This window comes from Pan troglodytes, chromosome 6 (genome assembly GCF_028858775.2).
Source record: "Pan troglodytes isolate AG18354 chromosome 6, NHGRI_mPanTro3-v2.0_pri, whole genome shotgun sequence".
Classification (NCBI taxonomy): domain Eukaryota; kingdom Metazoa; phylum Chordata; class Mammalia; order Primates; family Hominidae; genus Pan; species Pan troglodytes.
This window is the reverse complement of record NC_072404.2, coordinates 172380773-172524951: the sequence shown is the minus strand read 5'-3', so window position 1 is coordinate 172524951 and position 144179 is coordinate 172380773. Positions and strand designations below refer to the sequence as shown.

The following is a 144179-nucleotide window of genomic DNA, read 5'->3' as shown; positions in this document are numbered from 1 at the left end:
ACAGGCACAACAGAGCTGACCAAGCTCCAGCTTTCTGGAAGGAGACTGAGAAGGGGAGGTCCAATGGGAAGAGCAGAGAGGCCTAGGACGTGCCTCAGTGAAGTTGCTTCTGAACGCCTGGGCCACCCTGAGCTGCACGTGTGTGGGTCTGACCCTGAGCAACGTGCCACAAATGTAGAACTATGGAACAGACCCCACCCAGAGCTCAGACCGTCCACCAGGTGGCGCACACACGGAACTGACCCAGATAGCACTGCAAAGGCTTTTAAAAATGGAGCTGACTGGGCCGGGCGAGGTAATCCCAGCACTTTGGGAGGCCAAGGTGGGCGGATCACGAGGTCAAGAGATTGAGACCATCCTGGCCAACATGGTGAAACCCCGTCTCTACTAAAAATACAAAAATTAGCTGGGCATGGTGGTGCATGCCTGTAGTCCAGCTACTCCAGAGGCTGAGGCAGGAGAATCGCTTGAAGCCAGGAGGTGAAGGTTGCAGTGAGACAAGAGATCTGCGCCACTACGCCACTGCACTCCAGCCTGGACAACAGAGCGAGACTCCATCTCAAAAAAAAAAAAAAATGGAGCTGACTTTTAAACTATAACAACAGAAGGTTGGTTGGAACTTGCGTTCTGAACCCAGTTAGTTTGGTTGTAGAGTCAATTGGTTGCTAAATCAAAAATATTCACATTCTTCATAAGATAGAAACAAAACTCACACTTTTATAATATAATATTCAAAATGCCCAGCATATAATCCAAAATTATTTGCCATACAAAGACCTGGGAAACAGGAAAATCTCCATGTACATGGGAAAACAGACATCAGCCTTGAGATGGCGCAGATATTGGGATTCTCTGATAAAGACTTCCAAGCAGTTATTGCAAAAATATTCCAAGAAGTAGGAGTGAACACTTTTGAGAAATATGGAAATAAAAAGTCTCAGCAAAGAAATATGTGATATAAAGAAGAAAACAAATCAAAATTTTAGAACCAAAAAAATACGATAACCAAAATTTTAAAACTCAATGGATGGGTTCCCTAGCAAAATAAAGGTGACAGAGGAAAGATCTATGAACTTAAAGATCAGTAGAAAGTATTCAATTTGAATGACAAAGAAGAAAAGATTGAAGAAATAAATAAACAGAGCCTCAGAGACCTGTGGGACCATAGCAAAATGTCCAAGATTTGTGTCACTGGAATCAAAGTAGGGGAGCGTGACGGTGAATTTTAGCTGTCAGTTTGGCTTGGCCGTGACACCCAGATATTTGGCCAAACATGCCTGAATTTTGCTGGGAAAGTGTTTTTTAATGAGATTAACATTTAAGTGAGCGTATTTTGAGTAAAATAGATGACACTCCATAATGTGAGTGTGCTTCATTTAATTCGTTGAAGGCCTTAAGGAAAAGACTGCCCTCCCTCAAAGAAGGGGGAGTTCTGCCAGCTCTCAGCCTTCGAACGTGAACCAAGATGCCAGTTCTTTCCCGGGCCTGCCAGCCTCCTCTGCAGATTTGGACTTGCCAACCTCCACAGTGAAAAACAGTGCAATAAAGAAAACAATATTTGAAGAAATAACAGCAAAATCATTCCAAATCTGGCAAAAGACATAAACCCACAAATTCAAGAATCTGAGCAAACACCCCAAGCAAGATAAAACTAAAGAAATCCTTACCCAGCCAGACACATCATAATGAAGACTAAAACTTGAGGGCAAAGGAAAATTCTTTAAAGTAGTTTGAGAAAATGGAGACATTACTCTTTAGGTAACAACTATTCAAAAGACTGCAGATTTCTCCTCAGAAACAATGAAGTCCAGAAGGAAGTGGAACAACATTTTAAACTGCTAAAATAAAATAACTGTCAACCCAGAATTCTATCTCCAGTGAAAAGAGCCTTCAGTAATGAAGTGAAATGAGGATATTCTCAGCTGAAGGAAAACAGTATTGTTTTCCAGCAGACTTCTTCTAAAAATATTGCTAAGGGAAGTTCTTCAGACAGAGGCAAAATGAAACCAGAAGAAAACACAGAGTGTCAGGAATGATAAAGGAGTAACAGAAATGGAAACTGCCTGGGTAAAAAGAATAGACCCCTCTTCCTCTCTTGCATGCTTTAAAACATGTTTCGCAATTTAAGCAAAAATGATGACATCATCACTGACGGTTTTGGTGAATGTGGATTTGGTCCAGAGACAACAGAGAGGGAGTCCCTCTTCTAGACCAGCAGCTGGGGGAGACTGACTCCCCAGTGAAACAAGCATAACTGGTGAAATTTATTTTTCAAACAAATTTTAAAGTTCCAGAATTTAAGGGCATACAGCTTGTGAACAAACAGGCATTCCAGGAAATCATGAGAGCCCTGGCACTGAGCCCCGGCCTGTGGCCTCACTCCCCTCTGCAGCCCAGTGTGATAGAAACTCTGCTCCCAGCCTAGAGGGCCAGCCCAGGCACAGGCTCCCTCTCCCCAGGCACGGGCTCCCTCTCCCCAGGCTCGAGCTCCCTCTCCCCAGGCTTGGGCTCCCTCCCTCTCCCCAGGCACGGGCTCCCTCTCCCCAGGCACAGGCTCCCTCTCCCCGGGCATGGGCTCCCTCTCCTGCAGAGGCTGCCATCTCCCAGGAAGGACGTTGCCAGCACTTCCCATCCCTCCCAGCCACGTGCTGCAGAGGTTCGCAGATCCAGACAAGTGCCTTTGAAGCATCCTGGAGAGATGGCAGAGGGACATTCCCCTGCTTTGCCCTCGGGCCAGCCTGGGAGCCTCTGCAACCCAGGTGAGAGGACAGACAAATTCAAGGCTTGCTTCCTCTCTCCTCAGTAAACTTTGTCCCTACAAATCAGCTGGTGCCCACAGCCTCTCCTCCTGGACTTTCCTCCCAGTTGCCACCAGGATATGTACAGTTTGTGCACGCCCTTGCTGGTGGAGACACAGAAGGTTGTAGCCACTCAGAGCCTCAAAGAGTGAACTCCAGTAGCACAAACACAGGGCAATTTTGGCTGTGAGAGAAATGTATTAGGCCTGTTTGCTCTTGAGAAAGACATGTCTAATCTCTCTGCTGCTTCTCAGACAGTCAACAGCAACCCAGCCCATCCTGGAAGTGGAAAAGTTCTGCCCAAAATGCTTGCTTGGCAGGAAATGCCTGGAGTTGTTGTTTTTGAGGGTTTTTTAATGTATAAAGCAAGTAGCATGGGAGATACCACAGAAGGCAGAAACAAAACAGGAAATTGAGAAGAGGGCCAAGCAATAGCATGAGCTTTGAGGTGCAGACAGCAGCCATCACGGCGAGGCAAGGCCAGGACCTCAGAAGTGGTAGAGGGAGAGCCAGGCTCGAAAAGACAGAAGTCAGAGTGGACCTGCAGTTTGTCTGCAATAGAATGCACTCCTGTTGCCCCTCAGCAGTGGGGTCTCCCCGGTCCAGGGACGGATGCACTCCCTGGATGCTCAGCCACCCTCCCAGCTGAAGCTCCTCCCACTCTGGGTCCAAGTCCTGGCCCTGGAGCAATGGGGATGGAGGCGGCATCATCACCACACTCTGTGCTGCACCCTCAACAACCCTGCACCACTGACACACGGGCAGCCTCAGCCATGCGGGGGCTGGGGGCAGGGACACTCGGCTTGTTGAGAACAGCAGGTTCCTTCCCAACCAGGATGGGTGGGCACAGCGGGTTGGCAGCAGTTGCTTGAAGGAGCCACATTAAAAGCTGACTGAATTGGAGCATCAGCTGTACCCACCCTCCTTCAACCACCTGGTCTAATTTTGGTCCTCCTGAAAAGGCTTGCGGGAAGATGGTTTAAAAACCCAGCTTCCCTCTGGTCTGAGGTTTGCAGTGCTTTCTGACGCTCTGCACGGCATCTGCCCTTTGCTTCCAGATCTGAGTTTGTGTTCTGCACAGCCAGAAGCAGTGAGAAGATTCCAGATCTGAGTTTGTGTTCTGCACAGCCAGAAGCAGTGAGAAGAGTACATGATTTCCCCAAGTAACAAACTGCATGTAAATACTCACACAGAGGCACCAGCACAGCTCCGCAGCTTTGCCTGTAAAACGCTGGCTAACTCCCCACTGGCTGAGCAGCTCCACGGGCACGTCCAAAGCCCTGTGCCTCAATATCCGTCCCAGACCCCCGCTGCTCTGAGAGGCAGCAGGCTTTGGGCCGCTGCGTGTGAGCCCGTCCCCAGCGTCTGGCAGGGTACCTCAGGCAAGTGCCTTCTCCTCTCTGTGTTTTCATTTCCTCATCTGTTAAATGGAAATGGGATGTTGGATGTTGGGAGATTCAATAAAATACAGAAGTGTCAGGCCCAGCTGCCAGCACCTCAGCAACATGCCCCCCACAGACTCCCTGCTGGAGCGCCAGACACACGGACACACCCAATGCAGGCCAGCGCCGGACACACGGACACACCCAACGCAGGCCAGCGCCGGACACACGGACACACCCAACGCAGGCCAGCGCCGGACACACGGACACACCCAACCCAGGCCAGCGCCGGACACACAGACACACCCAACGCAGGCCAGCGCCGGACACACGGACACACCCAACCCAGGCCAGCGCGGGACACACGGACACACCCAACGCAGGCCAGCGCTGGACACACGGACACACCCAACCCAGGCCAGCGCCAGGGGCAGGTGTGTCCAGGGAGTGGCGCCAGCACCAGGTGTGGGTCTGTGCAGGGAGCGGACCCAGTGCCGGGCACAGATCTGTCCAGGGAGTGGAGCCAGGGCCAGTGTCCCCAGGAGAGCTGTGCGTGCATCCACGGGCACAGACGGTGCTCAGCGCTCAGCCAGGTCTTGCTGAGGGCGTGTGCCTGCAGCAGAGTCACCTCGGGAATCAGAGTGTGCAAGTGACTGGCAGATGACAGTGTGAAGAGAGTGACCTGGGCCGAGAGAAGCCGGCGTGGGGGACCTGGGCTGGGCGCTGGGGTCCACTGTGGTGGCCGGCAGGTGGGCCTGGAGAGGGAAGCAGAGGCGGCCAGCACTAGAGGGGCCTGGGCGCCCACTCAGGAGTCCCGGGTTCACCCTGGAGTCAACACACAGGGGCCTTCCAGAGTTGACCCCACCCCGGGTGACTGCTGGGCTATGAACTGCACTGGCACACAAGGTGGAATTAGGCGCCGCCGGCCCCTTGCCCAGGAAACATTTCGACTTTGCGCTTCCCCTTTGCCTGGACACAGCTTCAACCCGAGCCCCTCCCATCCACAGACCCTACACCCTGGAGGGAGCTGACAGCTCGGGGGGACACTGTGGACTGGCCAGCAGCCCCTTGCCCTTCTCCCAGGACAGCAAGTCCTTTCCAGACAAGCAGAGACCAGCGCCGACACCCGGCCTCATTCTTGCACCCTGGGGACTGGCAGAAGTGTAGACACAAACCCTCCGATGCCGGCATGTCCTTGGTCGGGGGTGGAGGGGGAACAGGCAGGCGGGGGCCGGGTCTGCGCCCCCTACTCAGCACCTGTTAGCTCCGTGCCTTGTGGCTCCATCAGCGGCAGCGAGAACCTCTCAGGTCGGCGACCCTTCCCGGGGACCCCAAAAGCTGCCATGCTTGGTGCAGGGCATCAGGGGATGGTAGGAACCTGGACAGCATCAGAGATTTCACCTCAGAGGGTCTCTCCCTGTGCACTGCCAACCAGGCTCGGGTGTGTGAGTGGCCAGGCCCGAGGGTCCCGCCCCTGCTGCATTTGCCCCTCTCCTTCGATCAGAAATGCCAACAGGCGGTGAAGCTCCTGAAAGGTGCCAGCTGATGCTGCAGCGTCTGCAGTGACGTTTCTGGGACATCGGCAGCCCCTCCTTTGTTAAAAAAAAAAAAACCCACTACCCTAGAAAGCCCCTAGGCTTCGCTGAGGTCACAGGAAAGACACAGTCACTCTTCCTGGAATCCAAGCACCAAAGCCCTTGTTCTTATGGAGCTGCGCCAAGCTGCCAGCTCAGCGGCGGCCCCTGGGTCATTTCTCTCCCTGCCCACCGGGGTTACCTCTGCAGAGCCTGAACCCGGGGTGAGTGAGGCCGGGCTGCAGGAGGACCCCAAATCAAGGCCCAGGGGTCCCTGCACTGAGTGGTTTGACTCAGGCACCGTCCCCATCGTCCAAGTCCCCAGGTCACCCCATCCGGCCACCCCCCAACCGGTGTCCGAGAAGCCTCTCACCCATGGCAGCCCCTCCCCACTCCAGCACCAAAACCCTCACGGGCCTCTCCTGAGGGCCACCAGCAGGGTTGTCAGATCCAGTCCAGAAGCCCAGCTGATGGTGCACTTCCAGCCCACCCCCAGACAGCGTGGGTGTCTTGTGCCGTCCCCAAAGGGTGTGGGGTTAAACAGCTGCCCCCGTGTGAGAACACGGGCACACCAAAGGTGAAGGATGGTCCCCACTCACCAGGGGATCAGCTCCAGGGCGGACCTGCCTCTCCCGTGACGATGACGGTGGCATCCACACGCTGCCTGTTGAGGCACGAGCCCACGGGGAACGACGAGGCAGGCTGGCCGGGCGGGCAGATGGGTCTGAGATGTGGACCCAGGGGGTGTGAGGAGGCTGCTGAGCCTCGGAGCCAACGTTCCAGGAGAAGCTGCGGAGAGACGTTCTCCACAGGGACCCCGGAAAACACTCCTGCTGCTGACACCTGCCCGGGCCGTCCCCGGCCTCACACGGGCCCAGAACAGAAGGGAGGTCGGAGCCCGGGTCTCAAACCCTCATTATTTTATTTCCAGTCAATCATGGACCAATGTTTTTGTCAAATGCAATCAAAGGCAGTTAGTTTTAAATGAACACAGACTTGGATGTTGCGGCTGGGCCAAACTCGCCCCAGTTTCTGTTCTGTCCCCCAGAGAAGCGGCCGCATGTGGCCACCTCCCACGCAAGGAGCAGCTGTGGGCGGCCCCAGGCGGCTTATTCGGGGATCTTCCCCCTCTGGCTCCAGTAACACAGTCTGTGGACATGAGGTTTACATACTTCATTAGGGCTCCAAATTTGAGTATTATCTGAGTCTTTTAAATTTTTGCAAAGCTAGTTATTTTTCCAGTCATTGGCAAGATTGTGTTACGTTGGCTTGAATGAAAACTTGCCTTGACTCAGGGAGAGAAGTTACAAGTGCGGTTAGTGTGGGCCTGAGTAACCCGCTTGCTCCCGGGCCCCCAGCCTTGGAGGTCCCCCGGGGCGCGGGCCGCATTCCTCACGTTGACCAGCTCTGCAGTCTCTGTCAGTCCACAGCGTCATGGACGTGTTTGTTACTGGGCTGGGAGTCAAAGCTGCCACACAGCGGCAAGTCTAGGTGCGCTGGGAGGAAGATTCCGCAAAGTACCCAAGTCAAGGTGCTTCCTGGCGTGGTCACCCATCGCCCGGCTCCCAGGAGCCCTTGGAACAAAGCAAACTTTCTTGCGCCCTCAGGGCTGCCTGCATTGAGGCCTTCCATGATTCCGCTTTGGTTTGGGTTAAGTGGAAAATGGGGGTCCCATTATGCAAAAACCAAAGTCTCCAACTACTCGGGCCTCACCCAGGCACCGCTCCCCTCAGCAGATACCAGAGGTCACTCATGACACCCACTTTACAGACCGATAACATGAGGTGGGAGAAGGGAGAGGCAATGGTGGTCAACACGTGCATAGCACTGGGTATGGCCAGACCCCATTTTTCCGCAGAGCACCACGTTCAATCCGCCAGCCACCCTATGGGTGGGGCACTGTTTCAATCACGCCGTATCCTTGCATTAGTGGAAACAGTGTTGTCTTTGAGGACAGCGCAGGGTCTCCTCCAGCAGGTCCGATTTCCCGTGTTAAAGCAACTGGAATCCACGGGCAGTGAGAAACTCAAGAAGTTCAGGCAAATCGGACCAAGTCAATAGTCCTGTCTCCTCCTTAAAGCAGGCAGGGCAGCCTTGTGCCGCTGGGTGGCAGGACCTCCAGTGCCTGCAGCCAGGGGCCTCACAAACCGCCCCTTCTCACAAGTCCCGCTTGTTTCCTTGATGCGGAAGCAATCTGCTCAGCTCTGCAGGTACCTCCAGGTTCCCAGGGCTCAAAAGATCCCGGGAACAGCCTCTGGGTCATTGACAAACCATTTCAGCCTTTATGTGGATGTTTGCTTTCATACATTTAACCAAAAATGGCCCAAAATGCAGGTTACTCTGCAGCCAGCCTGCCGAAGTATCAGTATGAAACTTTCCTCTTCCAATCTCTGTCTCATCAGCTTGGCCAAAAATATCCCTGGCCATTTTGGCCACAGACAGAAACGGACACTGCCTTACAGGGCTGCCTCCATTGCTCCGCGTGGCTTCTCTCCGCTTCGTTCCACCTAGACAGAGCGAGGAGCGTGACACACCTTCTGACCTCCCTCCCTCGGCAATTACTCCCCCGGTTAATGGATCTGACAAGCAGGCACTCATATAGAATTAATAATGCATTAATAATGGCTACGATCTGGCAAAGCAAACAGGCTGTGTTTTAATAACAGAATCAATAGTTCCTCGAAGTGTTGCTTGTTTATTTTACCACGCATAGAAACAGAGGCACGCGTGGCTTTATTTCTATCTCAGCTGGGAGTGTGATCCTTCCACTCACAGATGGGCCAATTCCACGTCCCGGTCACATTTTCCTTGGCTTTTCTTATTTGTTTGTCCAATTGTTTTCAGTAAAAGAAATGATATAGCATAAAACATATTTCTTAAAACATCATTTTCTTACATGCCTCGTCTGTATTCGATGTTCCAAAATAGAACACTTTCACGTTAATCTAACACTTCGCATTGTCAGCCCAGCGCGCAATCATTCCGAGAGCTGCAGAATTCCCTGGTGAGCTCTGCGGCTGTGGTTTTTCCATTTTACAGTGGGGGAGGCCAAGGTTGTGTCGACACACACAGCAGAGAGAAAGAAACTGGCTAAATAACTCCAGAAAGGGAAAGTCACCCCGTGGCACCCGGCCTCAATTATCAGGGATTTTGCCTGCTTCGTCCAGTTAATTGTCTCCATCTTCGTCTCACTCTCTACAGGTAGACGCTGGCGGGAAAGCCGCTCCTCCAGGACTTTCCTTCTCTATTTTCTATCTGCACAATTCAAAGACAAGTGCTATTTCCACTGACTGTTGTCTGTACATGACCCCGAATAGAAGCAGTGACCCATGGCTCTTCATTAAAATGGTCCTGAGACTAAAAGCAAAACGTCCAAGGCATGCCCTCAATAAAAAGAAAGAAAGCGAGAATGAAACTGTGGACAGATACACAGTGTCCTGGAAGGAGTTTTAGTGGAGGATTCCACTCATCCATCGCTTCGTGTCCTACGTCTCTTTGAAATTCCTTGAGCTGACCCAGCTGCCGTTCAATAAACACTCCAGTGTGGGGGTGACAAATGTAATTTTCACCTAAACTGCGTTGCCGTCATTCTAATATGAAGGCTCGCCTCTTTGAAATACAGTTGTTTTCCGTCCCTTTCTTTCTGTCTTTGACTCACGTGGTTCCCTCTGTGGTGGTGGGAGGCACCTCTCAATGAGGCAGAGGCAACAGCAGGTATTTTTCAGCCCCGCCCAGGCCGAGCTGGCGTCTTTCCAGAACCCCAGCTCCCTGTTTTCGTGCCCTCTGAGTCTCAAAGCCAGCATATTTTGCTTCATTGCATTGTAAAGTTAAAGCCGCTTGTGTCTGCATCTCACGGGGGTCCTGGGTGGCATCTCTGTGTTCCCACCAGCACTGTCGACGTTTCTCCCGTGAGAGGGGGAACCGTGAGGCAATGGGGATGCTGGGTGACAGGCACGAAGCTGGGAGCCTAAGGGACCAGTCGCTTAGGTAAGACTGCCAGGAAGGGGCCGCCTTCAGGCCGCGCACACATGCCTGTTTCTCCTCTGTGCTGGCCCATGGGAACGACTGGATGCCTTCCTACCTTACAGTCCAACCAGGCTCTGAGCATGCCCACATGGCCGCACCTTGCACAGTTCCCAGACACCCCCACTCACACAGGAAGCACCTGCTCAGGTCACTCCCTGCCAAGGGTGGCCCAGCAAAGACGCCCTTCTGATTCCCACTGTCCGAGGACCTCTGCCACTGGGGAGCTGGACAGGGAGCCCAGCCCTGTCGCCTGTCACCTCTGTCCCCTCCATCTGGCGGTGGGGTGGCCCCAAGCCCACATGGGCACTTAGTAAACGTGAGGGCCCTCTCTGCTCACAGCCCACAAGGGCAGCCAATGGAAGAGGCCCACCTGTGCCTACTCTCAGAACGAAGGTATAAGTCACATTTGGGCAAACGTTTCTCTGCTCTGGGGTGGAGGCTGGAGTGGGAGGGAGAGGGAGAAGGGAGAGCACTCACACCTTTGCCAGCAGAGATCTGAGCCCTCCACGCTCCTGGCACTGCCAGCCCAGAGAAGTGCCTCACGTTTAGAAAATGTCACTTCTAGTGTTTATATCCCATTTTGTCTCTGATCACACACAAAAAAATGTCCCCAAAGGGTCACAAGATCTGGTGAAAATCCTACAAGCTTTTCCAGAACAAACAACAGACCCTGACCCCGGCCCTCTCTTTGCATAAGAATCAACACCGGGCGACGGTCACTGCAAGGGGCAGCCAGGACTACACAAATGCCAGCTTCGGATTTAAAACTGATTTTTTTTTTCTTAAGAAACCAGAAGAAAAGGGGGACTTGGTGCTCATCTGCATTACAGATCAGGCCTCTCAGAGAAAATCGGACATCCATAATTCATTACATGTTTCCTGCAGGGGCTGGAGACAGCCCTGATCCTAGCAACAGTCATGGCAACGGTAGGAAGCCAATCCCAGGCCGTCCCCTCCCGCTCAGCCAGTGGGGAGGGAAGGGAGGGACAGGGATAAGGTGGCTCTGGTTCCACACATGTGCACCAGGCTTCCCATGAACTGTGACATGGATGGGGTGGGGAAGAGGATGGGAGGATGGGGTGAGTGGGGACGGATGGGGATGTGGTGGGGGGTGAGGATGGGGTGAGTGTGGACAGATGGGGGTGAGGATGGGGTGAGTGTGGACAGATGGGGGTGAGGATGGGGTGGGGACGGATGGGGGTGAGGATGGGGTGAGTGGGGACAGATGGGGTGAGGATGGGATGGGGACGGATGGGGATGGGAATGGGGATTGTGAGGGGGATGGGATGAGGGTGAGGGGTGAGGATGGGGATGGGGGCGAGGTGGGAAAAAAGAACATGGGCTCAGGCTTGAAGAGGTGAATTTGAACTGTGGTAAGATATTAGCCAAAGTGAGAGGCCAGTCCCAGTATTTATCAAGAGCAGCGGGCGGTCACTGGCCTGGCGTGCGCAAATGAACTAAGTGCCAGGTTACTACATTCAAATCATCATCTCTCACCGGCAAGTACTTTTTTTAACAAAAGTAGCATAACTTGGAACAATGTCTGCCTGCCGCGCATCAGAGCGAGGTCTGTATCGGCACTCAAGGGACCGTTGTGTGAAAAAAAGCAGCTGATTTGAACCCCCACGGCTCGTCTTCCACACCACAACCTGGCTGTGGGCGTCTGCTGGGGGGTGTTCTCAACATGCCTTAGCTATCTGATGCCCTCACCACCACATCGAGAATCTGCCTCATTCTCACCATCTCATCCTGACCAGGTTTGCGAGCAGCGTGAGGACAATGTGCTCTCACTCCACGCTGCTGCCACAGAAGACACCCTGTCAGAACCACGTAAACCCCACTAGAAGTCACAATGCTCAGCTGAGAGGCCCCAAGTCTTGCTTTTGAAACCCTGTGTTCATTTGGTCTCTGATGAAGCCTGCTCAGTAACTGTCTCATCTCTAACTTCCTCTTGACAGCTGGAGCTGAACCTGTACCACACGGTCTATGCCAGTTCTACAGAAAGCAAAAAGGGTCTTGTTTCAGACACCACCACCATGAGTGAGGTGTGCACCCACCACCAACCACAACCCTCTGATCCACAGAAGTTTCCAGGCACCAACTCTGCCTGTCGTTGAACTTGGCTGTTGGAGTCTTGCGGCTCTCAACCTCTAACGCAGACACCCCACGCTTTCCTCCTTTAGCCTGCAGCTGTTAAGACGAGTTCTTGTCTGCAGTGGTCAGGGCACCGCAGTCTCCATGCCAAGCAGATTTCCAAACATGCCGTCTCGGCCGCCACAGCGTCAATAAACAGCTGCAGTGACAGGGCCTGTGCCAGGGCTTTGCGGAGAATCTCGCGCGAACCTTCTCGTTCATCTTCCGGGGAAATAAGGAGCTCGCGGGTCTGCGCAGTGCTGAGGGCAGCCCAGGCCGAAACGAGCTGGGTGCTGGATGGCAGCGTCCAGCCTCGCCCCAGACCCCGTGTCCCACCGTCATGCCTATGTGGCTCAGGGGGCAAAAATGAGAACATTTCTTATGGACACTCCAAACTATATTTTGGGGGCAGCTGCCCTAGTTTGAACTTTACTGAATACATTAGCAAGCACCTGGGCAAGCTGCCAAGGGCGAAGAGGAAAAGGCAAGCATCCTGGTCCTCTCTGTGTCCCACCGACACCTTCCCCAGCCAGCAGGCTCACCTGTGTCCCACCCACACCCTCCCCAGCCAGCGGGCTCACCTGTGTCCCACCCACACCCTCCTCAGCCAACGGGCTCACCTGTGTCCCACCCACACCCTCCTCAGCCAGCGGGCTCAACTGTGTCCCACCCACACCCTCCTCAGCCAGCGGGCTCACCTGTGTCCCACCCACACCCTCCCCAGCCAACGGGCTCACTTGTGTCCCACCCTCACCCTCCTCAGCCAGCGGGCTCACCTGTGTCCCACCCACACCCTCCGCAGCCAGCGGGCTCACCTGTGTCCCGCCCACACCCTCTGCAGCCAGCGGGCTCACCTGGCCAGGATGGTGCTTTCTAAACCTTCCTCAAAGTAAGTTCATGAGAGATGATCCCCTTTCTGCTATTCATACTAATGGTTCTTCTTGTATTACTGGGAAAAAATTATCTCAGCCCTGAGACATTGGTGCAATTTTTTGTCTTTGTTTGAAATGGACCATTTCCCTTAAAGTCAAATGAAAATGTCACTCTTGACAATAGTTTAGATTTTAAAACCACTCTTAGGTTTCTGCAGGGATTAAATGGACTCCTCAAAGCTCACTGTGTTTTATCAAACACACACACACACACACAGAGAGAGAGAGAGAGACAGAGACAATCATGAATACACCCAAAAAGCAGCCTTGCGGTGGAAATACAAGAAGCTACAGGAGCGCCAGTAAATTGAGAAAGTAACTATCTGTTTTCCCTGCAATTAGCCACAAAGGAAGAAGATTTTGTACATGAGACCTATGACCTTTTGCTAAAATAATCTAACAATCTCTGAGATGCATGTGGCTGCAATGACATGTCTGACATGTCGTCTCGCAGGGTTGAGAGGTGGCCGCACCGGCTTCATTCCCTTGCCAGGATCCACCTGGCATCCTCTGAGGAAAAGCGCCCATCCTGTCTGGAGCCATTGTGATCACAAAACTCAAGTCAGTGCATGTCTTTTCCTCTCATATTGATAATAGTTTATAGTAGGAGTCAAAAGATATCTGCTATTTTTGGCCGGGCGCGGGGGCTCAGCCTGGAATCCCAGCGCTGTGAAAGGCCGAGGCAGGTGCATCACTTGAGGTCAGGAGTTCAAGACTAGCCTGGCCAACATGGTGAAACCCTGCCTCTACCAAAAATACAAAAAGTTGTCAGGCATGGTGGTGCGTGCCTGTAATCCCACCTACTGTGAGGCTGAGGCAGGAGAATCGCTTGAACCCGGGAGGCGGAGGTTGCAGTGAGCCGAGATTGCACTTCAGCCTGGGCAACAGAGCGAGACTCCATCTCAAAAAACAAAAAAGAAATTTGCTCTTTTAAACAACTTTGCAGATTTCTTTTTTATCCTTTATGTGTTCCCTTTAAAAAAAAAAAAAAAACTGAAAATCAAGCAAGCAGGAACATAATCCCAGCCACCTGCCAACATCAGACTTGCCAGAGTAAAGGAATGCCCACACGCGGGGCCACACGGCACGGATGGAGCACCTCAGCGTTAGAGGCGGTGGCCGCAACTCCACGGCCACAGTGCTTCTAACTGCTCAAGTTGCCACTGGGCCTTCCACAAAGGGGAGAGAGATCGGGAAACTACAGGAGAGTTTATGCAGATACAGCTGCTGCCCCACTTGTCTTCCCCACCATCATCTGCAGTCACCCCACAGGCCTCCCTGAAGCCTGTCCCAGGCTGCGGCCCACACCTGGTAGCCTCCATTCTGAGAGGAACTGTCTGGAGTTCCATTTGGGTCCCATCGGTGGGCTTTTCGTGACCATGGCAGGGGCTCATGGCAAAGTCAGCCTTCCTGGACCCTCCGCCCAAACCCAGCTTCCAGTCCACCAGGGCCGGCCCACCGCCACTGTGCCTGCAACCAAAAGCCCCAGAGAGAGGCCGGTCACCAATTTCCAATATCCAGTCTATACCTGAGTCTGTTCTCACGCATGCACACACACACTGGTCTACACGCACAGACACAAATACACACATAGACACATGAGCATGAGGCTTTGTTTCTCTACTGACTTTTTTTTTTTTTTTTGAGATGGAGTCTCACTCTGTCCCCCAGGCTGGAGTGCAGTGACATGATCTCAGCTCACTGCAACCTCCACCTCCCAAGGTTCAAGCGATTCTCCTGCCTCAGCCTCCCAGTAGGTGGGATTACAGACGCCTGCCACCGTGCCCAGCTAATTTTTGTATTTTTAGTAGAGACAAGGTTTCACCATGTTGGCCAGGCTGGTCTCGAACTCCTGACCTCAAGTGATCTGCCTGCCTCAGCCTCCCAAAGTGCTAGGATTACAGGCATGAGCCACCGCGCCTGGCTTCTCTACCGACTTTCTAGTGCCCAAAGATTCTCCAGCCTCATGGGCCAAAGACCGGCCCAACGGAGCCTGTGCTCAGCACCTTCTGTCAGCGGATCATAAAAGAGCCTCATATTGTCCAAACGTGTTTATATAAGATTTAGCCAGGTTCAGAAGCGTTTTCCATGTCGAGTTTTAACAATGGAGAAGAACAAAATACATTGTAGTGTCCCCAAACAATGGAAAGCTCTGTAGCTATTTAAATGATGTTCTTGGAAAGGGTTTAATGATGTGAAAAATGTCCATGACACATACCATTAAGTGGAAAGGCAGGATGCAAAACTGTACCTAGGAGCATTCTACTTTTGTTTTTAATGAAATACGTACATACATGGAACATGCTAATTAATCAAAGGATGGGAAAAATACTCTAAAGCATTTACAATAATTAACGCTAGGGAATAAGGCTCTCATCTTTTTAAAACTTTTTTGTAACTGTATTTTGCAACTTTTCTTAAATGAGCATTCGTGCTATCAGGGGGAAATGCGCAGTTAGAAAGAGCTGGAATTCAGCTACTTGGGAGGCTGAGGCAGGAGAATCGCTTAAACCCGGGAGGCGGAGGTTGCAGTGAGCTGAGATCACGCCGTTGCACTCCAGCCTGGACGACAAGAGTGAGACTCCGTCTCAAAAAAAAAAAAAAGAGGTGGAATTCAGGAAGGTCACCTCCATCAGAAAGTTCTGGAGGTTAGCACCTGTCGGCAGGAGCCCATGTGGAAGATTCTCAGTGGTCGGGGCAGTTTTCAGAGGAACCAGAGCCTGCCACATGGTCAGCAGGTCCACAGAGGCCGCATTGCCACAGAGGGACCCGCACTGCTCCAGGCAGAGGCTGAGGGGCCTAAGTGGCTGGCATGTGCCTCAGTGTCCACATTGGTCTCACCAAAGTGCTGCAAAGCCTTGCCACCTCCTTTTTAAGGATACATAGTCCTTGGGAATTGTCACCGTTGAGGAAGAGGTTGGGGTGCTGCCTTCCCAACACTAGGGGAAAGGAGGGACTCCCCATCACAACCGTCCTGTGCCCCCACAGCGGGGATGGGGAGCGGCTGCCTGGTGCCTCTCAGAGGGGCCTAGTGACACTGGGGCTGCCCCTGAGCTCAAGGAAGTGACCCTTGGTGGCCTCTGCCTCTGTGAGGCCGAAGGCGTGACCATCCATCCGATGCTGACCTCTCTCCCTAAAAGGCACAAAGAGATCAACCATCCTTAACGGTCCCTGGTTCTTCCTCCTCCTCTCTCCCACCGCTCTCCTCCTTTCTCTGGCTCCCCAGTTCAAAGCTGCTGCTGGAAGAACAGGAGAAAACCTCTGTCACTTCAGGACAGATGACCCCACAAGTCTCTCCCTCAAAGACAGACACACGGCCGTGTGCCTGGAAACCGTTCACGGGGCAGTGACCCCCTGCACACAAAAGGGGGGCAGATCTTTGGTTCTCTCCAGCAGAAGGAAGCTGAGAAAGTGACCCTTAACCCTGGCTCTGTAGGGGGCGAAGGTTCAAGAGAGGTCAAGAAGAATGGCCCTGCAGCCTCCGGGCTGGGAACGCGGAGAGTCAGGGAGGGCCGTCAATTGGGGTTTCAGTCCTGGCTGAAGGGCAAGGTTTTCCACCCTCACCCTCCAGGCAGAAACCTCACACCAGACACAAAACCGCCAAGCCGCACTGAAGCAAGAACGAGCCTCAAACTCCCTGACCTAGAAATCAGAAAGAAGAGTGGGAAGAAATTAAATAAAAAATCAGGGACGAGGCTTGGAGTCAGGGCGCCCACTGGAGAGGCTTAATCAAGACTCCCAGCCGGGAACTGCGATGGTTTTGATTAAGAACAAATTGCCGGAGTGAGTCAAACGGGGTCCTTGAGCCTCGTCCTTTCTGAAGGGACATGATTGTCCTCCCGGCAGCTCAGGCATGAGCAAGGGCAGACAGCAGGGTGGCAGATCCGAGGCAGCAGGAGAAAGGGGCATGGCCACCGCCCCCGCTTTGGAGTCTATGTTTTCATAAGAGCTGCCCGGCCTCCCACTCCCAAGCCCTCAGAACAAGGCAGGCAGCACCAGTGGCCTGAAGGAGCTGAGTCCCGGGGCAGACGGACCAGGGCAGAACCTCTGGCCTGCCAGCCGCCAGCTGTGAGACGTTTGGGCAGCCCGCATATCCTCAGCAAGCCTCAGTTTCCTCATCTGAAAAATGAAGGCAGTGAAAGCCCCTGCTGCATAGGTTTCTGTGAAGATCAAGAGTGAATTATTAATAATGGAAAAGCAGGAAGGAAAAAGCCCCCACAGAAACTGCAGACGTAATTTCAGTTTGGAGACGTCTCTGATAGCTGGGGAATAAACAGGGTTCCCTGCAGCTCAGAACGTGCAGAGGAGATCTGTGGAGTCCGGGTGGAGAGGCAGGGGACTCATTCACTCACTAACTGATGAATTCATGAATGTGAGGTGAAATGTAGCCACCCACAGTGGTCAAAGTTTTAATATTTTGGTCTAAATGCACGTTCAAAGCCTTTGGAGAAGGCAGAAACAATGTGCAAATGGAATCTTAAAGCCAAAAAGTTGGTACAATAGGACTGGTCATCTAGTAACTCCAGTACTAGAAAGTTTCACGTGGACCACCAGCAAAATTCTAGAGCACTTCATTAAATGATAGATTGGGAGGTTGTTTTGTTTTGTTCAGATAGTCGGCATTTTGTGAGGCTGGTATTACTCTGATACCAAAACCAGACAAAGACATCACAAGAAAACTAGACCAATATCTCTTAAGAATATGGACACAAAAATCCTCAACAAAATATTGGCAAACCAAATCCAGCAACACATAAAAATAATTATAAATGAAAAATGTGGGTTTTATCCCAAAAATGCAAGGTCGTTTTAGCATCCAAAAATAAATTAAGGTAGTACATCTTATAAATCGAATAAAAAACAAAAATGACATGATCATCTCAGTACACGCAGAAAAAACATTTGACAAAATCCAACACCCTTTCATGATAACAACACTGAAAAAATGAAAATAGAAGTGAACTTCCTCAACCTGATAAGGAACATATACAAAAAAAAACACAGCTAGCATCCTACTTAACGATGAAGGACTGAAAACATCCCCCAAAGATCAGGAGCAAGCCATGCATGTCTGCCGTCATCACTGCTATTGAATATTTTACTGGTTCTGACCAGAGAGATTTGGCAAGAAAAAGAAATAAAGGCCATTCAAATTGGAAAGGAAAGCCGGGCATGGTGGCTCATGCCTGTGATCCCAGCACTGTGGGAGGCCAAGGGAGGCAGATTACCTGAGGTCAGGATTTTGAGACTAGCCTGGCCAACATGGCAAAACCCCATCTCTACTAAAAATACAAAAACTAGCCAGATGTGGTGGTGGGTACCTGTAATCCCACCTACTTGGGAGGCTGAGGGAGGAGAATCGTTTGAACCTGGAAGGCAGAAGTTGTGGTGAGCCAAGATCATGCCACTGCACTCCAGCCTGGGTGACAGAGCCAGACTCCATCTAAAAAAAAAAAAAAAATTGGAAAGGAAAATTTGCAAATGACATAATCTCGTACACAGAAAATCCTAAGAAATCCACTAAAAAAACTGTTAAAATTAATAACTAAGCTTATTAAGATAGCATAATATGAGATCAATATACAAAAATCAGTTTATTTCTATACACCTGCAATGGGTGATCCAAAAATTAAATTAAGAAAACAATTCCATTCACAATAACATCAAAAATAAAATACTTTTGAATAAACTTAACAAAAGAGAGTAAAATTTATACTCTGAAAACTAAAAAACATTATTAAAAGAAATTAAAGAAGATCTAAATAAATGGAAAGACATCCCACGTTCATGGATTGAAAGACTTGATATTGCCACAATGGCAGTCCTCCCCAAACTGATCTGCCGATTCAATGCACTCACTATCAGAATCCCAACTGATGTCTCTGTGGAAATTAAGAAGCTGATTCTGGAAGTCACACAGAATTGCAGGAAGCCCAGAATAGCCAAAACAATCTTGCAAAAGGAGAACAGAGCTGGAAGACTCACATTCTCTGATTTCAAGTCTTACTAAAAAGCAACAGTAATCAAAATAGTGTGGTACTTTCTTCATTATGGGATAGAATTGACAGTCTGGAAATAAACCCTCACATCTATGGTCAACTGATTTCCAACAAGGGTGCTGTGACCATTCAATAGGGAAACAGCAGTCTTTCAACAAATGGTGCTGGGACAGCTGGAGAGCCACCTGTGAAAAAATAAAATAAAATTGAACCCTTACCTCACACTATATATAAAAATTAGCAAAAATGAATGAAAGACCTAAATGTAAGATCTAAAACTATAAAATTCTTAGAAGACAACATAGGGATAAATTTTCATGACCTTAGATTTGACAAAGAATTATTTGATATGGCCAGGTATGGTGGCTCACGCCTGTAATCCCAGCACTTTGAAGGGCCAAGGTGGGGAGATCACCTGAGGTCAGGAGTTCAAGACCAGCCTGGCCAACATAGTGAAACCCTGTCTCTACTAAAAATACAAAAAATAGCCGGGTGTGGTGGCATGCACCTGTAGTCTCAGCTACTTGGAAGGCTGAGGCAGGAGAATCACTTGAACCCAGGAGGCGGAGGTTGCAGTGAGCCGAGACCATACCATTGCACTCCAGCCTGGGTAACAAAGTGAGACTCTGTCTCAAAAAAAAAAAAAAGAATTCTTTGATATGACCCCAAAATTATAAGAAACACAAAAGAAAAAATAAATGCACTTCATCAAAATGTAAAACATTCATGCTTCAAAGGACACCATCAAGAAAGTGAAAAGACAATCTACAGAATAGGAAAAAATGTTTTCAAATCATGTATCTGAAAAGGGTGTCTAGAATATAGAAAGAATTCTTACAACTCAATAGCAAAAAGAGAAATAACCCAATTTTAAAGTGAGCTAAGTATCTGAATAGATATTTCTCCAAGGAAGATATACAGATGGCCAATAAACATGTTAAAAGATGTTAAACAGGGGTGGAGCCAAGATGGCCGAATAGCAACACCTCCAGTCTACAGCTCCCAGCGTGAGCGATGCAGAAGACGGGTGATTTCTGCATTTCCAACTGAGGTACCGGGTTCATCTCACTGGTGAGTGCCAGACAGTGGGTGCAGCACACCGTGTGTAAGCCAAAGCAGGCAAGAGTCAGGGAATTCCCAGGAAGCGCAAGGGTCAGGGAATTCCCTTTGCTAGTCAAAAAAAGGGGTGACAGACAGCACCTGGAAAATCGGGTCACTCCCACCCTAATACTACACTTTTCCAACAGGCTTACCAAACAGCACACCAGGAGATTATATCCCGCACATGGCTCAGAGGGTCCTAGGCCCATGGAGCCTCGCTCATTGCTAGCACAGCAGTCTGAGATCAAACTGCAAGGCAGCAGCGAGGCTGGGGGAGGGGGGCCCGCCGTTGCTCAGGCTTGAATAGGTAAACAAAGTGGCCAGGAAGCTCGAACTGGGTGGAGCCCACCACAGCTCAAGGCCTGCCTGCCTCTGTAGGCTCCACCTCCGGGGGCAGGGCACAGACAAACAAAAGACAGCAATAACCTCTGCAGACTTAAATGTCCCTGTCTGACAGCTTTGAAGACAGTAGTGGTTCTCCTAGCATGCAGCTTGAGATCTGAGAACAGGCAGACCACCTCCTCAAGTGGGTCCCTGACCCCCGAGTAGCCTAACTAGGAGGCACCCCCAAGTAGGGGCGGACTGACACCTCACACGGCCGGGTACTCCTCTGAGACAAAACTTCCAGAAGAACAATCAGGCAGCAGCATTTGCAGTTCACCAATATCTGCTGTTCTGCAGCCACCGCTGCTGATACCCAGGCAAACAGGGTCTGGAGTGGACCTCCAGTAAACTCCAACAAACCTGCAGGTGAGGGTCCTGACTGTTAGAAGGAAAACTAACAAACAGAAAGGACATCCACACCAAAAACCCATCTGTACGTCACCATCATCAAAGACCAAAGGTAGATAAAACCACAAAGACGGGCAAAAAACAGAGCAGAAAAACTGGAAACTCTAAAAATCAGAGTGCCTCTCCTCCTCCAAAGGAACGCAGCTCCTCACCAGCAACGGAACAAAGCTGGATGGAGAATGACTTTGACGAGTTGAGAGAGGAAGGCTTCAGAAGATCACACTACTCTGAACTAAAGGAGGAAGTTCAAACCAATGGCAAAGAAGTTAAAAACTTTGAAAAACAATTAGACAAATGGATAACTAGAATAACCAATGCAGAGAAGTCCTTAAAGGACCTGATGGAGCTGAAAACCACGGCACGAGAACTACGTGACGAATGCACAAGCCTCAGTAGCCAATGCGATCAACTGGAAGAAAGGGTATCAGCGATGGAAGACAAAATGAATGAAATGGAGTGTGAAGAGAAGTTTACAGAAAAAAGAATAAAAAGAAACGAACAAAGCCTCCAAGAAATATGGGACTATGTGAAAAGACAAAATCTACGTCTAATTGGTGCACCTGAAAGTGACTGGGAGAATGGAACCAAGTTGGAAAACACTCTGCAGGATATTATCCAGGAGAACTTCCCCAATCTAGCAGGGCAGGCCAACATTCAAATTCAGGAAATACAGAGTGCCATAAAGATATTCCTCGAGAAGAGCAACTCCAAGACACATAATTGTCAGATTCACCAAAGGTGAAATGAAGGGGAAAATGTTAAGGGCAGCCAGAGAGAAAGGTTGGGTTACCCACAAAGGGAAGCCCATCAGACTAACAGCTGATCTCTTGGCAGAAACTCTACAAGCCAGAAGGGAGTGGGGGCCAATATTCAACATTCTTAAAGAAAAGAATTTTCAACCCAGAATTTCATATCCAGCCAAACTAAGCTTCATAAGTGAAGGAGAAATAAAATACTTTACAGACAAACAAATGCTGAGAGATTTTGTCACCACCAGGCCTGCCCTACAAGAGCTCCTGAAGGAAGCACTAAACATGGAAAGGAATAACCGGTACCAGCCACTGCAAAAACATGCCAAATTGTAAAGACCATCAAGGCTAGGAAGAAACTGCATCAACTAACAAGCAAAATAACCAGCTAACATCATAATGACAGGATCAAATTCACATATAACAATACTAACCTCAAATGTAAATGCGCTAAATGCTCCAATTAAAAGGCACAGACTGGCAAATTGGATAAAAAGTCAAGACCCATCAGTGTGCTGTATTCAGGAAACCCATCTTACATGCAGAGACACACATAGGCTCAAAATAAAGGGATGGAGGAAGATCTACCAAGCAAATGGAAAACAAAAAAGGGCAGGGGTTGCAATCCTAGTCTCGGATAAAACAGACTTTAAACCAACAAACATCAAAAGAGACAAAGAAGGCCATTACATAATGGTAAAGGGATCAATTCAACAAGAAGAACTAACTATCCTAAATATATATGCACCCAATACAGGAGCACCCAGATTCATAAAGCAAGTCCTTAGTGACTTACAAAGAGACTTAGACTCCCACACAATAATAATGGGAGACTTTAACACCCCACTGTCAACATTAGACAGATCAACGAGACAGAAAGTTAACAAGGATATCCAGGAATTGAACTCAGCTCTGCACCAAGCAGACCTAATAGACATCTACAGAACTCTCCACCCCAAATCAACAGAATATACATTCTTTTCAGCACCACACCACACCTATTCCAAAATTGACCACATAGTTGGAAGTAAAGCACTTCTCAGCAAATGTAAAGGAACAGAAATTATAACAAACTGTCTCTCAGACCATGGTGCAGTCAAACTAGAACTCAGGATTAAGAAACTCACTCAAAACCGCTCAACTACTTGGAAACTGAACAACCTGCTCCTGAATGACTACTGGGTACATAACGAAATGAAGGCAGAAATAAAGATGTTCTTTGAAACCAATGAGACCAAAGACACAACATACCAGAATCTCTGGGACACATTCAAAGCAGTGTGTAGAGGGAAATTTATAGCACTAAATGACCACAAGAGAAAGCAGGAAAGATCTAAAATTGACACCCTAACATCACAATTAAAAGAACTACAGAAGCAAGAGCAAACACATTCAAAAGCTAGCAGAAGGCAAGAAATAACAAAGATCAGAGCAGAACTGAAGGAAATAGAGACACAAAAAGACCCTTCAAAAAATTAATGAATCCAGGAGCTGGTTTTTTGAAAAGATCAACAAAATTGTTAGACCGCTAGCAAGACTAACAAAGAAGAAAAGAGAGAAGAATCAAATAGACGCAATAAAAAATGACAAAGGGGATATCACCACTGATCTCACAGAAATACAAACTACCATCAGAGAATACTATAAACACCTCTACGCAAATAAACTAGAAAATCTAGAAGAAATGGATAAATTCCTCAACACATACACTCTCCCAAGACCAAACAAGGAAGAAGTTGAATCTCTGAATAGACCAATAACAGGCTCTGAAATTGAGGCAATAATTAATAGCTTACCAACCAAAAAAAGTCCAGGACCAGATGGATGCACAGCCGAATTCTACCAGAGGTACAAGGAGGAGCTGGTACCATTCCTTCTGAAACTATTCCAATCAATAGAAAAAGAGGGAATCCTCCCTAACACATTTTATGAGGCCAGCATCATCCTGATACCAAAGCCTGGCAGAGACAAAACAAAAAAAGACAATTTTAGACCAATATCCCTGATGAACATTGATGCAAAAATCCTCAATAAAATACTGGCAAATCGAATCCAGCAACACATCAAAAAGCTTATCCACCATGATCAAGTGGGCTTCATCCCTGGGATGCAATAAACGTAATCAATAAACGTAATCCAGCACATAAACAGAACCAAAGACAAAAACCACATGATTATCTCAATAGATGCAGAAAAGGCCTTTGACAAAATTCAACAACTCTTCATGCTAAAAACTCTCAATAAGTTAGGTATTGATGGGACGTATCTCAAAATAATAAGAGCTATCTATGACAAACCTACAGCCAATATCATACTGAATGGACAAAAACTGGAAGCATTCCCTTTGAAAACTGGCACAAGACAGGATGCCCTCTCTCACCACTCCTACTCAACACAGTGTCGGAAGTTCAGGCCAGGGCAATCAGGCAGGAGAAGGAAATAAAGGGCATTCAGTTAGGAAAAGAGGAAGTCAAATTGTCCCTGTTTGCAGATGATGTGATTGTATATCTAGAAAACCCCATCGTCTCAGCCCAAAATCTCCTTAAGCTGATAGGCAACTTCAGCAAAGTCTCAGGATACAAAATCAATGTGCAAAAATCACAAGCATTCTTATACACCAATAACAAACAGAGAGCCAAATCATGAGTGAACTCCCAGAGAGAATAAAATAGAGAACAAAATAGCTAGGAATCCAACTTCAAAGAGAATAAAATAGCTAGGAATCCAACTTACAAGGGATGTGAAGGACCTCTTCAAGGAGAACTACAAACCACTGCTCAATGAAATAAAAGAGGATACAAACAAATGGAAGAACATTCCATGCTCATGGGTAGGAAGAATCAATATCATGAAAATGGCCATACTGCCCAAGGTAATTTATAGATTCAATGCCATCCCCATCAAGCTACCAATTACTTTCTTCACAGAATTGGAAAAAAACTACTTTAAAGGTCATATGGAACCAAAAAAGAGCCCACATTGCCAAGTCAATCCTAAGGCAAAAGAACAAAGCTGGAGGCATCACGCTACCTGACTTCAAACTATACTACAAGGCTACAGTAACCAAAACAGCATGGTACTGGTACCAAAACAGAGATATAGACCAATGGAACAGAACAGAGCCCTCAGAAATAATGCCTCATATCTACAACTATCTGATCTTTGATAAACCTGACAAAAACAAGAAATGGGGAAAGGATTCCCTATTTAATAAATGGTGCTGGGAAAACTGGCTAGCCATATGTAGAAAGCTGAAACTGGATCCCTTCCTTACACCTTATACAAAAATTAATTCAGGATGGATTAAAGACTTACGTGTTAGACCTAAAACCATAAAAACCCTAGAAGAAAACCTAGGCAATACCATTCAGGACATAGGCATGGGCAAGGACTTCATGTCTAAAACACCAAAAGCAATGGCAACAAAAGCCAAAATTGACAAATGGGATCTAATTAAACTAAAGAGCTTCTGCACAGCAAAAGAAGCCACCATCAGAGTGAACAGGCAACCTACAGAATGGGAGAAAATTTTTGCAACCTACTCATCTGACAAAGGGCTAATATCCAGAATCTACAAAGAACTCAAACAAATTTACAAGAAAAAAACAAACAACCCCATCAAAAAGTGGGCGAAGGACATGAACAGACACTTCTCAAAAGAAGACATTTATGCAGCCAAAAAACACATGAAAAAATGCTCATCATCACTGGCCATCAGAGAACTGCAAATCAAAACCACAATGAGATACCATCTCACACCAGTTAGAATGGCGATCATTAAAAAGTCAGGAAACAACAGGTGCTGGAGAGGATGTGGAAAAATAGGAACACTTAACACTGTTGGTGGGACTGTAAACTAGTTCAACCATTGTGGAAGTCAGTGTGGCAATTTCTCAGGGATCTAGAACTAGAAATACCATTTGACCCAGCCATCCCATTACTGGGTATATACCCAAAGGATTATAAATCATGCTGCTATAAAGACACATGTACACGTATGTTTATTGCGGCACTATTCACAATAGCAAAGACTTGGAGCCAACCCAAATATCCAACAATGATAGACTGGATTAAGAAAATGTGGCACATATACACCATGGAATACTATGCAGCCATAAAAAAGGATGAGTTCATGTCCTTTGTAGGGACATGGATGAAGCTGGAAACCATCATTCTCAGCAAACTATCGCATGGACAAAAAACCAAACACCGCATGTTTTCACTCATAGGTGGGAATTGAACAATGAGAACACATGGACACAGGAAGGGGGGAACATCACACACTGGGGACTGCTGTGGGGTGGGGGAAGGGGGGAGGGATAGCATTAGGTGATATACCTAATGCTAAATGATGAGTTAATGGGTGCAGCACACCAACATGGTACATGTATACATATGTAACAAACGTGCACGTTGTGCACATGTACCCTAGAACTTTAATAATAATAATAATAAAAAGATGCTAAACATCACTTATCACTAGGAAAATGCAAATGAAAACTACCGTGAGATACCACTTCAAAGCCATCAGGATGGCTAATATCAAAACAGCAGAAAATGAAGCCAGGCACAGGTGGTTCATCCCTGTAATCCCAGCACTTTGGGAGGCCAAGGCAGGTGGATCACTTGAGGTCAGGAGTTTGAGACCAGCCTGGCCAACATGGTGAAACCCCATCTCTACTAAAAATACAAAAATTAGCTGGGCATGGTGGTGGGCACCTGTAGTCCCAGCTACTCAGGAGGCTGAGGCAGGAGAATCACTTGGGCATGGGAGGCGGAGGTTGCGGTGAGCTGAGATCGCACCACTGCACTGCAGCTTGGGCAACAGAGTGAAACCCTGTCTCAAAAAAAAAAAAAAAACAGCAGAAAATGACAAGTGTTTGCAAGGATGTAGAGCAATCAGAGCCCTAATGCACTGATGATGGGAATGTAAAATGATACAACCACTGTAGAAAACAATATGGTGGTTCCTCAAAACATTAGAGGTAATTCACATAGAGCTACCACATGATCTAGCAATTCCACTTCTGGATATACGCAAATAGAAATGAAAAGCAGGGACTCAGATATTTACACGCCCATGTTCACAGCAGCACTGCTCACAATATCCAGACGGCGGAAGCCACTCAAGTGTCCACTGACAGATGTAAGCAAAATGTGGCCCATTCATACAATGGAATATTATTCATTCATAAAAAGGAAAGAAATTCAGACACATGCTACAATATGGAGGGACTCTAAGGACATTATGTTAAGCGAAATAAGCCACTCACAAAAAGACAAATACTCTGTGATGCCAGTCAGATGAGATACTAATGTTTACAGCAGTCAAGTTCACGGAGACAGAAGTAGAATGGTGGGTGCCAGGGGCTGGTGGGAGGCGAATGGGGAGTTCGTGCCTAATAGGGACAGAGTTTCCTTTTGAAAAGATGAGAAAGTTCTGGAGATGGATGGTGGTGATGGTTGCAAACTCACTTAATGCCACTGAACTGTATATTTTTAAATGGTTTAAATGGTAGATTTAATGCTATGTATATTTACTACATTTATTTTTTTTTTTGAGACAAGGTCTCAATCTGTCATCCAGGCTGGAGTGCAGTGGTGCAATCACGGCTCACTGCAACCCCAACCTCCTGGGCCCAAGCGATCCTCTCGCCTCCACCCTCTAAGCAGCTGGGACTACAGGTGCACAATCATACCTGACTTTTTTTTTTTTTTTAGTAGAGATGGGGTCTCACTTTGTTGCCCAAGACAGTCTCAAATTTCTGGTTTCAAGCAATCTTCCCAGCTTGGCCTCCCAAAGCACTGGGATTACAGGCATGGACCACCAAACCAGGCCCTTTACTTCAATTTTTAAAAATAAAAATAAAAGGAATAAAGCACAGGCACGTGCTATGACGCAGGTGAACCTTAAAGCCACGATGAGGAGGGCCCCCGGCATGCAGGTGCCCATGCTGTATGATCCCATTCTCCAGAAAGTCCCCAGAACCCACAACTCATGGGGACAGAAAGCCGATGAGGGGTTGTTGAGGGCTGGAGTTGGGTGCGGGGTTAGGGGCATGGCCACTAAAGGATGCAAGGTGTCTTTTCAAGCTGATGAAAATGCTCTCAAATCAACAGTGCTGATAACTACACGTGTCTGTCTGTGAATCATTGAACTGTATGTTTTTAAATGGTGGATTGTATTCTATGTGAATTACAGCTCAGTAAGGTTGATTATAAAAAGAGAAAAGCGTGTGAGGCTTGCCAAGGTGATGCTAACCGGGGCCTGGACGTGTTCACGTGGGACAGGGCCAGTCCCTTGCAGCCCCCACAACCGCCAGCCCACCACTCACCTGTTCTTCCCTTCACCAGCCTGTCTCGAGCCCCGGCCACGTGTGCCCTGAAATACTCCAGGCCATGCGGACAGAGACTCCCTGATGATGGGGCTCTAATGATTAAGGATTAACCATTCAAGGAGCAAATGAGTTTAACAATTAAAGGTTGGATCACCACCACAGCAAGATGTCAGGTTAAGCCAGAAGTTTCAAATCTTCCTAGAAAAAACACAAAGTATATATGTATTTCAAACACCTAATGCTGTAGAGTTGAGGGCAAAGAGGGGTGTTGTCATACCCTTGGGGAAGGTCCCTGTCTGTGACACTTTCCGAGAGGGTGAAAACTCCTGGGAACATCGGCACAGAGGCTTCGCCGGCTTCACATTTGCCTTCAGACCTGTGCCCCACACACCAAAACCAAGGGCGTCCGGTCAGCTCAGGCCGCCTGGGTGGCTCGAAGGGCACACTCTGCTGGAGGCTGGAAGTCCAAGATGGAGGGGACCGCAGATTCAGTTCCTGGTGAGGGCCAGATTCCCAGCTCCAGACAACTGCCTTCTCGCTGTGACCCACAGGCTGGGAGAGGGAGCTCTGGCATCTCTTCCTCTTACAGGACACAGGGCACTGATCCCCTCATGAGGTCCCAGCCTCATCTGAAGCTTGACACCCCCGAGTACCATCACACTGGGGACTCAGGCCTCAGCAGGTGGAATCTGGGGACACACTCGGGTGATGACAGAGGGGAACAGGGCGAGGGGTAGAAGGGTTAGGCCCTCTGGACCACGACCCAGGGGGACCCCCACAGCCAATACAGAGCCCGTCAGGGAGTATTGGGTGGCTGAGGACTTGGGGGAGGCAGTGGGTTTCGGGGGCTCCTGTTCTGCTCCTTCCACAGCTTCTGCATCCAGCAGAGGCCTCAGGACCAGGTGCCCACCACGGACTTTTCCAATGCTAGCAGGTGAAATGGTGGAGACAGAGCATTTAGAATGAGGAAGCCCAGGCAGGTGCCCACTGCCCCCAGGTCCCTGCCCCGAAGCCTTTGTCTGCAGCCGCTCAGCTTCTCCCTCGGGAGCCACCCGCCCCAGTCAGAGCCCCACAGGGCTGGGCTCCCGGTGTGAAGGCAGAGGATCCAAGTGGACTCGGGGGAGGCCAGCCTGCAAGGGCCCTGCCCAAAGTCAGCTGGGACCCCACAGCCCCCACCCCATGCAGCCCCGGCCTCCAGAGGGTTGACCCTGGTGAGAGAGGCTTCGTTCTGGTGATGCCTAGTTTGGGCTTTTCATAAAGGGCATTTTGTCATTGATTTTGCTGCCTTTTCAACACTTCCATTTGCCTTTAATTTTCCATTTAAGAAACAGCAGGATCTAGAGAAAGTTAATTATTGAACAGCATCAGCATTTAAAAAGAAAATTTTTAATAATTAAAAATACTCAAATCTCTCCTCCCCTCCACCCTTAGGGTCTCAGGGCTTAAACAGCAAGAAAAAGCCAAACAGGGGGGAAAAGTCTGTACTCAGTCCTCCCCAGCTGCCGCTGCCTGAGCTTCCCTTGCAGTTTCCCCGCCTTGGGAGGTGCCCCAGCCTCCGTCCCCTTCGCACCTCTTGCACGGTTAGCTTGGCCACCGCAGCAAAACCCCACAGGCGGGGTCTCCAACAGCGGATATTTCTTTCTCATGGTGGAGGCTAGAAGATCAAGATCAAGGTGTGCGCAGGGCCGGTTCCTCCTAAGGTCTCTCTCCTAGGCCTGCAGAGGCCGTCTCCACCACGGTCCTCCCTGGGCCATCCTCTGCACACATCTGTGTCTTTATGTCTCCTTTTGTAAGGACCCAGTCAGAGCGGGTCAGGACCATCGTACCGCCTCCTTGTATTTTAATGACCGATGTAAAGGCCTGCCCTCCAGACACAGCCTCCTGGGGACGGGGCTTCAACATAAGAGCTGGGCGCGCAGGTCAGCCTGTCATAGCTCCCATCCCCTTGGCCTCAGCACGTGTGGTGACCTGAAGGACGGAGACCCTACCACCACCCTGCGGCCACCCGGGAGCCAAGTCCACAGGTGGGGCCACCCCTGAGCAGCACTCGCCAACATCTGGGCTTTGGGTGTGTATATTACACTTTGGGAAAGAGATAAAAAGCAAACAGACGTGGGCCAGACCAGGGTCCCCAGTCCGCCAAGGTGGTGGTTGTCTGAGTTTGGGCCGTGGTCCTGGGGCAAACACTGCCGCTGGCTCTGCCTCGCTGCTGTGCCCTGGGGGAGTGCGACCCCCACCTGTCTTGGCTCTGCAGATGGCCAGCGGGGAGCCCTTCAGGGGGACTCTCCTCTACTGCAGAGACCACGGGTACGGTCACGAGGGCCTCGCTGCAGCCCCCAGACACCTGGCCTGGGCACCCCCACCCTGAAGATGATGTCAGCCTGTGTGACTAAGGGCTTCTTTCCAGGCTCAGCCCCCCGACTTCCCTCCAACGCCTTTCCCCTTAGACCCTCGCAGATGCTCCCCTGGCCTGCCCTTGCCCTATGCTGTTTGTCTTGGTCAGCATCCTAGTGACCACATTATTTCATGACTTTTAATTAAATAACAGTGTAAGTTAAAACTGAAGAAGGATCTCACCCACTTAACCATGTCTTAAACTATCTGCAGCAGCCTATTTAAATGACCACAGAGAAGTCAATACTGTTTGCACTCAGCTGTTCTTACTTGCCTCCCACTTTTTAGCAAGCTGTGTGTCCTGCGCACCCTGACAGCACATGGGAGGTTACAGGGGTCTGGGCAGCCCAGGTCACTCTACAGTGGGTTCCGTCAGGAGAGTTATGATGTGCAGAGGCCACTGAGGTGAGGGACAAACGCACGGGCAGCGGCTCTGCGAGCCACGGAGGGCCGGGGTCTGGGCAGCGATGGGGCTGCAGGGGCTCCAAGGAGGGCAGAGGCTGCAGGGAGGCAGCGCTCTGGGCTGTCCAGGGTGGGAAGTGATGTTGCCACGGGGTCCTCAACCCGAAAGAAGGAGGCACACGGAGGGAGAGTCCTAGTTGGAGTGAGGCTGCGGCTCCTCGGGAACGCATGTGCCTGTGATCCTGGGAATCGAGCGTCTACCAGACAGACAGCGAGTCAGCCCTGCTGGGTCACAGGTCCAGCAAGAAGCCCTTGGGCCCTTGAAGACAGCGGAGGGGGGTCCTGCGTGCAGCTGGCACCTTCCCGCAGACATGCTGAGCCCCACAGCCCACGTGCGGATGGCGTGTTACACAGTCTAGCCCTGGGTCGGGGTGGGGGGGCAGTGGTTGAGACTGGGGTCTTGGGACTGGACACACCTAAGGGTGTGTGAGGTTCCTGAGCCTGCTGAAATGAACGCCCACAAGCTCGGGGGCTGAAGGCAGCAGGAGTCTGTCCCCAACAGCGGGGGTCCCCAACCCCGGCCAAAGACCAGTGCGGGCCCGTGGCGTGTTGGGAGCCAGCGTACAGCAGGAGGTGAGTGGCGGTACCGCAAGCATTAGAGCCTGAGCTCCGCCTCCCGGCAGACCAGCTGCAGCACTGGAGTCTCACAGGGGAGAGAACCCCATTGTGAATTGCGCGTGCAAGGGACCCAGGTTCCACCTCCTTATGAAAATCCAATGCCTGATGATCTGAGGTGGAGCAGTTTCATCCCGGAACCATCCCTCTGCCAACTCCATCTGTGGAAAAATTTTCCACCAAACTGGTCCTTGATGCCAAAAATATTGGGGACCACCCTGCTCTACAGCTCTAGGGGCCAAAGGTCTGGCCCAGGGCTCCCCAGGCTGAAGTCGCAGCATCTCGGGGCTGGGTCCTTCCAGAAGCTTCGGGGGGAATCTGTTTCCAGCCCTTTTCAACTTCTTGAAGCTGCCCTTTCCCCAGCTTGGGGCTCCTCCTGCCTCCCGAGCCAGCAGCGGTGGCCGAATCTCTCACCGGCGTCTGGGACTCCCCCTCCCTGTGCCTCCTTCCGTCGGCTTTGAGGACCCTGCGACTACATCAGTCACCGCCCGGAAAGTCCACCACAGACGCTACATCAGGCGCCCGCCTGGAACAACCCACCCCAGACGCTATGCCAGCCGCAGCCCGGAATAGCCCACCACAGACGCTACACCAGGCGCCCGCGTGGAACAGCCCACCACAGACGCTACACCAGGCGCCCGCGTGGAACAACCCACCACAGACGCTACGCCAGGCGCCGCCCGGAAGAGCCCACCACAGACGCTACACCAGGCGCCCGCGTGGAACAACCCACCACAGACGCTACGCCAGGCGCCGCCCGGAAGAGCCCACCACAGACGCTACACCAGGCGCCCGCGTGTAACAGCCCACCACAGACGCTACGTCAGGCGCCCGCGTGGAACAGCCCACCACAGACGCTACACCAGGCGCCCGCGTGTAACAGCCCACCACAGACGCTACGCCAGGCGCCCGCGTGGAACAGCCCACCACAGATGCTACGTCAGGCGCCGCCCGGAACAGCCCACCACAGACGCTACGTCAGGCGCCCGCGTGGAACAGCCCACCACAGACGCTATGTCAGGCGCCCGCGTGGAACAGCCCACCACAGACGCTACGTCAGGCGCCCGCGTGGAACAGCCCACCACAGACGCTACGCCAGGCGCCCGCGTGGAACAGCCCACCACAGACGCTACGTCAGGCGCCCGCGTGGAACAGCCCACCACAGACGCTATGTCAGGCGCCCGCGTGGAACAGCCCACCAGAGATGCTACGTCAGGCGCCGCCCGGAACAGCCCACCACAGACGCTACATCAGGCGCCGCCCGGAACAGCCCACCACAGACGCTACGTCAGGTGCCCGCGTGGAACAGCCCACCACAGACGCTATGTCAGGCGCCCGCGTGGAACAGCCCACCACAGACGCTACGTCAGGCGCTGCCCGGAACAGCCCACCACAGACGCTACGTCAGGCGCCCGCGTGGAACAGCCCACCACAGACGCTATGTCAGGCGCCCGCGTGGAACAGCCCACCACAGACGCTACGTCAGGCGCCCGCGTGGAACAGCCCACCACAGACGCTACGCCAGGCGCCCGCGTGGAACAGCCCACCACAGACGCTACGTCAGGCGCCCGCGTGGAACAGCCCACCACAGACGCTATGTCAGGCGCCCGCGTGGAACAGCCCACCAGAGATGCTACGTCAGGCGCCGCCCGGAACAGCCCACCACAGACGCTACATCAGGCGCCGCCCGGAACAGCCCACCACAGACGCTACGTCAGGTGCCCGCGTGGAACAGCCCACCACAGACGCTATGTCAGGCGCCCGCGTGGAACAGCCCACCACAGACGCTACGTCAGGCGCCGCCCGGAACAGCCCACCACAGACGCTACGTCAGGCGCCGCCCGGAACAGCCCACCACAGACGCTACGTCAGGCGCCCGCGTGGAACAGCCCACCACAGACGCTACGTCAGGCGCTGCCCGGAACAGCCCACCACAGACGCTACATCAGGCGCCGCCCGGAACAGCCCACCACAGACGCTACGTCAGGTGCCCGCGTGGAACAGCCCACCACAGACGCTATGTCAGGCGCCCGCGTGGAACAGCCCACCACAGACGCTACGTCAGGCGCTGCCCGGAACAGCCCACCACAGACGCTACGTCAGGCGCCGCCCGGAACAGCCCACCACAGACGCTACATCAGGCGCCGCCCGGAACAGCCCACCACAGACGCTACGTCAGGCGCCCGCGTGGAACAGCCCACCACAGACGCTACGCCAGGCGCCCGCGTGGAACAGCCCACCACAGACGCTACATCAGGCGCTGCCCGGAACAGCCCACCACAGACGCTATGTCAGGCGCCCGCGTGGAACAGCCCACCACAGACGCTACGTCAGGCGCTGCCCGGAACAGCCCACCACAGACGCTACATCAGGCGCCGCCCGGAACAGCCCACCACAGACGCTACGTCAGGCGCCCGCGTGGAACAGCCCACCACAGACGCTACGCCAGGCGCCCGCGTGGAACAGCCCACCACAGACGCTACGCCAGGCGCCCGCGTGGAACAGCCCACCACAGACGCTACGTCAGGCGCCCGCGTGGAACAGCCCACCACAGACGCTACGTCAGGCGCCCGCGTGGAACAGCCCACCACAGACGCTACGCCAGGCGCCCGCGTGGAACAGCCCACCACAGACGCTACGTCAGGCGCCGCCCGGAACAGCCCACCACAGACGCTACATCAGGCGCCGCCCGGAACAGCCCACCACAGACGCTACATCAGGCGCCGCCCGGAACAGCCCACCACAGACGCTACATCAGGCGCCCGCGTGGAACAGCCCACCACAGACGCTACGCCAGGCGCCCGCGTGGAACAGCCCACCACAGACGCTACGTCAGGCGCCCGCGTGGAACAGCCCACCACAGACGCTACGTCAGGCGCCCGCGTGGAACAGCCCACCACAGACGCTACATCAGGCGCCGCCCGGAACAGCCCACCACAGACGCTACATCAGGCGCCGCCCGGAACAGCCCACCACAGACGCTACATCAGGCGCCCGCGTGGAACAGCCCACCACAGACGCTACGTCAGGCGCCCGCGTGGAACAGCCCACCACAGACGCTACGCCAGGCGCCCGCGTGGAACAGCCCACCACAGACGCTACGTCAGGCGCCCGCGTGGAACAGCCCACCACAGATGCTACGTCAGGCGCCGCCCGGAACAGCCCACCACAGACGCTACGTCAGGCGCCCGCGTGGAACAGCCCACCACAGACGCTATGTCAGGCGCCCGCGTGGAACAGCCCACCACAGACGCTATGCCAGGCGCCCACGTGGAACAGCCCACCACAGACGCTACATCAGGCGCTGCCCGGAACAGCCCACCACAGACGCTACATCAGGCGCCCGCGTGGAACAGCCCACCACAGACGCTACGTCAGGCGCCCGCGTGGAACAGCCCACCACAGACGCTACGCCAGGCGCCCGCGTGGAACAGCCCACCACAGACGCTACGCCAGGCGCCGCCCGGAACAGCCCACCACAGACGCTACATCAGGCGCCCGCGTGGAACAGCCCACCACAGACGCTACGTCAGGCGCCCGCGTGGAACAGCCCACCACAGACGCTACGTCAGGCGCCCGCGTGGAACAGCCCACCACAGACGCTACGCCAGGCGCCCGCGTGGAACAGCCCACCACAGACGCTACGTCAGGCGCCCGCGTGGAACAGCCCACCACAGACGCTATGTCAGGCGCCGCCCCGAACAGCCTGCCACAGGCCCCTCTCTCAGGGTCGGCTGAGGAGCGGCCTCTGTTCCCTCTTCCGTGAAACACGACTTGCTCTCAGGTTCTGGGGATGAGACGTGATCGTCATCAGGGCCATTACTCTACGGTCCACAGTGGAGGGTCTGGAGTCCACCGCCTCTAACCCCCGTGAGCCTGGCAGGCTCTTCTCTCTAAAGCCCAGATTTCTTCATCTATGCAAGGAGCGTGGGGGATTTAGAGAGGCTGCTGAATATCACCCCGGCTTCCTTAGCCTTTGGAAGTGGAACTGTGTGCACAGCCTCGCAGCAGGCCTGCCTCCCGCCCGACAAGGCCTTTCTGCTCTGAGTTCCAATTTATGGTGACCCCGTTTCTGGGCTCTGTGCGTGCCCAGAGTGGGAGCTCCAGTGGGCAGGGCCACCCACCTGTCCCGGGCACCTGAAACCCAGCCAGGTGCATGGGGAACTGTGTGCTTGGGGGTTTTTTATCTCTGTCCTGTAAATGGGACGTCTGAAGTTCAGCAGGTTAAGTCACCCCGCCCCCATCATCATGTTGTGCAAAGTGGAAGGTGGAACTGAAACCCAGGAGCCCCCCTCAGACCCTGCGGTCTTCCTGCGTCTTGCGGCCGGTGGGAGGGAGATGCTGGAGCCAGAGGAGGTCACCGCGGGTCAAGAGATCAGGGTGGGGTGATGCCCCAGGGTGACCACCACACAGAAACACCGCTGCCTTTTTTCAGAAAATAGATCCTTCCTTTAACTTTCTGGCATTCGGTGTGACCTCGTGTTGGTCATAAACAGAGCAGAACCAAGAATCCCACCAGCACAGACTGTGCCATGTTCAGGAGCTGCTGACAGTCAAGCCACGGCTGTGCGGCCCAGGCAGGCTCTGGCTGGGGAAGACGGTCACCAGCACTGGCGGCAGGCCCTTCCATTACCTCCAGAGCCCACAGTGGAGGACAGGCGGGCGCGCAGCGGACGCTGCGGGCTCTAGGACTGTCTGATCCGACGGTCACACCCCTCACATCTGACCTGGGCTTCACAGCAAATACAGTCATCTTATTGTAAATTATTCTCATGTCGCATTAATCGGTTATTCAGCGAGGAAAGTGACATTGAGGAAGAAATGACGTGGAACGTTTTTGGCCACAGAGAGAGATTTATTAAGAGGGTGATGCCAGAGAGGCCTCAGACCTTAGAGCCCCACTGAGGCTGACCAGTCATGACCTGGAGCCCAGGAGGGAGGGGACAGTGACAGAGATGCTGCCCTCCAACAACAGAGGTGCTCCCTGAAGGTGATGGTGATGAAGGTGCTCCTGGAGGTGATGGTGAAAGAGGTGTTCCCTGGAGGTAATGGAGGTGCTCTCTGGAGGTGACGGTTAAGGAAGTGCTCCTGGAGGTGATGATGAAAGAGATGCTCCCTGGAGGTGACGGTGATGGAGCTGCTCCCTGGAGGTGACAGCTAAGGAGGTACTCCTGGAGGTGATGGTGAAGGAGGTGCTCCTAGAGGTGACAGTGAAGGAGGTGCTCCCTGGAGGTGATGGTGATGGGGGTGCTTCTGGAGGTGATGGTGATTGAGGTGCTCCCTGGAGGTGATGGAGGTGCCCCTGGAGGTGACAGTGAAGGAGGTGATCCCTGGAGGTGATGGTAAGGGAGGTGCTCCTGGAAGTTACAGTGAAGGAGGTGCTCCCTGGAGGTGATGGAGGTGCTGCTGGAAGTGATGGTGAAGGAGATGCTCCCTGGAGGTGATGGTGAGTGAGGTGCTCCTGGAAGTGACAGTGAAGGAGGTGCTCCCTGGAGGTGATGGTGAGTGAGGTGCTCCTGGAAGTGACAGTGAAGGAGGTGCTCCCTGGAGGTGATGGTGAGGGAGGTGCTCCTGGAAGTGACAGTGAAGGAGATGCTCCCTGGAGGTGATGGTGAAGGAGGTGCTCCTGGAAGTGACAGTGAAGGAGGTGCTCCCTGGAGGTGATGGTGAAGGAGGTGCTCCTGGAAGTGACAGTGAAGGAGGTGCTCCCTGGAGGTGAAGGTGATGGAGGTGCTCCTGGAAGTGACAGTGAAGGAGGTGCTCCCTGGAGGTGATGGTGAAGGAGGTGCTCCTGGAAGTGACAGTGAAGGAGGTGCTCCCTGGAGGTGAAGGTGATGGAGGTGCTCCCTGGAGGAGATGGAGGTGCTCCTGGAGGTGACGGTGAAGGAGGTGCTCCCTGGAGGTCATGGAGATGCTCCTGGAAGTGACGATGAAGGAGATGCTCCCTGGAGGTGATGGTGGTGGAGGTGTGGATGTGCTCCCTGGAGGTGATGGAAGTGCTCCTGGAGGCGACGGTGAAGGAGGTGCTCCTGGAGGTGATGGAGGTGCTCCTGGAGGTGACGATGAAGGAGGTGCTCCCTGGAGGTGACAGTGGTGGAGGCACTCCCTGGAGGTGATGGTGAAGGAGGTGCTCCTGGATGTGATGGTGATGGAGGTGTGGAGGTGCTCCCTGGAGGTGATGGAAGTGCTCCTGGAGGCGACGGTGAAGGAGGTGCTCCCTGGAGGTGATGGAGGTGCTCCCTGGAGGTGATGGAGGTGCTCCCTGGAGGTGATGGAAGTGCTCCTGGAGGCGACGGTGAAGGAGGTGCTCCCTGGAGGTGATGGAGGTGCTCCCTGGAGGTGATGGAGGTGCTCTTGGAGGTGATGGTGAAGGAGGTGCTCCCTGGAGGTGATAGTGATGGAGGTGCTTCCTGGAGGTGGTGGTGAATACGGTGCTCCCTAGAGGTGACAGTGAAGGAGGTGCTCCCTGGAGAAGCCGAAGGCAGGCCTTGTCCCTCTAGCTACTTGGAGCCCCTAACACTGTCCTCAGTGCTGATGCTTTTGGTTGCTACCGGGCACTTTCTTTAGGACACAGGCTGAGGAGGGACAGGGATGCTGTCCCAGCAGCGTGAGCATCTCTCAGTAGCAAAGGTGACAAACCATTTCAGCTGGAGACGGAGATGAAGCTGCATATTTAAGGCCAAGGAGTCTGTGGAGTGCCCCTGCTGAGGAGCCACTGCTGAACCTGGGGCTCAGAGATGAGCCCTGAACCCAACTCCAAAGTCTGCAGGCTCCACGTGCTGCTGGGCCCCCAACAATGACGGGGCAGGAGCTTGGCTATAGCCGCTCAACGAGTGTGCGGGGCCTGGGACCATTCTAACAAACCGGGGGCTTAAAACAACAGAGGGTGCATCTCATGGTTCTGGAAGCCGGCATCTGAGGTCAAGGCGTCCGTGAGGCCATGCCCCTCCAAGGTGTGGAAGGCTCTTGGGGACCTCTCCTCACCTCACGACCCTCCCTGCATGCCTCACCTGCAGACGCCTCACTCCACTCTCTGCCTCTGTCACGTGGCCTCCATCCAAGGACATGAGGCAGTGATTGGGGCCCCCAACTCCAGGATGACTTCATCTGAGCCCAAATCCATCTGCAAAGACCCTCCTCCCAAACAGGGCGGCCCTTATGGGACCTGGGTTGGACTCAACCCTTCTTTTTGGAGACAAAATTCAACCCCAAACACTAGACCAGTGGGATTCCTACAACAACCCCATCCGGGAAAGGCCATGCCCTGCCCAGGGCCGAGAGCCAGCTCAGACTGGCCTCCAGCAAGGGCTGGACACATGGCTCTCACATCACCTCTAGTCCAAAACACGTGCTCCTTTCCCTCCAGCCATTCCCTGGAATCACCGCCCCCCACAGCTGTGAAGCCAGCATGGCTCAGGAGGGGAGGGGAAAGAAGAGGAGGGGAGGGGAAAAATGAGGAGGGGAGGGGAGGAAAGGAGAGGGGAGAGGAGGGGAAGGATGGGGAGGGGAGAAGAGAGGAGAGGAGGGGAGGGGAAGGTGGGGCCAGACTGTGTGGTGGGCAAAGGAGGACTCGGGACACAATGAGAGAAAGGGCTCCATGGCCACCTTCCTAGACAGAGGCTTTCTCAGGAAACAGTCTGTAAAGTTAAATAAGACTCAGTCAGGCTGGACAACTGGGTGGGGGTAACGTGCTAGGGGCTGCCCGGGGCCAGAGTTGCTTCCTGATCCTGTCCCAGGAAGAGCCTGTGGTCCTGGACGTGCATGCATGTGCACACAGCATATGCATGTGTGTGTGTGGGTGTTCACAGTGAGCTGTGGGGGCTGTGACCATGAGGCACTGGCTTGGTTCCTCTGCACACTCCGGACACCGTCCCCTCTTCTGTGCAAGTGCAGCCCCTCAGGCAGAAGCCACCACCCCATCGTCGTCCAGAACATTTTTGGAACTTCATGTTTTAGGCAACGTCTTAGAAAACCCAGCCTCATTGTTGATTAGATTAAAGCTTTTCTGGGGGAGGGGGCAGCAGACTCTCACTGTGTTGCCCAGACTGGAGTGCAGTGGCATGATCTCAGCTCACTGCAGCCTCCACCTCCCGGGCTCAGGCAATTTTTTCACCTCAGCCTCCCAAGCAGCTGGGATTACAGGCATGCACCACCACCCCTGGCTAATTTTTGTATTTTTTGTAGCAACAGGGTTTTGCCATGTTGCCCAAGCTAGGCTTGAACTCCTGAACTCAAGTGATCCACCCACCTCGGTCTCCCAAAGGTTGGAATTACAGGCATGAGCCACTTCACCCAGTCAGGTTAAAGCTATGTAAGTTAACTCTCTTGTGCCATCAAACATGTGAGTGTTACTTGCTCGACTCTACAAAATTAGATCCTTTTCTGGACACACATTCCTTATGCCTTCTGTAGAAATTCCTTCCGTGCTGAAAAAGATGTGTTTTCAACCATAAACAACTGAAAAACAAGGAAGAATTGCAAGTGCCCCACCAGGCTCTGTCACAGCCGCTTAACGTGAGCAGCATGAACTCGTGAAACAGAAATCATTTCTGTGCCGTTAGAATCAACTGTAGGAAGGAGACAGGACTGAGTTTGGAAATTTCTGAAACTGTTGGTAACGAGTTCATCACCGGTCACCACTGATGGCCAGAGACCAAGGGAAGCGAGCCGTGGGGGGCCACTCAGTGCTAACCGTCCCAGGCCACCTCCCACCCATTCTATCATTCCTTGCAAAGGTTCCTGTATTTTATAGCTTCAGTTTTCAATGTCTCTCCCATTATGTATCATACCAAATTCTGTGTAAGGACTTTTAAAATTCAAAGAACAACTGACTTGCATTAAATACACACAGACACACACACACACAGGCCCTTAGCAATGCTATATTTTAATTGACTATTCAATCACCCTTTAGGAATATTTTAGACATCAAATTCCATGCTGTATTGTGGCAGATAGAATTCATTGCCATTCATATCAAATTTAAAACTTAGATTGCTAATCTGTGTCCCTAAAAGTGGTAATAAAAGTATATATTTTAGAGCAATTACTTTTTCATCAAGGGATCTTATTTTATGAAATACTTGCTTGCCAAAAACCACAATTTACTTTTTACCATTTCATTTAACGATCTGACATTTGCGACATACCCTACTTAATTCTAACTCTGTCTAAACGGCTGTGATAAATATAACCCGTGCTGAAGAGATTGTAATGCCACTGGCAGATCTGTAGGGCCGGCAGAGGAAACATAGCAGGCAAGTGGCTGGCGTTGGGACGGGGCCTGCCATCTGATCCGACCGTAGAAGTTACATACGAAAATACGTAAACTGTAGAGATTACATATGAAAACAAAATCCCAGGGACCTAAGGCAGCCGCTTAATCTGAAATGGAATTGGTTGCCTGGTTCTTTTTTTTTTTTTTTTTGGTGTGTGTCTGTGTGTGTGTGTTTTTTTTTTTTTTTTTTTTTTTTTTTTTGAGATGGAGTCTTGCTTTGTTGCCCAGGATGGAGCACAATGGTGCCATCTCCGCTCACTGCAACCTCCACCTCCCAGGTTCAAGCGATTTTCCTGCCTCAGCCTCCTGAGTAGCTGGGATTACAGGCACGTGCCACCACGCCTGGCTAATTTTTGTATTTTTAGTAGAGACAGGGTTTCACCATATTGGCCAGGCTGGTCTCAAACTCCTGACCTCAGGTGATCCACCTGCCTCAGCCTCCCAAAGTGCTGGAATTACAGGCGTGAGCCACTGCGCCCGGCCTACAATCACCTCATTCCTTATGAAATATATTTGACTGGCTGGATATTTATATTTATATTCTCCCATGATGCTTGGTACTTTAGCTAAGACTTTGTCAAGGCAGCTAATTTTTTTTTAATTTTTAATCTTTTTTTTTTTTTGAGACAGAGTCTTGTTCTGTTGCCCAGGCTGGAGTGCAGTGGTGCGATCTCCACTCACTGCAAGCTCTGCCTCCCGGGTTCACGCAGTTCTCCTGCCTCAGCCTCCCGAGTAGCTGGGACTACAGGCGCCCGCCACCTCGCCCGGCTAATTTTTTGTATTTTTAGTAGAGACGGGGTTTCACCATGTTCGCCAGGATGGTCTTGATCTCCTGACCTCGTGATCCGCCCGCCTCGGCCTCCCAAAGTACTGAGATTACAGGCGTGAGCCACCATGCCCGGCCCTTATTTTTAATTAAAATTAAAAGATTTTAAAACTGAGGAGCACGTAAAAGTGGGAACAATTAGTTTCTTTGTAGACTGTGCTCTTTTCTCCTCAATCTAGATGCTCCTAAGTCCAACAGAATTCCTAAATCTAGACGCTCGGGCAAACTGTAATGGTCTGGCCACCTCCACGCCTCACCCTCAGACACCAACAGGTGGGCGTGGGAGGACCGGCGGGGAGTAGGATCCTGGGGAGTCCTCCCCTCCCGGATGAAGCATCATTTTTACTACACGGAATGATGCTGGAGACCCTTTATCATCACCATACATTGCTATAACTCCAACAATAAACCCTCAGGTAAAAGGCTTAAAGCTAAGAAGAGTCACATGCATGAGTTCATTTGCATCCGCACTGAAACCAGCTGTACCAGCATGATCTATCTTCCTGGATTGGCTGCAACAGTGCTGGGTGCTCTGCGGTTTTCAGCTGCTGCTGTCTGGTTTGGGAGCATGGTTGTTGGGGATGAGGTGGAGACCTGGAGCTCACAGCAGCTTCTGCTGCTGCTCCTGCCCTTTAACGGGAATCGAGGGCACCACGGGAGGGGCTGAGGACTTCGCTCACAAGTATTATTAGGCTTGGGACAGTTTTGGCTTTGAGTTTTGTGTTTTCTCTTTTTATGTTATTTCTTCTTTACCTCGGTAATTTTTTACCTGATTTTGGTAACAAGTGGATAGGAAGCAAAGGGCCCTGGAATCGGGACGCCACACCCTTTGGCACTGCAGAGCGGTCATCGGTCTGGGTGAAAGCCATGCCTTCTGGTCTCTCCAAGCCAACTTTACTTATGAGGCCGTTCAACCACGCCTTGGAGAAACTGCTGATCACAAAAGTCTGGATTAAGGAAACGACTGCATGTTCTGACCAAAGCTTCAAAAAGCAACTCCAAGACAGGTGTTGTCAAGTGCCTCCCATTCGCTCCCCGGCCGCCAGGGTGGCTGACTTCAGCGGCTGTGCGATAGGTTTGGTGGCCCTGACCTTTCCTTCTACCACCACTTATGGGGGCGGTGCACGGTTCAGTGGGTTATGGGATTATTTTAGCCAGAAGGTGCTGAAAATATTAACAATAGATTTTATTGCTCTCTATTAGCCCAGAAGAACGCAAATTACCATTTGTCAAATGTTATTTGAGTAAAAACTATAGAAATGTTTTTGGCATGGGAGTGTAGGGGGAAAAAAGTGACCTTGAACTTTTGGTAGAGCCTGATTTTATCATTTAAAATTGTGTGCTTGCGAAGCTTTTGATATGTCATTTAGAAGGTTGTGAGACTGGATGTTAACTGTTCAACAAGAAAAACTCCCCACTCTGCCTTAAACTAATTACTTTATTCCACCGATGGGACCGTGTAAGCACTCAGGCCCCTCACCCTTCAACTCGATTTTAGCCTTGATTAACCTGAACGTAATTAAAATAAGACTAATGCCACTAGGTGGCCATGGGGGTGTGGGGGTGCATGTGTGGGTGGGTGACTTCGTGTGTATGTCTATGTATGCATGTGTGTGTGTGCACATGTGGGTAGGTGACTGCATGTGTGCATGCGAGTGTGCATGTGAACGTGCATGTGTGTGTATATGTGGGTGGATGACTGTGTGTGCATGTGTGCATGCATGTGTATGCGTGTGCAGGCATGTGTATGTGTGGGTGGGTGACTGCATGTGTGTGTGCATGCGTGTGTATGCATGTGTGAGCATGCACATATGGGTGGGTGACTGAGTGTGCATGTGAATGTGCATGTGTGTATATGTGGGTGGATGACCGTGTGTGTGTGCATGCATGCATGAGTGTGCGTGTGTGCAGGCATGTGTGTGTGCATGTGTGGGTGGGTGACTGCATGTGTGTGCATGGGTGTGTGCACATGTGGGTGGGTGCACATGTGGGTGGGTGACTGCATGTGTGGGTGTGTGAGTGCATGTGTGTGCGTGTGCGCACATGTGGATGGATGACTGCGTGTGGGTGTATGCATGCATGAGCATGCATGTGTGCATACATGTGTGTGCATGTGTGAGTGCATGTATGTGTGTGTGCAGGCATGTGTGAGGGTACATGTGTGAGTGGGTGACTTCGTGTCTGTGCATGTGTGTGCCTATGTGGGTGGATGAGTGCGTGTGTGTGCATGTGTGTGCATGCTTGTGTGCGTGCCTCGGGTGGGAGTGGAGTAGGTCACTCGCGCACAGTCCTGTTTTCTTTTATAGACGCGCCCTCCTGTGGCCGCTGAAAATATTGCACTGTAAAATGCCATCTCTGCCCTGCATCCTGTGTTTCTGTCGCTGTTTTTCTGCGTGAAGCATTTGGAGTCTCACGTGAATAAATAAAAGTTCCCACGAAGCTACACAGACATATGCAATTTTTTCATAAAATACTTGATTTGGGGTTTTATACGTTGGGATGCCTCGGTACCGATGCACAGGCGCACCTTCTAAACTGAATTTCTAAAGCGGGGCGCCCGCGTGCGCAGGGGCTCCTCACACCGGCAGGAGGACAGAGCCAAAGTGGAGGAAGGTGTGGGCGGGGCCGGCTCCCTCACGAGGCTCAGGATGGACACTCCTTCCTGCCTCTCCCACTTCCGGCAGCTCCAGGCGTCCCTGGGCTTGTGGCCACACCCCTCCCATCTCTGCCTCGTCTCCACGTGGCCTCCCTCCCCCTTCTCCTCTCAGGACGGCTGTTGCTGGGTTCGCTGGCATCCTCAGTCCAGGATGATCTCCTCTCCAGGCCTTAACTTGTTACATCTGCAAAGACAGCCTCCTGGGCAGGCATGCTCACGGGTTCCAGGGGTCAGCAGGTGGACGTGTCTTCAGGGACCACCATTCCCCTGCACAGGACTTGGGGATCTCAGGGGGACTGGAGGGTGTGGGTGTCCGTGTTGCTGGAGTGTACAGGAGAATGAGACAGGCAGGCCGGGCCAGGCCATTCGCACTCTCCGTGTGGGTGATGGGCTGCGGGACGCCTCTGTGGCTGACTGAAAGTGAGGTCCTCGGCCCAAGGACCTGACCCTGCAAACTGGGACAACGCTGACCTCAGAGCTTCCCTGCAGAGCACCCGTCCCTCCAGCACCCTCTGCGAGGACTCAGGGCTGTGGGGTCCGGTTTTCTTTCCTCACCTCACACCTGCCGTGGGCGTCTGCTGTGCCTGACAGGTGACGACGAGGTCAGCCTGCCCTGGAGAGGACGGAGCAGCCAGTAGCAGGAACCACCGAGACGCAGGGAGCGCTGGGAGCTGAGCGGATGGTGGTCTGTCCTTTGGAGATTTGTGGGCTGCTCTCTCCCCACTTCGCACTGACTCACAGCTCTGGGGGTTCACAGCTGTCTGCTCCCCAAGGCCTGGTCCCAGGGGGATAAGGGACAAGAAGCGATGGACACAGCTATGTCCCCAACCACAACAAAACCACTCCAGGGCAGATGCACACCTGAGGTCCCACGACTTCTTGAAGCCAAAGGGGGCTGAAAGGGAACAGGTGATCCCATCAGGTGACAGGTGACCTCAGGTGACAGGTGGCCCATCAGTGACAGGTAATCTTGTCAGGTGACAGGTGACCTTCCGTGTGGCAAGAAAGACAGACGTTGGCAGTCCCACAGCAGCTGCCTCTTCCTTGTGGGAAGGCCTCTGTCCCGCAGTGGGCAGGTCTATGCAGACTCACCCCAAAGGCCAAGGGAGCTGAGAGGTGGAAGAGAAAGGCTGACAGACCCAGCTCCTCAGACAAACACTTCACAGGGACTTGGGAAAGGAATCAGTGTCTCTGGTGGCCACAAGATGGTGGCACCCGCACCCACTCCAGGAAGTGTCTTTTGTGCACACGTGTTTAAGGTGGGACGCATGCAGCTGGCCACATCTGACTCTCTTGGGAAACTCGTGACCGCTGGGGAGTGTGACAGGCATTCTTCCCAGGGTGTCTGTGCTACAGGAACACCTCAGTATGTGGGCGCCCGACGCCAGTCATGGCAATGGTCTCCCTTCAAGACAAAGTCCCGTGGGCCGTGCAGCAGCCTCGCTGCCCCCAGGCTGGAGCTCTGTCACACTCAGCTGAGCTCCAGGGACCGGCTCTCTCTGTCCATTGGCTGCGTTTCCACCACAGCAGGAGGGGGTGCTCCCGGGGCGTGGCTGCCACCACTCGGCATGGACAGTGGTCCTAGGGCAAGCCCATCGCTGGCCACCGTGGCTCACTCCACAGGCAGCACAAGGGGTGAAGTGTGGGGAAGAAGCCGCCCATTCACGTCCAGGCTTGCTTCACCTCTTCCTGCTGCATGCAAAATTCTCCCTCCCACAAATTCACCTCCAACCCACAAGCCCACCCCGGGCTCTGGCCACTCTCGTCCAGAGAGCCTGCCCACCTCCAACCACCGACACCCACTCAGGAAGCTCCCTGACCCTTCTCTCCGTCCTGGGAAGGTCCAAGCTGAGCGTGTTCGGCATGTAGTCCTCCCCTCCACTGGCCTGTGGGGGGCTGACAAGGGTGGGTTGGAAGTGATTGATTCTGCCTTTCCCCTCTGCAGGGCAGGATGACAATGTATACAGCTCTCTGTCCCAGCGTGCCAGCAATGGACACACAGATGAATGAATGGGAGGGACAGGCAGATGGGCAGACAGATGGACGGATGGAAGGATGGACGAATGGATGAACAAATGGATAGACAGATGGACAGATGGATGGGTAGGTGGATGGATGGGTGGATGGGTGAGTGGGTGGGTGGATGGGTGAGTGGGTGGATGGATGGGTGGATGGGTGGGTGGGTGGATGGATGGGTGGATGGGTGGGTGGGTGGGTGGATGGGTGAGTGGGTGGATGGATGGGTGGATGGGTGGGTAGGTGGATGGATGGGTGTACGGATGGACAGACAGATGAACAGACAGATGGACAGGTGGATAAATGGATGTATGAGCTGATAGATGGACAGAAGGACGAATGGATGGGTGGATGGGTGAAAGGGTGGACGGGTGGATGGGTGGATGGATGATGATGAACAGACTGGACAAGTGGATAGATGGATGGATGAACTGATGGATGAACAGATGGACAAATGGATGGGAGGATTGGTGGATGGGTGGGTGGGTGGATGGATGGATGGGTGGATGGGTGGGTCGGTGGATGGATGGGTGGGTGGATGGACAGATGAGTGGATGGATGGATGAATGGATGGATGGGTGGACAGGTGGGTGGGTGGATGGATGAGTGGGTGGGTGGGTGGATGGATGGGTGGATGGGTGGATGGATGGATGGATGGATGGATGGATGGATAGATGGGTGGGTGGATGGATGGATGGGTGGGTGGGTGGGTGGATGGATGGGTGGATGGATGTGTGGATGGGTGGATGGATGGATGGGTGCGTGGGTGGGTGGATGGATGGGTGGATGGGTGGGTCAGCGGATGGATGGGTGGGTGGATGGATAGATGAATGGATGGATGGATGAATGGATGGATGGGTGGACAAGTGGGTGGGTGGATGAATGGGTGGATGGATGGACAGATGGATGAACAGACAGATGGACAGGCAGATGGATGGATTAACTGATGGACAGACAGAGGGACAGATGGATGGATGGGTGGATGGATGGTTGGATGGATGGATGGACAGGTGAATGAACAAATGACCAAACATTGTATTTACACACCGCCCTTCGGCCAGGTCTGTTTGTGTGTAACCAGGCCAAACAGGAATATGATTTTCTGGGGGAGTCCCATGAGGGGTTCATGACAACATGAGCATGTTGAGTCAGCCTCCTCTACCCAGTACAAGCTCCCCCAGCTACACAGCAGGTCCACCGTCCCCTGTGTGGGACAGGGGTTGCCCCCACTCCCAAAACTTGGACCCTAAGGGTCGGTCCTCCCCGAGGGGAGGTCCTGGGAGCTGGAGAAGCCTGGCCCACTGCCCATGGTGCCTCTGCCCAGCCATGCACCCCCAGGAAGCTGGCAGCAGGCCAGCCACATCCATCCTGGGAAGGTCCAAGCTGAGCATCTCTAGCATGTGGTCCTCCCCTTGCCCTGCCTAATTCACTGTAATAATCACATAAGCAGCCTGTTGAGCTGGCAGCTGCATGAAGTTTTAACTAAGCTGAGAACGGGGCTCAGTCAGCCACAATTTAAGCTCTGGCCACAGCGTGCCAAACAGCCTGGGCTGCAGGATCCATGAGCGCAGATGCTCAGAAGCTCACCCTGCTCAGTGTCCTCAAATGAACCACTGGCCCCTCCTTCATGTGGCCAATGGCAGCGAACCCAGAAAAAGCCCAAGGAAGGGCAGCTTATGTTGGTCATCTGGAAACTGGGCCTGTGGTTCCGTGAGCCTGAGGCGACCCTGGTTGCTGTGAGCCCTTCCCAAAGGGTTTGGACGTCTCTGGGCCCTGACAGCAAACAGAACTCCCTGTCCCAGCACCGACAGCCATGCTTCCGCTGTTGTTATGGGGTGCGCCGTGCCCCTCCTCGTGGCCCCCGGCTCTCACACAAGCTAGACCTTGATCAGCACCCCAGAATTACTCCATGAGCTCTGGAAGACTCTGCGAGATACCCGCACGCCTCATAATCCGGGTATTGTCATCCCTGTGGGCAGATTTCCCAGTGAGACTGGGGGATGTCCTGGGATATCCCTCCCAGGTGCAGAGAGCACCCAGGGAAACTGGCCCCCCGCCCCAGCTGTGGCCACTTCAGGCCCCGGCAATCCAGGTCCCTCCAGAGGGGTCCCCGGGGGCACAGCCTCGCCCGCAGGGTCCAAGGTGTTTCCCTCTGTGGACTGGAGGTGAGATCGCCCGCAGGGTCCAAGGTGTTTTCCTCTATGGACTGGAGGTAAGATTGCCCACAGGCTCTCTTGATGAGACATGAACCAGGCCCACGTTGGGACTTGGGGGAGCCTGAAACGCAGGCTGGGCTCCCCGGGTGGACCCCATGGGCAGAGAGGGAAGCGTCCCCACATTGCGTCCTGCCCTGAGGCCCAGGACAGTAGAAATAGTTCAGGTCTCCCCAGCAGACTCTGGCCCAAGGGACTTGGAGAAGACCTGGCCACCAGGCTCCAGCGAGATGTCCCAGCCTCACCTTTGAGGGCCTAGCAGGTGCAGCCCCGCCTCACACACCTGGTGACAGCTGCCTTCACCAAGGAGAAGGCTATGGGCTTTGGTAGAGCCGACGCCTCACACAGACAGCAGAGGTGCAGAGAGGGAGCCCCTCCAGCCCCTCCCTCACTCCCAGCCACAGCCACTGACGCCGTCCTCCCGGGATAGCCCACCCCAGCACCGTAGCCCCACTGGGCGCCCACTCCCCAGGGGTGCAGGAGCCTGGCCCTGACTCCATGCGGGTCACAGCCGCCACATCCCAGCTCCCACGAGGCTCCCAGGCGGCTCCCAGGCCATCCTGTGCCATGGAGGCTGCTGGGCACCTGGACCCTGTCCTGCCCTGGGTGGCACCATGCTTTGCCCCTCCTCCCTCCTCAACTGCAGGTCAGTCCCCAGCAAAGCCGCTGGCCCCTCACAGTTCCCCTCACAGGGTCCCTCCAGCCCCATGCCCCCTGTGGTGAGCCCAGGGTTCTGGGATGGCCCCTTCGTCCCTCCTCCCTCTGCTGGGGACACCCCTCCCACAGCCCCTGATATGAACACCAACACCTCTGTGCCCACGCTGGACCCTGACCACTCACTCTGCTCAGCCGGGTCCTGGGCCCCCCTCACCTCAGCAGCCCCCGGGGGTCCCCCCAGGCCTCCTCCCCTGGCAAGGAGCCAGTCAGGGGCACCCCAGGCCTCGGCAGAGATGCCAGGTACTTCACAGGCAGACCCTGACGGAGATCCGGGACAGGTCCACCCAGGCGGGTCCCCAAAGCAAACTGCACCACACATGGTAGCTTCTCTGGAGGGAAAGGATGACTCAGTTTTTTGAAGGTGTGTTTTCCGGCCGGGCGCGGTGGCTCACACCTGTAATCCCAGCACTTTAGGAGGCCAAGGCAGGTGGATCTCTTGAGGTCAGGAATTCAAGACCAGCCTGGCCAACATGGCGAAACCCTGTCCTACTAAAAATACAAAAATTAGTCGGGCATGGTGATGCATGCCTGTAGTCCAAGCTACTCAGGAGGCTGAGACATGAGAATAGCTTGAACCTGGGAGGCGGAGTTTGCAGTGAGCTGAGATCACGCAACTGCACTCCAGCCTGGGCGACAGAGAGAGACTGTCTAAAAAAAAAAACATGTGTTTTCCACTGCAGGTTTGAATCTGGGTCAAAACACCTCTTAAAATCCTCCATTATCACAGTTATTTACTCAAATAAAAGCCGCACAAGGCAAGATTTGGCCTTTTGCAGGGAGGAGGCAGGCCAGGGGAAGTGGTGTGTTCCCCAGAGACCCCCATCAGCAAGCTGGGCACAGTGAGGCGGCCCAGCGCCTGCGAGCCACAGGGAGCCCTGGAGTGCGCTAGCCAGCTCTGCACCCTCATCCTGTGTGAACCCCCGACGACTGCCTGCATGACTGTGGGAGCCCCGGGGAGATATGTCCCTGCCGGGCCCGGGAACGAGGGTGGCGGGGGCCCAGGGACCTCACGGCCACCCCAGCCCCCCGTCTTCCACTGTGCGACCTGGTTGCCAGGCACCAGTCGTGGAAGCCAGCGCAAGGCAAGAGGACCCCTGGGAGCTCGTCCAGTCACAGGAGGGAAGGGGCGGCCTCGGAGCCAGGCAGAGGGGGAACCCACACAGTCGCTTCCAAGACTGTGCCCCAGCTCGGCTTCTGGCGGGGGCTGCCCAGCTCAGTACCAGACTCCTGGGACCTGTGCTGCCCCTACGGGGTCCAGGCCATGCCACCATCCTTCCCACGACATCCAGGAAGCTCCGCCCCTGATGGACCCTGAGGGACGAAGGCCGGTCCCCACTGCCAGCCAGGTGCCCCACCTCGCTCTCCCTCCTTCCCCAGCTGCGTCCTTGGGCCGTGTCCGTCTGCTCCAGGTGACCGGCCTGGCCTCCCTGTCCCTGCTCGCCACCAGCTGGGAGGGGGCTGCTGAGTCTCCAGACAGCTCCTGGGCCCCTTCCCTACAGAGAGGTTCGTCCCCATCACCCGCCGCCTCCTTTTGGGCCAACCTTGACCGCTGCCTGGTCCTCAACATTCTCGGTCAGGAGAACCCAGAGGTGAAGGAACCTGGAGGCGGCGGAGGTCATGCCCAGGGGAGCAGCATGGAGGGGCGGGCCGTGGGCAGCCAGACGGGCACCGGGCTCCCACCCGCAGAGGAGGCGACGGGAGCCTGTCCCTGCACTCTCAGTTCTGTTGTCCATTGCTCTGTCTGGGGGCTGTTAGTTACACAACTCTCGGCTAAGCCTCATCTTTTTATTTTTTAATAATTTCATATTGTGCTAAAATACATGTAACAGGAAATGTACCATTTTCCCCATTCCTAAGTGCACAGTTAGTTCCACGGCATGAAGAGCTGCTTGGTGTCCGTCACCATCATCCATCTCCAGAACTTCCCATTCCCTAAACTGAAACTCTGTCCCCAGTAAACCAACTCCCCAGCCCCTCCCCAACCCCTGGCAACCCCCATTCGACTTTCTGCCTCTAGGAATCGGACGGCCGTGGGACTCCCTGTGAGTGCAAGGACACAGCGCTCATCCTTTCCTGACTGGCGGGTCTCACCGTGTCCACAGGGCGGGTCTCACGGTGTCCACGGGGCGGGTCTCACCGTGTCCACGGGGCGGGTCTCACCGTGTCCACGGGGCGGGTCTCACGGTGTCCACGGGACGGGTCTCACGGTGTCCACGGGGCGGGTCTCACGGTGTCCACGGGGCGGGTCTCACCGTGTCCACGGGGCGGGTCTCACGGTGTCCACGGGGCGGGTCTCACGGTGTCCACAGGGCTGGTCCACGGGCAGCACATCAGAGCCCGTCCTCTGGAGGGCTGAACGCAGCCCCACTGCGCAGGGAGCACGTCCATCTCTCCACCTGCACACGGGATCCACTCCCTCCCCAGCTGCCATGGCCAGTGCCGCTGTGAGCACACGAGCGCAAACATCCGGCTGAATTGAGCCTCATCATAGCCTATATATTCCCCAAAATAAGAAGGAAAAAAAGTATTATTACGAAAAAGAAAGGGGAAAGTGAGCCGGCACTCACCCAGCCCAACCTACCCTCACCCGGGCTCCACCCATGCCCCCACCTCTGTCAACCAGACAGGAGCAGCCCTGGGAAGCCCTGGCCCCGCAGCGTCTGTGGATAGGCCCTGGGACACTGCACCCAGGCAGGGTCCAGACTGGGGAGCCCTCTGCCCTGGACACTGCACCCAGGCGGGGCCCGAGAGCAGGGAGCCCTCTGCCCTCTGCCTCTGCTTCCTGCCTGATCCATGTGAGCGCAGGGAGAAGCACAGTGGCTCGGAACAGGGAGAGGGCAGAGGCAGGAGAGTGGCAGACGCCACGTGCTGCTCCCAAGCAAGCGGGTGGGGGGGCCGGGGCTCTGCAGGTCTGGGTGTCCGGAAGTCACCTGCCAGCCGGGCTCTCCCTGCAGCACCCTTGAGGGAGGCCTAGGGGCAAAGCAGGCTGGACCCCACAGCAGAGGCGGGCACAATACTAACTGGGCTGCCTGGGACCCACGTGCCAGTCAGCCAGGGCCCTCTGGGCTCACAGGGGGCTCCGTGCTCCTGAGTCTACTTCACAGGCAACAGCGGTGGCCTTCACCCCTCTTCTCTGCAAAGCCCACTGCCCTTCACTGCCTCCCCCTGCCCTGGGCCAGCAGGTGCTTGGGCCAGTCTAGGGGAGAGAGTCTCCCGGGGTGTCTGGGTGAGCGCTGCCCCTGTATGGGTGGGGCCTGAGCTCGGGGCGCTCAGGTAAGGGTGGAACCCAGGTGCACCCTCCCCCAGCTCAGGGCAGGGTCTCAGGACAGACTGCTGACCTGGGGTCCCACTGTGCGTGCGTCTACCTCAGGCTCTTCCCTCCACCCTCCAGGATGAAAGGCCTCGGGGTTGCTGACACTCCCCTTGGCCTCTAGCCTCGGGGTTCCTGGGGTGGACCCAGATACCCGCCTCATTAGGAGGCAGCATTGTGGAGAGAAGTGGAGAACAGGCATCAGTGTGCATCTTTGTTTGTTTGTTTTAGAGACAAGGCTCACGGTGTCTCCCATGCTGGAGTGTAGTGGCACGGGTGAGACTCACTGCAGCCTCGAACTCCTGGTCTCAGGGGATCCTCCCGCAGTGCTGGGATGACAGGCACGAGCCACTTCTCCCGGCCTAGGCGTGGATCTGAAGCTGCAGGTCAGGTCTCTCTTCTCCCTGAATTTGGGTTTTGTAAACCAGGCACCACCTGCCCGGCTCTGAGAGGCAGCCTTGGTCCCTGCCTGCTTCCTGTCCAGGTGAACGGTAGGCTGGGCTGCACCTCCCCTGGCTGGGGGGTTCTGGCCCTGGGCTTTGCACCTACACAGCACAGCAGTGACAGTGGCAGCCCGCTCTGTCCTCTCCTGAGAAGAAACGAAGTCAGCACGGGGAGAAACCCAGGACCGCCCAGGGACGGCGAGGGCCTGCCCTCGAGGGTCCCCAGGGCATCACCGCCCCCTGGTCTGGGCTCAGAACAGCAGCGCCTCGCCAGGAACACTCAAACCCCAGCGACGAGGGGCCCAAGGCACCCAAACGTGGGAAGTCCATCTTTCCCGGGGTGCTCCCATCGCCGAATAACCTCCCGGAATCCCACGGGTGCTCACCCAGCCCAACTCTCCCCACGCCTGCGTGCCAGGACAGCGTCTGGAGCCCAGCCCCTTGGCGCCCTCGCCCTCTGAGATGCCCAACAGCCCTGCAGCCGCGTGAGTGGCCTCGTCAGGACACACAGGGTCCCCACACGGCTGAGGCCTCCCACCGGCGCCAGCCATGTCCACGCCTCGCTTGCCAAGAACCACGATTGTGGCCCTTCCTCAGTGCAACCGAAGGGCTTGCCTGGGAGGGTTCCAGATGCAAGAGAAAACTGTTTTGCCAAATAAAAAAAACTGTCAGAAACCTCTAAAATATGAATCTAGGGACGCCTTCCAGGCACCCTGCTCTGTCCACAGCCAGTGTGGGCTGCAGTGGAGCTGCCCTGACCAACCTGATGGAGGGCAGGACCCCTCTTAAGGACCAGGGCAGGCAGGGGGAGGAGTGCGGGTGGGTAGAAGCTCGCAGGGATGAGCGCTCATCTGACCTTTGACCTGGCCATCCCACTTCTGGGAATCCGCCCCAAAGACAACAGACAAGTCCAGGAAGGGACCCTGTAGGACCCTGTAGGAACAAGAACCTCCCCAGAAGCGGCAAAAAAATAAAACAGGATTTCCGCCCGCAGGAGTAAGAACGGCACTGGGCTGTGATGAAGTCATCTCGGTACGAAGGAATTCTGTGCCACGAAAATATTCATGGAAATATTTCCTGATGCGAAGTCTTTCCCAGCATATCGTTGGGTAAAGCACAGACTGCTGTGTGTCCACCAAGACAAGGTCTCCAGGTGGCAGGGATCATTTCTTTGTTTTCATATCTGCATTTCTGGTTTTTCTACCAATGATCAGGTATTCCCTGTATGTTGATTTTACTTCCAAAATTTAGGAATAAAATATTTAAAGTTAATAAAGTGAGTGCCTCTTCTCCAAGCGGACGGTGACCTGCTCCTTCGACTGCTCCCTGGTGACGCGGCTTTCTCTTGGGGCTTGGCCCTCAATGTACTCCAGTTAATTAATACTTTTCATCTGGGGTAGAAGGTACATTTCAGTACAAGCAAATGGCCAGTCAATAAGGGAAGACTTTTTTTTTTAGATAGGGTGGTCTCACTCTGTTGCCCAGGCTGGAGCACAGTGTCGTGATCACAGCTGGGTGTACACGATCCTCCCACCTTAGCCTCCGAGTAGCTGGAGCTACAGGCGTGTGCCACCACCCCCGGCTAACTTTTTTATGTTTTTTGCAGAGACAGGGTCTCACTCAGTTGCCCAGGCTGGTCTGGAACTCCTGGGCTCAAGGGATCCTCCTGCCTCAGCCTCCCGAAGTGCTGGGATGACAGGCATGAGCCACCGTGCTCAACTCGGGAAGGCTTCTTTTTGGAAGACATCAAGCTGATAAAGGCAGGATGAGTAACAGGGTGAGGAGGCTGGCGTTCTGCAGCCACTCACGAATGGTAGTCCAGACCCCAGATGCCGCTGCATAGCAAGGCAGCGGGAGATGAACGAGCCACCAGTCTCTGAGAGTGGAAGGGCCAGCGCAGAGGTGAGAGACCCTCCGCACCCTGGAGGAGCATGGCCCCAGCACCCCTACGGTGACTGCACTCAGCGTCTCCAGCAGGACCGCCAGGTGCGCACGGGGCTCCGCCACACAGGAGGAGGTGCCCGCGTCTCCTGCCCCACGCACGGGTTGTGCTGGGCCCAGATGTGTGACTGCAGGTCCTCCGGCCCCCAGGCCTGATGCCTCTCAGGAGCACAGGAGGCAGAGGATCCAGGTGAGCAACTCGGGGCGGGGGCAGGGGCAGGGGCAGGTCCGGAATGCGGCAGGTCTGCCGGTGAGGCGCACGGCCCTCCAGATGCCCAGGAAGGAAAAAGCAAAGGCGGGAGTGAAGGATCGCCTCATGTTTATTTAAATATTATGTAATTAAGTTATAAATAAAAGTAACTTTTGTTTATGTTTAATGTATTGAAATGGAAGGAAATAAAAACAAACGGAAATGAAAGCCCGTTGGGGAGAGGGGCAGGTGCGGAAGCCGGACTCCCCTGAGGGCGCCTTGTTTGTGAATTCTGCTTTGGAACCATGCACATGTTTACAGCAAACATTTCTTAAATCCTAGACGTTGAAAGTAAAAGAAAATAAATGAAGCTAAGGGTCTACGGAGTTGTTGGCTTAGCCACGCCAAGAGGGATTATCTCAAGATTTATGCATTCCAGTGTCACGGCCTGAGAACAACCATGGGGCCGGGCGCAGGGGCTCACCCCTGTCATCCCAGCACTGGGAGGCCGAGGCGGGTGGATCACCAGAGGTCAGGAGTTCGAGACCAGCCTGGCCAACGTGGCAAAACTCCGTCTCTACTAAAGATACAAAAATTAGCTGGGCGTGGTGGTGCATGCCTGTAATCCCAGCTACTCAGGAGGCTGAGGCAGGAGAATCGCTTGAACTGGGAGGCGGAGGTTGCAGTGAGCCGAGATCGCACCACCACTGCACTTTAGCCTGGGCGACAGAGCGAGACTCTGTCTGAAAAAAAAAAAGAAAGAAAAAGGATCGAAGAGCTCTGAATTTTAAATTTTTTTTAAATTTTAAATTATTATTTTCTATATATCAAATTTTCTATATGTCAAATAAGTAACTATGTTATGTATTAAGAACTAAAAATCTTGCTGGACGTGGTGGGCTCACACCTGTAATTCCAGCACCGTGGGAGGCCGAGGCGGGTGGATCACCTAAGACCAGGAGTTTGAGACCAGCCTGGCTGATATGGTAGAATCCCATCTGTACTAAAAATACAAAGTGAGCCAGGCGTGGTGGTGGGCACTTGTAATCCCAGCTACTCGGGAGGCTGAGGCAGGAGAATCACTAGAACCCGAGAGTTGGAGATTGCAGTGAGCCGAGATCACGCCACTGCACTCCGGCCTGGGTGACAGAGCGAGACCATCTCAAAAAAAAAAAAAAAAGAATTCAAATTCTCAGAGTAAAAGAAAAAATCTGATATAAAATCCAAATAGTGAAAACCCTGTAATCCTAAATTTGAACTGGAAATATTAATATAAATCCTTTATATTATATATCCTAATATGAATTTTCTCTTTAAAAAATACTCTCTCCCTCCATCCACAGAGGCAGCCTCGGGATCTCCAGGCAGGACCCAGAGCAGCCGAGGCCCTGAGGCCAGCACGAACTGCAGGCACCGAGGAGTCTGTCGCCCCAGGATGCGGCCATCCGAGCTTCCAAGGGCAATGGCCTCAACCGTGAAACACCAAAAGTGCGATCACAGCTTGTGGGCTCACGATGGAACTAACAGAGCCCCTGGTCACCTCCGGGTCCTCGGAGGAGCCAGGGAGCCAGCCAGTGGCTCTAGACGCTGGGACTCGGGAAAAACAAGAATGTGCGGGGCCTTTTGAAGCAGAAACTGTACCTCTGGGACCCAAGCAGTGGATAAGGGAAAATCCATCTTTACAGAAGAATTCCAGCTAAGAAATTTGGAGGAAAGGCAGGTCAGATATTGACAGATGAAGTCATGCATAGCCCAGGACTTACTTCAAAACATGATGGCGGGTATGGTGGCTCACGCCCGTAATCCCAGCACTTTGGGAGGCCGAGGCAGGTGGATCACTTGAGGTCAGGAGTTCGAGACCAGCCTGGCCAATATGGTGAAACCCCCATCTCTACTAAAGATACAAAAATTAGCCGGGCACGGTGGTGGGCGCCTGTAGTAGTGGGAGTCCCCACTACTCCGGAGGCTGAGGCAGGAGAATCGCTTGAACCCAGGAGGTAGAAGGCAGTGAGCCGAATCACACCACTGCACTCCAGCTTGGGCCACAGAGCAAGACTCTGTCTCAAAACAAAAACAAAAAAACATGATGGGGAGGGGGTGCAGATACACAAGAGGGGCGGGCGCTGTGCACCTCTGGGCCGGGGAGAGGGATTCATTTCTACAGTTACCTGTTCCAAGCACACAATTTGGACATTAAGATTTTTCACAATAAAAGGTAAAAGCGTACAGAGATCTAATACACGTGACAACTAAATGCAATGTGTAGTCTTGACTGAAGTCTAGTTTAAAAACATCACTGCCCGGAGAGACCGATTTGAGTAACAATAAAACTCCAGTCTCCTGCAAAAAAAACAAACAAACAAACAAAAAAATTACCGGCCAGGCACAGTGGCTCACGCCTGTAATCTCAATACTTTGGGAGGCTGAGGCAGGCAGATTGCTTGAGCCCAGGAGTTTGAGACCAGCCTGGATGATATGGTGAAATCTTGTCTCTATAAAAAATTTTAAAATTAGCCAGGCATGGTGGCACAGCTGTAGCCCCAGCATCTTGGGAGGCTGAGGTAGGAGGATCGCTTGAGCCCAGGAGATCAAGGTACAGTGTGCTATGATTGAACCACTGCACTCCAGCCTGGGTGCCAAAGTGAGACTCTGCCTCAAAAAAGAAAAGAATAAAACTAAATAGTTTCTGAAAATGGACTGAGAAGTAGCTGGCATGGGGGAATTACTAATTTTCTGAGGTGTGATAACGGTGCCACGGCTCTCCCGCCTAGGTGACAGAGTGAGACTCCATTGCAAAAAAACAAACAAAAACAAAACAAAATGTGTTAAACACAGGTGTGGTTATTCACGTCATGGTCCCACTTTTCCAGGCCTATGAACAAAAGAGCAGAGAGCTCTCCCCGGTGATGGCGCCATGTCCTGGTTCTGTCTCCAGCTGTGCAACCCACATGAGGGAAGGCACATGGGACCCCCAGGTTAGGGTTAGGGTGTGAACGTTTCAGGATGTTTAAATGTATTTACTTACAGAAAGTGGGTTCTGCAGCCCTTTGTGCCCCTGACAAAAGTGAACGGCGTACAGGGTGGCCCTGGGATTGGCAGTGGGGTGGCCAGGAAGCCCCACTGTGGTCCTGACACCCCCAGGACTCCCCACCCCAGTCCCACAACTGCAGTCCCTGCCACACCGTCCACAGCCCCCCTGCCTCCCACCCACCAGCACCTCACTGCCTTCCCCACCCCCTGCAGGGCCCCCCAGTGCTTGGGACATCACAAAGGTGACGACGACAGGTGCCGTGCTCCCCCTTGCCATCATCTCAGCAGCTGCCGAGCACACCCAGGGGCCGGGCTCCCTCTCCACCCCCTCAGCAGACGCTGGCATAAGCAGCCGCGGGCTCTGTCTACACCACGGCACTCCTGAACACGCCCTAGGGGGATGGGGCGCTGGGCGCAGGGGTCAGGTAGACCCCAATACCCCTCCTCACCTGAGAAGCAGATGCCTACCTGCTGGCCATGCACCTGCCGGGCTCCATGGACACCAGCTCCCTCCTCCTCCTGGGGTCGGGGTCTCTCCCTCTCAGTGACGGGAGGACCCACCTGTGACATGAGCTGACTCGGTAGCCAGGCCGTGTGAAGACAGGGCTCTGGCCCCTTTGCGGAGAGCCTGTCTTGTGTGTGGCCTGGCTTGTCTGGAAGGCGCTCGCGGCTCTGTCCACGCTCCCTAGCTGTGCCCCTGCTGAGGCAGCCCGGCCACGCTCCTGGGACGGCCTGAGGGTCAAGTGGGCAGGGTTGAGGGCACAACAGTCACCTCTAAACCTGTCGAACCACCTGCCTCCCTCGCCACAATCTCAGCAGCAGATTCTGGGATCTGAGCAGTTGAGAAGGACTAATCTTGTTTTAAAAACACCCCCGACCCCGGCCCGCAAGGCGACTTACTGCACCGCCTTCCCCTGTCACCAGGAAGACCGGACGCCAGGATGTCAGCACTGAGCGCGTGTCTGGCCCAGTCTTGGTCGCCAGCAGAGCCAGGGTGAGTCGACGAGGTTTTCCTCTCGGGACCCTCAATGTCTCCTGTGAAGGCTGCGGGAGTTTCCACCTCATCTGTGCGTTGGGGTGTTACTTTTTTGTTGTTGTTGTTGTTTTGAGATAGAGTCTCGCTCTCTCTAGAGTGCCGTGACGCAATCTGGACTCACTGCAAGCTCCGCCTCCCAGGTTCACGCCATTCTCCTGCCTCAGCCTCCCAAGGAGCTGGGACTACAGGCACCCGCCACCACGCCCGGCTAATTTTTTGTATTTTTTAGTAGAGACGGGGTTTCACTGTGTTAGCCAGGATGGTCTGGATCTCCTGACCTCGTGATCCACCCGCCTCGGCCTCCCAAAGTGCTAGGATTACAGGCGTGAGCCACCGTGCCCGGCCTTTTTTTTTTGAGACGGAGTCTCGTTCTGTCTCCTGGCCAGAGTGCAGTGGTGCGATCTTGGCTCACTGCAAGCTCCACCTCCCTGGTTCAAGAAATTCTCGTGCCTCAGCCTCCCGAATAGCTGGGATTGTAGGCGTGTGCCACCACACCCGGCTAATTTTTTGTATTTTTAGTAGAGATGGGGTTTCACCATGTTGGCCAGGCTAGTCTTGAACTCCTGATCTCAGGTGATCTGCCCACCTTGGCCTCCCACAGTGCTGGGATTACAGGCGTGAGCCACTTTGCCCAGCCGGGGGTGTTAGCTTTAAAGTCATGTTTTCGCCTTACAGTGACGCATTTCAGAAGCAAGGCTTCTGCCTGCAAAACACCATTTTATCCTTCATAATCGTAATGTTGAAGAACTGCTTTTATTTTTAGTCAGTCTTAACGGTGCAACTTACTGGCGCTTACAAAGGACGGCAGGCGAGCTGTATTCAATATGCGTATGTTTTATTTACGTAGGTGGCATTTAAAATACATGATGTGCTTAGGGTTACATTGTCCACAGAAAGCATCAAATGCCACTCCTCTCCCCGCCAAAACCAAATAAACAAAGCCAACTGTTTGGCAACAGTTGTGTTAAATAAAATCCCAGGTCACACTTGTTTCTGGCTCCCAAGCCTGGGTCACTGCTACATGGATTGCGCCAAAAAATTCCCAGCTTCAACACTGCTAGATTAAAATTGCTGGTATTTTTAAATCACAGCAAAGCTTTTCACAATGCCCTCAAGTCCAAGAGGATAAAGGAGAAAGCAACATGAACGGCAGATCCTCATGTGAAAGGGAAGGAAAGTCACTGGGAGGGAGCATGCAGGGAAGAAGTCAAGGCAGCCCTGGAATTCTACTCCGTGCTCAATAAAAACAAAACGTGAAGAAGCAATACATCATGCAAACGAAATAATGACCGGAAGTGGGCGCATCTAGTTAGAATGAAGTGACTTTCGTAAGGAGTCAATGTTCGCGAACTGAAACATGAGTTCAACCTCCTTGTGCCGTCTCTGGGTGTTTTGCGCGTGTGTAAATACCGGCCCGTTTTCCCCAGCACGGCCCTAACCCATGGACACTAGGGAGGGTGCCGCTGAGCAAAAATTTTTTGCTAAAAATAATTAGCAAAAATCCAAGAAAAAAATATGGAATCTAGCAAAACCTACACCATATTTGAAGTTGAATTTGCACTACCTGCAAAGGATGAAAATTAAAAGAGTAAACAGAAGGAATGATTTTACATCTGATGTGATTCACGACAGCCTTCTATTCGTGTGGCCGGATTGCTCTGAGGAAAAGGTGCCCTGACGGGCAGGATTCAGTGTGTCACTTGCAATATTCTCTAAGTTACACTCTACTGAATTACCTTCTAATTCCAAACACTACGCCGCCACAGAAAGCCTCATTTCATGAATGTTACTCAGTTAGCCATCTGCGCCCTCCTGTACTTCTAAAGCTAGAAATATTCCAGCAGCATGCGGAGTGCTTGAGTAGCCGAAAAGAATGAAGAGGATCCGGAAGCACTAGAGGAAAATGCAGCAGATTGAGAGCTGGAGAGAAGCAGAGAGTCGCGGCCAAGTCCCAAACGTCTATCCCCGCCACCCATGCCGTCAGCCCCGTCTCCTGACCCTGCTCTGACTGATCCGTGATCACATAATCCTGCCGAGCGAGTGTGGCCTCGAGACAGTCCTGACCGACGCTGCTACCTAGCGCGTGTGCACGACCGCATGCCGAGCACGGTGGAGCGCCAGCGTCTGGGGGTGCACCGCGTGCCTCAAGTCCGGTCTAGTGATTGCCTTTGGTTGACTTCTTCTTCTTCGACTCCTCTCTCTGCTTCTGCTTCTTCCTCTTGCCACCTTCTTTCAATCCTAAGGAAACACGGCTTGTAAAACACTGTACGGAACAGCACTGCTTCCCCAGCAAGAGCCAAACATGTTTTCTAAATATCTCCCCATGTTAAGAACAAAAAGCAACAAAATGAAGTCGTCTATCTTGGCCACAGCTAAACCTCAAAACGGGCGCTTTCCAAGGTGCACGTTGAGAACTGCTCACACTACCCAGAGAGCTTCACCACCCTGCAGAGAAGTGAGGACTCCCACCTACCCGAGTTCCGCCCAGCGGCAGAGCTAAAAGCCCACCCTGGGACTACCCCAGTTCTGCCCAGCGGCAGAGCTAGAAGCCCACCCTGGGCACGGCTGCACCTCAGTCCTGGAACCCCACCCTGGGACCTACCCCAGTTCCGCCCAGCGGCAGAGCTAGAAGCCCACCCTGGACACGGCTGCACCTCAGTCCCGGAACCCCACCCTGGGCTCTCCTTCAGAACGCACACTGGGACTGCGCAAAGGTGTGCCCACCTGTGGGGAGGGTGTCCACAGGTGTCTCCTCCGCTTCCCCCGCTGGCCACAGTGCAGCCTTTCTGCAGGCAAAGCCTTGGTGTGGACTGGCCTCACGTTTGCCAGCTCTGTGCCATCCAGCGTGAGAAAGTCCCATTTCTTATTGAGGAAAGTCTTTCATTTCCCTGTTGCTAAAGTCAATGGCTGACACTGACTGATCCAGCTGAAGTGCACGGATAAAGACGCCCACCCTCTGAACGTCTGATCCAACGTGCCAGAAATAAACACCTCTGGATTCATTTCTGCAGAAACTGTCTTGAACTCAGTGTGTGCCAACGTGGGTGCAGGAAACAGGCCCGATGTTGAATTTGGCCACAATTGTCAACATGACTGGGCAGAGGGAACATGGCCGGCAGGAGGCAGGGCAGGCCTGGGTCCCACACACACAGGCCCTCAACCTGCCAGAACTCTCCAAAGACCCACACAACTTCACACGGTGGCATCGTGCCTCACAGGAAGGTGCCTGCTCACAGCCCTCGCGGGGGCCTGAGGCCCTGCCCACACTCAGGACTCGCCCCAGAGAATCACAATCGTGGTAGGCCGGGTGCCAGGCTCCAATCAGATGCATTCCACGCCCAGCTGACGGCCGCCACGCTGACCAACATGTCACAGGTGCAAGTCCACTGAGTGTGGCTCACACATGTCCTGGACCACAGTGGGGCAAACACATGTGGACTTTCAAATGTGCTGTGGCTCTCACCACTGAGCACTGCCTGGACCCCGACAGCTCTCCACGAGAGAGGGACAAGCCTGCAGATCCAGTCCACACTCCACCCACAACCACACCACACCACACTCGCCTGTGACCAGTGCACAGTGGAGGCTGCCACCTTCCTTGCTGGCGGAGCGCGTCCTAACCGCCCTGCAGGAGCAGCACGAGATGCGCGTTCTGTGAACCGCCAAGCGTTCCATGCTGCATATTTAGGAAATGTGCCTCAAGCTACGGTTACGGAAAGAAAAAAAGAACAGAGAGAGGCCTGTGTGCCGCTGGCGGCTGCAGAGGCCGCTGAGTACCTGCTTCCAAAGCAGGGAGGCGGCTCTGCGGAAAACGCAGAGGAAAGGAAGCGGGAGGAAGCAAGATCCCCGTCCCGAGGGGCATGCGGGGAGCCGCCCTGACTGTGGAGGGCCGCCAGGGCAGAGCCAGCTCTTGGAGGCCGTGTCCCTCAGAGGAGCCTCGTGCCCCGGGACCCAAGGGACCCCGTGGGATGGGGGCGGGGTGGGGGGGTCAGCACCGCCTGCGGTTCCTCCGCTTCAGCAAAGCAAACTTTACCAAGACCCCAGAACAAAGGGAGTAACGGAGCTCCTTTAAAGCAACTGCTGCCACTGGGCCTTTATGAGTTAGGGACGGAAAGCCTGAGGTGACCACACTGCAGTCGCCCTCACCCGCCCTGGGGCTGCCGGGATGGTGGGGGAGGGGCGGGTCCGGTACAGGGAAACCACTTTCCGGTGTTCTTCAAGCCTCCACTATTGCCGGGCGCGGTGGCTCACGCCTGTAATCCCAGCACTTTGGGAGGCTGAAGCCGGGGGATCACCTGAGGTCAGGAGTTCGAGACCAGCCAGTCCAACATGGAGAAACCACGTCTCTACTAAAAATACAAAAATGAGCCAGACGTGGTGGCAAGTGCCTGTAGTTCCGGCCACTGGGGAGGTGAGGCAGGAAAATCGCTGGAACCCTTGAGGCAGAGGTTGCAGTGAGCCGAGATCACGCCACTGCACTCCAGCCTGGGCGACAGAGCGAGACTGTCTCAAAAAAAAAAAAAAAGTCCAAAATTGAAGTGAGAAAAACAGAGCAGGCCTTCCTGTCACCTGAACCTCCTGCAAATCACAGACATGGCCTTGGGCACCGGCTCGCGGGCTCTGGGACTTCGTGGGACCGCCAGCCTTGGGCACAGTCCACAGAGGCACGCTCTCCCACCAGTGACTACTTAAAAACTTGTCCTGATAGAAAACGACTTCTGGAAACGTTGAAAACCCTTAAGTATAAATACACAAATTAGTTCCATTAAAAAGACAAACTTCGAGCTGTTGAAAGCTGAGGGCAGGGTTAGATTCCCATCTTCAGTTCCGAGAGCTCCACGCTGTGCTTCGCAAAAAGGGAGACGTTCTACAGCGTTCCAGGGCAGGCTGCTTTCCTCAGCCAAAAAAACTAAGGACCTGCTTTATTCTTTCTTTCCTGTTCAGTAATTTTACTTTTCCTTTTTTAACAGTTACGTGTTCTTGATACTCCTACAGTATGTGTGGAATTCACAAACACAAAACATCCCTCGGCCTTTCCAAAGCCTGAGTGAGGATCCGGTGGGTTCCCGGTGGTGCCTCTGTCCTCTGAACGCAGGCAGGGCGAGCGCTGGGTTTGAGGACTCCACACAGCGGCAAATGCCAGCCACGGGAACCCCACACCACGCAGCAGGGACAGGCGCTCCCCACCGACCCGCCGCTCCGCTGACTGTGACAGGGCACCCCCTGCACCCCGCGCTCCCCGACATTCCTGCTTCCACTGGCTGCACCCGTTGTCAATCACACCAGACACAAGGAGGGGAAATTCTCACAGAAGCAGTACGTTCAGTATTTTGAGGGGTGCATCTCAAGTGAGAGCTCATTTCCAGCCTAAAAAAAATCATGCCCTAGAACCGCCCAGGCCTGGGGGGCTGCACACCTGGCTGTGACCCTGTGAGTGGAAGCTCGCTCACTCCTGGGAGCTCCGACAGAAGCTGCTCGATTCAGGGACGGGTCAGACGGCTGGTGGCCAAAGTGGGGACCATCAATACTGCCGGGTGGCCGGTCTCCTCACTGTATTCCTTTTACAGGAACCTTGCCCAGGACATGCAAATCCCACAAAAAGATGATAGTGGGATCTTCCAGGCACCCAGAGGCCTGGCCAAGAGTCATGGGTTTTCTGTGACAAGGGGCTTCGGGGAAAGCGAGACCTTCAGTGACGCAGAAATGCAGCAAACCAGTATCCTGACTCAGGAGCCTGTGTTATCGCTACAAAGTCCACTCGTCAGAACACCCAGCAGGCTGGAGCTAAGGGGTCTGCACCCGTGTGACTTTGTCACTCCCACACTAGCACGTGCCCTTCTCTGTAAGCATGTACAGTTGTTCGGATTTGGTGGTGCAGGTGCTCATTGTATAATGAGTGAGCCTGCAGGGGCGGAGGCTTGCTCATCCTCTTCCCTGTCACCCACCAGCACCCTGACACCGGAGTTGGTGAGTGAGTCGCAAATGGCCTCTGCAGAGACCAAAACCACCCTGCTTTGCAATTTCACTCCAGTTCTGTCTCCAACTCTGCAGCGGTTTCTTGACTTATCCTTTGAGTCAGCTTTGTCATCTCTCAGTAAGAACTTAAGTAAAAGTCTCTGACGTGTTCGTTATATATTTGTATAAACATCACGTCTTTAAATCTTTGATGGTTACTTTGGTATCTTCAAGATCTCATGAAGCGATTAAAAAAAGGAAACAAATGAGAGGAAAAGCCGCAAGACGGAAGATCCACAAAGAGGATCCGGGCAGAAACAAAAGCCATCACCGGCCTCTTTGCTCTAAGGATTTGTGTTGGGATTCAGCAGTCAACCAGTTCTCCCCACTCAGAAACGGTGTATGGCAGGGAAGCCGAGAATACGTGGGGAGAACAGCGCCTGCCTGCCCGTATCAGTCCCGCCCACAGCCATAGCCACAGGCGCTGAAGGCCTGGGAGGAGAAGACCGGCCCAGTTCTGACATACAGGTGTGGCCTCGGGCCTGCGGTGGGTGCTATTCCAGGAGCCTCACCGCACTTTAAACATGGCTCCCCCAGGCGGCCCGCACCTGCACACCACGTTCTCGGGGCCTGCGAAATCACAAGGCCCCTAGCAGGCCAGGCTTCCGGTGGCCTCCTAACCCCAGTGGTTCAGGGACACTACAGCTACAACCCTGCTCTATCCTGCACCTTGCAAAGACCCATCGACAAACAGTGCACCCTCCCTACGGCCATCAGACCCTCCAGTACCAGGAGCGCACAACAGACCCTGGGGAGCCTCCCCAACGCCCGCTCAGTGCAGGGATCCTGGGGAGCCTCCCCAACGCCCGCTCAATGCAGGGATCCTGGGGAGCCTCCCCTACGCCCGCTCAGTGCAGGGAACCGTGGGGAGTCTCCCCCACCCCGCTCAGCGCAGGGATCCTGGGAACCTTCCCCACGCCCGCTCAGTGCAGGGAACCGTGGGGAGTCTCCCCCACCCCGCTCAGTGCAGGGATCCTGGGGAGCCTCCCCCACCCCGCTCAGTGCAGGGAACCGTGGGGAGCCTCCCCCACCCTACTCAGTGCAGGGACCCTGGGGAGCCTCCCCCATGCCCGCTTAGTGCAGGGGGAGCTCTTTCTGGGTGCATGCAGCCTGCAACTGCCTCTGTCTGTCACTCAGTGACACAGCACAGACTCACACAGCAAAGGTGAGCGCAGCACGGCAGGTGGGCGGCCGGCTGGAGGGGCTGCCGTGCCCACCCACAGGCGGCACATCCTGAGGCTCTCACGGCTGGGGGTGCACCTTCCGTTCTCCTCGGAAGCGTAACCGGCAACTGTGCTTCATCCGAGAAGGACTGGAAGGGGCTAATTTTTCAACAGAAAGTTCCATGAAGGGAAAAGGAGAGACGCTTCCCCCTTCTTTTCATGTCCTGCTTAGACAGTGCTGTTCGGCCCAAGTCCACAGAAGTAACCTCACGACATCCGCTTCGGTCCCCCAAACCCAGGGATCAACCATCCATGTCTTCCTGCACGACATGAGCGGCTGGGGTCACCTCACTGCGTGCGGTGATAAGAACCAAAAGAGGCACAAATACTTCCAGCTGACGCACGATTCACACTACATGGACCCTGGGCTTTAGGACGCAGTCAGGGCCAAGCCTACACGCACAGCACGTCCTCAGGGTGACCCAGAACTTCTCCGGGGTACTCACTTCAGAGACTATCCGGCTCCCTAACAGGTGGGAGGAGGGCAGGGCGGCCAAGAACCCCACGGGGGGTGGGCGGGCAGACTACGCTTCACAAGGAGGCTTGACTTGAGGGGATCTTTTGTTCTGCACCCAGCGCAGAAGAAGGCACGAGAAGGTGAAGCTGACGGAGGGGCAGGGGCAAATGCAGACCCCACCAGCACGAGACCACCCGGCCTAAGCCACAGGCCTCAAGCTCTACGCTGAAAGCTACGAAAAGGCACGTCTACGGTCAAAGCAGCACCTCGCACTGCCGTGGCAGCTCTGTCATCCTTTGCGGAGCAACACACTGTGTACAGGACACGCGGACCCCGTTTTAACGGTGGGGGGCCCGGAGCCACCGTGGCGTGGGGCGCGGCGAGCCGGAGAGGAGCAGAGCGAAGCTACCTCCTCCCGCCCCGCCCGACCGCCCACGCCCGCTCAGGTCAGAACACAGCAGCACAGGCGCGGTTTGTGTCCTCGCTGTCCTCTGGCACCCAGAGAAGTCTCACTCTGCGCCTGCTCCACGGCTGCCTCCCTTTGCACACCTGCTGCGGACGCGAGGGGGTCCCAGGGCCCGGGTGCCCGAGGTCGGTCCTGCTCGCCCTCCTCCTCATAGAGACAGTGAGGCGCGTGTCTCAGCAGCGAGGCAGGCCGGGGCGGCTTCGGCGGGCGGAGGCTGGCAGGCTGGGCTGGCAGGGCGTTCTGGCCTCTCCGCATGCGCTCCTCAGCGAGGGCATCGTCGTCGGCCACACCTGCAGGCACAGCGGGAGAGAGAGAGCCGTGAGTGAGCGGCGGCGGCCGGCCCCCATCCAGAGCAGAGGGAGGGAAGCTGGCCGCACGATCTCCCTGAATCCAGACGCGTCATCTCTGGGCAGGAGAAAGAGGTTACCTCCTTTCTTCAGTGGCACCACTGGAGCCAGAACTTAATCCTCCAAGAGTGGGAAAAAAGTGAGTCATCTGAAAATCACCCCTCTCTCTCTCCTGGAAGAAGCGGCTCCCCGCCCCACCAGCTTTGGCACAGTCAACACGCCTCTTCCAAGAGTGAGTGTGCCCCACTGAAATCACGGTCAGGGCTGACAAGTTCGCTGTCAAAACCAGCCAGCTGAGCCACCCTGGGGAAGAAAGGTTCTGGGTCCAGTTGGCGATTTCCTCCTGAGTCCATACACGGAAGACATCCCCTCTCCGCCTCGTGCTGGAATAAATCTGTGGCAGCAGCGGCGGCGCCCACGGGAGCCACAGCCCCGCCCAAGGCAGGGCCATCCCGGCCACTCCAGTGCAGCTCCAGCTCTGGCCCCGCACAACACACACACCCAAGACGGGCCGGCTTCTCAACGCTCTGAAAAGTTGTGCTTTTATTAATCTTTTGAAATACAGAAAAAGTCATTGGAAGGCCATGCATTAAAAAAAAGAAATATGGAAAAAATGTTTTGAACACGGATGGATACGAGGAATAAAAACAAGAAAACAATATTCACAGAATGATCTCCACTGTGATTCTCAAAGTTTGAGTGGCGATCGCTGCGTGGATGTGAGGGAGGCAGCTGCGTCAGAGCTCCAGGAGCAAGTGTGCGAGGCCGCAGGTGGTGGGATTCCTCGTCCCTCTGCAAACTCTAAAATGTGCCTAAAACGACTGTCGCACCCAGCACTTCGGGCCCCGAGCCCTGCGCAGATGTAAAGCAAGGCAGACCCCTCCCGTGGCACAGCAGAGAGTTTACGCCAGGGGCGGCCCCGTCCTCCTCGCTTCCCCGCAAGCACTGAGGAGCACTCAGCCACTGAAATGCGTCTGAAACCCAACGGACTGACAGATCGACGGACATTCAGGAGCTTCTCCAATTAAACTGGCCTATACACCACTTCCAGTGCTGAGTGCCAGGCCCAGGGCCTGCCCCCAGGAGCTCAAATGTGGCTCAACCACAACAGAGAGAACCGGCTCCGAGGTCAGGAAGGAACCTGCTCTCAGGCTGTCCCCTCAGGCCAGGCTCTGGTCCTTGGAGACCACGATGGTGATGCTCGCCTAAGGAAGACCCCCACACAAGTGCAGAAATTCATCTCCAAGGAAGACCAAGACCTGGGCAACTCGCAGCCTGGAGCCTGTGTGTCCCCAGAGGGGAGGGCAGGCCTCACAAAATCCTAAAGCCACAGCACGGCGCCCACAGGGCTCCATCGTTTCTGGAATTCAGCAAACCCAAGAGGAGGCGCAGGCCTCAGATGTCACCTTCTACCCCAATCCTATTTCCCCACACTTTGAACACAGAAACGTGATTTTGGGGACCATTTAACCAAGCACCGTAAACGCAGGCTGTGAGGCTTGACCTATGACACCCCATTGTCAACACCCGGCCCACGCGTCCTGCCAGGGGACCCCAGGACCCCTGCTGAGATGGCTGCACCAGGAGAATGCACGCACATCTCTCAGCATCACACGGAACTGCTGAGCTGAGAGGGGTCACCTAGCCCGGGGCCAGTTCTCCCCTTGGGAACTCCACGTGCTCACCTACAGAACAAACAGGTGGCAGGGCTGCTGTCTGCGATTCTATGACGTGAGTGAAGTAAAACAGCACCCAGCACACAGGCCGTGCCCGTGGGCGCCATGCACACACAGCACTTCCTGAGCACGCCTGCAGCAGGAGGGAACATGCCAGGGCCCCCGACCAGGCCCCAGTTGCAGGCTGGGAGCGAGGAGGGCTCTGGGACAGGGACACCCAGGACATGGCTTCTCAGCAAACCAAGCTGTTTCCCAGCTGCCTGGACCCTGGCAAGAGAGCAGGACACATGGCGACAGTGCTGCGAACTCGCTGTTGTGTGGCAACATGGCTTCCAGATCTGACCTTCGAACTCAAAGGGGCCGTGTCGCCGAGAAGCATCTGCAGGCTGCCCGGGGACACCTGTGCACCCTGGGCCGTCCCAGCCCCTTGGACACCAAGGAGAGACTCAGCACAGGTGCTCCCAGGGTACCACATCCCACCTTGGAGGGAGAGAGGAGAGACGAAGGGACCCACGCACACAGCAGCAAAGGGCCAACCAGAACCTGCCGGTGCTAAGCCCGTTCCTGCCTCCAGGAGGATCGCACCCAATACTCCGCCATGACTTTTAAGAATTATACTTTGCCAACTAAAGTAGAACATTTAAGAAAAAAATTTAAAGTTTCTGGTGTGTGACACACTGAACTGGACCCTAAATATCCATAGCTGTGAAGTCTTCCCCGGGGCACAGCGATGCAGCGTGAGCTCTGTGACTGCCGCCAGAAGAGCCGCCCCTGCCTGGCCCAGTCACAGCCCCCGGTGCCCGGGGAGCTTCAGAGCCAAGCGTGAGCCGCTCACTCGCCCCACTCCACGCGGAGGGAAAATGGGGGCAGGGTAACCCCACACATCCTGGCTCATCCTGGCTCTGGGAAGCCCAGTCTCGCTGCCAGTTGAAATTCTGCACTTCCAGCTCAGCTGCGGATGGGACCCCCCCACCTCCCAGCTGTCCCCCGCACCCCTGCTCCACAGGTGAAAACACGCCCCTGGGTGGGTGTCTGAGGACCTGTCTTCAGAGCGCTGTGGGTCAGCCGGGGCTGCCATCGCCTGGGGAGGGCCAGGCTTCGGGTCTAGCCTCGACCAGGGCTTCCCGCCCTCAAAGCCCAGCCTCCTCCCACCACGGAGGAAGAGAAACGCGCTGCCTTCAGAGCTGCTCTGGGGGAGGTTTTGCATTTACCGTCTGTTTAGAAAAAGGCCCCGCTGAGACTTAAGACTGATATTTTGAAAATGAATATTGAAGATACCTGCAGCATCCAAAGCTCCCTGCGTCGTCTCCTCAGAGGCTGAGACCGCCAGGCAGGCATGGACGCTGCGTTCCTTCCAACCCCGGGCCGCTGAGCTGGCCAGCTGCGGGCTCAGAGCAGCCCTGGAGTGACTGGGGGAGAAAGGTGCAGGCTCCATGGCCACATCCACAGGGCAGCCTGGCTCCTGTGGATGCCTGCGCCCCATCCTCTCCTGCACAGCTCAGCCACTCTGCCCCCGGCCAGGTCCCGGCAACACCCAGAAGCCTCCCTCCCCCACTCACTTGGGAGGAAGGCTGGGGCTGGCACACATGGCAGGTGGACAGCAGCTGCTTAGGTCTGGTCTCTAGAAAAACCCTTCTGGCCCCAGCAGTCCGACACAGTCCTGTGTCCCCAGGCCAAGCACACAAGGGTCTCCCCAAGGTTCCTGTGACACCTCATGGTTAGTGAGGTGCCAGGAAAAGTGACTTGAGGAAAGAAGATGAAGGTGGAGATGTGGACCTCCTTATCCAGATCTCCCTGGCATCACCTGGGGAGTCACGCAGCGTGCTGCTGCTCCAAACCCCCACACCGAGCTTCCCGTGGGCACGGTGCACTGCCGGCATGGACAGGGAGTGGCCGCCTCACGGCTGGGACGCAGATGTGCCAGCAGGGGTCACCAGCTGTCTCACAAAAGGGACACACAGTTGGTCTGAACAGGAGGACTGCCCGATTCGGCCTCGATGGTTCTATCTGTTCAGAGCCAAGGCTCTGGGCGTCCTCCTGCTGCAGCTGCCCTGGCTACAGGCCCGGCACTGCTGGAGGCTCTGTTCACCTCACTGCCAGGCGAAGCCATCACCTCCAAGGTTCTAACCTGCACTGTGGATGGAGCGTTCCCACCCCACTGCCTTCTACAGCTTTCCAGCAAGAAAAATGAAAAAGAGAAAGTGGCTGGAGAACAGTCACACCAGGCAGGACGGACAGACCGGCTGCAGGAGAACCGGAACAAGCACCACCCCGTGGCCCTCGCCTCGGACTCGGCCTCCTGGTCCCTCCCAGGCCCAGCATTATCCATTCTCCCTCCTGGCCACAACGGGATCAGCCCTGAGGTTTGGGTTTAATTGGCACAGGATGTGGCCTGGTGCGGTCTGTCAAGGTCCCAGGAGACTGTACGGTGAGCTCCACGCCATGACAGGCTCTCCAGACATGCCCCCAGGGCCTCACAGGCAGTGGCTCTCCGTGTTCAGGGCTGACAGGGCCACTGCGTGAACTCTCTGTGGATCCCCACAGAGAGCAAGGCAGGTGTTCTTGGAAACCCAGCACCCTGGCCCATTCGCCTCCCAGTCACCACGAGGAGGAAGGAGCTGGGGCTGCTGATGCTGAGAACGTGCCTCACAAGATATGGGAATGCACACACCCACACTCCTGCCAGCATCCCAGGACGGAACAAGCCAGCCTCACGCACAGCCTGGAAGCAGGCGCCACGCAGCGGGCCGAGGAACACACAACTCAGCACGCTTCCCACAGCAACACCCTCTCCCACGGCAAAGAGCCCCCAGGACATTCTCTCGAACATCCTGCTAGAGCTCACGCAGCTATTGCACAACACGTCCTTGTATGATTCAGAATTTCCCTGCCACATCGCCTTCTTATCTCTGCCATCGCCGCGCCCCACATGCGGGAGGACCTGGAGGCAGAGTTCTGCAGCACGTGTTCACAAGGCCGGCCTGTCAGTGACCCAAGGACCCTGCTTCTGGCGCTCAACATGCCTGCAGTTCTGAGGATTCCATCAGTCCTTTCATGCGGGGAAGGGCCCAGACCACCTCAATGTGTTCACACAAGTTACTGTTACACCAATCCTTTTAAAAACACTGCACAGGCTGGCACAGTGGCTCACACCTGTCATCCCAGCACTTTGGGAGGCTGAGGCAGGAGGATCACTTAAGCCCAGGAGTTTGAGACCAGCTTAGCTTTGAGATCAGCTTGGGTAACACAGAAAGACCCCATCTGGGCCAGGCACGGTGGCTCACGCCTATAATCCCAGCACTTTGAGAGGCTGAGGCAGGCGGATCACTTGAGATCAGGAGTTTGAGACCAGCCTGGGCAACATGACCCCGTCTCTACTAAAAATACAAATATTAGTCGGGTGTGGTGGCATGTGCCTGTAGTCCCAGTTACTCGGGAGGCTCAAGCACAAGAATCACTTGAGCCTGGGAGGCAGAGGTTACAGTGAGCCAAGATTGCACCACTGCACTCCAGGCTGGGCAACAGAGTGAGACTCCTTACCAAAAAAAAAAAAAGAAAAAAAAAAAAGAAAAAAGACAGACCCCATCTCTATCAAAAAAAAAAAAAAAAAGACAAAAATTAGCCCAGTGCGCTGTTGCCCGCCTACAGTCCCAGCCACTCTGGAGGCTGAGGTGGGAGAATTACTTGAGCCAAGGGGGTTCAAGGCTGCAGTGAGCTGTGATTGCACCACTGCACTCCAGCCTGACAGATTAAGACTTTGTCTCAAAAAAAGAAAAAGAAGAAAAAAACTGCACAGTAGGGCTGGAAGTGGCAGCTCACACCTGTCATCCCAGCACTTTGGGAGGCTAAAGTGGAGGCTAAAGATCACTTGGGCCCAAGAGTTTGAGACCAGCCTGGGCAACATAGTGAGACCCCATCTCTACAAAAAAAGAAAAAATTAGCCAGGCGTAGTGGTGCATGCCTGTAGTCTAAGCTACTCCGGGGGCTGAGCTGGGAGGATGGCTTGAGCCTAGGAGTTGGAGGCTGCAGTGAGCTGTGATTGCACCACTGCACTCCTGCCTGGGTAACAGAAATCCTGCCTTAAAAAAAAAACCCTGCACAGTAGGCTGAAAAGGTGTTCCTTCCCACCCTCAAGAAACAGCCAGTGCCCCTCACTCAACACTGAGGCTCCTGGGTCAGGGTGGACAGGAAGGCACCGCAGTCTCTGGAGCAGCCTCTGCTTCCGCTGCGAGTCCACACAGGGTGGGCTGCGCTTCCCCCTAAAGCCCCAGGGCAAGTATAACCGCTCTCCTTGGTTGCTAATTTGGGAAACAAGGTATTGTGAAATGACAATGAATCTCAGGACCCCAAAATCACTCAGCTAAAGGGAGAAAGCAAGCTGGGAACTGCATCGGGCACACCTGCCTCCCATTTTATTCCTAAAGAAGGTGGCTACAGCAGGGCACAGGGGTGCACGCCTGTAGTCCCAGCTACTCAGGAGGCTGAGCTGGGAGGATCGCTTTACGTGAGCTCAGGAGGCAAAGGTTGCTGCAAGCTGAGACTGCACCAGTGGACTCCAGCTTGGGCAGCAGGAATGAGACAATGTCTCAAAAAAACAAACAAACAAAAAGCCACACACCTCCCTCACAATTTGTGCACAAGGAAATTCCCTGTGGGGCTCAAGATCTTTACCCTAGAGCAGTTGTGTGGGATTTCACCCTGGCAATGTCAGTGGACAGCTTATCTTCACAGGTGCAGACAAAGGACAGAACTCAAAGTCATCCCTCTGCTCCCCCGAGACAAACGCATATCTGACTGCTTCCTCTGCCCTGTTGTCTCACTGAGCCAGACTAAGGCACACGTGGCCCTTCCCCTACCCCCTCTCATATGTGGATTGTGTATTCAGTGAAAGGCTGATCAGAGACTCATAGAATGCAATGATTCGTCTTATCCACCTATGACCCGGAAGCCCCCGACCCCACGTCCAGCTGTCCCACCTTTCCGGAACGTACATCTTGCGTGTAGGGACGCCTCATGTCTCCCTGAGATGCATAAAACCAAGCCGTGCCCCGACCACCTCGGGCACCTGTCGTCAGGGCCTCCTGAGGCTGTGTCACGGGCGTGTCCTCAACCTCGGCAAAATAAACTTTCTACACTGACTGAGAGGGTCTCAGATACTCCTGGTTCACAGTACGAAGGCAGACCAGAAGGCTGATGGAGAAAGTGGGGGTCCGTGGACTTTCTCCGTGGCCCACGGTGATGACTGCTCCCGATTCTAACAACGTTCCGGTTTACCCTGCCCTGGAAAAGTGCAGGGGCCAAAGAGTGACTTACTTTAAATAAGAAACCACAGGCCTCATATTCCTTATTTGTTTTAAATTGGGACCACCCATGCACCGTAGGCCCCTGGGATGACTGGGGCCTACGTCCCCAAGACACATCGCTACTTCTCCTGCCACTCCCACAGCCCTCCCCTGGGACCCGGCTCCCTCAGGCCTACGGAGGTGGAGGTGGTGGGAGTGGTCTGGCCAGCCTGGGAGAGGTGCTTGTCTCTGAATGGAGATGGACACCGTGCATAGCATGACGGCGCCAGACTCAAAGCACACATGGCCCTGTGGCCACCACAGGCAACCCCGTCACCCCACGCCCGCCCCATGGCCAGCAAGAGAGCATGGCAGGTGGGAGGGGGCCTCGCTGCAGGCCAAGCCGCTCAGCAGTGGGACTGTGCTGCACCCGCCACTGCACGGGCAGCATGGGTGCCTGTGGAAGGGGTGCGGCTCAGGGAAGAAGAGGCGCCTTCCCTGTGCTTCCACAGTCCCCTCATCTTTAAAATGAGGACAAGGCCAGGGTGGACCCCGCCTGGGATCCCCACACTCTGGGAGGCCAAGCAGGGAGGATCACGTGGGCCCAGGAGTTCGAGACCAGCCTGGACAACACAGGGAGACCCCATCTCTATAAAAAATAAGAAAATACAACGAGGATGAAACCCAGTTTTATGAATGCGGAGTGCGGCAGAGCCACTCTCAACACAACAGCAGCCTGAAGAACCGAAGCCACAGAGAGCAGACACGCTCCCTCCGTCACAGCGACCGCAGGGGAAGGAGCCCTCAAGGCCTTCTGCTAAGATAAGCAGCCTGTGGGCTCCAGGCTTGCAACCATCCTGAGAGGGTCCACATCCAGGAAGAGCCGGCCTCTGCCACAGAGAGAAGGCAGGCGCCAGCCCGCTGCTGGGAAACTGAACAGGTCTGGGGAGGGCGCGTGGAGACGGCGGCAGGAGGGCCGCTGCTGCCGAGGTCAGGGCACACTCACACCGCCTCGGTCCTGTTCCCACCTCTGTTTCTATCTAATAGGCGGGAACCTCTTTATTGCGTAATGCTTCACATCACAGCTCTCTCCCCTTAGTTCCACCCACCTTGACACATTTTTACACCTGATTTACTTCCCCTGTTACAAGCTGAACCACGTCCCCAAAAACTCACACACAGATGTCATGACTTCAAATCTACATTCGCTTTTAAAAACTGCTACATCCACCATATGAACAGGTCTCTGTGCTCTTTCCATTCCTTAAGAAGTATAAATTAGGTTGGTCAAGCACGGTGGCTCATGCCTGTAATGCCAGCACTTTGGGAGGCCGAGGCAGGCAGATCACCTGAGGTCAGGAGTTCAAGACCAGCCTAACATGGAGAAACCCCGTCTCTACTAAAAATACAAAATTAGCAGGGTGTGGTGGCACGTGCCTGTAATCCCAGCTACTCGGGAGGCTGAGGCAGAGTTGCTTGAACCCAGGAGGCGAAGGTAGCGCTGAACCAAGATGGCGCCATCGCACTCCAGGCTGGGTAACAGAGTGAGACTCCTTCTCAAGAAAAAAGAAAAAAGAAATATAAATTATATAAATCATGTACACGACTGAAGAGCTCTGACTGCCAGCAATCCTTTGATACGGAGGAGGAGCCCAGGTCACAGTAAGCCCTACAGGAGGTGAGGGGCTCGTGGTGGGCCAGAGAAATCAGAGGCGAGGAGGCCGACAGCTGCCAGCACCATCAAGACCCGGGGCTTCGGCAAAGCGGGGACCACAGCGGGTAAGTCCCTCTCAGGAGTGGTTTTACCTCACCTCCCCCTTTAAGACAGAAAGAGGTCATCAAACCTTTTCAGCTTCCTAGAAATCCAGAGTCCGGGGTCACAGCCACACACAGAAACAAGCCAAGGGCTGGCCAGGGTGGGGGCTCAGCACCACCTGCCTTCCACACCTTTGTGCCAGGCCCCTCTGCAGGATTCAGTGACCAACTCACTTCCAGAAAGATCCTTCCATGACCCACTCACGTCTCGCCCACCCACAGTTCCTGCCCTGCCTCATGACCTGTGTGCCTCATCAACACCCTCGACTTCCACCCAGGCTTCATCCCAGACCCACAGCTGACACGTGCCAGGTGGATGCAAGAGCCCCGGCGGTGAGCCTGGTGATGAGACATAGACCACCAGCGGCGGAGGCCGCAAGACAAAGGTAATTCCAGAGCCAAGAACTTAAACACAGCCCACCCGAGGATCAAGTGCCCCTTCTCATTAGAAGCTCCTGCCAGGTTTAGGACCCAGCTTTAGAGTAACACCTAACAGGGAAGGATGACCAGGATGGAGCCGACGGCCACACCGAGGAGAAGAGCTCGGTGCCAGCGAAAGCTCTCCACCAGCAGGCCTGCTGCAGAGCAAGCATCACGGCACAGCACACACGAGCGTGTCCATGAAGGCGCGGGGACCCAGGCATCCCCCATGCTCAGACCTCCCTACGTACAAGTGCGTACACGAAGGCGCGGGGACCCGGGCATCCCCCATGCTCAGACCTCCCTACGTACAAGTGCGTACATGAAGGTGTGGGGACCCAGGCATCCCCCATGCTCAGACCTCCCTACACACGAGCACGTACACAAAGGCGCGGGGACCCAGGCATCCCCCATGTTCAGACCTCCCTAGACACGAGCACATACACAAAGGCGCGGGGACCCAGGCATCCCAGCACCTCATGCTCACACTTCCCTAGAACTTGCTTTCCCGTTACTGCAGCTCACAAAGAAACCGAAAAAAGGCAAAACCAACTGTATTAAACCTTATTAGTGATCAATATCTACTTCATGTTTTGGCTTTACAAAGGCTTTACTGGGTGGTACAAAATACTGCACTTTCCCCAACTAAACAAAAACTTTGAACACCTGCATCATAAACTTAACTCATGCTGATATTCTCCTGACAAAATACAGGCTGGGTGCGGCAGCTCACGTCTGTCATCCAAGCACTTTGGGAGGCTGAGGCAGGCAGATCACCTGAGGTCAGGATTTTGAGATCAGCCTGGCCAACGTGGTGAAACCCCATCTCTACTAAAAATACAAAAATTAGCCAGGGGTGGTGGCGTGCACCTGTAATCCCAGCTACTCCAGAGGCTAAGGCAGGAGAATCGCTTGAACCCAGGAGGCGGGTTGCAGTGAGCCACGACTGTGCCATTGCTCTACAGCTTGGGCAACAGAGCGAGACTCCATCTCCAAAAAAAAAAATACAGATAGAGAGAGAGAGATACAGATATATAGTCACATGCAGCTTAGCAACAGGGGTATGTTAGGTGATGTCACCGCACTCAGGCCTAGAGGGCACGGCCCACTCCACACCCAGGCTGCAGGGCCCGGCCGACTGCTGCTAGGCCGCAAACCTGTGCCGCCATCCCAGCACTGAGCGCTGCAAGCAGCTGTAGGTCAACGGCAAGGATACAAACCTGGATCACACGCAGTGAAAATGCCGTCCTAACCTTACGCAACCCCTGCGGTCTACGTGGACCACCACTGGCCAAAATGTCCTCATGCGGTCAGGGCTGTTCTTTAGCACCAAGCAGGGGCAGGGCCACTTTCCTGGCACCTACTCATCAGGAGGGGAAAGACCTCCCTTCTAGGCATGAGCATCACCAGACAAGGCAGGGGACGGCGGGGGGCCACAGGGACCCGACCTGCAAAAGCTGCTGAGAACCTTCCAGTCAAGCAGCCTGACTCGTGCAAGATCTCACACGAAGAGCCCCCCAACAAACTTGTCAGCGGAACTTCTACAAACATCCTTAAGAAAACAACTCAGCTTCTCACAAATTAACCTAAAATTCCCCAAATTAAAACCAAAAAAGGGCATTCACTGCCGTTCAGCCTCACCCTCTGAGAGCCAACACCACTTTCTGAAAGCCAACCATTTTCTAAAATCTTTCTATATAGCCTTTTAAAACTTTCCATGTAATACCATTAATTACTCTTCTTTGGAAATTTACCACTAATTGTTTAAACAATTTTAGTTTAGCAATTTGTACGGAACAGGCAATACACATTAGTTGTAGAAAAAACAAGTCACTTCTAATTCTACAGCCCATAGATAATTTACTGTTTGGGTATAATTTCTGCTTCTTCCTGTGTGTGAATTAAATATTAAACCTTATAAATTACTAAAATGTAGGCTGGTTACAACAGATCAAGTTTCTTTTTATTGGGGGAACTAAATATACCAGAAAACATCCTGTTTTGTAACCACAGTTAAATAAAATTTAAAAACAGAAACAAGATCTGCCAGCATCCCCCCCACCCCCGGCCAAGCCAAAAACACACTGAAATCATCGAGAAGCTATTAGAGGAATGTTCCGCAGCTGCCGCGCGGGCATGGCCATCTTATCAGAGGCTCCAGTTTCTTCCCCAAATGGAGTCTGAATGGAGTGCAGGAGCCTGGCTGATAACACACAGATGAAAACAAACTCCTGCAGATAAAAACACACTTTTCCCAAATACGCACAATCCACGAGGCCCCTGGGGAGACTGCTCCTTTCTTTGACTTTTTTTGGGGAGAGAGGGGGGTTAGTCGCTACTTACACAAATTAGGAATACCACTCACACGCTGCAGATTATTCAAACAACCAAAAATGCATGCCTGGCCCATCAGAAGATGGGCTCATTCAAACATTTAATGTGTGCCAGGCACTGGGGACACCCAGCAAGACCCTGCCCTCACTCCTAGGGAGCTCAAGGGTGGCCAGACTCCAAACAATGTGGCAAGGCAGTGCTGTCTGTCTGCACTCTGCAGATACAAAGGCACATCGAACAGCCCTGGAATGGCAGACGCCATCTGCTGGGGAAACGCTAGGAACCCGGCTTCAAACACAGGGCAGAGCAGGTACGAAGGCTGAACAGGTTTTTGTTTGTTCTGAGACAAGAGTCTCGCTCTGCTGCCCAGACTGGAGTGCAGTGGCGCCATCTCAGCTCACTGCAAACTCCGCCTCCCGGTTCAAGTAATTCTGCCTCAGCCTTGCGAGTAGCTGGGATTACAGGCGTGGGCCACCACGCCCAGGCTCCTGAACAGTTTTAAACAGGACAGTGACTTGCTTTTGCCAGCCACGTGATGGGCTCGTGACATAGAAGCTGAATTGAGAAGGACGAAGGGCAGAGGTCGAGAGGGAGAACAGGTGCCACAATTAACCCCTCATGGCTACTTATGAAGAGGTGGCTCCAGGGAACGAAGATGTGAAGGTCGGTTTGGAAACAACTGCTCCAAGAGCGCGCTGGCTGACGGCACGGGGACGTGCCCAGGGCCCAGCTGGGAGACGGATGGTGGCACTGGAGCACACATGGGGACACGGGAGGAAATCGGAGCATGGGCGAAGGCTGAGGACAATGAGGAGGAAAGTCTCCTGCTGGATTCTTCCCAGCATAAGAGGCTCACGAAACCCCGCCAACAAAAGGCCAAAAGATTCCCAGCAGCCCTGCTGGGGTTGGCATCCCCACTTGTGTCAGAGCTGAACACACCACCGCAGCGACACAGAGGTTCCGGCCCAGCACCTGCAGGACACCATTCACCCGCACCCCCCTCTCCCTGGCTGGACGGCCTTGACTGGGTCTGGCTCTTCAGTGTCTCCTAGGGGCTGGTGCACAACAGAGGTTCAAGGAGACACCAAATGCTTATGTGAGGTGGAGGCCACATGCTGTTGTTACCACCTCAGCGCAGCTTAGCAACTTCCCAGGAAGCACGCAGCTCGGGTTACTCCTCAAGGGGTAGCTACAGACGCACGGGGCTGGCTTCACACGGGCCTCACAGGGGCAGCCATGGCACAGCATCCTGATAGCCTGGATTCTGCGCACACACCGCGTGCACACGTCCACATCGGTGAGAGGGGTGTGGACAGCATCCCTCAGCCGAGTGGTGAGGATAATTCCAGGAGGACCTGGAGTGAGGCACATTCAGCTACCACTGGCATCACGTCCCGTGGCAGGTTCAGGACCCCTTTCAGATGGAAACCAACTAAAGCACACTGTGGCGTCGGCCTTCCCATGTAGAAAAGGAGGCGGGCGGTGGATGTTTATGCCTGAAAAACCCCTTAGACTTGAACTGTCTGAAGTTCCTCAGTCTCGGGGGATACGCTGTGGCCTCCCTCCCCCGAACTGGGTCCCTTTGATTTGTGCCCATTTCCCAGGAACTCACAATATACGATACCCTGACAAAGGGCTATGAAAGCCGGAAATTACAGCCTTTGGTCACGTTTTAGTATGGACACAGCTGCGGTCCACGGAGTACCCCAGAGGGCAGCAGAGAGAGTGGACTCTCACACTGAGAGCAGAGGAGGGGGCCCAGGGCGCACTGCAGCCTCACCCCACAGGGCCAGGCCTCCTGGGGCCCTCTCCCTGCAGCCTTGGGCTGCCTGTCCCCACGGCTGACAGCATGGTGCTGGGTGGGGTGCCTGGGCTTTGTTGGAGGCAGAGAGAGGAAAAGTCTTTAGTTCCCTGTTTCTAACTGCCCACTACATAAACTCTAAGTGTGATTTTTATTGAAGGAACTCTTTATAAACGGAACCCTAGGCATCTAAGCGTCCTCAAGAAACACGTCGCCCTGAGACTGCCCCGCTCCCTGGTTAGGCTGAGGAGCTGGAGGGATTTAACTGTTGCCCACTTAATCATTAAAATAAATCTTGAAAAGGAACATGGGGCCAGGCACAGTGGCTCACGCATGTAATCCCAGCACTTTGGGAGGCTGAAGCGGGCAGATTGCCTGAGGTCAGGGTTTTGAGACCAGCCTGGGCAACATACTGAAACTCTGTCTCTCCTAAAAATGCAAAATATTAGCTGGGCGTGGTGGCACACACCAGTAGTCCTAGCTATTCAGGAGGCTGAGGCATGAGAATCGCTTGAACCCAGGAGACGGAGGTTGCAGTGAGCCGAGTTCACTTCACTGCACTCCAGCCTGGGTGACAGAGTAAGACTACGTCTCAAAAAAAAAAAAAAAAAAAAAAAAAAATTACAGGCTCAAGCCTGTAATCCCAGCACTTTGGGAGGCCAAGGCAGGTGGATCACTTGAGGTCAGGAGTTCAAGACCAGCCTGGCCAACAGAGTGAAACTCTGTCTCTACTAAAAATATAAAAAGAATTAGCCGGGTGTGGTGGCACAGGCCTGTAATCCCAGCTACTAGGGAGGCAGAGGTTGCAGTGAGCCGAGATCGCCCCACTGTACTCCAGCCTGGGCAACAGAGCATGACTCCGTCTCAAAAAAAAAAAAAAAGAAAAGAAAAGAAAAAACATAGAATGAATGTTGTAATTTTTGTAGACTCGCATATTCACAAAATTTTATTTTTCTAAAGACATCTGAATCTTATTCCACATAAAAATGTAATGACAAGTCATTCTAGTTTCTTCTCAGAGCTCCTCAGTCTTCCCATCAGGGACTTCCATAAGAAGGCATACACCACCCACATTCAACCTCCAACTGCCTCTCCTGAAGCTCATCAGAGCTGAGAAGGCCTGAGCTCAGGAGCCCAAAGCTAAGCTCCTGCATCCACAGGAAAAACAGAGAAGCTGCCCATGCAATTCTCTTTAAAAGACAGACAAAAGCAGAACTAGATATGTTAATGTTAAAAGTCAAATAACAGATGAAACAATGAATTCATGTTAGAGCTTTTCATTCAGTTGCTATTGCTTTAACTACATTAAGTGGCCAGATGTGCCCAGCAGCAACCCCCCCCCCAGCCCCCTCCCAAAATGCTGCCCATTAAACGTAGTGCTCTCAAGTATGCTTCCAGCCCCGGTAATACCAGATGGGGAAGACAAACAGCTAACTCTCTGCTTTCTGGGGGTTTTTTTTGGGAGGTGGGGGGGCGCGGCGGGCACAGGGTCTTGCTCTGTTGCCCAGGCTGGAGTGCCCAGTGGTGCAATCCTGGTTCACTGCAGCCTTGACCTCCACCAGCTCAAGCATTCCTCGCACCTTAGCCTCCTGAGTAGCTGGGACTAGAGGCGTGCACCCCCAAGCCAGGCTAATATTTTCTATTCTTTGTGGAGACAGAGTCTCACCACGTTGCCCAGGCTGGCCTCAAGCAATCCACCCGCCACGCAGCTCAGCCTCCCAAAGTGCTGGAATTACAGGCGTAAGCCACCACGTCTGGCCCACTTTCTGTATGGTTCTAAGCTCCGCTGAGAGGCGGGGACAAAATCTGCTCTTGTGATGTGTTGCTTCTTCACAAGAGGGAAATCGCACCCATCCTTAACAAATGTACTCATGATGGGCAAATCCCAATAAAGTTCCTCCCAAAAAAGCTGCAGACAAGCAAATCATTAAAAATTAAATCACAATTCATCATGGAGGAAGGACAAATTGTCCATAGAGGAGGAAAAAGTGAGGCCACTTCACACAAATGTTCTAGATGGATTCATATTTTCAACTTTTTTTTTTTTTGAGACAGGGTCTCACTCCATCACCAGACTGGAGTGCAGTGGTGTCATCACGACTCACTGTAGCCTCGACCTCCAGGGCTCAAGCGATCCACCCACTTAGCCACTCGAAGTGCTGGAATACAGGCGTGAGCCACCACGCCTGGACTTAAACATTTTTTAAGGTAGATACACAGGGGCGGCATTTCTTAACCAAGATAGAAAAAAATCCAGTAGAATACAAGCTCACAGAATTGACAAGGCAACATCTGCTGTTTCTTAACCCTTCCCTCCAAAAATAGATGTCATATGGGTTATGTTTTGAATGAAAATAGAAATTTAAAAGAACGACTTAGAAGTCAACAAAAATGTTTTACAAGTCAAACTTAAAAACAATTCTTAACATTCCTATTTATGAACAAAAGTGCTGCAAATAAATATTCTGCAGAAGCACAACTAACCAAAAGAATAGGAAGAAAAACTCAGGATAATAATAAGATATGAGAAAGGTATTCTTTTGAGAGAAACTAAACCAACAGGAAAACACTTGGAAACCTTCGGACACGGACAAATGTGAAGAATGAGAAAGGCGCATGATCACAGGCCTCAGAACAGCGTGGATACTTCCAGTGAACACATAAATTAGCAAACTGATATCAAAGAAAACCCCTCAACAAACCAGCTTAGGAAATAAAGTTTTCTGAGAGGCTCCGAATGTTCCCAACACAAAACAGTAACTGTGAGGTGGCTCTGCCATTAACCCCAATCTGATCATCACCCACTGCACACATGCACCCCGATCTGATCATCACCCACTGCACACATGCACCCCGATCTGATCATCACCCACTGCACACATGCACCCCGATCTGATCATCACCCACTGCACACATGCACCCCGATCTGATCATCACCCACTGCACACATGCACCCCGATCTGATCATCACCCACTGCACACATGCACCCCGATCTGATCATCACCCACTGCACACATGCACCCCGATCTCATCATCACCCACTGCACACATGCACCCCGATCTCATCATCACCCACTGCACACATGCACCCCGATCTCATCATCACCCACTGCACACATGCACCCCGATCTCATCATCACCCACTGCACACATGCACCCCGATCTGATCATCACCCACTGCACACATGCACCCCGATCTGATCATCACCCACTGCACACATGCACCCCGATCTGATCATCACCCACTGCACACATGCACCCCGATCTGATCATCACCCACTGCACACATGCACCCCGATCTGATCATCACCCACTGCACACATGCACCCCGATGTGATCATCACCCACTGCACACATGCACCCCACAAATACGTACAATTACTATCAATAATTTAAAAACATTTTTAATGATTAAAAAATACCAGTAACTAGGAAATGTGCACGAAACAAATGACTTCACAGGCAGCTGAACCTGGTGTTGGGGTAGGCAGGGCATGGACGGCTCCCAACTCACCCTCAAGATCACAGGGCCGGGAGCTTCACCCTCTCTACAGAATCTAAAACCCAAAGTAAAATCAAGGTACAAGAGAACCCAACAGTGCCATGTAGAGGAATTTTTGGACATAAACACAGTAACTTATCTTTCTCAGAAACATAATCACACAGTAAAATACTAAAATCAGCCTGCTGGAAAACAAGACAAAAATACTTATATCAATAAGAAAAATAAGGGTAAAAATTAGAAAATTTATAGAGTTTTCCAATTGTAAAAAATATGATATTCCAATTCTTTTTTAAAATCAGAATAGGCGAGGCGCAGTGGCTCACACCTGTAATCCCAGCACTTTGGGAGGCCAAGGAGGGCGGGATAACTCGAGGTAAGGAGTTCGGGATCAGCCTGACCAAAATAGTGAAACTCCGTCTCTACTAAAAATACAAAAAAATTAGCCAGGGGTGGTGGCAGGCGCCTGTAATTCCAGCTACTCAGGAGGCTGAGGCAGGAGAATCGCTTGAACCCAGGAGGCAGGGGTTGCAGTCAGCCGTGATCACACCACTGCACTCCATCCAGCCTGGGCGACACAGCAAGACACCGTCTCAAAAAAATAAAAATAATAAAATCAGAATACCAAGACTAAAGTGATGAGATAAAAAGCAATGTAAGGCGTACCGACTTCCTGGTTTTCCGTAAGTTAGAAAAGAAAACACACACAGACGGCATTCCCAGCTTCATGTAGTGATACAATGAAGAAATGTGCACATCTACATATTAAGACAGCACTTTACAGCTGTCCGTAAAACAGGATGTTAAAAAAATCAGTCTGCCACATGGCTCTCGGGTGTCAAAGGCTCTCCCAAATCTACATGGGGTGTTCCTCGCGCTGACCGCACCTTTCATTTGAAAGCACAACGAAGACTGGCCTAGAAACGAGCTGGAAATGAGCTGCGCTTCCGGATGCACGCACTGCCATCCATACAGGGTGCAAGAAACCAGACAGGACGAGAGTCCGGCAGAAACGCGGGCAAGAAATCTGGGACAAAGCTGGCTGTTTCCCACACAACAACCTTTCCAAATAAATAAAAGTAAACACACGCAGGATTACAAAATAAAAATATGGGGCAGCTCTGTAACAGGCACACGCACGCACACACACGTCTGTGTAAATAAGATGACTACCACACAGTAAGTCACGTGAACAAAAGAAAAACCAAAAAAAAAAAAAAACCCCACTTTCAACACAGCAGGCTAAAGACTAATCAACTAGCATGTAAAGGGCTCCTATAAAATCAAGAGAATAAGTCCACAGAAAAAGAGGCACACGCAGGTGACACAAGATGCTTGCCCTGGATAGCCAAGACGCAAATTTTAGAAATTGTTGACAGACAGTACTAGCAAGCGTGAGGACACAGACCCCAATCCGTTGTTGATAGGAGAAGACTCCTTCTAAGAAATCATTTATGATTTTTTTTTTTTTTTTTTGAGACAGGGTCTCCTTGTTGCCCAGGTTGGAGTGCAGTGGCTCGATCACGGCTCACTGCAGCCTCATATCCCTGGCTCAAGTGATCCTTCCACCTCGGCCTCCTGAGTATCTGGGACTACAAGCGCACGCCACCAAGCCCAGATAATTTTCATATTTTTTGTAGAGACGTGGTTTGACCATGTTGCCCAGGCTGGTCTTGAACTCCTGGGCTCAAAGCAATCAACCCACCTCAGCCTCCCAGAGCACTGGGATTATAGGCATGAGCCACTGCGCCTGGTAACTTACCAATTTTCAATGCACACGTTTCTCAAGCCAATTACTCAACTTCTAGGTACCTAATTTAACCAACTGCTCCTGCAAGTACATAAGACTCTACACAAATACCTTAAATATTATGTGGAAAAGGACATCAATATTTTGCCAGGCTCCATGGAAGACTTGGGCTGAGACCCAGTGGGTGCCGCCACCAGGCATCAGCCATGGATGGGACAACTGTGCCCAGCCACTCACTAGATAGACCACTCATGCTGGGCACAGACCCCAACTGAGGCAAACTTGTCTTTCCTGCTTGGCAGGGACTGGCAGGGAAGGCTTAGCCCCCAGCAGCCACCGCAGGAGGCCGTGTCCAGTGCCAATTCATCTGTGCAGGGACCATTGACCCATGGACACGGAAAGATACGGCTGAAAAGACTCGTGGAAAACAGCACTTTCTCGTTCCAAGTTCTGCAGCTGACTTTCTCAGAGGCCTGGCATTATGTAAAGCATCCCTGGAAGTTTTGGGTAAGAGGTTATTTGGCTTAGAGCTGACGAGCAGCAAAGTTCTCAATTTGGCGGAAATGTGTGTACGAAACGTGTCTCACGCAGGCTGCAAACTCCACAGTTCCCTGATGACCACACCCCGAGCTTCTGCTCCAACTGCTGTTCCTACCAGCAATGTCCTGACATTTGGTGTAAAATGCTCTGGGCTGGGAATGGGGGCTCATGTCTGTGATCCCAGCACTCCAGGAGGCCAAAGTGAGTGATGCGCTCGAGTCCAAGAGTTCAAGACCAGCCTGGGCAACACGGCAAAACCCTGTCTCCACTAAAAATACAAAAAGTTAGCCAGGCGTTGTGTCGCACACCTGTAGTCCCAACTGCTTAGGGGCTGAGGTGGGAGGAATGCTTGAGCCCAGGAGTTGAAGGCTACAGAGAGCTGTGACTGCACCACTGTACTCCAGCCTGGGTTAGAGAGAGAGACCTGGTCCAAAAGTTAATATAAAATAATATAAAGGAATGAATGAATGCATGCTCCAGGCCTCAGGAGCCGCATCTCCCCCACACGCCATTATCAATTAGACCCTGTCCTTGGGCAAAGCACTTTTTGCCAACTCAGGGCAGCTGTGGGAAGGCAGAGGAAAAGGTCACCTCTTAGAGCTCGCAGCACAGCGCTGACCACACGGGAAGCAAACCACATGGGAAGCAAACCACATCCCCTGGGGGAGACGGGCAGGAAGGAGGCTCCACCCCACATTTCTGCAACAATGTTTCAGCACCAAAGCCTCCTTCAGAAAACCCCCGGTCTCTATGGTTTTGCAAGTTCTGGAAGTAATTTCCCACCAGTGCCTGAATGGCAGTCAGTTCAGTAACCAGCTAGGGGGAAGAGGAAGGACCAGGTGGGGGAATGGGATGACAGCGCTGCCCTGTTTAAGAGAGAAACCAACCTAACAGGGCAGAAAAGGACGCGATGTTAACAACTGCAGTGTGGCATCAACACTACACAGACGTTTGCTAGTCAGGGCTCCCAGGAGTGGAGAATCTTTGTAAAGCCAAGACGCAGGTCCTTCGGATCCACATGGCAAGCCTCCAACAGCAGGCTGGGCCGCAGGTCGCACAGCAGGAGGGGTGTGGGGAGTAAGCCCCTGCTCTACACTCCAGGCAGCTGTGGTCCAGGGCATCTCTGAATCAAGGGCTGTGGGACAGCAACCACCATCTGGGTTTCCGCAGCCAGCACTCACGGGATGCTTCCAGGGCACACCTGCCAGGACACAGCAGTAGCCAGACAGACGAGAATTACTGCCTTCACAGGACCTGCATTCCTGTTGGGGTTGCACTCCGGGGCAGGAATCTTCTCCCAATCAGGGTACAGGGAAAAGGGCAAAGCGCAGTCAGGGGTCTGCCCTGAGTCTGCAACTTGCCCAGGCCACAAAGCTCAGAGTCGAGTCCTTAGTGAACAGTTAGGTAAGACCGACTGATACCCTGCACAAAAGGCAGCAAATACTGACCAAAGCACAGAAGGCAGGACAGGCCTTCTAACGCCCAATCATAAACTCTCTGCTGTCTCTGGAAATCAGTGACGTCTAGATTTCTAACACAGGAATAGCTGCTGTGACATTCCCTCTTTTCACCTTTCTAAACAGGAAGACGAAATAACGTAGCCAAATGACAGACTTCGGTCTACCCCATTTCAACCACTGGTCACACTTTAGTACCAAGGCCTACATCTAGCTCCCCCCACGTCCCTAGAACAGCTGGGAATACCATATCCAAAGGCTTTGAAATCAAGACCCCAAAGGGTAAGATCTCATGCCTTCGTTTTTAAAAATACAAACAGCAGTGGGTTATGTAATTCAGTCCCCTCCAGACCCCACAAAATCAAGTATTCAAATCAACTAAACATAATTTTGTGCTTGAAAACCTCCAGAAATAACAACATCTGCCTCCATTCTGTCACTGAACATGCTAATGGCTAAATTTCAACACTGCTGCCAATCAATAACAGAGATAATATGCCAATTATTTATTACCGTTGAATCCTCTGCAAATAAAAATGTTTCTAATTCATTCTGTAGTGCTTAAAACAAGATCAGTATTCCCAGAAAGAAATGATAGCTAGAAGGTAATCAAGAAAGGATAAGCAGGCATTTTTCAAGCTCTAATTAATAAACAGAAATTAAAATTGATTGGAAAGACAATCACCCCACAGTGTTCCTCAAGCATTTCCACATTGTAAGGAACATTTACTTCAGCACACTAGGTGCACAGGTAAGTTTAGCAAATGGTGACACTAACTCTACCCACTTCTAAAATCTACTCATTGAAGGACTTCCAAGAGGAAGAACGACAAGTCGCCCATGATGCCACTATTGATTGACATCTTTCAGATTATTTAAAACCCCGAGTTTCCAAAATCAAGCCTGGAATCTTTGGAATCTAAAAAGCTTAAATTTTATAAAGGATAGAAATATAAGGAATAATCCATCACTCAAATCAAACCGACAGGGTGGGGAGCTACAAGGAATAGGAAAACAGGAGATGACAAAAATACAGATTATTGAGCCCTCCAGACAAAAGGATGCCAAACAGGGATTAAAAAACTACACTTTGGGTACAACATACACTGCTTGGGTGACAGCAGCACTAACATCTCAGAATTCACTATATAATGCATCTACGTCACCAAAAACCACTTACCCCCCCCCCAAAAGCTATTGAAGTATTTTTAAAAATTAAAGACTTTAAAAATACAACTTAAAAAAGAATCTCAAACAGGGAAGTTGAGCACAAACCAAACACAGCAGACGGCACATCCCAGAATGGATGGGACCACATGGGGCTGTGCACAACCAGATACGTGCCGTTAAGGAGCGTTCAGCTTCCTATTTTCAGAGGCGCTCAACACTACAGCAAGTGAAGAGACTGTTGAATTTACCAAAAACTGTAATTTAAATCAAATGCTATTATTCTTCCAAGCCATCACTTACTTGAGTGATGGTATCAATGCTCACAGCCATTTCCTAACTTTTCAAAGGTGCTCTCATGCACCCTTAGACTGAATTCTCTAGGAATAAACTTAACGGGGTTTAAAAATCAAAGGTGTAAGATTTGACAGCAACAAATAGGCTTTCTATTCTATTAGTAACTTAATAAAATTACACTTCTATCAATGGAAGAACAGAATAGAAGTAATTTTCTCAGCCAGGCGCAGTGGCTCACGCCTGTAATCCCAGCACTTTGGGAGGCCAAGGTGGATGGATCACTTGAGGTCAAGAGTTCCAGACCAGCCCTGACAACATGGTGAAATCCCATCTCTACTAAAAATACAAAAATTAGCTGAGTGTGGTGGTGGGTGCCTGTAATCCCAGCTACTCAGGAGGCTGAGGCAGGAGAACTGCTTGAACCCGGTAGGCAGAGGTTACAGTGAGCCAAGATCACACCTACACTCCAGCCTGGATGACAGAGCAAGACTCCGTCTCAAAAAAACAAACCAACAAACAAAAAAAACAGTAATTTTCCCAAGTACAAATGAATGCTCCCTCCTCCTCAAAAAAAAATTTTCACCAGAAAGATTCCTTAGGAGTCAAACATATTTTACCTGTAACACCATGCTGAGTAAACTGTTCACAGCTAGAGTTGCATGAAACACTCCACAAAGTCTAGAACAACCAAATGTGTTCTAAAATTGTGTAGTACCAACGCTATAGCAAAATGCTTCCTAGTTTAACAATTACAGGTAAAGACTTTTCATTTTCCTGGTATTTCTGGACATCCCTGGATGTCTCAAGGCTGCTGCACTGACTCATCCCACCCACTAATGAAAAATATAAAACGCCTTAGTCCAAGTATCTACTTGAATTTATTTAGTAACAAAAAAGCCACCCGTCCTGATGGCATAAACAAAAGCGCGCTCTATGATCGCACAATGCTAGTTGTGAGTGGGATTTCCAACACTAGAGGGCGCTGTCCCGCTTTCCCGCACGTGCCATGGCTGCATACCTACCTTATCCAGAGACAGGAAGTGCCGCGTGCTGGGTTATTTCCAACACAACAGACAAGCACATCACTCGTTGTTCTTCTTGTACTTCAACTGTCCCCAATTACTTAACTGTTGCTGTGCTTTTTTGAGCTCCTATGAAATTCCTTAAAATATTTTTTACTTATTTTCAGTAACAGCACGTGAGGTTGCTTAAGGGCTCTGGCGTATCCCGAGCAATCTCTATGCCCTCCTGCAAAGCCAGCACGGATGGAACACGCTGTTTGTCAGGGAACCGCCTGTCCTTCTAGCGGTTTTCACGCTGTTTAGTTCCAAAACAGTTTCAAATTCAGTCAAAGTCTAGTTCAATATTCACTACAGCTAGGATTCTAGTTACCAATGGTAATCATGAAAGATATTACAAACTGAGAAACAAAAGACCTTGACTGTCCCAAAGTGATTTTTTTTTTTTTTTTTTTTTTGAGATGAAGGCTTGCTCTGTCTCCCAGGCTGGAGTGCAATGGCACGATCTCAGCTCACTGCAACGTCCACCTCCCGGGTTCAAGCAATTCTCCTGCCTCAGCCTCCAGAGTAGCTGGGATTACAGGCGCCTGCCACCACACCCAGATAATTTTTCTATTTTTAGTAGAGACGGGTTTCACCATCTTGGTCAGGCTGGTCTCAAACTCCTGACCTCAGGTGATCCACCCGCCTCAGCCTCCCAAAGTGCTGGGATTACAGGCGTGAGCTACCGCGCCCGGATCCGTAAGTGATCTTACATCAAACTAGAACATACTTTAAGAGTGAAAAATTATACAATGGTTTCTTCCCTCTCCTGTAGAAATGTTACCATAATTAAATGTTTGATCAATTGCTAAATCACAACTTACAATATGAAAATCTTCATATACTTCAAATATACTGAAGAAAATGTCTACATGTAACTGAGGTGCGGCATCCACCTGAATGAACAGCACGAAACGCTATTAAAGTGACACTAGAAGCCCAGGCACAAATCATACACAGACACAAAAAAGCTCCAGATCCCACTCAGGAAGAATGCACCAACACATTCGCATTTATTTTCTTTTTTTTTTTTTTTTTTTAAAAGCAAATGACAAAGACCCAGTTTACCAGCTTTACTTTTTTAAACCTAAGCTTAACATTACATATTTAAACAATTGTCAAAACTTACTAAGTTGCCAGCATTCATGCACAACTAGAAAACATCCTTAATTTATATTAAACCAGAAATGTATTACCATTAATGTATTAATATCTTTCACTACTAAATACTGAAAAAAATTGAAATTATTTCTGTAGAAGAATCGTCCTGGCAATGTTAACTTCACAGCAGGCCGACACTACGTGGCTCACATTTCAGACACAATGAAAAGCAGGTCCATGCTGGTGTTAGTGTACAATCTTGTCCTACACTAAAGAGTCAAGACTCACCTTGGAGTACGTTTAATAAAAAAGCAAAGTGCATACAGAGATTTACAACAATTTTAAAGACAAAAAAAAAAAATGGTCCTATTATGTGGTCCCAACAATCAACTCAAAAGTCTATGACAAATAGAGGCTCCGATGAGCTGTTTATAAATACTTTAGGTACAATTATACTGAAAGTCGAGTTCGTTTGAAATCTTCAAAAAAATGTTCCTGTTAATCCTCAAATGGTGCTTGTTATAGTTTAACATTTCTGTTAAGTGCGTGCGTTGAATTACTTGTTATCCAAGCGCAGCAGCTGCTCCTTACCATTTATTGTTAAGGACTTTAACTGGCCATCTTCTTCAACTTCTACTCTTTCTTGACCGTTCTCGACAATTCTGTAGGAAAAAAATTCATTTAAAAACCTTTCCGGTAAAGAAAATGCATGTGTGAGGGTAACTAAGTTGTTTAAGGACATTACTGAAATACACCATGAATATAAGTAATTTTCAGGCTGTAAAAACATGGCTGAAGCCAACCTGTCAACAACACATCTTCCTTTCCTAAAATAGAATTAACCTGAGAAAATAAATTGTGTCTCAAATACTGTACAGGCGGATGCTAAATACATGCAGAGGCTATAAAACAGTAAAGGCTTTACTATTAATGATTTTCCATTTTACCATTTTAACAATGCTGCAGAAACTTATTACACTATATTACATTAGAGATTCCCTCTAATAATTCAACAGTTAAGTAAAATTTAAGAGAAAAAGCTTTAATTAATGAATTTGGAGAGCAAAAGATTTTCATGGTGCCAGATTTAGCATACAACAACCTCTACTTCACACTCTGGGAGACGTGCAACATGGCACCAGTGAAACGTTACGCCTGCTTACTAAAAATATAAAATGCAGAATACCACAGTACCTCTTTGTAGTGATTTTTCTGCCATTAACCATTTTAGTTGAAGTTGATATCGATTTGAAGTTGCCCATGCCACTACCACCAAATGACGTGGAAGAGAATGAAGTGAGGCCCCCATGACCTAGTGACCCAAATGAAGTAAATCCTACAGGAAAACAGAAAAGAAAAATGCTTAGAGAAATATGTCAACTAGTAATGCAAAGACAAGAGTTTGAAAGTTCAGTAGCAGAATATTTAATGTTAAGGCATAGAACCCAGGAGTAATAAACGACGCAACTATCAAGGCCTCAGCCGAAGTGCTGGGGTGCCCAGGGGGAAAGACTGTCTCTCAGATCCCTCAGTGGGGACTCTAGGGCAACGCGAGAGTGCAGCCTCTCCCCTCCCCCTCTCCTCACGCAGAGTTTCGCGGGACCCAAGCAGCTTTTCTGACATGCCAAAGACAGCCCCTGCTTGTGGGTGGTCTGCTTGGCACCATGAAGCACGTGTTGTGTTAATGTGAACATTCTGGAACCGGGACCAGTATTAAGCTCCAACCAGCAGAGCAGCCTCAGTATCAAGCTCTGTTTGCTTTGGCGTGGCTTGTAAACTCCACAGACTGTGATGGACACTCTTACCCCACAGGAACAGAGTGACCTCACCACCACAGAACAGCAAACCTAATCGGCTTCCCTCCTCTTTGCCACAGGACCACAGGGGATAAGAATCTAAATTATTAAAAAACTAAAATAATTGCAGAAAGAATACAAGTATTCGTCTCAAAAAACTATGGTTCTACAGTTCATGAACACCATTCTCAATTATACATTATGGACATTATTGCAGTGTGGACACTAAAAACTTTCACAAGTCACACTAAAGCAAACGTATTTTTCAATATTAAAGCTAGTCTACTGGTTAGAGCTTTTGTCCTGTTTCCAAAATGCTCCCATTAACACAAATGACGCATACCTCTGAACATGATTCAATCATCTAAGCGCAGATACTGTCTAGGGCTGGTGGTGTCCTGAAGAAATATGTGAACCAGGTATGTTAAGTTTACCTTTTCTAATGATTTCACTAAAAAGCAGAAACTAGTGACATTAATTTTAGTATTTTATTTAATACAGTATATCCAAAATATTTCAATTGGAAATACAAAAAATCAAAATCATTTGCGGTATTTTACACTGCTTCCCATGTTCCATTTTTGAAACCCAATGACTATTTCACACTCCCGCTGATCTCCATTAGGAGTAGCCAGGCCTCCAGGGCTCAGGAGCTACACGTGGCTGGTGGCTACTGCACTGGTCTAGATTAAGCCTCGCTAAGTATTTATTCTTGTGATACTTTGTAAGGCACCTCAGAAGTGGAGAAGGCTTACACCCCCACCACACACACACACACACACACACACACAGGAGCCACTGATTACTTTTTAAAAGGACGATTTACGTGGTATTTTTAACTAGCTTTCTTAACCTGTGGTCAGCATATTCCATGGTATCAAATGAGAGGATCTGTTGAAGGAAAGCACATCAAAACTGAGGTCCAATCGAGCAGAATTCACTACTTACCTAGATGGCATGAGCGCAATGTTCAAAGAAAATAAAATTCTGACCATGATGAAGAAGGAACCCTATATAACAAGCTCTCCCAATTCTTATCGTGGAGGCTTAAAAATAAAAATGAGAGAATCAAAACAGCAGCTCCAGGCCAGGAGTGGTGGCTCATGCCTGTAATCCTAGCACTTTGGGAGGCCAAGGCGGGTGGATCCATCCGAGGTCAGTTCAACACCAGCCTAGCCAACACGGTAAAAACCCTGTCTCCATTAAAAATACAAAAATTAGCTGGGCCTGCTGGTGCACACCTGTGATCCCAGCTACTCAGGAGGCTGAGGCACAAGAATCACTTGAACCCAGGAGGCGGGAGGCTGCAGTGAGCTGAGACCATGCCACTACACTAGGAGTGGCACTCACTAAAGTGAGACTCTTTTTAAATTTAAAAAAACAAACAAACAAAAAAGCTCCTTTGTGAAGAGAAACTGGATGAGCTTCAGAGAAAAGTGGGATTCTTCAGGCTAAACACACAGGCATATCATGATATATGCATATTCATGTTACTCCCGTCTACAAGCTTGTTTCCATCGGTGAACTATGAAGAGCTACGTGCGTGAGGCTGACACTTCACTAGTGAGTGAGCCTGGCATGGGCTAGTGGTAAGGCCCAGCCTTCGATTCCATCCAGTGGGACGCTCCTAGGATGCTATTTGTGCACTTTTGTTTTAACTACAAAGGAGGTTAGACAGCATGAAGGTTAGTGAGATTTTCCAACTGCGTTACTTTCCACCTACTGATGCAGAACATATGTTGCCCCTTTTTAACTAAGAATTTCATTACATTCTGGCCTTGATTATTATATTAAGAGGAGAAGATTTCCAAGCACGACATTCTTAGGAAGATTAGGAGAAAATGTAGGTTATTAAGCGCAGACCTGTATACCAAAAAAAGCTGGCAAATCCACAATGCTATTCTACGAAAGGTATACACATATTTTAAAGCACTGTAACTAAAAGAGTATTATGATTTTATAAGTACTAACTGCTGTTAAGATAACAGAGATTAAACCTAGGGATTTAATACCTGTATCAAAAGAAGAAAATCCACTTCCAAAAGACGGAAATCCACTGAACGCGGAGAAAAATGACCCCGTCCCTCGGCTTCTGCTTCCTCGGGGACCCCTTCGATTCCCAAAGAAGTCCTCAAAAGGGTCTTCTAAAATCAAACATAAACACACACTGTGAAGTCTTTTTTTCAAGTTTTTTTCCTCATGTGATAGCTACAGTAAGAGAAAATAGATGTTTGTAACATATTCAGGAACAAAAAACTTAAGAGGTTTTAAGAAAAGAGCTTATCTACAGAGTAACTGAAACACTACCTCACCAACAGTTTTACTAACTAGTTAAATTCAACTAAAACTACAATACATTATATCAAATAAATTACCAGACTTAATTTAAAAAACAGCACATACACACATTCTTTATGGAGGACCAATATGCACTTCAAACTCAGCTCTTTTCACGTCACTGATTTGAGGTCAAGACGCTGTTCCTGCTACGACCACTGGAAAAGTGAGAAAAGCTTCACACAGCAGCTGTTGTATTCCTTGGAGTCTGAGTTGCCTTCTCCAAAGCAATTCAGAAACAAACAGAAAAATGGATTACCCTAACATGCGCGCGCGCGCACACACACACACGAGGAATGGTGTGGCCATGTAAGCTAAGTGTAAATACCTGATGAATCTCGGCAAAGGAAATTCCTTTTATTCTAAGTTTGATGTCTCAAAAAACTTTTAAGGATTAGCTGAAATCAAATCTGAACAAATGTTAACAAGCAGACGTAAGATGATGCTTGAAGATGTCTCAACAGAAAATCACCGACATGAGGAAGCATCACGCTGCCAAGTGGAAACACAAAGTGCTCCTGGAAATCAAGATCGGAACTGACCGTTTTGTTTTCCTCTGTTGCTGTTATCAATCAATGAGTACTTACTAAAAATTCATAAAGCATACAAACCTTTTTAATTTACCCGGGTTCTGCGTTAATAATTACTGTAATTTTTTCAGAAAAATGGGAAACCTGTGATAAAAGCAAGGAATCCTAATAGGTGCATTAAGACATAAACGCATGCAAGGTAAAGACAAAGGCAAGCCAGGACCAACTACAGAATTAGTACGGCCTACTTGCAGGCCAGAGCAACCAAAGCAGGGAGTGGATACATTTGAGTCACAAATGTTAACAATAAATACTGCAGCACACAAGGATACAACAGCAAGCACTGAAATCAAGCAGAAATCGAGATTCATGAAGCAACTGAGGTTATGAACAAGAGTGACTTGATCCAGCTACTCTGGAGGCTGAGTGAGAGGATTCCTTGAGCTCAGGAGTTTGAATCCAGGCTCGACAACACAGCAAGACTTTTGTCTCTACTAAAAAAAAAATTCAGTGACTAGAGAAAAGCAGCACCTGAGGTTGACTCTGACCACAGTTTGAAAGGACCGACGTACAGGTGGGCAGCCAAAACCCTGAGACGCTGGGTACCCCCAGGACCCGCAAATAGTAAATAGTGAGAAGCAAAGGCTGAGGAAGCTTCCGCAGAGCAGGGAGGGCAGAGGTCCACACGGGACTACTATAGAGCTCGTCAGAATGAAACTGGCCAGTCGGCTTTACCCAATGCCAAGCCCAAGGCATTGAGTCCCAAAGAAACACTGGGAGAATTGGTCACTGCTGACTTTTTGGAAAAGGTGGCCAAGAGACAGAAGAGGAAGAAGGCATGCATAGCCAGTGCCCGGACACCCCACGCACCAACCTGCCCCTCCGCCCACAAACCAGCGTGTGAGGTGGAGACATAGAGGAGGAGTGCCAGAATGGGGATGCCAACAAGAAGTTACTCAAACGGTTACTGACTGTGCAAGTTACTGCCCACATTTCACAGTCAATGCCCCCCACCCATAAAAATAATGTAAGATGGTCATAGGTACTTTGCAAACAGACCTTACCGTCCCCCACTGTTCTATTCAAAGACAAGAAAGAACAAAAGCAAAGATGTTAAATCATAACCTTTTATAACATTTTGTGAATTTCTCTAGGACATAAAAACTTCATCCAATTCAAATAAAAATCCAAGCATGCTATTTAGAAACTTTCTACTTTGCAGCCATAGCCTGCACACCATTGTGTCAGTTAGGTATTCTATCTGACATATCTACAACATATCCTCCCAGGTAAAGAAACAAACATTACAAATACAGTTGAAACTGATTATGTGGTAACTCTCTTCATCTCCCCTAGGAGGTGACCGTTAAAAAGCATTTCCGGGAGGGTGCAGTGGCTCACAGCTATAATCCCAGTACTTTGGGAGGCCGAGGCGGGCAGATCACTTGAGGTCAGGAGTTTGAGACCAGCCTGGCCAACATGGTAAAACCCTGTCTCTACTAAAAATACAAAAAAGTCAGCCAGGAGTGGTGGTGGGCATCTATAGTCTCAGCTACCCAGGAGGCTGAGGCACGAAAATTGCTTGAACCCCGGAGGTGGAGGATACAGTGAGCTAAGATCGCACCACAGCACTCCAGCCTGGGCAGCAGAACATGAGTCCATCTCAAAAAAAAAAAAAAAAAAAGGCATTTCTGCATTTCCATAAATTGAGGACATTAGCATATATCTGTAGTTCCAGCTCCTGAGGAGGCCAAGGCAGGAGAGATCCCTGGAGGTCAGGGGTTCAAGACCAACCTGGGCAACATAGCAAGACCCCTTCTCTACAATAAATTTAAAAATTAGCCAGGTGTGGTGGCACACCATCTTTAGTCCCACCTCCTTGGGAGGCTGAGGCAGGACTGCTTGAGCCCAGGAATTCAAGGCTGCAGGGAGCTATGATCACACCTGTCGACAGCCACTGCACTCCAACCTGGGTAAGAGTGTGACAGTGAGAAAGGCACTCATGTGGCCAGTCTCACTGTCCATATCTGAGTCCCTAAACCAAGTTATTCTCACTGTCCATACCTGAGTCCCTAAGCCAAGTTGTAAACTCTACGTTTACATCCTTCCGCAATTTCCCATTTATCAATGCTAAAACATTGGTTTAGTTACAATTTCTTTAAATTCATGGCAACTAAACCCTTAGAAGTTGTCCACAAGGCACTGACCTTTTACATGCATCTTGAACCCGTGTCTCAGTGGTAACAGTACTAACCAAGTGATTTTAACTGGTTTGCATTCTAAGCTAAATTAAGACAATGACATTCATAATTATATCATCATCTACAGAAGCTACCTCAAAAGCTGGCTGAGTACTATGTTATGAGAAGGCCAATGCTTTTCCGTTCCATTTTCTTGTATGAAAAAAAATCTTTATCTTGTTTATTTCTCTACTGACATTTTGTAGCTTAAATATAATTTTTCACAATTCAGGTATTCACTGAATTTTAACTCGTATAATTTCAAACATTAAAATCACAAATTACCCTAAAAATGAAGTCTCATTTATAACAGAAACAGTGCTAAGAAACATTAAAATAATTTCAATATTTATAATAAAGACCAGTTAAAAGTTGCCACTTGAGATCAGACAAGTCCTTATTTCAAGTAAGAGCTACTTATCACGTGCTGGTTTCTGTCGTTTTGAAAAGCAATCTAGAAGTATGTATTAAGCTTTTAAAACCTTCAGCCCCCAAAATAAAACCAATATTTTTATTATAAAAAACCCTCAACCCAGCAATTCTACGTCAGGGAACTCAACTCATCCCAAACATGGAACTAAGTTGCTGAGCGTGCGTAACATGCACAGGCAAGCAAGCATGTGAAGTGCAGACTTGAAGTGTTCGTGGCTAGCAGAGCTGGAGAGAAATGCAAGGAAGCCTGTGGGCATCACAACTACACAGCGCACGCTACAACGCACAACTATACAGCGCGTGCTACAATGGTCCCGTGGGGCTCCGACCGTGGGCATCACAACTATACGGCACGTGCTACAACGTTCCTGTGGGGCTCCAACTGGGGTGGAGGGGCAAGACCTCCTCCTCCTCTCACCTCATTCCCATTTTCAAATTCTTAAACCCAGCATGTATTATTACTTTTGGATTTATAAACAACTGATCATACTTTTCTACCTTAGAAATAAATCTTAAGACACTTGTTAATCAAATGTGCTACCAACTTCTTTTTTACTTTACCTCACCAGAAAGAACCACAACCAGTGAGGTGCCTGCTGAAGGCCACAAGACCACAGAATGGGCAGTGGAAGAAAGTGGCTGTGTCCACAGGACCAGTTACAGGAACGAGGACCATCAATGCCTGGAGTATTTCCTCCTTATTTTGTGACCAATACTTGTCATATATAATCTATGCATGTTTGCATGTTATATTTAGGCACATACCAGTTTTCTTCCCTCTCTTATCCTCTTATGTAATACACACATATTGCCTATTAAGTTACCCCGTATCAAGGAGAACCGTAAACATCACAGGAGAACGTGACCTCCGCTGGGCAAGGGGCTAGTGCACTTTTGGTTGTCTGTAGGATAGTGGATCATGTTAGGTGGCTATGACCTTGTTCTTGCCCTCACTTGACGATTAAGCCCTGGGTTAAGGAAATGCATATGGGTGCCAAGTTGACAACAGATGGACATGTGGTTGATTTCACGTTCAGGTTAACTGGGCCATGCACAGAGTTCCCAAATATTGAGCCGAACATCCTTCTGGGTGATTCTGGATGAGATTAGCATTTGGATCAGGAGACTGGTAAAGCAGCTTGCCTCCCTAATGTGGATGGGCCTCGACCAATCACCTGGGGGCCTGTGATCCCCACCCCACACCATCCCACCCCAGGGGAGGAGACTGCTCCAGCCCTGACAGGTTTTACTGGCTAGCTTCCACAGTGGTGAGGGTTAGAGTCGTGAGCACCTTCCTTGTAATACACGTTTCTCCCCCAGTGGCAGTTTCTCTAGACTCATGCAGATTCTGCAAAGCAAAACATGTATGCTCATCTCTTTAGAAGCATCTTTAAATGGGTCTTCAAACCTTAACTTTGTATCCTGAGGTACAAACATTACTTGAAACAGCATTAGGATTTAACTCTTGAGGACTGAGTTCTGATTTTTTATCTTGCCCAAATTCCTACCTAAGGGGTCTGGGGAGTCATGCCCTACAAACCATTTGAAACTGTCCTGCAAAGCCATCCTTTGTGGGGAAATGTGCATCTGTGAACAGTCTATTAACATGGCTAGATCTTTTTCTTCCAGACCCTCCCAATCCTGAAGAGATTAACTGAAAGTCTAGCACGTTAAAGGTCTGAAAAGGAAACATTTGTCATCTATTGTCTCTAAGGGCAGCCACTATGAGACTTCAAAGGAACCTTCATCTCCACGATCTTTTATCTTAACCTGAACATTTTTTTTCTATGATCCCACGTCTTTAGACAAACTCAACCAATTGTCAACCAAAAAATGTTTTCATTCACCAACAGTCTGGAAGCCCCCCTGCTTTGAGCTGTCCTGCCTTTCTGGGCCAAAACAATGTATTTCTTTTTGTTTGTTTGTTTTCCCAAGACGGAGTCTTGCTCTGTCGCCCAGGCTGGAGTGCAGTGGCGCGATCTTGGCTCACTGCAACCTCTGCCTCCCAGGTCAAGCAGTTCTCCTGCCTCAGCCTCCCAAGTAGCTAGGATTACAGGTGCCTGCCACCCCGCCTGGCTAATTTTTTTATTTTTAGTAGAGGTAGGGTTTCACCATGTTGGCCAGGCTGGTCTGGAACTCCTGACCTCAAGCGATCCATCCGCCTCAGCCTCCCAAAGTGCAGGGATTACAGGTTATGATCTGATTGATGTCTCATGCCTCCCTATAATGTATAAACCAAGCTGCACCCTGACCACTTGGACACATGTTCTTGGGACTCCTGAGGCTGTGTCACCAGCATGGTCACTTATATTTGGCTCAGAATACATCTCTTCAAATATTTCACAGTTTGACTCTTTTCAGTGACACTCCTTCCATTTCAACATTCTGGGCATCGTATAGCAAGAGCTTCTTTAAAATTTTGCAATATCATGCTATTCCCTGAGGAATACTAAGACCAATGCATTAAGGGGCCCATAACATTAACAAGATACTAAACTGACTATCTAAAGAACAGTCACAAATTTATGACCAAAAAATATATATATACAATGAACAGTGTGAGAAAACTGACCACAAAACACATGTAACAAACATTTACCCACACACAAACTTGAAGAACACTGAGGAAGTGGAGAACATGTTTTAAACCCACACATTTTCTCTGAGCTTTACCAAGCATGAGAACCTGATGGAACAGGAACAGCTTCACAACGAAGCGAAGGGATTCCCACCAACCACGTTCATCTCAGGGCAGCACTAAGCTCGCCCTTCCTCAGCACACTCCCAGCCGCGGCCCAGGAGAGGCCTGCTGTCATGATTTCAGGACCCACTGTCAATTCCCCAAGTGCACAGAAAAGCTGGAACAAAAAAATGACAGCAAAACAAAACTGAAAAAGCACCATGGCTATTTCAAACAAAGGAAAATATGTCACTCTCTCCTCAAGTTCCAAAGCTAAAACCTAGACAGCCGCCCTCAAAAGGGAGAAACGCTTGAGATTCAAAAGGCAAGCATGAAAGACACAGACTTCCTCTGCTCTCCCAACTCCTCTCAAAACCAGGCACTCATTTATTACAACTCACATTTTCAGAAGTAGCAAATAACATAACTGTTAGGAATCTGGAATACAATACGCAATGGGAGCAAATGAAGAACACGGCCGGAGCTCCGCCCTGAACTGCACGCCCTGAGAACAGGGCTTCAGTGTTTCTCTCCACTGCCGAACCAGCACCTAGAATAGTGCCTGGCACTAAACAGCAGGCACGCCATATTTGTTAAATGAACACCACCATTTTCAGCTTCCCATATAATTGTTTTTTATTACAAGTATAATTTCTAGCTACTTCCCAGATCTGGTTAGAGTAATCTGTTTCCCAAAAGTTACAAAAATCTATCGAAGTCAAAGAATCCACAATACACTGCAATCAAATTATTCTATTTCAAATACAAAAGAGCCGACATGAGATGAGGAACTCTGGCGTCAGGAGGAATGGGCCTCTTCCCAACCACAGTCCTCATTGCTCAGGGAAGAAACCACCAGAACAGCAGCAGGCTCCAGGCTCTTTTCTGAGCCCTACTCGCAGATGGCCGATTCATCTTTCCTCCACCATCACACCTTCCACCTCACTGTCCCCCTACACTATCATTCTGCCTATAAATACTGGTATTCCCTAAACCTGTCAAAGCCCAACACAGTATCAGCTCTGCCTGCAGCCTCAAGTTTAAACCACTCTTCCTACATCTTGCACCTACAGTCCCAGAACATCTCCCCCTGGGAGCACTAAGGATACGGCAACTATCTCAATCTCTGGAGTTGTCCACAAGTTGACCAGGGACCAAAATCCCACTGGAAACAGATGATGCGAAAACCCACAAACTGACAAAGGACTCAGGCAACGTCTTGCTCAGGTGACTGTCATGCCAACAATGTGAACCAAACACTATACAAAGACCTGTTAGGGGGACCAACACCACAAAATACAAGGGAGGAAACACTGCCCACAAACTCTTACAGCATGGCTCAAGCCTTTTAGAGGGGTAGCCAGAGCCTCAGTTCTCACAGCAGAGAAAATTCTCAAAATGACCGTTTCCAGGAACCATTTCCTCTCCCTATTTAAGGGAGGACGTCAGAGGAAACAAAGGTCCTGAAACGACCAAGTATGTGCTGAAAAACAGCACAAAAGAATCGCAGATCACTAACAAGGCACCCATTCTCACTAGCCAGGATAATTTTCAGTAGAAATGAACGGCCTGGCACGGTGGCTCATGCCTGTAATCCCAGCACTCTGGGTGGCCGAGGTGGGTGGATCGCCTGAGCTCAGGAGTTCGAGACCAACCTGACCAACATGGAGCAACCCTGTCTCTCCTAAAAATACAAAATTAGCCGGGCGCAGTGGCACATGTCTGTAATCCCAGCTACTTGGGAGGCTGAGGCAGGAGAATCACTTGAACCCAAGAGGTACAGGTTGCAGTGAGCCGAGATCACGCCACTGCACTCCAGCTGGGCGACAGAGTGAGACTCCATCTAAAAAAAAATGAGATACTTCCAAAAAACAGCTCCATCTCAACACGAGGAGTTCTCAAATACGCACACAACCATACATGAGTTTGGCATGTTCTCCAAGAAACTCTCACCAGATGAGAGGAAGAGCGCATGGGGACGCCGGGCGGGACTGCCCACTGCTTCACGACCATGTGAAATTACACACAAGGATGGTTCCAACAACTTTAGCTGGAAACCAGTCTCGTACATCACGGTTTCATTTTTTAACCTTTTTTTCTTAAATTTTTAGAGATGGCATCTCATTATTTTTCCCAAGCTGGACTCGAACTCCTGGGCTCAAGGAATCTCCTACCTCAGCCTCCCCAGTAGCTGGCATTACAGGGGTACACCACTATGCCCGGCTTAGTATGTGATGTTTTTGTGTGTATTTAAAAAGACTCCTTAACTTCTTCTAAGTGACCTGTGTGTAGGTGTGCCTGTGTATGAACTCTGTCCAAAGTAATCAAAGAACACTCATTACAAACAAACTGCTGTAGCGCCGTGTAATGATAGTGGGTCCAGGTCACCAGCACACACCGATCCAATCTGCTGTGCCACTCCCATGCCTGTACTTGACCCCTAACTTCTAGCTCTCATTAACACGTCTAACTTTGGCCAGGCATGGTGGCTCACGCATGTAATCCCAGCACTTCGGGAGGCCAAGGCAGGCAGATGACCTCAGGTCAGAAGTTCGAGACTAGCCTGGCCAACATGGTGAAACTCCGTCTCTACTAAAAACACAAAAATTAGCCAGGTGTGGTGGTGGGTACCTGAAATCCCAGCTACTTGGGAGGCTGAGGCAAGAGAATCACTTGAACCTGGGAGGCGGAAGTTGCAGTAAGCTGAGACCGTGCCACTGCACTCCAGCCTGGGTGACAGAGCAAAACTCTGTCTCAGAGCGAGGGGTGAGGGCACATGTCTAACTTTAAAGGCTCCTCCTCCTTTTACCTTTCAAAATTTGCTGCTTGGCTGTGAATTTCAAAGACTAGCACAAAAATCTACCCGTTAGAAATATGATGTTAAAGTGGTTGAATCATGGCCCCCAAAAAAGATTAAATTAGAGTCCTAATCCCCAGTACCTGTGAATGTGACCTTACTGGGAACAGGCTCTTTGTAGATTATCAAGTTAAGATGAAATCATTACAGTGGGCACTAAGCCAATATAAATGATGTCCTTATAAAAAGGGGGAACTTGTGGCTGGGCACAGTGGCTCATGCCTGTGATCAGTTACTTGGGAGGCTGAGGAAGGAAGACTGCTTGAGCCTAGCGGCTGGAGGCCAGCCTAAGCAACACAGTGAAACCCGTCTCTAAAACATTAAATCCAATGGACACAGAGACAGACACAAAGGAGATGATGTCAACATCGGATGGGCCATCCGTCTGCAAATGTAGGGAGAAGAACAGCTGGGGAAGGGCCTGGAGCAAGACGGGACACACCTCAGCCTCAGAAGCAACCAGCCTGGGTCTCACATGGCCAGCCTCCAGGACTGGGAGATGGTACATTTTGGTAGTTTAAGCCCCCGGTTTGTGGTACGGATCAAACTCAAGGCTGTCTTCAGGGTCTGTGCTCTGGCTTCTAGGGAAAGAGCCTACGAGACGCCCGGCCTGTGCTTCAGGGCTGCCACCTCCCTCTCTTGCTTCTTCAGTTCTATCTCCAAGGCAGCTGAGGTCGTCTGACCAAGGACAGTATCAAGGCACTAGAGGAAACCATTTTATTCTAGATACACTGTTTAAGTCAGTCCCGCTCGGGCAGCTCCTGGACACTTTATGGTGGTGCCGGCAGCGCCCCAGCTCTGGCCTGCTGTGCTCCTCCTCACTCAGCGGCTCCTCACACTCCTCACTGAGCTCCTCTACGTCCCCAGGGCTGGCCCCGTCCTCGCTGGATATGAGCCCCAGCTCCTCGCTGAGGGGCTCGCCCAGGCCCCAGTTACATCCTGTGCAGGCCTCGTCCTCACTAGACAGTGCCAGGTCCTCGCTGGATATCAACACATCCAAGGCCTCACTGTTCTCTTCACCAGGGCTGTCCTCTGTGGCCTCCTCCACCCTGGGCAGCTCTACTAACTCCTCACTAGGCTCCAAGTCCTCACCGGCCACTTCCTCAAACCCTGGGAGAGTAAAATGACTGACTACTATCATAATTTAATCACAGGTCAGAAAGTCAGGTTACTATCCTCAATGCACTCATTTTTCCTGCAAGAAGTCTGCTTTCCTTGGTTCTACATACCACAGGACTCCTCCTCTATTGCTACAGAGCATCATTCGTACCACAGTGATGCTTTACAAAGGAAAAACTTGCTGCACTGCTAAAATAAAAGGCCTCTCTGGAAACCTTAAAGGTTCGCTTTGGTTTTCCAAGAATATAAATAAAATGTGAAGTTAAACCCACAGGCTTTTCCCAGATGTAATGCCTGCTGTGACTAATGGGATCAAAAGGCACTATTATCAGGTACCCTTTCTTTCCTATCTCAGAACATCATTTCACTGAGCAATAGGGTCCTCTAATAATAAAATAAAGGGAGCATCCTAATTCAAGTAGGTCCACTGCCTATTAATAAACTTTTCCAATTAACATTTTGACAAGAGCTCATTTGCATGTGCTCCACATTCTGGAAATTTCGACAGTCACCTAGCCTCAGCAGTTTTGATTGTAGCCCTCCAATTCAGAGGCAGCATTCCTTCCAGGCTGGTGTTAGAATCCGCCTCCGCGACCTCTCCTGGGAGGGCTTCTGCTGTAAAGGACGGGTTCCACACCGCAGGCCCCAGGCCCAAGTCTCCTTGGCCACAGCGTGACAGTGAGCACTGTCTGGTGCTCAGGCACAGACCTGCATACCATGTGTCCAACATCCGGCACCCCTTCACCCTTCCCCACCTATCATGAGAGAGGTCTCAAGTACAGCAGGGGTTCTGCATTCTGATAAATGTAAAGCGCAGCTCGGAAATATCTTACAGCAGATTTTAAACTACTTTTTCGTCATGTGGAAAGTACACCAGGTCTAGTAAATATGATTTATCAACAGCGGTCCCCAACCTTTTTGCCACCAGGGACTGGTTTCACGGAAGACAATTCTTCCACACAGCGGGTGATGGGTTGGGGTAGGGGGATGGTTTCAGATACTGGATTCTGATGAGGAACGCGCAACCTAGGTCCCTCGCGTGTGCAGTTCACAATAGGGTTTGTGCCCTTATGAGACTCCAATGCTGCCACTGAGCTGACAGGAGGTGGGGCTCAGGCAGTAATGCTTGCCTGCCTGTGCGCCGCTCACCTCCTATTCCCAACAGGCCAGTTCGTAACAGGCCACAGACCAGGGTGTTGACCCCTGAACTACATCATGAATAAGCAGAAATCCCTCTGGCTCTGCATCCACACCCATCTACATTAAACATACCGTCAGCAGGCTGCACAGTGACTACATACATATAGCAGCCATGGAGCAACAGCTTCCCCAGTGTGTAAATCCTGAGAGCCTGAAAATGGAAGTCATCTAGAACACCTGTAAGAATGGAATGAACAAGTATCACTGCCACACTAATCATGGGAAACACAGGGTACCTGGTCTTAAAATAGGTCTGCATGTAAAATGGAGCATTTAACAGTACAGCGTTTCAGTAAGACTAGCACCTCTCTCCTTGGACTAGGGGTAAAAACTCACACTCACATCTAATTAAATCTCTATACCTTCTTTACAAGTAATTGCTCTATGGCTTGGTGTATCAGATTATTTTCCCCAAGGAAAACAAAAATTAGCTACAATTCAGTCACTAAGGGACCCTTCCCCTTTGAATTAAAAAAAAAAATGATGTTAAGAAAGGGCCTGTTTAATCATAATGTTAAGGGCCCGTTTAATAATAACGTTAAGAAGGTCCTATTTAATAATCATGTTGAGAAACGGCCTGTTTAATAATAATGTTGAGAAACAGCCTGTTTAATAATAATGTTAAGAAGGGGCCCGTTTAATAATAATGTTAAGAAGGGGCCCATTTAATAATAACATTAATGAAAGGCCGGTTTAATAATAATGTTAAGAAGGGCCTGTTTAATAATAATGTGAAGAAAGGGCCTCTTTAATAATAATGTTAAGAAGGGCCTGTTTAATAATAATGTGAAGAAAGGGCCTCTTTAATAATAATGTTAAGCAGGGGCCTGTTTAATAATAATGTTAAGAAAGGGCCCGTTTAATAGTCTTAAGAAGGGTCCCGTTTAATAATAATGTTAAGAAGGGGCCTGTTTAATAATAATGTGAAGAAAGGGCCTCTTTAATAATAATGTTAAGAAGGGCCTGTTTAATAATAATGTGAAGAAAGGGTCTCTTTAATAATAATGTTAAGAAGGGGCCTGTTTAATAATAATGTTAAGAAAGGGCCCGTTTAATAGTATTAAGAAGGGTCCCGTTTAATAATAATGTTAAGAAGGGGCCTGTTTAATAATAATGTGAAGAAAGGGCCTCTTTAATAATAATGTTAAGAAGGGCCTGTTTAATAATAATGTGAAGAAAGGGCCTCTTTAATAATAATGTTAAGAAGGGGCCTGTTTAATAATAATGTTAAGAAAGGGCCCGTTTAATAGTCTTAAGAAGGGTCCCGTTTAATAATAATGTTAAGAAGGGGCCTGTTTAATAATAATGTGAAGAAAGGGCCTCTTTAATAATAATGTTAAGAAGGGCCTGTTTAATAATAATGTGAAGAAAGGGCCTCTTTAATAATAATGTTAAGAAGGGGCCTGTTTAATAATAATGTTAAGAAGGGGACTGTTTAATAATAATGTTAAGAAAGGGCCCGTTTAATAGTCTTAAGAAGGGTCCCGTTTAATAATAATGTTAAGAAAGGGCCTGTTTAATAATAATGTGAAGAAAGGGCCTCTTTAATAATAATGTTAAGAAGGGGCCTGTTTAATAATAATGTTAAGAAGGGGCCCGTTTAATAATAACGTTATGAAAGGCCTGTTTAATAATAATGTTAAGAAAGGGCCTCTTTAATAATAATGTTAAGAAGGGGCCTGTTTAATAATAATGTTAAGAAGGGGCCCGTTTAATAATAATGTTATGAAAGGCCTGTTTAATAATAATGTTAAGAAAGGGCCTCTTTAATAATAATGTTAAGAAGGGGACTGTTTAATAATAATGTTAAGAAGGGGCCCGTTTAATAATAACGTTATGAAAGTCCTGTTTAATAATAATGTTAAGAAGGGGCCTAATAATAACGTTATGAAAGTCCTGTTTAATAATAATGTTAAGAAGGGGCCTGTTTAATAATAATGTGAAGAAAGGGCCTCTTTAATAATAATGTTAAGAAGGGGCCTGTTTAATAATAATGTTGAGAAGGGGCCCGTTTAATAATAATGTTATGAAAGGCCTGTTTAATAATAATGTTAAGAAGGGGCCTGTTTAATAATAATGTGAAGAAAGGGCCTCTTTAATAATAATGTTAAGAAGGGGCCTGTTTAATAATAATGTTAAGAAGGGGCCCGTTTAATAATAATGTTATGAAAGGCCTGTTTAATAATAATGTTAAGAAGGGGCCTGTTTAATAATAATGTTAAGAAGGGGCCCGTTTAATAATAATGTTATGAAAGGCCTGTTTAATAATAATGTTAAGAAGGGGCCTGTTTAATAATAATGTTGAGAAACGGCCTGTTTAATAATAATGGTAAGAAAGGCCTGTTTAATCATAATGTTAAGCAGGGCCTGTTGAAGACGCCCGGTCTCAGACATCGCGAGGACAGCCCGTTTCACCTCGTGTGCCCCAGAAGAGAAGCCATGGTGTTGGAAGAGCGGGCCTTCTTCCTCGCTTGGTCACCATGAGAATCACCGATCAGAACACAGGACTTCAACCCCAACACTGCCCTGTCCTGCAAAGCAACAAATGCAGTTTGCTGAAGGCTACAGCAAGATGCAAAGGTCATTTTTAAGACAGAGATCCGTAAATTATTTTTCTTAGAGAAATACTTCTTGCCTGTGAGGGTCGATGAAGGACGGATGTAAACATGGTTCTTTCTTGAGCTCTGTTTCTGCTGATGGCAGCAGTGATTACAGCAAATGCACTTAAACGATGAGCACGCCAGTCTCCCGGTCCCCTAATCGGAAATCGCCTGCTCAGCTTCAGTTTCCCTGAAAATGCTTGAGGCCACTGACTGTCCTTCCTCCCTCAGAAAGGGGCTCTCTTCAAGCCAGCCAGCCCATAATAAGGTGTAAGAACAACGTCTTTGAATCCCCATTTGAGACACACTGAAGAACTGCGCCATGCAAAAGGCCCAAGACCTACCAGATATGAGAGTGATTATGCTTCTTCGTGCCTGCGGCAGGCAGGAGCTCCACGTGTCTCCCCTATATTATCTGTAGACACAACTACTCTTCTCTTTCCCTCCTCGAGTTGCAGGTGGTGTTCAGTTTCTTCACCCAAGCTCCAGGCAATGAAGGAGGTAAACATACAATGTGTTTCCCTTTCAATAAGTCAAAAGACAAAAACAACTACAGGAGTACATGTTTAATCCTGACCTCTCAGGTCACCTAGTGCATCACTCAGGAAGTCCCAGTGGTTGAGAAGGCTCTAACAGGAGACAGCTAACAAAAGTGCCTGACCCAAACTGTGCCCAAGACACACCAAAGCCTAGGACCAGGCATCAGGACTGAGATGTCGTTGATGAGAAACCCATTTTCCTACAATCAAACAGCAGCTGTAACAGCACTGTCTCCCTTAACAAAACCATTCTCTCCTCAGCAAAGGCCTCCGCAGTCTTGCTCTAGAGGTGCCTTTCCGCAAACTCTCAACAACAGTCCTCACACACAATGTTTACGGATGAAAGGTCTTGCAAACAGTACTATGATGCTTAATGATTTTAACAGGAATATGATGTGGCAAATTCACACACAAATTGGTTGTTCAATGGGAAACAACATTTCCAAGACACTCGCACCCATGCCCTTACCACTGTCTCATCTGAGGGCAAAAGCAAGTTAATTAGGGCCATACATAACAAAGAAAAAAAAATACATTAAACCCTTTAATATTTTAATTTTTCAAGTTGTAACTTAAATTTTCAAAGAGGAAGAAGAGAAAAGATTTTACAGCTACTGTGCTGTTTTATTTTTTTCAGACAGGGCCTTGCTCTGTCACCCAAGCTGGAGTGCAGTGGCCCAATCTCAACCTCCCAGGCTCAAGGAAATCCTCCCACCTCAGCCTCCCAAGTAGCTGGGACCACAGGCACACGCCACCACACTCAGCTAATTTTTTGTATTTTTTTTGTTGTTGTTGAGACAGGGTTTCACCATGTTGTTCAGGCTAGTCCAATGCTGCTTTAAACACAAAGTTTCGCGACAAAATACAATGTTAACTTTTTTTTTTTTTGAGACAGGAGTTTCACTCTTGTTGCCCAGACAACAATGCAATGGCATGATCTCAGTTCACCGCAACCTCTGCCTCCCGGGTTCAAGTGATTCTCCTGCCTCAGCCTCCCAAGTAGCTGGGATTACAGGCATGCGCCACCATGCCCAGCTAATTTTGTATTTTAGTAGAGATGTGGCTTCTCCATGTTGGTCAGGCTGGTCTTGAACTCCCAACCTCAGGTGATCTGCCCGCCTCAGCCTCCCAAAGTGCTGGGATTACAGGCATGAGCCACCACGCCCAGCCTAAAATACAATGTTAATTCAACAGAAAGGCCATACTAAGTAAGCCCTCACTTGGGTCATGGACACACACCAAGTCAACCCACGTGATTAACTTACCAAAGAAGTCAAATGAAAATGGGTCCCTTCCACCAAAAAATTCCCTGAAGACATCATCTGGGTTACGGAATGTGAAGCCAAATTCAAATGGACTGTCAAAATGACTTCCACCTGCACAAATACAACACAGCTTTTAGTTTATGAATTTTGGTGTTTTGTAGGCAAAGAATTCTTTGTTGACAAAACATTATACAAATCATGAACTAATAAAAACAAAAATATTTCATAAACCTGAAGTTCTCTATAATTCAAAACATGAGCCCTGTACTGACAGAGAGTGAGTGTGCCCAGCGCTGATGGCATATGAGTGCAGCAGTGGCCCCTTCGACACTACTTTTCACCATCTCTAAATCCGTGATCGGCATTATAACATGTAACATTACACACCATTTTTATGATTTGTTATGAAGGTTTATGAAGACCAAGAGTATCTGCATCCACTTCGACAACTGGCCTCCTGGAGCCACAGAAGCTGCCGCGTGGCCCCAGTGGGTTTGGAGCAATAATTTCCCAACACCCCTGGGGAGGCTGGTCACAGCCCAGTGACCGTGGGAACTTTTGGGGACAAAGTCCACACGCCCTTCAAAGTCATTATTTTAGCTTTTCAGGAAAATCTGCTCTTTAAACCCTTAGGATATTTTGACATAACGTCAAGTGCTGATCTAAGGGTATATGTTCACAATATATTGCAGTATGGTTACAAATTGTTTCTATCTATAAAAAGTACATCAACATATACTTCTAGTCTCGTAAAAGATTTTTAAATGCCATCAATTTCTCTGTCCTCTCCCCAATTTAGTTCGCTTTCTACGTTGCATCTCTATTTACTGATACAAAATCGACTCTGACCAAGAGACTCGTGATTTACAAACTCAACTTACTTGCCAAGACCTTTTGTCTTCAAAGAAAAAACTCACGTACTTACCTCCTCCTCCACCATTTAATCCTTCTTTGCCATATTTGTCATAGATGTCCCGTTTCTTAGCTAAAAATTTAAAGAAAAGTCGGTAAGGCCAAGTTCCTTTTAAACCCTTAATTCAATAGATAAGGTATTTCCCAAGTTGTAAATCAGTTTTCGATGTTTTACAACTGAATTTCAAGGAGTATGGCCACCTTTTCTTTAAAACAAAACAAAGCAACAGGGAAAACTTTCTGTACCTCTCTCCTGAAAAACAATTCAAAAAAAATTCAGTATGTTGAATTTTTACAAGTTATTAGAAATATTTAAGTATTTACGGCCAGGCATGGTGGCTCACACCTGTAATCCCACCACTTTGGGAGGCCAAGGTGGGCAGATCACCTGAGGTCAGGAGTTTGAGACCAGCCTGGCCAATATGGTGAAACCTCATCTCTTGTAAAAATACAATAATTAGCCAGGCGTGGTGGCAGGCACTTGTAATCCCAGCTACTCAGAAGGCTGAGGCAAGAGAATAGCTTGAACCCAGGAGGCGGAGTTTGTGGTGAGCCACGATCGTGCCATTGCACTCCACCCTGGGCAACAAGAGTAGGTGCGGGGGGGACTTAGCCAGGCGAGGTAGCTCATACCTGTAATCCCAGCACTTTCAGAGGCCGAGAAGGGCCAATCACCTGAGGTCAGGAGTTCGAAAGCAGCCTGGCCAACACGGAGAAACCCAGTCTCTACTAAAAATACAAAATTAGGCACGCATGGTGGCGCATGCCTGTGATCCCAGCTACTCAGGGGACTGAGGCAGGAGAATCGCTTGAACCCAGGAGGCAGAGGTTGCAGTGAGCCCAGACTGCACCATTGCACTCAAGCCTGGGCAACGAGCAAAACTCCATCTCAAAAGCAAAAAAAAATTTTTTTCTTTATTCCATTAAGATCGTTTCTTTCACTCTACTGCACAGAGCCCAGGCATGCTACATTAAAATCACATGACCAAGTACAAGATTATTGCAACCACAGAAGTGCACCATCTTACTACAAAAACCCAATTAGAGGACCATATCTGCAGCACGAAAACAAACATGCCAGGGCCTAGGCAAGTGGGAGAAAGCAGATGTGCCAGAAAGGCGCCAACCTAACACCCTACAGGCTCATTCACCCTCGAAGGGGACCACCCGGATGCAAGGCCTGGGGCTAGTGTGCCCCTCTCCACTGACAGTCTTCACATTTACATTCCAAATGCTACTTATATCCCAGAACAAAAACAATGACATTAGAAGCACTGGTACTTCTGACATGACACCATCTGCGTTCCTCAAAAAATCTCATAGGCTGGATGCAGTGGCTAACGCCTATGATTCCAACACTTTGCGTGGGCAAGGAAGGTGGATCACTGAAGCCCAGGAGTTCAAGACCAGCCTGGGCAACACGGCAAAATCCCACCTTTAAACACAATACAAAAAAGTTAGCTGGGCACAGTGGCACCCACCCGTGGTCCCAGTTACTCAGGAAGCCGAGATGGGAGAATCGCTTGAGCTTGGGAGGTCAAGACTGCAGCGAACTGTGATCATGCCACTACATTCCAGCCTGGGCAACAGAGTGAGACCCCTTCTCAATTTTTAAAAAGTAAAAGAAAATCTCACATTCCACAAAATGGGAAAACGGGCTTAGAAACAAACCACTTGCAAGCAGGTTCAGGTAGCCAGTGCCATGGCAGGAACAATGACCATGTTTTGAAGACAACCCCAGCTGGCACTGAAGGCTGCCTAAAAGGACATGAAAAACACACCTCCTACACCTCCCAAAAGAACCAAGCGACTTTTCAGTGTGGTAGTTTAAAGCTGCTCTATCAAATATGAAGCTTCATTTTGGTCCTCACTTTTCCTAATGTTACTAGTCCCTAAAATCCTGAATCTGGCAATACTGAATTAGCACACAAACAACAAGGACCGAAGACCAAGATGGTAACACTGAGGCCTGTGCCCTCCTCTGTCACTCCAGCGCACAAATCTAAGGGAACAAGCCTGGCGCAATGGTGCTTGGAACTTGAGGAGAGAGGACGATCACCTCAACCCAGGAGTTCAAGGTCTCCCTGGGAAACATAGCAAGATCCTCTCTCTTTAAAAAAATAAATAAATAAAACTTTCCAATGAATAAGCTCAACAGTTCAAGACCTTAAATGCCACATTTCAAGAAGACTTCAAATATCGGTGTTTTTATGTCTTTTCATATTTTTTGAAGTAAAATGTTTGGAATTTCCTCTAAAACAAAGGGGGTGGGCCACAGTGTCACCAGAGAAAGCAAGGCTGGTGGTGTGCTGGTAGCTGTTGAAGGTGGCAAGCTTACACTGGGTTCCTTCTGATTGGTTTTGTTTTGTTTTGTTTTTTGGAGACAGTCTCGCACTGTCGCCCAGGCTGGAGTGCAGTGGCGCAATCTCGGCTCACTGCGACCTCTGCCTCAAATTGGGTTCTTTAAAAAAAAAAAATTTTTTTTTGTTGTTGTAAATAAGGGCCAATTACCTGACCACATGCAGATACACTTAACCAAGTGCCCACTTCCAGGGTTCAGTTAGTCCATCCCTAACCTTGGAAATGCCTCGGCCTTTGCTCACAACAGGCCACCCAGCACTGCAGCAGACAGGGGCACTGTGTGGCTTTCCAGTTCTGTCACTGTTCCCCCACCCCAGGCCCCATGCACAGCCTTTACTTCCCCCATGGAACCCTGACTGCATCTAGGCGACAGCTGACCTCTGACCCCTCACCCATTTGTGAACTAGGCCAATGGATCTGACTTCCAGTAACATAGAACACCTCTGCTCCAGACCTAGGAGGGGAAAACAGGCCTGAAACTGGAAATCTAAATTTTAGCTGTATGTTCCATCCCCTCTTTGGGAACTAATGACATCCTCTCAAGCAGTAAAGCTGACTCCACTGGAATGGTATTGTTTAAGCCAGTGGGGGTGAGCAAGGTCAGAATGATCACACACAACGGGGGCAAGCACGCCACATGCACAGTGACCTGAGTCCCGCAACCTCCTCTCTCCTGGGTTCCTCAAACCCAGGATGTCTAGTCCTGCTTTTAAAACAGCCATCCTAGGAGAAACTGCTAGAAGCCCTGGCGCTCCCCAGCACTCGTGGTTACCTAAATCAATTCAAATCTTCACGAGAAAAGTAAAAATCTCTTAGAAGGGCCCAAAATCCAGTAGGCATCAAAAACAAGTCACTTGAGTCCATACTGTGCTACCCTGAGGAGGATCCCAACACCCACTCCGCATTCCGGCATGCCCGCTCAGGGTCCTTCAGCAGCTTGCTGTCACTCACCATCCGACAGCACTTCATATGCCTCCGCTACTTGCTTGAATTTTCTCTCTGCTTCTTCTTTATTCTCAGGATTTTTATCTGGATGCCACTTCAGTGCCAGTTTCCGATATCTTGGAAAGAATAAAGGATATAGATCACATTCTAAATCCAGAAATCAACTATGCTTTTGAAACTAACATCATTAACCACGAGAATGGCTTCAGAGCTGCCAACTGGTGAGATGAATACTGGTTTTAATTGTAAAACCTCCCTTTCCTCTACAATGAAATACACAAAGTTCTAAAATCCAGATAGCCAGGCGTAGTGGCGTGCAGCCACAGATAGACCCAGCTACTCCAGAGGCTGAGGCGTGACAACTGCTTGAGGCCAGGAGTTCAAGGCTACAGTGAGCTATGATCACACCACTGCAGTCCAGCCTGGGCGACAGAACAAGACTGTCTCAAAATTAAAATTGTAAAAATACTCATTAAAGTAAGTTTTAGAATAAAAATCCTGATAGCATAATACAAACGAACCACTAGAGATAGAAAAACGAAGATCACAGTGTCCACAACGTGGACTGACAGTGACAAGACTGAGCAAGTATGTGAAGTAAAGGAGAAAGGCCAGGCGTGGTGGCTCACGCCTGTAATCCCAGCACTTTGGGAGGTGGGCATATCACCTGAGGTCAGAAGTTCGAGACCAGCCTGGCCAACATGGAGAAACCCCAACGCTACTAAAAATACAAAATTAGCCGGGCATGGTGGTGCATGACTGTAATCCCAGCTACTCAGGAGGCTGCGGCAGGAGAATCACTGGAACCTGGGAGGCAGAGGTTGCGGTGAGCCGAGATCGCACCATTGCACTCCAGCCTGGGCAACAAGAGCGAAACTCCGTCTCAAAAAATTTTTAAAAAGGGAAAAAAAGGCCTGGGTCACTGAGCAGCAAGATCCAACATCACCATTCATATCCTTCCATGTTCTGATTCCCAGGACCCTACTTCCTCAGCCAGCCCACTACCTAGCTCATCTGTGTGCCAAAGGTGAGTCACCTGCCACCCAACAGGCCAGGATCTCAGAATCTTTCAAACACCCTCTGTGCCAGATTCAAGATCTAAACAGAGTTAAAACACTGACTTCTACAAAGATTCTATGACCAAGGTCATATTCTGTTGCAGAGTTCCAAGTGACCAAATAATTGCACGCTATTTAAATACAAAAAAAAAGGCCGGGTGCAGCGGCTCACACCTGTAATCCCAGCAATCTGGCAGGCCGAGGTGGGTGGATTACCTGAGGTCAGGAGTTCGAGACCAACCTGGCCAACATGGCAAAACCCCATCTCTACTAAAAATACAAAAAGCCAGACATGAAGGCGCGCACCTGTAATCCCAGCTACTCAGGAGGCTGAGACAGAAGAATTGCTTGAACCCAGGAGAAAGAGGTTGCAGTGAGCCAACATCGTGCCACTGAACTCCAGGCTGGGTGACAGAGCGAGCCTCCAGCTCAACATGAATACATGAATGAATGAATGAATGAATGAATACAAAAAAATCCTCTAGTCTAATTAGCGAAACCTAAGCAGCATATAATATATTCAAAAGGAGGGTAACGTTAAAAAAGAGAAGCAGCGTACCCCTCAAAATTTCAGACTAGTATACTAATCTGACAGTGCTTTTAACACTAGGCAAGTTATTACTGTAAAGCTGTTGTGGCTCAATTTAACTTACAACATGTTCAACAAAACCTTGGCTTAACCATACTAAAATCTGATTAAAGCTGGAGTCCAGAATACTTAACAGTAATTTATGTCACTGTGGACCTAAATAAACATGTAGCAGCCGGGCGCAGTGGCTCATGCCTGTAATCCCAGCACTTTGGGAGGCTGAGGCAGGCAGATCAGGAGGTCAAGAGATCGAGACCATCCTGGCCAACATGGTGAAACCCCGTCTCTATTAAAAATATAAAAATTAGCTGGGCATTGTGGCAGGCGCCTGCATTTCCACCTACTAGGGAGGCTAAGGCAGGAGAATCGCCTGAACCTGGGAGGCAGAGGTTGCAGTGAGCCGAGATCACGCCATTGAACTCCAGCCTGGGTGACATAGCGAGACACCGTCTCAAAAAAAAAAAACAAAAAAAACAAAAAAAAAAAACGTGTAGCAGTGGATCAAATAACCCTAAATGTGCCAGAAATCCTCAGTCAAAAATAACAGACCATACAAAAGACAAAAGAGAAAAAATGATTAGTGTGCAGTACTACCTATCATCTAGTGTTCATATGAAAACTTGGTAATGGATGAGAATGCAGGACAAGATTCAACTGTGTATGCCCCAGTCATACACTACTAAAATATTTAAAAATCAAGGTGTAATACAACACGATATGCAAGTGTAAACAGTGCCAAATGACTCTGAATGTTGACCTTCAGATCTGTTGGACCTGCACACCAGTACTTCAGCACCAAGGAAGGAAGGCCCATTGGTGTATGACTCAAACCCAGGAAGAGTCTGGTATCTCAGGAGAGATGCAGAACAGGTGGCAGCCACAGACCTTTAAGTCCTCAATCAAAAACTGTCAACACACAAAGCCAAGGGTACACAAGATAGACTGTTCTAACAGCACGCCCCCGTAGCTATCATTCTGCTCATTTTTAAAAGTCAGCATTTATACAACTGTACGCTCAGGAGTGCAGGAAATCTCACTGCTTTTAAAGGTAACAGCCTTTTCTAAATTCCTACTTCAACGTCATGCTAGAGACACTCAGCAACCTGTATGTTCTCAGAAACAACTAAAACCAATCTACTCTCTAATGACCTCTATCATAAAGGTATGTAATTTCCATCATTACTGAAAGCACTGTACACATATTATGCTTATCCACTGATAAGGTCTGGCTATGTCCCCACCCAAATCTCAACTTGAGTTGTAACTCCCAGAACTCCCAGGTGTTATGCGAGGGACCCAGGGGGAGGTAACTGAATCATGGGGACTAGTCTTTCCCATGCTATTCTCCTGATAATAAGCCTCACAAGACCTGATGGGTTTATAAGGGGTTTCTGCTTTTGCTTCTTCCTCATTCTCTTGCTGTCGCCATGTAAGAAGTGTCTTTCGCCCTCCTCCATGATTGTAAGACCTCCCCAGCCAGGTGGAACTGTAAGTCAAATTAAACCTCCTTTTCTTCCCAGTCTCAGGTACGTCTTTATCAGCAGCGTAAAAACAGACTAATACATCCATTAACTTATTCGAGAGGAGTAAGGTATTCCCAACTGTCTTCGTCTTATAATCTGTCAAGTATGCCTGGCTGGTAACATTACTGATAAGAATAGTGTGAGCCTCAAGTGTGCAGCACAGGCTTCCTCACAGTGTGGGAAACCTCACTCTACTAGTGACAGCATCAGGGCCTGCCTGACCTCTCCTCAGTGGACTGCTTCTACTAGGTTCCTCGGCAGAGGTTTCAAATAACCTTCAGGCAACGTCAGCCATCCTGACTTGGCTTTTTTGAGACAGGGTCTCGGCTTGGTTGCCCAAACTGGAACACAGTGGCACGAACATGGCTCACTGCAGCCTCAACCTCCTGGGCTCAAGCAATTCTCCTGCCTCAGCCTCTGGAGCAGTTGGGACTACAGGCATGTGCCACCACACCCAACTATTTTTTTTTGGTCAAGACAGTATCTCATTTTGTTGCCCAGGCTGGTCTCAAACCCCTGGGCTCCAGTGACCCTCCCACCTAGGCCTCTCGAAGTGCTGGGATTAGAGGTGTGAGCCACTTGCCTGGCCGTAATTCAGCATTTTAAAATGAACTATCTCAGCTACACACAGTGGCTCACATCTATAATCGCAGCAATCTGGGAGGCCAAGGCAAGAGAATCGCTTGAGCCCAGGAGTTTGAGACCAGCCTGAGCAACATATTGAGACTCTGTATTTTTATTAAAATATAAAAATTAAGCAAAATGAACTATTTGGCCCCCAAAAAAGTTAATTCTATCTTCAGACCCACTAAGTCTAGCAGTATAGACACTTCATTATTTATTAACAATTTTTTTTAAGTTGGTTCCAACTATTCCAGGCTAACTGCTCTCTAGCTATGTTAAAATCTAACAATCTGTTTCATGACGTCTTTGCTGTATACTCTACATTCACAGTTAACACCTCATTAATTAAACAGACTAAGGTTACCGTGAGAGCCTTCTGTGGCTGAACTGCCCTCCTCACAATGGCCAGGCCCTGGTCACACAGATGCAGGTACCACAGGCAGCGCTGCAGTTCTCGAACTTTCATATGAATCAGAAGGGACTCCAGTGGCATAGGCTGGAGCCCAACAATCACAACAAGAAAATTCGAGTGCTATGTACTCTGGGCCCCTGCCTTCCAAAGGGGCACTCAAGAGTGCCAAGTCAGCTCCATTTTCAAAGTCCAATGTAAAAGATGTTTGGGATTATCTCACATCCTCAGTGAAATAATCATCAACTTCAGATATAAACCAAGTGACTGACTAATGAAGAGCAAAGCCCAGGCCTAGACTGCAAATGCTCCTTGTTAACTGCTCTGTCAAATTAAACTATGTGGCATTCAAAGACTGGTATACTACATTAAAAGCCATTTTCATAGGCAATAGAAGAAGTTATACTACTCAATTACCAATGTACCACTGTGAAAATGCATTATCGCAGAAATAAAATTACTTACGCCTTTTTAATATCCTCGGGTGAGGCATGTCTCTGCACGCCTAGAACTTCATAGTAATCCACCATGTTTTACGAGATTGTTGGAATGGGTCCTGCAAGTAAAAACAGGTGGTCAGTGATGAGGCTGCTGGGGATGGGCAAATCACGGTGGTGGGATGGGTCTGGAGAGGGAGGAAGGGGTGGTGTCACCTTAGCACCTACTGGCCTACGGAGGGAACTTCCACTAGAGCTAACCACTAGCCTGCTGGGCCAAGACCTTGTCTGGGAACTGGTTCCCAGATTCATGCCCTAAGACCCTTCTAGAGATGGGGAAAAAAGCTCTGAAATAGCCTAATAATAGCCTAAACTAAACAACAGGTGACTCTGAGGCAGAGACTCCGTGCCACTTGACCACTAGCTGACAAAGTCTGTCATGTGTTCCTAGACACGGTCTGTGCTCAGGGAACGTCAGTTACCTCTTTCATTCAATGCATTCCTGTGCCAGGCATCGGGCAAGACCACGGGGCTCCAAGGACAAACACGTTGTCCCTGCCCTGAACTAACTTCACATGGGAACAATAGAAAGCCATCCTTCCACCATTCTGTCACCCACACGAGGGAACAGCAAAAGCCCTCCCACACATCTCCCAAGAGAGAAAGACCTTTGACTACACAGTAGTTAGCGTTAACTTTACCCTCTGGTTCCAAGCTCCCATCCATTCCTCTACCAAACAAATACAATATTGCCCTGTTGACCACACTAATTAGATAGTATCACTACCGACTGGAAGGTGGAAAACCAGCAGCAGAGATTCATTCCCTAAGTTCCCCTGTGGATTACGTGGTTCAACCTTGTTACTTCCCCGGGCAGTAAAATGTACAATGAAACCCATTCTGCTTCTGCCAGCTCTAATGGAGGATGTAGCCTCTGGTCGGTCCCACAAGGAGGAACTACGCACACTGCTGCTTTAAGATGTGACGTTTCCTAACCAATTTACTTCTTTCAATTTGACTGGCTAACCTACTCTTTCAAAACAACAATCAAGAATCTGCACAGCCGGGCGCGTGGCTCACACCTGTAATCCCAGCGCTTTAGGAGGCCAAGGGAGGTGGATCACTTGAGGTCAGGAGTTCGAGATCAGCCTGGCCAACATGGTGAAATCCTGTCTCTACTAAAAATACAAAAATTAGCCGGCATCGTGGTGCACGCCTGTAGTCCCAGCTACTCGGGAGGCTGAAGCAGAATTGCTTGAACCCAGGAGGCAGAGACTGCAGTGAGCTGACATCGTGCCACCGGACTCCAGCCCGGGCGACAGAACGAGACTGTCTCAAAAAAGGAAAGAAAGAAAAGAAAGAAAGAAAAGAAAGAAAGAAAGAGAAAGAAAGAAACAACAGTATCACGAAGCCACAAAGAAACATCTGTGGAAACTTCAACTCTTGGTTTTTTTTTTTTAAATTGAGACAGGGTCTCACTTTGTTGCTGATCTTGGTCTCAAACTCCTGGGCTCAAGGATTCTTCCCACCTCAGCCTCCCAAAGTGCTGGGACTGCAAGCATGAGTCACCAAACCTGGACCTAAAACTCTTGTTTTTATGGAAGTCCTTTCATCAAAAAACCAAAAAACTATAATGGAAATCAGGATCTATTTAGATGTATATAAACTACATTATCAATTCGACAGAATGACTAACATCAAACTTAGAAAATAAATGTACATCTTCAAACACATAACAGCAAAGATTCTAGGTGTTAAGTTTAATATGCCAACTACAAGATACGGAATTTAGAGTATCAAAATGTTCTTTTTCTTAAGTAGATTTGTTCCCAGTATTTTTAAAATTACAACTTAGAAAAAAACTTGTTCCTATTTTCTTGTAATTATTCCAATTTAATGTTATCAGCTTTGCTGGATACATAATAAAACAAAGATAAAATATTAATTGGAGAATGTGCCTAAGGGTATACCACTGCACAGTTCTTTCCACTCCATTTGGAAATAATCAATATAAAATATTAGGGACTTCATGTAATAAGTTACAAGGTAAGGAACCCCCAGTTATGAAAGATTTCCTCCCTGGTAGTTAGAATGACATGGCAACATACAGGATTCAAGCCACACGGGTCCGACCAGTCTCTAGAGAAAAGACAGGAGTCGACTCCCGTAAGTAGGAACACCGCAATCTTCTTTCAGTAACTAAAAACCTGCCCATCAGTCACAGCACACAAGGCAGAGCAGCCAACAAGCAGCAGGAAAGCCAGCGTTTCTTCACGTCTCCCTCATTCCCTTGGCTGAGTGACTACGTGAGGTTATTTTCACTCCAGCTCCAGTTTGCTGCCAAGGATCTGAGGTGGCATTTTGGCAGTGATGCCAGTGGCAGTACCTAGCAGAAACAGAGGGAAGCTACTAATCCACTCTCACTAACAGAACAAGAGCAGAAATCTCAGTACCAGTCTTCCCATGCCAGACATCTGGATCATCCCCTCTGAGCACTATATATAGCAAGAGGCCATTCAATGTGCCACACACCAAGCACACATGCCCTCGCAAGTCCAAACAGCTCATCTTCTATCTGCACTTGTGTGCCTGTGTTTGTGCATATGGTGGTGGGAATGGGAGGAAGACACCTCCCGAGGCAGTGAGCACAGAGGTGAGAACGTGGGTGTGGGCGAGGGCCGCGTGGCCAGCTGGGGAATGCTGTGATTTACTTCACCACCAAAAACACTCTCACTGAAAGCCTGCTCTGTCATGTACGTGCAGCATCCACTAACAGCACTCGGTATTCATGCAGCACTCCATCAAATGGCTAGTTTCCTTACCAAACGAAGGCTACCCTACAAGGAAAGCATAAAGGCAGTATGAGAGCCACCCCCTGGAGTGGATGCCCTCACCTCTGCGCTCCTCCTGCACTGCTTACCCTTAGCCGCTCCACTTCCTTGCCTGGACTCATCCCCCAGTCCTGCTGCAGCTCCCCACTGCCTGCCACTGGAGGCTCTTATTTAAGGTCAGTAAAAAACCCACAGCCCCACCCACAGACGTTTCCCAGCTCTCCTTGTCCAACTTCTCTCTCCATCTGCCTTCCACCACCAGCTTTCACCCCTCCACTGGCCCGCTGAAGAAACCACGGGAATGCTGGCCGGGTGCGGTGGCTCACGCCTGTAATCCCAGCACTTTGGGAGGCCGAGGCGGGCGGATCACGAGGTCAGGAGATCAAGACCATCCTGGCTAACACGGTGAAACCCCATCTCTACTAAAAATACAAAAAATTAGCCAAGAGAGGTGGCGGGTGCCTGTAGTCCCAGATACTCGGGATGGTGAGGCAAGAGAACGGCATGAACCCCGGGAGGCGGAGCCTGCAGTGAGCCGAGATCACGCCCGCGCCACTGCACTCCAACCTGGACGACAGTGAGACTCCATCTCAAAAAAAAAAAAAAAAAAAAAAAAAGAAACTACAGGAACGCTAAAGGCTCAAGGCCAACTCTCATTCTACATGTGGGTTTTCATCCTTTCCCATTACATAAATATAATTTACTTAGCAATGAGTCCCAGATGTAATAAGCTCCAAGCTCAGGCCTCTCCCGGGCATCAGACACAAATAGACAGATGACTACTTGACACAGCCACTTGGATGTCCAGCAGACATCCTAAATAGAACACGACCAAAATTTAACTCTTAATCCTCCCCACCTCCTACATACCTGGTCATTTTCTAGTAAATTCTACCTTGAGCTCCGAGGTGCCTGTGAAATGTTCACCTTCGCCAACGTCACTACACTCAGCACACAGACACAAATAAATCACAAAGTTCTGCCGAGTCTACCTCTGAAATAAATGAAATTCATTCACTGTTCTTTATCTTCACCAGCATCATTATCCCTTACCCTGACCTACGGCAGCCCCTAATTTCATCCTGCTCTGTGCTCTCAGAGATGTCAGCTTATAAATGTGCAGATATTGGCTGGGCACGGTGGCACACACCTGTAATCCTGGCACTTTGTGAGACCAAAGTGGGAGGACTCCTTGAGCCCAGGAGTTGGAGACCAGTTCGAAAGCGTGCCACAGCACTTCAGCTTGGGTGAGAGCGAGACCTGTCTCCAAAAAAATGAAAATAATTTAAAAAAAAAATTAAAACTAAAAATGAATAGCTGAGCACAGCAGCTCACACCTGTAATCCCAGCACTTTGGGAGGCCAAGGTGGGTGGATCACCTGAGGTCGGGAGTTCGAGACCAGCCTGATCAACATGGAGCAACCTTGTCTCTACTAAAAATACAAAATTAGCCGGGCGTGGTAGTGCATGCCTGTAATCCCAGCTACTCAAGAGGCTGAGGCAGGAGAATCGCTTGAACCCAGGAAGCGGAGGCTGCGGTGAGCCGAGATCACACCACTGCACTCCAGCCTGGGCAACAAGAACAAAACTCCATCTCAAAAAAGTCGAAAAAAAACAAACAAAAATGAATAAATGTGTAGATTATTATCACAACAGATACAATCTGTGGTCCTGCCCTGGACAAAACCAGCTATAAAGTACATGTCAATTCAGAATTAAATTGAAATAAAAATTTACTATACTGGTTAATACTAGATCAAGCAAGAAAATTTAAAAAGCTATCCAAAATCACAGACTCAGGCCAGGCGCAGTGGCTCACTCCTGTAATTCCAGCACTTTGGGAGGCCAAGGCAGGAGGACTGCTTGAGCCCAGGAGTTCAAGATCAGCCTGGGAAACACAGTGAGAACTCTGCGCAACAAAAAAAAAATTTAAGTAGCTGTGCATGGTGGCATGTGTCTGTCATCCCAGCTACTCAGGAGGCTGAGGTGGGAGGATCACTTGGGCCAGAAAGGTTGTCAAGGCTACAGTGAGTCAGGACTGCACCGCGGCATTCCAGCACAGGCAACAGAACGAGACCCTATCTCCCATCCAAGAACTAACCAGGCCCAACTTATCACAAACAAACAAACAAAAATACATACATACACACACACACACACACACACACACACCCCTGGTCAAGAAAAACAAGGGGACAGACAACCTGTAACTAAGAATAAATGACAACTAAATACAATCTGGGTTCCTCGGATGGTTTCTAGAACAGGAAAAGGACATTAGCAGAAAAACAGGTGGAATATGAATAAAGTCCACATTTAACAGTACTGCAGCGATGTCAACTGCTTACTTTTGAGAAATTCACCACAGTTACCACAGTTACAGAAAGATTAAGGAAAGTTGGGTGAACGGTATACAGGAAAATCCCTGTACTATGTTTACAACTTTTCTGTAAATCTAAAACTACCTCAAAATAAAGTTTAAAAACTTCAAAAAGACAAAGTGTACATCAAAAGGACACAGAAACCAAACTGGACCGGGTGCGGCAGCTCACACCTGTAATCTCAACACTTTAGGAGCCCGAGGCAGACAAACTGCATGAGCCCAGCAGTTCAAGACCAGCCTTGGCAACACGGCGAAACCCTGTCTCTACGAAAAATTTTAAAAATAAAAAAAAAAAAAATTGATAGGGCAATTCCTGACCTTAATGAGAATGTGGGCTTCAAAGTGAATTGACTGAATTGAATTTAAAACCTACATTTAAAATTCTTGAGTTCATGTCACTCTAAAAAGCCAGCAAGCACTAAGAATCAAGGATTTACCACCCTGCCTTCCCTGTACAGGGAAGCAGTAATGTTCACAGCGTAGGAACTTGGAAGTGGAACTGGGTGTTTATCGTAAACAAGCCGTGGTTCCTTGGAAAACTACCTACTCACTGTGGTTGCTTCCCCACCCTGTGAAGTGGGTGACATCCACTTCCATGGTTGTTTATAGATGATGCTCTCCAAGGGAAGAAAGCCCTGGGCTCCATCTAGAACATCCTAAGAGCTACCTGCTTGTGATGAAGTAGAAAGGAACCAGTAATACACGGAGTGGATGGTCTCACACAATGAGGAAGTGGGAAGGAAAGAGAAAAGCAGGCAGGAGCGATGGGCACACAGACAGCCGCCTGAGCACAGTCAGGAGAACTCATCTGCAGAGATGCCACACCCTCACCAGGGAGCCAGCAGGAATAGTCGAAGGACTTTGGCTCCAAATCACCCCCACCCCCATCTTCATACCACCTCATTCCACATTCAACTGTATAAATATTGAGAGAGTAATCCACCATCAAATACACACTGCATGATTAAATGAAGCCTTCAGCAATACTGAAGATACTCCTAGCTTACTTGGAGTAAAAAAAAAATTATATATATATACATATATATGTATATATTTTGAGACAGAGTCTTGCTCTGTCGCTAGAGTACAGTGGCACAATTTTGGCTCACTGCAACCTCCAACTCCCTGGTTCAAGTGACTTTCCTGTCTCAGCCTCCGGAGTAGCTGGGATTACAGGTGCCCACCACCATGCCTAGCTAATTTTTCTGTTTTTAGTAGGGACGGGTTTCACCATGTTGGCCAGGATGGTCTCGATCTCCTGACCTCGTGATCCGCTCACCTCAGCCTCCCAAAGTGCTGGGAATACAGGCGTGACCCACAAATTGGAGTAAATATTTTAAATTGACAAGTTTTGTGTGTGTGTTTTTTTTTTTTTTTTTTTTTTAGATAGTGTCTCGCTCTCTGACGCCCAGGCTGGAGTGCAGCGGCACAATCTCGACTCACTGAAACCTCCCCGCCTCCCGGGTTCAAGCAATTCTCCTGCCTCAGCCTCCCAACTAGCTGGGACTACAGGCATGTGCCACCACACCGACTAATTTTTTGTGGTTTTTTTTGTTTTGTTTTTTGGGTTTTTTTTTAAGTAGACACAGGGTTTCACTATGTTGGCCAGGCTGGTTTCAAACTCCTGACCTCAGGTGATCTGTCCACCTTGGCCTACCAAAGTGCTGGGATTATGGGCATACACCATATCCAGCCAAACAAGTTTTGCGTTTTGTTGTTGTTGTTGTTGTTGTTTTGAGACGGAGTCTCACTATGTCACCCAGGCTGGAGTGCAGTGGCACAATCTCAGCTCACTGCAAACTCCACCTCTGGGGTTCACGCCATTCTCCTGCCTCAGCCTCCTGAGTAGCTGGGACTACAGGCATCCACCACCACATCTGGCCAATTTTTTTTTTGTATTTTTAGTAGAGACAGGGTTTCACCATGCCAGCCAGGATGGTCTCGATCTCCTGACCTTGTAGATCCGCCCTCCTCGGCCTCCCAAAGTGCTGGGATTACAGACGTGAGCCACCGCGCCCGGCCCACAACAGTTTTTTAATAGAGTTTTTGGTAAAACCATGAGTTGGGAGACGGTCAGGCTTAGTTCTTCCAACTACTATTGACCTTTAACATTCTTTTCAAAGACTCAGAACAAAAACAGTGAGACAGTATTCAAAGACAGGACAGGTATGGTGGCTCAGGCTGAGGGGGGCGGATCACCTGAGGTAGAGAGTTCGAGACCAGCCTGACCAACATGGACAAACTCTGTCTCTACTAAAAATACAAAATTAACTAGGCATGGTGGCACATTCCTGTAATCCCAGCTACTCAGGAGGCTGAGGCAGGAGAATTGCCTGAACCTGGGAGACAGAGGTTGCAGTGAGCCGAGACTGCACCATCACACTCCAGCCTGGCCAACAAGAGCGAAACTCTGTCTCAAAAAAAAAAAAAAAAAAAAAGACTCGACAAAAGTTAAGCAGCTGGCTAATGTCTGGCATATGCTACCACAGAATCTCAGAATTAAAAAGTTGTTGTCTCTGGCCAGGTCTGGTGGCTAACACCTGTAACGCCAGCTAAGACTCGGGAGGCTGAGGCAGGAGACTCACTTGAACCTGGGAGGTGGTGGTTGCAGTGAGCCAAGATCACACCACTGCACTCCAGCCTGGGAGACAGAGTAAGACTCCATCTCAAAAAAAAAAAAAAAAAAAAAAAGGTTGTTGTCTCCAAGTACTTCGAGAAAAGTGCCATATTGGGCGTCTTCCTCAAATTCTTATTAAAGGACCTTTATATCACCAAGTTCAAGCTCTGACTCATAAGGCATCCACACTTCAATAACCACTAATTAGTGCAACCTTTCTCTGCCTGAACAAACGCCAGTGACCAGAACTCATTATCTCCAAAGTCAAGCCCTGAATTTTAGTTAACTACAGGAATTCTTCCTTATGCTGGGGAGCGGGGGTCTCCAAGGAATTTTCACCCTTTGGTCCTTATTCAAATTATGCGATACAGGTTCAATTTCTCTTCCGCATAGTTGCCTTTGGATATTTGGGGGCTTTATCTTGGCAAGTTTTTCTGTCTCTAGGCAAATATACCCTTACAATTCTTCACAGTTCCTCCTGAGAAACCCTGACCTACCTGGTCCCTCCCCTCTGAGCAAGCTCCAATGTCGTAATGTCTTAGTGCCCCCAGTCCAACACAGATACTCCAGGGACAGTCCAACTGCCACCAACAAAAGATAACAAGACCCACAGCTCTCTTTCTGATCAGGACGGGAATATGGACCAGGATGCCACAATTAACAATAAAATTCAGGCAGGATGCAACGGTTCATGCCTGTAATCCCAGTGTTCTGGGGACAGAGAATGAGAGAACGCTTGAGCTAAGGAGCTCAAGACCAGCCTGGACAACAAAGGGAGACTCTGAATCTACTAAAAATAAAATAATTAGCCGGGCGTTGGCCAGGCGCGGTGGCTCATGTCTGAAATCCCACCACTCTGGGAGGCTGAGGCGGACAGATCACCTGAGGTCAGGAGTTCGAGACCAGCCTGGCTGACATGACGAAACCGTCTCTACTAAAAATACAAAAATCAGCTGGGTGTGGTGGCATGCACCTGTAATCCCAGTTACTCAGGAGACTGAGGCATGAGAATTGCTTGAACCCGGGAGGCGGAGGTTGCAGTGAGCTGAGATCATGCCACTGCACTCCAGCCTGGATGACAGAGCGAGACTCCGTCTCAAAAAATAAAATAATTAGCCAGGCATGATGGCACAGCGCATGGTCCCAGCTACTCGGGAGGCTGAGGTGGGAGGATGGCTTGAGCCCAGGAGGTCTAGGCTGCAGTGAGCCGTGATTTTACCACTGCACACCAACCTGGGTGACAGAGCAAGACTCTGACTCAAAAAAAAAAAAAAGTAATAAAACTCTGCTAAGTCCCCTGGTCTTTTCTAACCTGGGGGCACGGTCCTGCCTTCCCATTACCTTTGGGCAGGTGAGACTCTCAAGGGAAGGGAGGGTCACACCTTGCCCAACTGTTTCATTTTAGTGAGACTGGCCCCGTTAGTCAACCAATCAAAGCCTTCCTAATATTAAAAGAATATTGTCATTCTGATTGAATTTAATCATACAAACTTACTATTTATAACACACACTATGCTAGCTTTGGAAATAATAAAAGTCATCAAGTTTAGTGGAAGACAGGCATGTAGACAAATATGCACATGGCTGTTGCAGGGTCTCACACCTGTAATCCCAGCACTACTGGGAGGCCGAGGCTGGAAGACTGCTTCAGCCCAGGAATTCCAGATAAGCGTGAGCAACACAGCAAGCCCTCATCTACACAAAAAATAAAAAAAAATTTAAAAAGACAAATATGCACAGAGTGCTGGGGAGATGGTATAGAGACCATGAGGAAAGGAAAAATTAACACTGACATTTTACTGATGAAATGAAAAACAAGAGTAAGCTCCCCAGGCAGAGAACACAGGCAAAAGTATTCCACACACAAGTTAACAGCGTATGCTCAGGCAAAATAACGACAGCACACAGCCCATGTGGGACGCAGCAAGTTAGTAGGGTGGAATGTCAGTGTGAGGGTGCTGGGAGTAAGAGGGAGGGGAGGGAGTCAGGACAAGAAAGAACAAGGCGCAACTGAAGAATTTTACAACTAAGGAATTAGGACTCTTCCACTGTAAGTAGAAGAGTTAAGCGGTGGTGTGAACTCAACAGGAGTATGTGGAAAGATAACTTCTAACTACAAGGGAGATGGACTTAAGAGAGTGATGACTGGACGGCAGGGTTACGAAGATGCTCCAAACGATATGTGCCGGAATCAGAAACGACAGGAATGCAACCAAGCGCAGACAGGAAAGCTATTTAGGAAACTGTTTAGGGTCCTTCTCCAAGGCAAGAAAACTTCACCAACAGGGTTCCATGCACATCCACAAACGCTAGGACTGGTGCAGAAATCTTCCATTCCTATTTAAAATATGGCAATATTAAAAAATAAGACTGGGCGCAGTGGCTCATGCCTGTAATTCCAGCACTTTGGGAGGCCAAGACGGGTCGATCACTTGAGGTCAGGAGTTCGAGACCAGCCTGGCCAACATGGCGAAACCCCGTCTCTACTAAAAATACAAAAAATTAGCTGGGCAAGGTGGTGGGCGCCTGTAATCCCAGCTACTCAGGAGGCTGAGGCAGGAGAATCGCTTGAACCCGGGAGGCAGAGGTCACAGTGAGCCAAGATCACACCACTGCACTCCAGCCTGAGCCACAGAGCAAGACTCCATCTCAAAAAAATAAAATAAAGCCGGGCATGGTGGCTCACGCCTGTAATCCCAGCACTTTGGGAGGCTGAGGTAGGTGGATCACCTGAGGTCAAGAGTTCAAGACCAGCCTGACCAACATGACGTAACACCATCTCTACTAAAAATACAAAAATTAGCTAGGCATGGTGGTGTGCACCTGTAATCCCAGCTACTCGGGAGACTGAGGCAGAAGAATCGCTTGAGACCCAGGAGGCAGAGGTTGGAGTAAACCAAGATCACACCACTGCACTCCAGCCAGGGTGACAGAGCGAGACTCCATCTCAAAAAAACAAATAAATAAACAAACTTCTTATAACCTGAATGACAACAGGTAATTTTAAACGTGACATGCTAATCATCAAGTCATATGATGCTTAATTACTTTACTAATAATTGAGGCTTAGTTATTAGCCGATTAAGGGGGAAAGGAGCTGGGGCAACAATGTGTTACTGACTCACGTGTCACACACTGTTACAGGTACGTATTCCATCACAGTCATTCTGTGAGTTACTGTTTGTAGGTGAGGAAATGGGGGCTCAAAGGAATTAAGTAAATGTTGATGTTCCCGCAAGTTCAAAACCCAAGTCTGAGCCAAGCACAGTCACGTGCACCTAAAGTCCCAGTGACTCAGAAGGCTGAGGCAGGAGGATGGCTTCAGCCCAGGAGTCTGAGTTCAACCTGGGCAATATACCAAAGACACTGCATCTTTAAAAATAGTAAGAATCCAAGTTTGCCTCCAGAACTCATGCTAGCCTGTATTGTGGCACTATGCCGTCAATGTACACAATTCCAACGCTCAAGGCTATGGGACATTCTCTCACCAGTACTTGAAATCTCAAAATTACCTTTTTAGTTTTCATCAAATGCCAGTAAGACTAACAAATTTAGAATATAAATTAAATACAAATACGCATTACAGAAACAACAAAATGAAAATAGCTGGCCGGGCGCGGTGGCTCATGCCTGTAATCCCAGCACTTTGGGAGGCCAAGGCGGGCGGATCACAAGGTCAGGAGATCAAGACCATCCTAGCTAACACGGTGAAACCCCGTCTCTACTAAAAATAGAAAAAATTAGCCGGGCGTGGTGGCGGGCGCCTGTAGTCTCAGCTACTTGGCAGGCTGAGACAGGAGAACGGTGTGAACCCGGGAGGTGGAGCTTGCAGTGCGCCGAGATCGCGCCACTGCACTGCAGCCTGGGCGACAGAGCAAGACTCCATCTCAAAAAAAAAAAGAAAAAAAAGAAAACAGCTGAAGGTCTAGAAAGAGAAATCCACGTGTCTCCAAGGAAACCTGCAGAGCTGGCTGAAGTGCTGATGCTGCAACAATCTCCACTGTTTGCTGCAAGCTAACTCACTCCTTACTGCTTCAGTCATCACTGATGTAAGACACAATTTAAAATTTGACAAACTCCATGAAAGGTTACCTGCATTCAAATTTTTTTATTAACCTCAGAATTTCAAGGCTACCTATACATTTCTATCAGTATTTCCCTATAGAAGTATTTTTGGTAACACTATCTTTTTTTTCCTCAGACCTCTCAAAAACAGTGTTTAAAAAAAACTGATAAAACTATATATTAAATATCCAACTGTGTATTAGATGATAAAGCAGCCTGAAGCTGTAGAAATACTAATGCATTCCAAAACAATTTTAAGCAAAAAGTTGCCTAATCAAGATATACAACTAGGTACCAATTAGCATTATTTGATACATACTTGGACGATTTCCCTAGTCACAGAGAAACTAAGTTGTATCTTTAACTTTTTTTTTTTTTTTTTTTTTTTTTACTACTCCTTGCAGAGCAGGGCTACCCCATAGGCAGTGTGCCCGGAGTAGCCTAATATCATTTAAGTGTAAAATACATGGATTTATTTCTTAAAAGACACCATTTGTGGCAATAAAACATTTTAAGTGGCCTTCATCTCCCTAAGGTTGGCCCTGAATCCTTCTGGCCCGCCCAGCACTGTGAGGATGAACACAGAGGACAAAGCTCCTCTACTTCCCTCTTCTCCTGGCCCGTGTGTTCAATGCACATTACAGAAAACAGGTGATCCCAGAAAAATGTGGGCCCTCAGGAGGACTGGAAGGCACACTCAAGCTGCCTTCCCTGCCCAGCGAGAGCCTGGACTCCAGCCCTCCACCCTACAGAAGCTCAACCAGGAAAAACCAGCTTCCCTCACCAAGAAACCAGTGCATCACCAGCATTTTAAAATAATATACTAAATCAAAAGAAGTAATTTCTACAGCAGATCACTCACATCAGAGCTCTACAAGCATAGGTGTCCCATTAGAACCCCACTTGGCAAAAACCTTTTTAAAACCGTGCTGCTCAAAAGACTCCATAAGCCAAATGCAGCTATTTAAATCTGAAGTCATTAAAATTATACACAATTTAAAATTTGGCCCCTCAGCAATCTTTGTTTGGATATGACCCCCAAAAGCACAAGGAACAAAAGCCGAAACAGACAAGTGGGATTACATCACACTGAAAAGCTTCTAGACAGCAAAGACACAGGAGTTAAACAACCTTGGAAATGTGCAGAAGGATCACTTGAGCCCAAGAGCTTGAGACCAGCCTGGGCAACACAGTAAGACACCATCTCTACAAAAAGATTTAAAAAATTAGCTGAGTGGGGTGGCACACGCCTGTACTCCCAGCTACGCAGGAGGCTGAAATGGGAGGATCACTTGAGCGCAAGACATCAAGGATGCTGTGAGCCATGTCATGTCACTGCACTCCAACTTGGACAAGAGACAGGGCAACGCCCTGTCTCAGAAAAAAACAAAATATATAAAAAATAAAAATTTTAAGCCAAGCGCAGTGGCTCATGCCTGTAATCCCAGCACTTTGGGAGGCTGAGGCCGGTGGATCACCTGAGGTCAGGAATTCAAGACCAGTCTGGACAACATGGTGAAATCCTGTCTCTACAAAAAATACAAAAACTAGCCAGGAGTGGTGGCGGGCGCCTGTAATCCCAGTTACTTGGGAGGCTGAGGCAGGAGAATCACTTGAACCTGGAAGGCAGAGGTTGCAGTGAGCCGAGACCACTCCATTGCACTCTAGCCTGGGCAACAAGGGCGAAACTTCATCTCAAAAAATAAAATAAATAAAAATTAACAAAAAACTTCAAAGTTAAAAATGATAAAATAAAAGTGACAGTGCTGTAAAGTAGCACTTTAAAAGAAATCACAGCTGGGTACAGTAGCTCATGCCTGTAATCCTAACACTTTGGCAGGCTGAGGCAGGCGGATCACTTCAGCTCAGGAGTTCAAGACTACGCTGAATAACACAGCAAGATCTTGTCTCTACGAAATATAAAAACTCAGTAGGGTGCGGCAGTGTGCACCTGTAGTCCCAGCTACTGGAAGTGGCTGAGGCAGGAAAATCACTTGAGCCCAGGCAGTCGATGCTAGTGAGACGTGAACGCACCAATGCCCTCCAGCCTACGTAACGGAGCAAGACCCCGTCACAAAAATAATAAATTTTTTTTAAATAAAAAATAAAAAAACAAATCACTTCAGGCTGGAAAGGAATTTGCGTAGAGCAGGAAGATATTCTCTAACTACAAAATTAACTTTTTTTTTTTTTTTTTTTTTTGAGTTTGAGTCTCACTCTGTTGCCCAGGCTGGAGTGCAGCAGCACAATCTCAGCTCACTGCAACCTCCACCTCCCTGGTTCCAGCGATTCTCCTGCATCAGCCTCCCGAGTACCTGGGACTACAGGTGTGTCCCACAATGCCTGGCTATTTTTTTTTTTTTCAGACAGAGTCTCACTCTGTCGCCCAGGCTGGAGTGCAGTAGAGGGATCTCGGCTCACTGCAAGCTCCGCCTCCCAAGTTCACGCCATTCTCCTGCCTCAGCCTCCCGAGTAGCTGGGACTACAGGCACCCGTCACCACGCCCGGCTGATTTTTGTATTGTTTTAGTAGAGACGGGGTTTCACCATGCTAGCCACGATGGTCTCAAACTCCTGACCTTGTGATCTGACCACCTTGGCCTCCCAAAGTACTGGGATTACAGGTGTGAGCCACCACACCCGGCCCATAATTAACATTTCTAATAACAATTATGAAACTTCTTTAAACTATTAACTAGGTCCTACTGTCTATTAAGGAAGCCATAGAAAACTTTTCAATTAAGAAATTAAGAAAAAATATTTCTTAGGAAAACTAGGTTTGTTAATTTCTGCAATTTCCAAAAGCAATACATCTAAATCAAGTTTAAAAAAACGAAAAATCTCTATTAAAACCATGAAAAGAATTAGCCTAATCGCCATTAATCAAAAATAACCTTCTCCAATAAATTCAATGACCTCTAAGTTTAGGACTTTTAAAAAAACACGTCACATAAAGATTAGGCGTGGGTAGCTCATGCGTATAATCCCAACACTTTGGGAGGCCATGGCAGGTGGATCACCTGGGGTCAGGAGTTTGAGAACAGCATGGCCAACATGGTGAAACCCCGTCTCTACTAAAAATACAAAACCCAGTCAGACGTGGTGGCGCCTGTAGTTCCAGGTGAGGCAGGAGAACTGCTTGAACCCGGGAGAGTTTGCAGTGAGCTGAGATCGCACCACAGCACTCCAGCCGGGGCAACAGAGCAAGACTCCATCTCAAAAAAAAATAGTGGTTTCTAAATTCATGTGAGGCCAGGCGAGGTGGCTCACGCCTGTAATCCCAGCACTTTGGAGGGCCGAGGCACACAGATCACCTGAGGTGTTCAAGACCAGCCTGGCCAACATGGCAAACCCCCTTCTCTCTACTAAAAATACAAAAATTGGCCAGGCATGGTGGTGAGCGCCTGTAGTCCCAGCTACTCGGCAGCCTGAGGCAGGAGAATTGCTTGAACCTGGGAGGTGCAGGCTGCAGTGAGCCAAGATAGTGCCACTGCACTCCTGCCTGAGCAACAGAGCAAGACTCTGTCTTAAAAAAAAAAAAAAAAAATTACCTGGGTGTGGTGGTGCACGTCTGTAATCCCAGCTACTCAGAAAGAAGGCTGAAGCACAAGAATTGCTTGAGCCTGGGAGGCAGAGGTTGCAGTGAGCCAAGATCACGCCGCTGCACTCCAGCCTAGGTGACAGAGTGAGACTTGGTCTCAAACAACAAAAAAAAAAAAGCAAAAACAAAAAAAGTACAGACAGGTAGGGAAAAAAAAACCCACAGCAGTGAATTTTCATTCCTTATCACACACATCACTTACTTATTTCATTCTTATCCAGTATGTCCTAAAATATTTCTGAAACAAACACAGAAGTTATTTCCCCATTACTCAAGATCAGAGACCATTTCTTCAACTGGCACTCATCACCTATTAGATACTTCCAAGCTTAACTCCCTTTCATTAAAAAATCATAATAGGCCAGGCTTGGTGGCTCACACCTGTAATCCCAGCACTTTGGAAAGTCGAGGAAGGTGGATTGAGGTCACAAGTTCAAGACCAGCCTGGCCAACATGGTGAAACCCCATCTCTACTAAAAATATAGAAGTTAGGCCAGCGCGCTGGCTCACGCCTGTAATCCCAACACTTTGGGAGGCCGAAGCAGGTGGATCACCTGAGGTCAGGAGTTCCAAACCACTCTGGCCAACATGGCAAAACCCACTCTCTACTAAATATACAACAATTAGCCAGGTGTAGTGGCGAACGCCTGTAATCTCAGCTACCAGGGAGGCTGAGGCAGGAGAATCGCTTGAACCCCAGAGGTGGAGGTTGCGGTGAGCCAAGATCGCGACACTGCACTCCAGCCTGGGTGACAGTGTGAGACTCTAAAATAAACAAAGCAACACTCGGTTAAGTACTCAGTCTCCAGTGCTGCTGAAACTTATTTTTTCCAACTTTCTTGAACTCTGGATTCCATTATTAATCACAGGAAGGTCATCAGGACATACACAAACTAGAAAGAATCTAATTCAATCAATACTTTCTAAGCACTCTGTGTCCTGGACATTCCTATAAACACAAATAACTTCAGATTAAAAGCCCACCCAAGTGGTATATGCCATCTCAAGGTGGCAGAGAGGAATAAGTATTAATTAGTACACAGTTCATAAGCATACCAACTAGAGCACACACGTATATATGCACAACACAAATATAAAACACACTTTTAATTTAAGCCTTTGGTGGCAAAAGGTAGGTAGAAAAATATCAAAGGGGGAAAAATCATACGTAGTGTAAACTAAATCACCCTTCCAAAGACACGTAATTTTGCAACACAGCTTAAAAATTCTAAAATACGGCCTGGCGCAGTGGCTCACACCTGTGATCCCACCACTTTGGGAGGCCGAGGCGGGTGGATCACGAGGTCAAGAGTTCAAGACCAGCCTGGCCAAGATGGTGAAACCCCCGTCTCTACTAAAAATACAAAAATCAGTCGGGCGCAGTGGCAGGTGCCTGTAATCACAGCTACTCGGGAGGCTGAGGCAGGAGAATCGCTTGAACCCGTGCGGCAGAGGTTGCAGTGAGCCGAGATGGCGCCACTGCATCCAGCCTGGGCAATATGAGATTCCATCTCAACAACAACAACAAAATCTAAAATCTGGCCAGGCACCTGGCTCACACTTGTAATTCTAGCACTTTGACAGGCCGGGATGGAAGACTCACTTGAGGCCAGGAGTTCGAGACCAGCCTGGGCACACAGGGCGATTCCACCTGCGCGCGCGCGCGCGCACACACACACACACACACACACACACACACACACACAGCCAGGTGCGGTGGGTCACGCCTGTAATCCCAGCACTTTGCGAGGCAGAGGCAGGGGATCACCTGAGGTTAGGTGTTCGAGACCAGCCTGACCAACATGGTGAAACCGTCTCTACTAAAAATACAAAAATTAGCCAGGCGTGGTGACACGCGCCTGTCATCCCAGCTACCTGGCAGGCTGAGGCAGGAGAATGGCTTGAACCCAGGAGTGCAGTGAGCCAAGACCGCGCCACTGCACTCCAGCCTGGGACACAGAGCAAGGACTCCATTTCAAGTAAATCAGTCAGTCAACTAATCATCAATCAATATTCCTTCTCAAGTAGGATATCTCCAGGAACATGAAACAGGTCAACAGTGATTTATGTCCATACAAAAACATAAAGGGTTTTGTTTGACAAAACACCTCATTAATATCAATACAAAAAAAAAAATCATATTTTTACTAGTTGACTTTTCTGCAGGTAGGCGTTGTCGTTTTTCCATTCCTACATCATCGTTTCTAACATATTCTTGTTTTCACCAACTTTGCTCTTCTTCTCATCAACCTCATTTTTTTGAGTTTGATATTCTCAAATTCTATTCATCCTGGAACTACACCGTTTGCTAAATCCTGCCACTGATCCTACTTACTCGCTAATGAGCCTGCAGTTACCCGCCTCTCACCACCAGGTGGGGTCCTGGACAAATTTAACCAAACCAGATTTTGAACAGAATCATTTCTGAGGAAATGAAAAAGTTTTAAAAAGGTTTCCAAAAAACGCTGTTAATCCAGTGTGTAACCTCGATGCAAATAAATACTAAGAAGTAAAAATCCCGTCAAAACGTCAACTCACAAATACAAAGGCTAATTACATTCTCTTATTCCTCAACCGATATCTGTAAGCATTAACCAATATAGAAGCTGACCTTTACAGCAGACGACAGTAAGGTGTCTGTGCGGTCCCGCGGTGACACTCAGTCCACAGCGACACGTTCAGGATGACTAAAAATACCTGCCCAAGTTTTGAAGTGCCCTCTTATAATACTCTTTAAAGTGACAGCCGGACGCGCGGGCTCACACCTGTAATCCAGCACTTTGCGAAGCCGAGGCGGGTGGATCACCTGAGGTCAGGAGTTCGAGACCAGCCTGAACAACATGGTGAAACCTCGTCTCTAATAAAAATAGAAAAAATTAGCTGGGCGTGGTGGCGCATGCCTGTATTCCCAGCTACTCGGGAGGCTGAGGCAGGAGAATCGCTTGAACCTGGGAGGCGAAGTTGCAGTGAGCCAAGATGGTGCCATTGTACTCCAGCAGGGGCAAGGGCTAAACTCCATCACACACACACACACACACACACACACACACACACACACACACGGCCGGGCGCGGTGGCTCACGCCTGTAATCCCAGCACTTTGGGAGGCCGAGGAGGCGGATCACGAGGTCAGGAGATCAAGACCATCCTGGCTAACACGGTGAAACCCCGTCTCTACTAAAAAAAATACAAAAAAATTAGCCGAGTGTGGTCGCGGGCGCTTGTAGTCCCAGCTACTCGGGAGGCTGAGGCAGGAGAATGGTGTGAACCCGGGAGGTGGACCTTGCAGTGAGCCGAGATCGCGCCACCGCATTACGGCCTGGGCGACAGAGCAAGACTCCGTCTCAAAAAAAAAAAAACAAAAACAAAAAAAAAAAACGTGCAAACAGACCATTCCACCCCCACCTCAGACCTGGATTTGGGTTATCTAGGTTGAAGACTGATGAGGGTGACGGGTACCACTGTCCAAAAGAGAGTTCACAGAAGGGAATTACGGGCTTGCTTAAAAATGAGAGCTAATGTGCGCCCCTCAATTACAGGTATCACACTATAATACCATATCCATATTTTAGTCTTCACAACATTCAACACTCCCCACCTAGTGTTCCGGAAAAACTGTCCTACAGCCAGAATTACTTCCCAAACCTAACACTTTCATATCCAGAAGAAAATAAATTTTAAAACACTGTTTTGAAGAGAGTGCTGAACTCATCTCAAATTCTTTAAGAGCTTTGCCCTCTGAAATTCCCAACTTTCTCATCTTCCACAGCACAGATTAAGCCTAGACACTTTTCAAAAGCTTCTCAACCCCTTTGTTCCCCCACTTCCTGTCAAGTCTCCACATCTACCAACTTAAGGCAACTTACTTCCCAAATTTCACAGTCTGCATAATCCACAAAAACCCACAGCTCGTTAAAGTGTGCATAAAAACTATTCATCCCTTTATCACAGAAGGCAGAAAGAAATGTGAAAGCACAAACTCCAAGGGAGCTTAAGGCCCTCAGGAGTGGAAACAAGTCTGGAGTAGGCGAGGCGCGGTGGCTCACGCCTCTAATCCCAACACTTTGGGAGGCCGAGGCAGGAGATCACTTTAGGTCATAAGTTCGAGACCACCCTGACCAACACGGTGAAACCCCCGTCTCTACTAAAAATACAAAAATTAGTCGGACGTGGTGGCGAGCACCCGTAACCCCAGCTACTCAGGAGGCTGAGGCAGGAGACTCGCTTGAACCTGGGAGCTGGAGGTTGCAGTGAGTGGAGATCGCGCCACTGCACTCTGGCCTGGGCAACAGAACAGACTCCGTCTCAGGAAAAAAAAAAAAAAAAGGAAGTCTGGAGTAAACCCAGAGAGAACGCGGGACGGGTGGACTGGCGGAGGAGTAAGGCGGCTGCATATAATTCCTTTCAGAAATCATGAATCGTTCTGATACGCAACACTATTTGGAAAAGTGCGGTTAAACACGAGGCAGCAGCAATCAAGCTTTAATGGTTAACGTCTGTTTCCTTTCTTCGGTCTTCACTCTAACTTTTCTACTAAATCAATAATTTGGCTTAAATTGTAGCGACAAATCCTTACTAAAATTCGCAACTCAATAAAAACGTTGAAAACTACAAAGAGCGCCGCTCAGCCTACTCTTCCCAAACAGGCTGAAGCCTCCGAGCTCGCAGGCGGCACCCCTTCGGTGGTGGCACGATCGTTCTACTTGGGCTGTTTCCTGCCCCGTTTACGTGAGAAAGTTAGCACAGAAGTTTACCTCTGATAGCAAACCCATCCTTTAAAAAATTCGCTAGCGCCAAAACCTTTCTCGAGCCCATATATGATTTGCAGTTTACACTACGTGTGTCACTGACCTTCTTCCTTAGGTAAGAGTTAATGTAAACTTCTTATATAAACTTCAGTTGCATCAACTACGGTGCAGATTCTTTAACGCAAAGCAAAGCAGACAAACATTCTGAGTAAGAAAGGCAGCCTGCTCTTCCACAAACTTCTGAACAATCCGTCCGGAGTTCTAGAAACAGGGCTTTGCGGTCCCCCACCTGCTTCTTCTCCCTCCGAACTTGGCGGCACGGCTGCGGCATTCCTGCTCCGCAAGCCACTCGCGTTTCTGGTTTCAGACTCGAGTGCGGGAGCCTTAGAAAAAGAAGGCGCTCCACGCCTCCCACGCTGCCGGCCCCGCCGAGCCCCAGCCGGCCGCTCCCAGGCCCGGCCCCACCCCCAACCGCCGCCGCGGAGGCTGGGCCGCGTTCCGGCAAGGACGCCGGGAGGGGAGGACGCGGCCGGGCGGCCCCAGACCCCAGCCCCGGCCCCGGCCCCAGACCAGACCCAGAGGACCCCGCCCACCCTTCGCCCCGCAACCCCGGCCACGGCCCCCGCCCCGTCCAGTCCTTTCCCCGGCCGGCGACCCCGGTCACCCCCCGCGCTGTTGCCAGGCGCCGGGTGAGGTCCGCCGTCTGCCGGGCGCGCGCGGGGCCCTAGGCGACCTCCCCCGACCCTCGGAACAGACCCTCACCGAGGACGGAAGCGGCCGGTGGCGGGACGCAGGGGAGGCAGGGTGACGGCCCGAATCTCCTCACAGCTCCAGGACTGCTGCGCTGGTGGTGGCGGCGGCTCCTCGCGCTTTCCTTTCTCTCCTTTCTCCAACAACAAACAGGAAATGCGTCACGCGGCGGCGGCACGGCGGCGTCAACTTCCGCCCGACCCAGACGCCGCGCATGCGCAGTTTCCACTGCCCATACCGCGGGCCCAACCTCGGGGGCGCCCGCCCCACCTTCGCGAAGGTTCTCGGCTCTTCCGCCGCCCCGAAGAGCCCGGGAGACTGGGGGCGAGGGGGCGGGGAAGCCCAGGGCGAGGGGGCGGAGCTCGGGGCCGGGTCTACGGTACCGGGGAGCCCAGACGCGCGGAAGGCACAGAGAAGGCCGAGAAGATTCCAAATGGCACTTATTGTTGGGCCAGAAGGAGCCCATTCTGGAAACCGCGAAGTCGTCGCGCCCTTCATCTTCCTCTTGACCGGCGGCCCCCGGAGCGCGTCTGCCGCCTCTCGCTCCGCGGTCCTGCGGTGGAGCTGGGTGGCATCTCCGCACAGCGGGACGAAAGCTGGGGCGCGGGCGCGGGCGCGGGCGGAGAAGTCCACGAAGGAGAAGAAGAACAAACCAAGCGGCGGCCAGCGAAGGCGGGCGAAGGCGCCAGCCCCCGCTTGTCAATTTAGGGAAGCCCGGATACCCTAAGTTCCCCGGCGAACGGGAGCGCGTGGAGACTTCGCCAGGGAATAATGACTGAAGGAAACGGAAGCAAACTGTGGCAGAAAATACAGATGAAGCTTTTTAGGTTAAATCGTGGCAGTAGTTTTCCTGAAAACGCGGCGCATTTTGATAGCTGGACTTTAGGTCATCCCCAGGCTCCCCAGCCTTTCCCGCGTCCTCAGGGGTTCTGGTTCTAACCCTGGAGACCAACACCACATGCGTGTAGATGGTGACCAGCAGGAGCAGGGAGTCTCAGACCCAGTGCAGTCAGACAGGCTCCCATTCCCAGTAGCGAAAGGGTCCCGCAGACCCAAAGCCTAAGGAACCAACAAGCAGTTCGTCCATGGAGCCTGGCCTGGATCTCCCACTGTCTTCCTCTCCAGCATTCAGCCAGATGTTTGCTACTGTGTTGTGTTAGTCCTGGCCCACCTTATCCTTTCCTTTAAGAAATAAAAATCTCAACTGGGTGCGGTGGCTCACGCCTGTAATCCCAACACTTTGGGAGGCCAAGGCGGGCGGATCACCTCAGGTTGGGAGTTCGAGACCAGCCTGACACATGGAGAAACCCCGTCTCTACTAAAAATGCAAAAAAAGTTAGCCAGGTGTGGTGGTGCATGCCTGTAATCCCATCTACTCCAGAGGCTGAGGCAGAATAATCACTTGAACCCAGGAGGAGGAGGTTGCAGTGAGCGGAGATCACACCATTGCACTCCAGCCTGGGCAACAAGAGCGAAACTCTGTCTCAAGAAAAAAGAAAAATCCGTTTTTGTCACACCTTTCCTGAACTTCAGATCCTGTGGCATGCTGACACTGAATTCCGGGGGGCCTGCTCAGCCACCTTCTGAACTAACAACGCTTATGAATTCGTGATCGTTTAAGCCTGGGAGATATTCAAGTAAAAGGCACTTTAACACTTGAATCACTTTTGGTTTAAAATAGCTCGTTAGTAATGAAAGAGTTGGAGAAATGCCACCCTGAATTATGCCATATTAGGATACTGATTACTAACTAGTTCACTGATTACCACATTAGTATGCCCTCAAACTGAGGGCACATGGGGACCTGCCAATGCAGGGAGGGGCATTCTGTGAATCCCCCATTATTTACATAAAGACAGATCATCCCAAAGGGACTCAATTGTCTTGACCCCCTCCCTGGAAGTCTCATCAACAGGGAAGAATGAGCCAGTATCACGGGAGAAGAGCTTCAAGGGACGTCAGCTGCACACCCAGACAGATTTTGCCACAGGCCACCACCTATTCTGAAGGCAAAAAATCATTTTCTCTCCCCTGAGCTGCCTGCATCTGCCTCCCCTGTCTTCTATGAAGGGGCTGTATAAGCTTCCAGATCTCACTGGATTCTGGGATGCCCTAGTACATGTTATAGATTTGTATACTTTTTCTCTTACGAATCTGTCTATTGTCAGCTTAGTTCAGAGACTCAGTTGTGAAACCTTCAGAGAGTACAGGGAAAATTTTCCGTCTACACCTGCCTCATTTTAGACAACTGGAACACTTGGTTAATGGCTGTAATTGTTATACTTCAAAATGAAATACTGCCTTTTTTTTTTGAGACAGGGTCTTGCTCTGTCACCCAGGCTGGAGTGCAGTGGTTCAATCATGGCTCACTGCAGCCTTGACCTCCTGGGCTCAAGCAGTCCTTCTGCCTCAGCCTCCCAAAGTGCTGGGATTACCAGCATGAGCCGCTGTGCTGGGCTCATTTTTTGTGTTTCTTAAACTTTAATTGTATTACTGCATGTCATTGCTAGCAAATGATCAGTTAGCAAAGGAAAATCTGACTGGATTCTCTATTCTTACTTGAGACTGAGTCTCTCTCTGTCCTCCAGGCTGGAGTGCAGTGGCACAATCCAGGGTCACTGCAACCTCCACCTCCCGGGTTTAAGTGATTCTCTTGTCTCAGCTTCCTGAGTAGCTGGAATTACAGGCATGAGCAACCATGCATGCCTACTTTTTTGTATTTTTAGTTGAGATGGGGTTTCACAATGTTGGCCAGGCTGGTCTCAAACTCCTGACCTTAGGTGATCCACCCACCTCAGCCTCCCAAAGTGCTGGGATTACAGGCATGAGCCACCAAGCCCAGCCTCTATTCTCTTTTTTTACTGGTTATATAAATGACTGTTCAAAAGGAAGAAATAATTGTGTTAGTATGGGCATCTCATAATAAAACCTAAAATAATGTCAGCAAAGACTGGAATTTCAGATATGTGCACAGCTTGGCACTGTCACATGTAACCTATCTGCTTGCAGATTGATGGAGGTTTAGTTCCATCTCAGTGTGGACAGACAGTACTATCATGGGACATTTTAC

General features: G+C 50.2%; 1 protein-coding gene across 6 annotated transcripts; it reads right to left on the bottom strand.

The window, feature by feature from the left end:
• Nucleotides 1-59764: 59764 nt before the first annotated feature.
• Nucleotides 59765-141298, bottom strand: DNAJB6 (DnaJ heat shock protein family (Hsp40) member B6). 6 transcript variants are annotated; one of them, XR_010159088.1, is made up of 10 exons: nt 141122-141270; nt 120144-120234; nt 115482-115591; nt 112183-112242; nt 111258-111368; nt 95471-95602; nt 92857-92998; nt 92254-92324; nt 66122-67401; nt 59765-61188 (listed from the first exon to the last, which is right to left on the bottom strand). XR_010159088.1 is itself a non-coding variant. In XM_016958509.2 (10 exons), the coding sequence occupies exons 2-10, from the start codon at nt 120206-120208 to the stop codon at nt 61106-61108; spliced, it is 981 nt and encodes a 326-aa protein (XP_016813998.1). In that variant the 5' UTR covers nt 120209-120234; nt 141122-141298; the 3' UTR covers nt 59765-61105. The 6 variants fall into 6 exon arrangements, 3 of the variants coding, with proteins under 3 accessions (XP_016813998.1, XP_054511400.1, XP_054511399.2); XR_010159087.1 differs by having other exon boundaries at nt 66635-67401; XR_010159089.1 differs by lacking the exon at nt 141122-141270 and adding an exon at nt 140463-140805 and having other exon boundaries at nt 66635-67401.
• Between the last annotated feature and the right edge of the window lie 2881 nt (nt 141299-144179).

Excerpts from the sequence above, each read along its gene's own strand:
- DNAJB6 (XM_054655424.2), bottom strand. The coding sequence starts at position 120,208 with ATGGTGGATTACTATGAAGTTCTAGGCGTGCAGAGACATGCCTCACCC. Across the intron at positions 111,369-112,182 it reads ATTAAATGGTGGAGGAGGAG|GTGGAAGTCATTTTGACAGT; the intron begins GTAAGTACGTGA and ends GTATTTGTGCAG. Across the intron at positions 92,325-92,856 it reads AGAAAAATCACTACAAAGAG|AATTGTCGAGAACGGTCAAG; the intron begins GTACTGTGGTAT and ends TTTTTCCTACAG.